This window comes from Oncorhynchus nerka, linkage group LG17, assembly GCF_034236695.1.
Source record: "Oncorhynchus nerka isolate Pitt River linkage group LG17, Oner_Uvic_2.0, whole genome shotgun sequence".
NCBI classification, from domain to species: domain Eukaryota; kingdom Metazoa; phylum Chordata; class Actinopteri; order Salmoniformes; family Salmonidae; genus Oncorhynchus; species Oncorhynchus nerka.
In genome coordinates this window covers 24306902-24429138 of record NC_088412.1, presented here as the reverse complement: position 1 = coordinate 24429138, position 122237 = coordinate 24306902, and the positions used below count along the sequence as shown (strand labels likewise).

Below are 122237 nucleotides of genomic sequence, written 5' to 3'. Positions count from 1 at the left end.
CTATTCAGTACAGTACATCATCCCAGGGTGTGCACCATGCTCTGATTATAGGAACGTATAGGAAATTCCTCTCTGGGTTTTACTGTTCCTGTCTGAAGAGCTATCAGTCAAGAAGGCTCAGGCCTGCAGCGGAAACAGAGCGAGAGAGAGAGAAGACGAGAAACTGTCCAGAACAGAGGATTATACAAGACACATGATTTTCATAAAGAGACAGGCAGGGCGGATGTGGAGATTCGCTTCTGAGCCCTGAAGAACTATGTTGCTGGACGGGAGGAGGAGGAGGACGAGGCCACAGTAGCCTACAGTACAGGACAGCATTACTGCCCAGTCTGACCATTCACAAACAGCAGCTAGCTATTATGAGGGCCCAGTGTGGTGTTTGTTTGCCTTAATGGTCTAACTAACTGCAAAAATACCTGTGAACATGTTGTTATTCTGTCTGTGTTGACAGTGTCTGTCTCATTCAGCAGAAGCAGAAAGAGAGGTCATGCAAAAAGAGAGGCCTTCTAGTCATGAACAGTGGTTGAATTGGGAACTCAGAGGTGGAGGAGCCCTATTGGGGGGAGGGTTAGGATTAGGGTTGAGCCATGCTCACTGTCATCTGCCATGTCTCTCCACACTCATTTCCTATGTCCACACCCTGGCTAAACCCTAGCCATAACTCTAACCCTAGCTTCATGTCCACACCCTGGCTAAACCCTAGCCATAACTCTAACCCTAGCTTCATGTCCACACCCTGGCTAAACCCAACACTGGCCATAACCCGAACACTTAACCTAGCTTCATGTCCACACCCTGGCTCAACCCAACACTGGCCATAACCCAAACACTTAACCTAGCTTCATGTCCACACCCTGGCTCAATCCCAACACTGGCCATAACCCGAACACTTAACCTAGCTTCATGTCCACACCCTGGCTCAACCCAACACTGGCCATAACCCGAACACTTAACCTAGCTTCATGTCCACACCCTGGCTCAACCCCAACACTGGCCATAACCCGAACACTTAACCTAGCTTCATGTCCACACCCTGGCTCAACCTCAACACTGGCCATAACCCAAACACTTAACCTAGCTTCATGTCCACACCCTGGCTCAACCCAACACTGGCCATAACCCGAACACTTAACCTAGCTTCATGTCCACACCCTGGCTCAACCCCAACACTGGCCATAACCCGAACACTTAACCTAGCTTCATGTCCACACCCTGGCTAAACCCTAGCCATAACTCTAACCCTAGCTTCATGTCCAAAACCTGGCTAAACCCTAGCCATAACTCTAACCCTAGCTTCATGTCCAAAACCTGGCTAAACCCTAAACCCTAGCCATAACTCTAACCCTAGCTCCATGTCCACACCCTGGCTAAACCCTAGCCATAACTCTAACCCTAGCTCCATGTCCACACCCTGGCTCAACCCTAACACTGGCCATAACCCGAACACTTAACCTAGCTTCATGTCCACACCCTGGCTCAATCCCAACACTGGCCATAACCCGAACACTTAACCTAGCTTCATGTCCACACCCTGGCTCAATCCCAACACTGGCCATAACCCGAACACTTAACCTAGCTTCATGTCCACACCCTGGCTCAACCCAACACTGGCCATAACCCGAACACTTAACCTAGCTTCATGTCCACACCCTGGCTCAACCCCAACACTGGCCATAACCCGAACACTTAACCTAGCTTCATGTCCACACCCTGGCTCAACCCAACACTGGCCATAACCCGAACACTTAACCTAGCTTCATGTCCACACCCTGGCTCAACCCCAACACTGGCCATAACCCGAACACTTAACCTAGCTTCATGTCCACACCCTGGCTCAACCCCAACACTGGCCATAACCCAAACACTTAACCTAGCTTCATGTCCACACCCTGGCTCAATCCCAACACTGGCCATAACCTGAACACTTAACCTAGCTTCATGTCCACACCCTGGCTCAATCCCAACACTGGCCATAACCCGAACACTTAACCTAGCTTCATGTCCACACCCTGGCTCAACCCCAACACTGGCCATAACCCGAACACTTAACCTAGCTTCATGTCCACACCCTGGCTCAACCCCAACACTGGCCATAACCCAAACACTTAACCTAGCTTCATGTCCACACCCTGGCTCAACCCCAACACTGGCCATAACCCGAACACTTAACCTAGCTTCATGTCCACACCCTGGCTCAACCCCAACACTGGCCATAACCCGAACACTTAACCTAGCTTCATGTCCACACCCTGGCTCAACCCCAACACTGGCCATAACCCGAACACTTAACCTAGCTTCATGTCCACACCCTGGCTCAACCCCAACACTGGCCATAACCCGAACGCTTAACCTAGCTTCATGTCCACACCCTGGCTCAACCCCAACACTGGCCATAACCCGAACACTTAACCTAGCTTCATGTCCACACCCTGGCTCAACCCCAACACTGGCCATAGCGCTGGTTTATTGTACCCTTTTCCTACTTTTCATGCCAAGGTGCAGGGGCCTGGCTCCAGGTAGCTCGTGCTCAATTTAACCACCGGTCATGAGTAATACTGCAAGTTATCATTGATTAGAGGTATTGCCTGAATGAGAAGGACAACCAGCCAGGGGATACTGACGATACTGACTAAGGCCTAAATTCCATCAGATCATGCATTATCCGGCGATAGCCGACACCCACATAGCTGATGTTTTGGCAGTGATGGAGGTGTAATTGCGTTGGAGCTGTCAAATCAGTGTGCAGCTGCTCTTCTGATCATTGTCACGAAGCCACACCTGCCCCTCTCACATTAGAAGTTCAGAACAAGAGAGAGAGTGTTGGCTGTATAGAAATAATGATGCTCAAATAAAAAATCATTCAACTCCATAATGATGATTTCTAAGAGCCTAATCAAGGTATAGATTACATCTCACATTCTCGTGTGAAATTTTGTAAACAAGGCTGCATGGGATTTTTCTCACAGCCATATTCGCTTCAGGTATAGGGGAGAATGGGGTAAATTGAGCCAAAGGGGTAATCTGAGCCCCCCTTGTTTCTAGGAAACCATACACACAATGTATCATTTGACCAAATATTTAGGAAGAGGTCACCATTTCCTGTGAAGTCTGTGAAGTAAGAAACCACATGAATAAAGTCCCAAAAATTGATTTCCACCAAGTCAAATTAATGTATTTTGTTAGAGGTTTTATGATGCTTGTATCTAAACCAAAGTATATTATTTTAAGATTGTTTTATTAATCATTTGGTCTCTATAACCTACAATATGAGGTCCTAAACCTAGCATGAAAGTGCATTATTGTAGCTGTGTGTTCTAACATAGTCAAAATGATTGCCTTGGGGTAAGTTGAGACAATGGCAATGGGTTAAGTTAAGCTAATTGAAGCGCTGGGATATGAGGTAACAACAGGGTCTGGTCTATGTTAAAAGTGTTTTAAAAAACGTAAGCTTGTGCTAAAATATGCTTAAAATGAGTTTTAAAAGCAAGTGGTACAAAATGTGTCAACTTACCTCTCCCCTAATGCTAGGGCCCCTTGTGGATTTGACAGCTCTAATGCAGTTCCACCTATGACAAAACAAAACAACCTTTATGTGGTAGCGGCTAACTCGGATCTGATCAAATCTAGCTCTAAATCAACAACGGCTTGGGTCACTTACCCTGAGTTCTCTGTGCATTCAACCACCATATAGTACAAGGTTGCATTCTGTTTATTAAAATACTTTGGTTCACTCTCAAGCTGTGGTTATAAAGTACTGTCAGGCAAAACACATGAAGATACTCACCCAAATAGGCATTTGCAGGCCTACAGAGCCGTGCACAGAGCTTTGAGGGGATATTTATTTTCTTTAACAACACAATCACTGATCACACATTGTAAGAAAGCTAGTGCCAGTGACTTCTAGGCCTACTAACAAGAGATGATTAAAATCAGGGGAAGTGTGGCTATCAGCTGATCATAGCGAATGATGATGTAAATCTTCTAGCTAGATAGATATCTATGCTATCGAAACAAACTTGTTTTTACTGCTCCTGGTGTCTAGTTTTACAAAGCCACCTGATCCCGCGAGCTTGATCGCGAAGCGTGAATCAGTCTGGTATTTACGTCGCTTTCTAAACTCCACTCCATGGTGAAGGGAGTTTCTGATGAGCAGAGAGATGTGAATATAATGATGCCCTAATAATTAAATTCGTTTTCCACTCCTGCCTTTTCCTCTCTCTTTAGATTGGTGGATACATCTCGTTATTTTTAAACTTTTTTGAATATTCGATGGGCGGTGTTGACATCAACCACCTGTATTCAATGGAGATGTTATGCTACTAGCCTCATGCCATAAATATGCATAGCCATCTTGAGAAAACTTTCTCAAAGTTTGCCGGGATGCCAAGTGTCCTACTTGTATCAGTACACTCTTAACAACCTAAGTAAGTATTACGCAACTTCTATTCAATCAAATAAACCTCATGTAGCAAATAAGCCATAACATTTTTTTGTTGACCAAATTCGACACTCTCTCATTGACCTCTATACAAAAACTCCTCGCTTGGTGAGCTCTCATTGACCTCTATACAAAAACTCCTCGCTTGGTGAGCTCTCATTGACCTCTATACAAAAACTCCTCGCTTGGTGAGCTCTCATTGACCTCCATACAAAAACCCCTCGTTTGGTGAGCTCTCAATGCCACCTGCTGGAGAAGACAGATTTTTGACCGTTATCCCTCCCACTTAGCCTCTTCCTCTCAAGCAGAGACCAGGCTTTGATGAATTCAGCTCAGACATCGATTCGCCCAAGATCAATACAAGAAAATTATAATGATGCAACGCTTACCTTGTACCTACGTTTGTCCTCTAGTTGAGTGCCTTTCTTTGTTTGCTGAAATCCATACTTTTTCCATAAACATGATCAAATACAACCACCTTTCTTGTTGAGATTCAAATGGCACACTCGCATTTGCTCTGAGTTGCCATCTAAGAGCAACAGCAATCAGGGGCGGACTGGGACAAAAAATGTCCTCTGGCATTTTAGTCACACCAGCCCACCTCACCATGCACATGACACATAGCATAGGCAGTACACTGTACCAGTGACCAGTGAAAAACATAGCCCTCCACCTTTTTTAACCAGCTCATGTAAAAACACAGATACAACTCACCACTATAACGGTGCCTCTGTTACCTCCGTGTTGTGCAGTCTGACTCTGTATCTTCTCTGCTGTCACTCAGTCTGTCACTCCTAAGTGTAAATTGCTATTACATATAAAGCCAACATATTAAGGAACTGGCAGTATATCCGCGTCTCTATGTTTTCTTCCTACCTTCACTCACCACTGAGCTGTCTTTGCTAAGGCTAGTATCCTTTCCCACGGCACTGGTACAAGAAGACCATGACACGCCCCCCCCGAAGGGTTAATTACTATTACATATATAGAGCCAAAATATTAAAACTGTCAAATATTAAAACTCTCGCTCTGTTCTCCCGACCTCCACTGCACTTGACTACTGCAGCAGCAGCAGCTGAGCTGTCTGTGGTGCTAAGCCTAGCATCACTGGGACCAGAAGACCAGGGGGCCATACTGTCTGTGGTGCTAAGCCTAGCATCACTGGGACCAGAAGACCAGGGGGCCACACTGTCTGTGGTGCTAAGCCTAGCATCACTGGGACCAGAAGACCAGGGGGCCACACTGTCTGTGGTGCTAAGCCTAGCATCACTGGGACCAGAAGACCAGGGGGCCACACTGTCTGTGGTGCTAAGCCTAGCATCACTGGGACCAGAAGACCAGGGGGCCACACTGTCTGTGGTGCTAAGCCTAGCATCACTGGGACCAGAAGACCAGGGGGCCACACTGTCTGTGGTGCTAAGCCTAGCATCACTGGGACCAGAAGACCAGGGGGCCACACTGTCTGTGGTGCTAAGCCTAGCATCACTGGGACCAGAAGACCACTGTCTGTGGTGCTAAGCCTAGCATCACTGGGACCAGAAGACCAGGGGGCCACACTGTCTGTGGTGCTAAGCCTAGCATCACTGGGACCAGAAGACCAGGGGGCCACACTGTCTGTGCTGGGCCCAGCTATCTCGAAGAGTAACACTTTATTTAAGGATCCGTAATAAACAGGCATTTATAAGGCATTTACAAACTGTTTGCTCATTATTTATTAATCATTACTCCTACATTTGTAAATGTCATTAAGCTGGTTATTCACACATCTATATATATTTCCTTAAGCAACCTGGTTTGTGTGCTTATTCTTTACCAGTTACTGAAGGAATGTCTACCAATGGCATGTCCATCTTTTTGTGCAAAATTTCACTGGTCACTCAAAACATTTATAAACATATTAATAACATGTAAATAGCACTCACTTAAGGAACGCAAAAATAGTTTACTAATGAGTAGTAAATTATTTGTTAATGTGGGGGTAATGATTACTAAATGGTGAACACACAATTTATAAATGCCTTATAAATGGTTTATTATGTCAAATCAAATCCAATCAAATTTTATTTGTCACATACACATGGTTAGCAGATGTTAATGCGAGTGTAGCGAAATGCTTGTGCTTCTAGTTCCGACAATGCAGTGATAACCAACAAGTAATCTAACTAACAATTCCAAAACTACTGTCTTATACACAGTGTAAGGGGATAAGGAATATGTACATAAGGATATATGAATGAGTGATGGTACAGAGCAGCATACAGTAGATGGTATCGAGTACAGTATATACATATGAGATGAGTATGTAGACAAAGTAAACAAAGTGGCATAGTTAAAGTGGCTAGTGACATAAGAATGCAGTCGATGATCTAGAGTACAGTATATACATATGCATATGAGATGAATAATGTAGGGTAAGTAACATTATATAAGGTAGCATTGTTTAAAGTGGCTAGTGATATATTTACATCATTTCCCATCAATTCCCATTATTAAAGTGGCTGGAGTTGGGTCAGTGTCAATGACAGTGTGTTGGCAGCAGCCACTCAATGTTAGTGGTGGCTGTTTAACAGTCTGATGGCCTTGAGATAGAAGCTGTTTTTCAGTCTCTCGGTCCCAGCTTTGATGCACCTGTACTGACCTCGCCTTCTGGATGATAGCGGGGTGAACAGGCAGTGGTTCGGGTGGTTGATGTCCTTGATGATCTTTATGGCCTTCCTGTAACATCGGGTGGTGTAGGTGTCCTGGAGGGCAGGTAGTTTGCCCCCGGTGATGCGTTGTGCAGACCTCACTACCCTCTGGAGAGCCTTACGGTTGAGGGCGGAGCAGTTGCTGTACCAGGCGGTGATACAGCCCGCCAGGATGCTCTCGATTGTGCATCTGTAGAAGTTTGTGAGTGCTTTTGGTGACAAGCCGAATTTCTTCAGCCTCCTGAGGTTGAAGAGGCACTGCTGCGCCTTCTTCACGACGCTGTCAGTGTGAGTGGACCAATTCAGTTTGTCTGTGATGTGTATGCCGAGGAACTTAAAACTTGCTACCCTCTCCACTACTGATCCATCGATGTGGATAGGGGGGTGTTCCCTCTGCTGTTTCCTGAAGTCCACAATCATCTCCTTAGTTTTGTTGACGTTGAGTGTGAGGTTATTTTCCTGACACCACACTCCGAGGGCCCTCACCTCCTCCCTGTAGGCCGTCTCGTCGTTGTTGGTAATCAAGCCTACCACTGTTGTGTCGTCCGCAAACTTGATGATTGAGTTGAAGGCGTGCATGGCCACGCAGTCGTGGGTGAACAGGGAGTACAGGAGAGGGCTCAGAACGCACCCTTGTGGGGCCCCCGTGTTGAGGATCAGCGGGGAGGAGATGTTGTTGCCTACCCTCACCACCTGTGGGCGGCCCGTCAGGAAGTCCAGTACCCAGTTGCACAGGGCGGGGTCGAGACCCAGGGTCTCGAGCTTGATGACGAGCTTGGAGGGTACTATGGTATTGAATGCCGAGCTGTAGTCGATGAACAGCATTCTCACATAGGTATTCCTCTTGTCCAGGTGGGTTAGGGCAGTGTGCAGTGTGGTTGAGATTGCATCGTCTGTGGACCTATTTGGGCGGTAAGCAAATTGGAGTGGGTCTAGGGTGTCAGGTAGGGTGGAGGTGATATGGTCCTTGACTAGTCTCTCAAAGCACTTCATGATGACGGAAGTGAGTGCTACGGGGCGGTAGTCGTTTAGCTCAGTTACCTTAGCTTTCTTGGGAACAGGAACAATGGTGGCCCTCTTGAAGCATGTGGGAACAGCAGACTGGTATAGGGATTGATTGAATATGTCCGTAAACACACCGGCCAGCTGGTCTGCGCATGCTCTGAGGGCGCGGATGGGGATGCCGTCTGGGCCTGCAGCCTTGCGAGGGTTAACACGTTTAAATGTCTTACTCACCTCGGCTGCAGTGAAGGAGAGACCGCATGTTTTCGTTGCAGGCCGTGTCAGTGGCACTGTATTGTCCTCAAAGCGGGCAAAAAAGTTATTTAGTCTGCCTGGGAACAAGACATCCTGGTCCGTGACTGGGCTGGGTTTCTTCTTGTAGTCCGTGATTGACTGTAGACCCTGCCACATGCCTCTTGTGTCTGAGCCATTGAATTGAGATTCCACTTTGTCTCTGTACTGACGCTTAGCTTGTTTAATAGCCTTGCGGAGGGAATAGCTGCATTGTTTATATTCGGACATATTACCAGACACCTTGCCCTGATTAAAAGCAGTGGTTCACGCTTTCAGTTTCACGCGAATGCTGCCATCAATCCACGGTTTCTGGTTTGGGAATGTTTTTATCGTTGCTATGGGAACGACATCTTCGACGCACGTTCTAATGAACTCGCACACCGAATCAGCGTATTCGTCAATATTTCCATCTGACGCAATACGAAACATGTCCCAGTCCACGTGATTGAAGCAGTCTTGGAGTGTGGAGTCAGCTTGGTCTGACCAGCGTTGGACAGACCTCAGCGTGGGAGCCTCTTGTTTTAGTTTCTGCCTGTAGGCAGGGATCAGCAAAATGGATTCGTGGTCAGCTTTTCCGAAAGGGGGGCGGGGCAGGGCCTTATATGCGTCGCGGAAGTTAGAGTAACAATGATCCAAGGTTTTACCACCCCTGGTTGCGCAATCGATATGCTGGTAAAATTTAGGGAGTCTTGTTTTCAGATTAGCTTTGTTAAAATCCCCAGCTACAATGAATGCAGCCTCCGGATAAATGGTTTCCAGTTTGCAAAGAGTTAAATAAAGTTCGTTCAGAGCCATCGATGTGTCTGCTTGGGGGGGATATATACGGCTGTGATTATAATCGAGGAGAATTCTCTTGGAAGATAATGCGGTCTACATTTGATTGTGAGGAATTCTAAATCAGGTGAACAGAAGGATTTGAGTTCCTGCATGTTTCCTTCATCACACCATGTCTCGTTAGTCATGAGGCATACGCCCCCGCCACTCTTCTTACCAGAAAGATGTTTGTTTCTGTCGGCGCGATGCGTGGAGAAACCCGTTGGCTGCACCGCATCGGATAGCGTCTTCCCAGTAAGCCATGTTTCTGTGAAGCAGAGAACGTTGCAGTCTCTGATGTCCCTCTGGAATGCTACCCTTGCTCGGATTTCGTCAACCTTGTTGTCAAGAGACTGGACATTGGCAAGAAGAATGCTGGGGAGTGGTGCGCGATGTGCCCTTTTTCGGAGTCTGACCAGAACACCGCCTCGTTTCCCTCTTTTTCGGAGTCGTTTCCTTGAACACCGGATCCGCGTCGCGGAAAACATATTCTTGGTCGTACTGATGGTGAGTTGGCGCTGATCTTATATTCAGTAGTTCTTCTCGACTGTATGTAATGAAACCTAAGATGACCTGGGGTACTAATGTAAGAAATAACACGTAAAAAAACAAAAAACTGCATAGTTTCCTAGGAACACGAAGCGAGGCGGCCATCTCAGTCGGCGCCGGAAGTATAATATAAGTATATGGACCCTTAAAATAAAGTGTTACACATCCTAGTTGTGAATGAATAAACACATATGTTATACAAAGAAGAAAATCCCTGAATAAATGTTGTATATACACTGAACAAAAATATAAATGCAACATACAACAATGTTAAAGATTTGACTGAGTTACAGTTCATATAAGGAAATCAATCAATTGAAAGAAGCCCTGATCTATGGATTTCACATGACTGGACAGGGGGAGTTTTTCCCCCACAAAAGGGCTTTATTACAGACAGAAATACTCCTCAGCATCCCCCCCAGCCCTCCTCAGACAATCCCGCAGGTGAAGAAGCTGGATGTGGAGGTCCTGGCTGGCGTGGTTACACTTGGTCTGCGGCTGTGAGGCCGGTTGGACGTACCGCCAAATTCTCTAAAACGATATTGGAGGTGGCTTATTGTAGACAAATGAACAGTCAATTCTCTGGTGGACATTCATGCAGTCGGCATTCCAATTGCATGTTCCCGCAAAACTTGAGATATCTGTGGCATTGTGTTGTGTGACAAAACTGCACATTTTAGAATGTCCTTTATTGTCCCCAGCACAAGGTGCTGTGCAATGATCCTGCTGTTTAATCAGTTTCTTGAAATGTGGTAGATGGATTATTTTGGCAAAGGAGAAAATACACATTGATGAATTATTATGCATTAATTCAGTGTTTTGTTGAAAAATATGATGACTTGCATTTAATACAAAGCAGCCCGAAATGCCAGATGGTCTGGTCCATTTGTAGCCCAGCGGGCCGGTCTAACTTGAGTTTTTTGCTCAAACTGATCATTATCTGGCTAATAATGGAGGCCTCAAGGAAAAGAATGGGCTGGTATGTTAGAAATGCCAGGGTCGATTTTTCTTCCCAGTCAGACCCTGCTACACCCACATTTGGTGCAATGTGTGAGACGTTGAGGAAGGTTGACATTGTTGGTTTATTGCACAAGTGATAGATTTTGTATTAGTTTGTCCTGTGCCATTTAAAAAACTAGACATTAATTGTGAAGACAGTGAAATGATTTTTGGATCCCCAGGATTTAAAACATTACAGGAAATATTGCATGATTGTCTCCCTCTTTCATGCTCCTGAGGCTATGTAAAGATCTGAGTATACATTTGAATCCGACTGAAAGAGTACATTTTTTTTTTTTGTGGAAAATTAGGAGTATGCTTTCCCCCTTCCCAGATTATTTCTGATAAAATTGCAGTGTTCACCCCATCCAGTAGGTGCCGGCATGCACATCTAATGTATGTTTCAGGGACCAACATAATCCCATAGAAGAAGAAATAGAAGATTCAACATCATGGCCGTTGCCGGGGTTATTGATGAGCATGGAAGATTTCAGCCTATGTTGGCTTTGCAGGATTATAGTAATTCTTCATTTGGAGGAACTGATACAGACGTCAACATCTCATGCGGGGAAGGCGGCTACAACACGATGTCCGATTCCACCAATCCAACCCCAAATTCAACACCGACGCCTGTATCCATACTCGCGCGCATATCGCTCATACCAGGTGGTGAGCGACACGGATTATCGCACTCTCCAATTGTTAAAAAGAAACGACATGTTTGTACGTTTGAAGGCTGTGTCAGGGCCTATGGAAAATTGTCTCACCTGAAGTCGCATATAAGGACACATACAGGTATGTATGTGCGAAGTTTAGCAGTACGTTTTCATGCTGACCACACCGGCCTGGATGCGTGCGCGAGCTTTGCTAAATAAATGTACACATACATGTTATTCAATCATTTCATCCTAACTGCTCGCACGAGTCAAGGATCGTATGTGTAGCCAAGCGCTAAAGTAGAATTTGGTTCTATTTTAAACGCTTGATGTGCTGCAAGTCCTGTCTCTCCCATCTCATTGTTTTTTTAGAAACATATGCGGGTGATTGGAAGATGAAGGTCCACACTTAGGGTTGCCAACTTTCTCACTACCAAGTAAGGGACAAAAGGTGGCGTGCCAGTGCACGGTGCCACGGCGGTGTGGATATGGTGTCGTGTCAATGAATATACAGTGTATACTCAATTGTAAAGTAAAATCATTTTTATATTCCATTTAGTCTATAACTTTACTCAAACTGTATCATTGTGTAAACGTGTGACTAAAAATGATCAAAGAAATCAAAATTTGGACCTTTTTACAGCAATTTCTTCTTTTTTATTCAAATGCAAAAGAGGGAAAGGAGGGGCATGAGTCACACAGGTATTTCCTTTGATATTTTTTTTGCTGCTCTTGACTGATTCAAGCAGTCCTTTGTCATGTTGTATAGCCAGAGAGAACCCTTACATGACTAGTCACAGTTCACAGATATTTGAAGTTCATTTTTGATCAGCTCTGTGCTGCATCTGTTTCTTGAGTCTGATCATTTAATGGTCATCAGAGAGAAAACACTCTCTACAAAGACATCTGAGCCTGGCACACTGAGGACAAATCAGACAATCCTGAACATGTTGGTTTTTCCTAGGTTTTGGAAACCTGCCACCTACTTCTCACTGGTGTATTTTGTGGTATCCTGTCTGTATTTCCTCCCGGCACAACGCTCTTCATAGAGTTGGTCCATACTGACTGTCTGTCATTTGGAGGGCCACCACCACCTGCTCCAGGTCAGTGAAGGAGAGCTCCTCATAGAGGACAATTGGTTTCAGTTTCACCATGACATTTTCCGGTGAGAAGTCATACCACTCGTCAATGTATGTAATGACGGCGTCATAGAACTTCAAAGTCCTGTTACTGCTTGGACCTTTGTGCTGACAATCGTTTGTTCATCAGCTGCTTGTTCTGGTATCTAAAAAAGCTGTCCTGTTTCCACTGAAGCATCTTCATTTTGGACTTCCTCGTAAACATCTGTGATGCAGAGTGTTGTTTCCTCCAGGTTTTTTACGAGTTGGTCAAAAACACAGATAAATCTCAGCAGCAGTTGTGTAAAAAGCACAGATAAATCTCAGCAGCTTCCGTTTTCTTCTTCGTACTTAAAAGTACTCTTCAGTGCCACAGGACAGGTCTCCCCAAGGGACACGAAGTATGAAGTAAGAGCTGACCAGCTTTGCAGGAGACGATCGACAGCTGGATGAAGAGGGCCGTCGTGTGCAAACATGTCGCAGAATTTCACGCCACTCAATGTCTCAACAAAGACAAAAAATGCACGCAGTTCCTCTCTTCGGGAAGCAGATACTGAGAAGTGGCTGTAGATCTTTAAAACAATTGCCTCAATATCCACTGACAGCTGATCGCCGGCGTGCTTGCAGGAATTATGAGCTATGTGAGTTGGGCAATTAGCTTTCAGAATGCGATTGTTGGCACTGCTCAATAACTGGTAAACGGAGTAGTGTTTTTCAAAGTTGACATTGGCATTATCTGCTGCATAGAATGGGATGTGTAATGTCCAGTTCATGCTTTTCCAGACATGTTTCTATACGCACACTGGAAACATGTTTCTATACTCACACTGGAAACATGTTTCTAAACGCACACTGGAAACATGTTTCTATACGTACACTGGAAACATGTTTCTATACGCACACTGGAAACATGTTTCTATACGCACACTGGAAACACGTTTCTATACGCACACTGGAAACACGTTTCTATACGCACACTGGAAACATGTTTCTATACGCACACTGGAAACATGTTTCTATACGCACACTGGAAACATGTTTCTATACGCACACTGGAAACATGTTTCTATACGCACACTGGAAACATGTTTCTATACGCACACTGGAAACATGTTTCTATACGCACACTGGAAACATGTTTCTATACGCACACTGGAAACATGTTTCTATACGCACACTGGAAACATGTTTCTATACGCACACTGGAAACATGTTTCTATACGCACACTGGAAACATGTTTCTATACGCACACTGGAAACATGTTTCTAAACGCACACTGGAAACATGTTTCTAAACGCACACTGGAAACATGTTTCTATACGCACACTGGAAACATGTTTCTATACGCACACTGGAAACATGTTTCTATACGCACACTGGAAACATGTTTCTATACGCACACTGGAAACATGTTTCTATACGCACACTGGAAACATGTTTCTATTCCCTTGTTTGAGGCATCACTGGCAACTGAGAAATACACGGGCTCACCTTCGGTCGGGGACAGATCTTCCAAAATATCCCGTATATCCCGCATTAATTGGAATCATCTCAGCTTTCGTTCTTCCCAAGTGCATCATCTTCACAACATTTGAGTCGTGAAACAAAGCACCGTTGAGCTTAACAAGACAGTCGGTACTGTTGTAGCTGAGTCCATGTTTAACAGTATGGTACACATACAAGGCTGTGATTTTTGTCATTTTCCGCAGTAAACGTCACAAAGAATGTGCCAATATTGATAGCACGTTTAGCTAGCATGGCCTTGAGCATTTATGTGGGTGCATGCTGAGTTAGGTCATTCCCCTCCATGGCCAATTTGAGAATTCCCGATGGTATAAAGTACAGAAAGCTTTCGTCGAGTCACCACTTAACCCACGTCTTTTTTTGCTTCCCATTGTTTGTTGTAGTAACTCCAGTCTTCTTTTTTTTTATCCATATTTCCTTGATATGCCAAACTGACCGAACAACAAATGACTTTGTAGGAATTGCCGTATTTACACTATACTGTGATTGGATGAATATACAGGACAAGAGCGGTCCTGTATGGGACAAACCAATTTAGCCCAATATAAGGGATTCCCGGCTAATATGGGACCATTGGCAACCTTATCCACACTCCAGTCCAGTTGGTTGCCAATGGCCTTATAAAATCCACAGAAAACCAGAGGAGAGATTACTAAAAACTGACTAGGCTTCCCCTTTTATCTGTTGATTAATTGTCAAAGTAGAGAACACAATTTTGTTTGACTCAAAGTTGGGCAAAATTCTATAAAGATCCAGCAAAAAAGAGAATTGTACAAGCTAGATAAATGTCCATGAATGCTTCATGTATTTTGACCTGTCCCCAAATGAATATAGTTGGTTCAGAGTTAGTTCGCTATTTAAACCTGCGTGTCCTGATCACGTCAGGTGTGGATGGACAGAATCAACATGCGCCCAATGGTGGACACACGCGCCTGGTGTAGTCAGCATGTTGGCCTCCATTCGTCATCTATTAGCCTACAGTCCAATGTAATGGATGACTGAGCAATCAAGGCTATGCTTACCATGTGTGTGCATACAGAGAAGCAAGTATGTTTGTTGTGAATACTAACTTTCTTCATCCCTTCCCAGGTGAGAAGCCCTACAACTGCTCCTGGCCCGACTGTGACAAGAAGTTCTCGCGTTCTGATGAACAAATCCGCCACCTGCGGACTCACACGGGCGAGAAACAGTTCCAGTGCCCACTGTGTGCCATGCGCTTCATGCGAAGCGACCACCTGCTCAAACATGCCCGCCGCCACCCTGGCTTCGAACCGTCCATGATCGGCCACAAGGGTAACCCAATAATGGACTAAAGGAGCCTAACAGTACTCCTTATAGTCCAAGGACATGACATGCTGTTTAAAGGCAAATTGGCTCTGGAAGCCAAAACAGCCAAAATACTCCATCTAAACGTGAATTGATTCTCAATTGCCGTACGGTTCTAGAAACATAAATCCCTTTATTTTCATTTCACATCAAAATAATTTCACAAATACTCACTGTTTTAACTGATTTTAACAGTTGCAGCCGAGAGTGTTTTTCTTCAGTGACAACACGTTTGTGGTGTCCTTCTTCCGTTTACACACAGGTGTTTGGAGACAGATTGCTAATTGGCAAAGGTAGTCCACTCGGTCTTCTGTCTTTTCTGTAAACAAGCACTAACATAAGGCTGTGTGGAACCCTAACCCTATAAAGGTGCGTATCAATTGAACTATTTGTTTTTAGAAAATTATTTATTGTTGATATGAAAAATAGGGTCATTATGCTTCTAAAACTGTACCGCAAGCGATGTGTGTTAATGTTAAGACCAAGCTTCGGCGCTCTTTCCCTCGTACAGAAGACGCCTTTTGTCCAATGACTCTTGTGTAATGTAATTGAACTGTGAGTCATGATCAAGGGCTACCATAAAGGGGGGAGGTAGGGCCTGGGGTGTATTTAATAGAAAAATGTTTGGTATGTTGCAAAACATTTTGCAACAGTTTACTCCAAACAGAATTTAAAAAAAAATTAAAACGAGTTTCTGTTGGACAAATTCAGGGCCTCCCTATTTCGTTCTGTTTGGTTCCTAGAGTAAACAGTAACCGTTGTAAAACATTTTGCAACAGACCAAACGTTTTGCAATTGAATCCGACTAATGGTTGGACCCTAGTCAGACCAATGGATCTCCACTGGAAGCAGAGGAAGAGGTTCTGTACCCATACCCTGGTCCCAGATCTGTCTTAAGACAACTCCTGGGACTATTGTCATGATACCCTACATTCACGTTTGGCTTGACAAGGACCACACGTGGCACAGCAGAGTTGGCTAAATCACACATACAGATGGGATCAGGCTACTGTAGCCTACTTCACTCAGCCTGTCTCAGATAACTCATCTTGCATTATTGATGATCAATACCCACTGGTTAGGTTTCGTTAATGCTAAGATAATAGGTCATGTTTAAGTTTTGTACGTTTTATAGCTTTTGGTATAGTGGATATAATAGTAAGATTACTGTGGATAGCAGTTGTTTATGGAACAGTTCTTATATTTGGTAAACTTACTGCTGGTACTGTACTATAGATATGTTAAACCTTTGTGTTACACTGAGCTCAGATCAATAATGGCACTAAGTGTTTTTATGATTTATTTTATCCCTTTGGTGCAATTTTCACAAGGCTTTGTACCAAACTCAAAACAGATCATCAAAAAGGCCGTTTCACAAGGCTTTGTACCAAACTCAAAACAGATCATCAAAAAGGCCGTTTCACAAGGCTTTGTACCAAACTCAAAACAGATCATCAAAAAGGCCGTTTCACAAGTCTTAGCACATTATTCGATTGACTAAGTACAACGCAATCATACAGTCCGTTTTTCAAACGTAATCAGTGTTTCATCTAGAAATACGTGTTCATATGAAGTAATTGCCTTTCACAATGCAATACTCATTACTTTTGATAGGATTGTCTTCGCATTTGTTTAAATACATTTAATCGACTTAATCAGACTGCTCTTAATTGATAATCACTTAACTATTTGGTAAACCTATATAATGGTTTTGAGAATAATGAATGTATGTTATACTGTAATGTAACATTATGAATGATTTTACTTCAGTAAATTAAAATAAATCTGATATTAAGATCAGATGTATTGTATGTAATGCATCCCCTACACAGTAAACATGTATACAAAATGAAGTTTCTGGGGTCTTTGTGTGGTGTTTCAAACTGCTTTCTAATAGCATGTTACAGAAACGAATGATGTCGATGAGAACCTATGGCCAAATGCTCAAGACAGACTTGATTCAAACTAGTGCTGCTAAATGTCATGTTTCTTTCATTTGATAATTATATCTGAAACATTGATTTCTAAAATAAATGTATTGATCGTGAAAGATGTCTACAATGATCACACATGGGATAGAAAGATTCATTTAACATTGATAGTGTGAGTACTGCCAAATGTGAATTGTAATTTACTGTTCTGTAGAAGATTATCCAGAAGGGCAATTTGTACATTTACAGTGTACAAAACATTAGGAACACCTGCTCTTTTTATGACTGGCTGGCCAAGTGAAAGCTATGAACCCTTATTGACTTGTTAAATCCACTTCAATCTGAATCCGTGTAGGGGAGGAGACATGTTAAAGAAGGGGTTTTAAGCCTTGAGACATGAACAGTGTGTGTGTGCCATTCAGGGGGTGAATGGGTAAGACAAGATTTAAGTGCCTTTGAATGTGGTATGGTATCAGCACCGGTTTGAGTGCATCAAGAACTACAACGCTGCTGGGTTTCACACAACAGTTTCCCGTGTGTATCAAGCAACCCAGTATCAGATTGTGAAACACACAAATTGCTTATTGGAAATGTGGAAAAGTATTTTTGTATACAGTGAATTACAATCATAGAGACAGACAGTCGGTTAATTAAGACAGAAACGATAGCAGGGTGGTTGGTTGGGGAGAATGGGTGGGTGTTCGAATCTCATCATGATGAACTTCACAGGGTAGTGAAAGTGCAAGGTGATGAGCTTGATGTGACTTTCCAATAAATATTGAGGGTCTTATTCTGGTGACATGATGATCAATGCTCGGCTGCCGTTTGACAAATAAAACTACATCACTCTTTTGTCCATAATAATCTCATATAGGCTATACTGCACCCTGTTGGCTATACTGCACCCTGCTGGCTAGAGTGCACCCTGCTGGCTATACTGCACCCTGCTGGCTATACTGCACCCTGCTGGCTAGAGTGCACCCTGCTGGCTATACTGCACCCTGCTGGCTATACTGCACCCTGCTGGCTATACTGCACCCTGCTGGCTATACTGCACCCTGCTGGCTATACTGCACCCTTTTGGTGAGAACCATCAGTGGAGTTGAATGTGATGGAAACCCATTTAACTTGTTTATTTTATTCGGTACATGGGAATTGAACCACAAAAAGGTATTTATGTGCACTACATCACGCACAGCCTTTTATATGAAACAAGTCAATTTGATGGAATCACATCTGGTGGGAAAATGCGCATTTTGTTTTTATGCAGATTTTAGAATATTCACATGAAAATCTGTCATCCATTGGATGGAAACCTAGCTACTGTATCACTAATTTATGGTAAAGAAATGACCAAGTAGATGGTAATAACTCATTTATGATACTTGTTTGTACCAGAATAATAACTGTTCATCTCCGTAAATCTTATATTGTTAAAGGGTCAAACAAATAAACAACATCATAGTAATGATCATTTATTTAGGTAGAGAATTTTGGCAGTGAAGACGCACAGAAACTGAGTTCATTAGAGAAAATTCACAAGTGTTGCATGAGAATCAACACAGGGAGAATCAACGACAGTACATCTTGCCCAGCATTTAGTACTGAATGACCAATAACAGTCCAGTACACTGCTCAGTGAGATGGTCAGAATGTCAGTATTAGAGAATGAGCATTATAGTAATAACCAGTGTGATGGAGAGAATAGATGAAACGTAGGAGTGTATATGGTAGGGACCGGTTTCACTGTGTGGGTTAGACAGGTGGGGTGGAGGTGTTAATGCTGGTTAGGCAGTGTGGGAGAGCCGGTATCTGTGGGATTCCGTTAAAAGGGGGGTGGGTGTCGGTGTGTAGAGGCCTCGGCACAGGAGGAACTGAATCAGTGTCAGTGTGTAGAGGCCTCGGCACAGGAGGAACTGAATTAGTGTCGGTGTGTAGAGGCCTCGGCACAGGAGGAACTGAATTAGTGTCAGTGTGTAGAGGCCTCGGCACAGGAGGAACTGAATTAGTGTCGGTGTGTAGAGGCCTCGGCACAGGAGGAACTGAATTAGTGTCGGTGTGTAGAGGCCTCGGCACAGGAGGAACTGAATTAGTGTCGGTGTGTAGAGGCCTCGGCACAGGAGGAACTGAATTAGTGTCGGTGTGTAGAGGCCTCGGCACAGGAGGAACTGAATTAGTGTCGGTGTGTAGAGGCCTCGGCACAGGAGGAACTGAATTAGTGTCGGTGTGTAGAGGCCTCGGCACAGGAGGAACTGAATTAGTGTCGGTGTGTAGAGGCCTCGGCACAGGAGGAACTGAATTAGTGTCAGTGTGTAGAGGCCTCGGCACAGGAGGAACTGAATTAGTGTCGGTGTGTAGAGGCCTCGGCACAGGAGGAACTGAATTAGTGTCGGTGTGTAGAGGCCTCGGCACAGGAGGAACTGAATTAGTGTCGGTGTGTAGAGGCCTCGGCACAGGAGGAACTGAATTAGTGTCAGTGTGTAGAGGCCTCGGCACAGGAGGAACTGAATTAGTGTCAGTGTGTAGAGGCCTCGGCACAGGAGGAACTGAATTAGTGTCGGTGTGTAGAGGCCTCGGCACAGGAGGAACTGAATTAGTGTCGGTGTGTAGAGGCCTCGGCACAGGAGGAACTGAATTAGTGTCAGTGTGTAGAGGCCTCGGCACAGGAGGAACTGAATTAGTGTCGGTGTGTAGAGGCCTCGGCACAGGAGGAACTGAATTAGTGTCGGTGTGTAGAGGCCTCGGCACAGGAGGAACTGAATTAGTGTCGGTGTGTAGAGGCCTCGGCACAGGAGGAACTGAATTAGTGTCGGTGTGTAGAGGCCTCGGCACAGGAGGAACTGAATTAGTGTCAGTGTGTAGAGGCCTCGGCACAGGAGGAACTGAATTAGTGTCAGTGTGTAGAGGCCTCGGCACAGGAGGAACTGAATTAGTGTCGGTGTGTAGAGGCCTCGGCACAGGAGGAACTGAATTAGTGTCAGTGTGTAGAGGCCTTGGCACAGGAGGAACTGAATTAGTGTCCTTGTGGGCTAGTGTGAAAATATAATTCATATCATCTGTGACAAACTATTGGGGGTGAGTGTTTGTTTGGGTGAGGCTCGGTGCACAGGGAGCTGGCTGTTCAGAATGTTGTAGATAGAAAAGTAATGTAAGAACGGACATGCCTATTCTGAATGACAGTCTGTTCTGCACAGTACATTTCCAACTGAACATCCTGTAAGAGGTTCGGCACACATTACAGTTCCTGCAAATGGAGGACAACGCAATACGTGAATGTCGTATTTTGTCACAAAATGGGTGGCTCTGTGTAGTATGTAGGCCTGTCTACGTTGCTTGCTTACGCAGATGTTCTCCACTCAAAGTTTGAAACGGAACGTATTCTTTCTTGCGCCACACTGGTTGAAATGGAACCAGAAACATAGATTTTGTTCCTCTTTCTCTTTTGGCACTAAGTTCACAAAATAATTAACTTGACATCTATCAATTTAAACTGCTCTAAGACATAAGCACCAGTGCTGCTATAAATCCGTGAAAACAAAAGTTATGAAAGTGGTGAAATGCTGTTTATAAACTGCACATTCTCTAAGCTCTATGGAAGAATTTGTAACTAGAATTGTAAGAAATGTACTTTAAAATAGCAACACTCTCCGCTGCCAAGAAGAAGGCTCTAGAATGTTCTTGCTCAGGGCCCCGACTACATTCAGCCGCGTCGACAGGCCGAAAGCGCCCACGGCCATGTCCACCACCTAATGCCCCCTTTTTTAAATAGATTTAGAAAAAAAGTACTACCCCCTTCTTCGATCTTGTCTCATCGCTGCAACTCCACAACTCCGCTGCTACTCCACTCCTCTTCACAGGCTCGGGAGAGGCGAAGGTAGAGTCATGAGTCCTCTGAAACATGACCCGCCTAACCGCTCTCTTTTACACCAATGTGTTGCATGAAACACGGTTCAAATGGCGACGGGTTCAGCCTGCAGGCACGCCACAAGGAGCCCCTAGGGTGTGATGAGCCATGTAAAGTGTGGGAGAGTCTGTCCCTCTGTCACCATTCCAAATGCATCACAGCAAATCTGACACGGGCTTTTTTCTGACGTCTGAATTCACATATTTAAAAACATTGTCTTGCATTACCCTCTTCAAGTTTTCCCCTTAAAAAAACACAGAGGAGAAACAAAACGAGGAGCAGATGACTGTTCGCCTACTACTCTCACCCCCCGGGCTGATCACTGCTGTTCCTTTTCCGTCTCCTCCAACCCTACCCACTCATCCCCTACCCAGATGCTAATGTGCCGTCTCAAACTTCGCTCTCTCTCCCACTACTTTCTTCTCTTCTATCCTGTCATTTCTCCCTTCTAATCTTCGACCCTATTCTCCTCACTTTTCGCATCCTATGACTTGCGCTGTCCTTTTTTCTCCCGTCCGGCTCGGCCTTCCTCTCCTGCTCTGTGGCTGAGTGACTTATTGCGAGGTTACAGAACAGGGCTACGGGCAGCCGAGCGAAAATGGACCTAACATCCTTTCACTTCCTCCTCTTCCTCTGTATCCGCTGCTAAGGCCACTTTATATCACTCAAAATATAAAGTTTCTGCCTCTAACCCTAGGAAACTCCTTTTCCACCTTCTCCCTCAATACCCCACCCCCTCCCTCCATTTTTGCGGACGACTTTGTCAACCAGTTTGAAAAGAAGATTGACGACATCCGCTCCTCATTCATTCAGCCACCAGTCCCACTCACACAGAACTACCCTACGCCTTGACCTTTTTCTCCCCTCTCTCTCCAGATGAAATCCTGAGACTAGTGAGGTCCGGCAGCCCGACAATCTACCCACTCGTCCCCATCACCACCTCCTTTCTCCAGACAATTTCCATTCCTCACTTCAATCATCAACTCATCCCTGACCACTGGCTGTATTCCCCTCTGACTTCAAAATGGCCAGAGTTGCTACCCTCCTCTAGAAACCAACACTATGTACATTTTTTACAGGTATCCCTTCTTTCTTTTATTTCTAAAACAATTGAGCGTGCCGATCTTATTGAACCAACCAGTCAGGCTTCAAGACTGGTTACGCCACCGAGAATGCTCTCCTCTGTGTCATGGAGGCTCGCTGCACTGCCAACGCTGACTCTCTCAGTTCTCATCTTCCTAGATCAATTCGCTGCCTTAGACACCGTGAACCATCAGATCGTCCTCTCCACCATCTCAAGGCTACGCATCTCAGACTCTGCGCACTCCTGGATTGCATCCTACCTGGCAGGTCGCTCCTACCAGGTGGCATGGAGAGGATCTGTGTCTGCACCACTTGCTCTCACTACTGGTGTCCCCCAGGGCTCGGTTCTAGGCCCTCTCTTTTCTTTTTACACCAAGTCACTCAGCTCTGTCATATCCTCACATGGTCTCTCCTATCATTGCTATGCGGATGACACAACCATTTTTCTACTTCCCCCTTCTGACACTCATGTGGCAACACGCATCTCTGCGTGCCTGGCAGATATCTCAGCATGGATGTCAGACCACCACCTCAAGCTCAACAAGACAGAGCTGCTTCTCCTCCTAGAGAAGGCCTGCCTGCTCCAAGACCTCTCTATAACAGTTGACAACTTCACGGTGTCCCCCTCCCAAAGTGCAAAGAACCTTGGCGTGACCCTGGACAACACTCTGTCGTTCTCTGCAAACATCAAAACAGTGACTTGCTTGTGCAGGTTCAGGCTCTACAACATCCGTAGAGTACGACCCTACCTCAACCAGGAAGTGATGCAGGTCCTAATCCAGGCACTTGTCATGTCCCGTCAGAACTACTGCATCTCGCTGTTAGCTGGAATCCCTGCTTGTGCCATCAAACCCTGCAACTTATCCCGCAGCCTGCCTGGTGTTCCACCTTCCCATGTCTGCACGCTCCACTGGCTGCCAGTCAAAGCTCGCATCCACTACAAGACCATGACACTTGCCCACGGAGCAGCAAAAGGAACTACCCCTTCCTACCTTCAGGCTCTGCTCAAAACCTACACCCCAATCCAAGTACTCTGTTCTGCAATCTCTGGTCTCTTGGCTCTCCCACCCCTACGGGAGGGCAGCTCCTGCTCATTCCAGTCCAAACTCTTCTCTGTCCTGGCACCACAATGTTTGAACCAGCTTCCTCCTGAAGCTAGGACAGCAGAGTCCCTGCCCATCTTCCAAAAACATCTAAAACCCTACCTCTTCAAAGAGTATCTTAAATAATCCCCCTCAATATATTACCTTTCATAAACTAAAATGTACTTACTATGATTGAGATATGTGGTTGTCCCACCTAGCTATCTTAAGATGAATGCACTAACTGTACATTTCTCTGGATAAGAGCGTCTGCTAAATGACTAAAATGTAAATGTCACTCATTCCACCTACTTCCCACCTCCGGACATCACCTAGCCACTAACAAGTGCATCTCTATTAGGACTGCTAATCAATGCGTCTGGCAGCGCAATCCGGGCCTCACATAGAGACCCATCCTATGTGTCACTACACCCTAAAAGGTGAGATAGGACAGCTAAACAATATCAAAAGGACAAAAACTTTGTTAAAACCAAGTAGTAACCTATCAGAATGCCTCTATACTTGCATTCATCACACAGTTAACAATGAGAGGTGCAGTCCCGCGTGGTACAAACAGTGCACACTATGAAATAATGGAAACGAAGAAGACATCACACAGCTCCTGTCAACCAATCACACAGATTAACACTGACACAGGAGCCGATCATTCATCACCGTTAGACAGGACATCTCAGTCTCGCTCTCTGTCCAGGCTCCCATCTCCCTCTAATAGGAAACATACAGGCTCCACAGGAAAGAAAAGAGTTGATAAAAAAGCGGAATACTGATGGGGGCTGGAGTCACTCTTCCTACCTGTGCAAAACCTCTTCATGTGGAGAGGGGGGACGACGGCTGTCTCGCTCTGCCACAGACATCTATATGGCACCACTGTCCCACTACACATCCATAATAGTCCATAGGGGTTTGGGGGAAGTGCCAGAAAGGGAAGGCCACAGGCTGCTACTGGAACGGATGCTGGGAGAGGGAGCACTAAGAGATGGGGGTCTGATTAGGGAAAGGGAATGTGGGAATAGAGAATTCAGAGTCTAAACTCATCGACTTCAATTCGTTCCCCCATGTTTGGTCCTTTTCAGTCTCCCACCACCACTCCCAGCCCATCCAGTTTGGTGTCTGAAAACGTATGCACTCACTACTGTAAGTCACTCTGGATAAGAGTGTCTGCTAAATGACAAAAAAAATCAAATGTGTCCCTCCAGGCATAGTGCCCTTGTCCTGGGGGTCACAGGGTGACCTTGCTGAGGCGCAGCGACAGGCTGGAGCGCTGCTGGGCACGGGGGAATGTGGAGGCGTAGTGACTCCTCAGTTGGACCGACCGCCCCGCCGTGCCTTGCACACGCAGCAGGAAGTCAAAGTTGGCTGAGGTGTTCATGGCGTAAAACACATTGGCGGTGTCTGGAATCACCAGTTCTGGAAAAGGAAGGATTTTTCCCACAATATCACAAGTCAGTAATTACAAATGAGAGTATGAAAGACTGAGTGTGTGATATTTGAGTGACAGGGAGAATATTTGTACCTCTTTCGTCAGAGATGACCTGCACCAGCTCATATCCCTCCCCAGGCTCACTCTCCAGGTTGTGTTTGGCCACGGCTCTAGAGATCACTGCTGGAGTCTTATCCTGACTCGTTAACTGGGGAGGGCACAACACCATGTACCAATCAAAAACCACTAAAAGGGTTCCATACATTTATTCAAAATGTCTTGGCCATCTGAATCAAAGTACTAATCTCCTGCTGAGACGTACCATGATGCTCTTGTAGAGGTTGCCGTTGCCCTGCTGCAGGCTGACTCTGATGATGCAGGCATCCTGAGCCTGGGTGTTGTAGGCAGGGGGCAGGGGAGAGGAGGGGGACATGGGCGTCAGGGAGTCCAAGCGATGGTGCATGCAGGGTGGGCCAGGGAGGAAGGGTGAGGCCGGGGTCACAGGAATACTGGCTGAGGACAAGGTAGTGTCCATGGAGTGGAGAGAAATGCAATAGCAAGACTCGGACACCTGGACACAAACAGATACATTAGTTAGCACACAATGCTGACAGAATTACAACAACTACTTTATACCTAGAATTATTTACACATGATGGGAAAACAAAATGTGACAATACAGAACAAAGTAAATGTAAAACATGGAGTGTGTAAATCCCTCACCAACTTACTTGAAGTAATATAACAATAGGGGAGTGGGTGTTAGTGCTTTACCTTGTTCTGCTGTGCATCTGAAGTGTGTATAGGTGTCATGCCTAGGCCCTCGCTGTCTGAAGGGCTGGAGTCACTGGACGACACACTGACTGAGTCCACGCTCTCGCCTGAGCTGCCAGTAGGGGGCGACCGAGGTGTTTCCCTCACTGGGGAACAGCCTGCTGAGACTGCACCTTGGAACAGTCTGGTGACAGAGGGGAAATGGTCAGGTTAAAAAAAAGAACAAATGGGTCAGATAGATCTAACATCACACTGATATAACTGTTTCCTGTTAAAACATAACAAATATTATGTCAAAGGCGAAGGTTCCAAATCTGATAGTCCTAGGAATTCTACAACAATACCAAGTCTATATTTCAGGGTAGATATCTTGTACATCTAAATGTAAAGTACAGTATCCTTCCTTTTTTAATTCCTCCAGTATGTACTTACAGGCTGAGTCTCTTAACCATGCTCTTGCGAAGTTTGGGTAAGGTTGGACTGCTGTCTCCGACTCCTTCAATGTCACAAGACATAGCATGGCTACAGGAGATGAACAGAGAATCATTATGACATCACTGCTACCAGCCTATTTAGCCTCAGCATACTGAATCAAACAATCAGAATGAAAGAGAGCAAAGCATAGAGAAAGAGCAAAACACCAGTCTCAACGTCAACAGTGAGGAGGCGACTCCGGGATGGTGGCCTTCTAGGCAAAGTTCCTCTGTCCAGTGTCTATGTTCTTTTGCCCATCTTAATCTTTTCTTTTTAGCAGCCAGTCTGAGATATTACTTTTTCTTTGAGACTCTGCCTAGAAGGCCAGCATCTGGGAGTCACCTCTTCACTGTTAACGTTGAGACTGGACTGGTGCACTTCACAAAATAGATTGCATCATGAGGCTGGAAAATGATGTGGATATATTGAAGTAACATCTCAAGACATCAGTCAGGAAGTTAAAGCTTGGTCGCAAATGGGTCTTCCAAACGGACAATGACCCAAGCTTACTTCCAAGGTTGTGGCATAAAGGCTTAAGGACAACTAAGTCAAGGTATTAGAGTGGCCATCACAAAGCCCTGATCGCAATCCCAAAGAAAAATTGTGTGTAGAACTGAAAAAGCGTGTGCGAGCAAGGAGGCCTACAAACCTGACTCAGTTACACCAGCTTTGTCAGGAGGAATGGGCCAAAATTCACCCAACTTATTGTGGGAAGCTTGTGGAAGGCTACCCGAAACGTTTGACCCAAATTAAAAAATGTATAGGCAATGTTACCACATACTAATTGAGTGTATGTAAACTTCTGACCCACTGGGAATGTGATGAAAGAAATAAAAGCAGAAATAAATAATTCTCTACTATTATTCTGACATTTCACATTCTTAAAATAAAGTGGTAATCCTAACTGGCCTAAAACAGGGAATTTTTACTAGGATTAAATGTCAGGAATTGTGAAACACACACACACAGTGCCTTCAGAACATATTCATATCCATTGAGTAATTCCACACTGCTGTGTTGCAGCCTGAATTTTTTAATTTTTTAATTTTTTAAATAATCCAAAACATGTTTTGTTTTATTTTAGCAAATGTATTTAAAATGAAATGCAGAAATATCTAATTCACATAAGTATTCACACCCCTGAGTCAATTATTTGTAGAAGCACCTTTCTGGGTAAGTCTCTAAGAGCTTTCCACACCTGGATTGTGCAATATTAGACTATTATTAGTTTTGAAATTCTTCGAGCTCTGTCAAATTGGTTGTTGAACATTGCTAGACAACCATTGCCAAGGATTTTCAGGTAGATTTTTTTTTTTTTTTTTTTAACTAACTAGGCCACTCAAACATCCAGTGTAGATTTGGCCTTTTGTTTCAGGTTATTGTTACTGGATTTGCCCCAAACATTACTTTTTGTCCTGAAAACAAAGTGTTATTTGCTTCGCCAATTTTTTTTGCAGTATTATTTTAGTGCCTTGTTGGTCTTTGTGGTTGTATCTGTGTTTGACATTCACAGTTTGACTGAGGGACCTTACAGATAATTGTATTTTTGGTGGTACAGAGATGAGGTAGTCATTCAAAAATCATGTTAAACTCTACTATTGAACACAGAGTCCATGCAACTTATTATGTGACTTGTTAAGCAAATCTTTACTGCTGAACTTATTTGGGCTATCCATAACAAAGGGGTTGAATACGTATTGACTCAAGACACTAAAGGTTTTCATTTTTAATTCATTTCTAAAAACATAATTCTACATTGACATTACAGGGTATTGTGTGTAGGCCAGTGACCCCTTTACCCAATTTTTTGCAATTGAATCCATTTTAAATTCAGGCTGTAATAACAAAATGTAGAAAAAGTTGAGGGTTATTAACACTTTCTGAAGGCAACGTGTACATATAGCGTGAATGATTAATGATGTTTTTACCTCTCCTCTTCGCTGTGTTGAGGCTGGTTCTTGAACCAGTGCAGGAAGGCATCATTAGCACTAAGACAGTAGCTGTTACACGCAGACTGCAGCAGCTTGATCTGAGCGATCACCTCAAACTCCTGAATAAGAGAGTCAGAGAGATCAAGGTCAGTCATATCAATAAAGCTGACTACTAACAATGACTTGTCCCCTTTACCTAATTAGTGGTTTAGAACAGGTTAAAGATGACTCACCCTTCGCCTCTTCTCAAAGTTGATTAGCCCCCCCTGCAGACAACACAAACTCGACAGTGTGACAGACTGAACGCAGATACACCACAAAAGTATGTGGACACTCATTCAAATTTGTGGATTCGGCTAGTTCAGCCACACCCGTTGCTGACAGTGTATAAAATCGAGAACACAGCCATGCAATCTCCATAGACAAAAATTGACAAATTGAATGGCCCGTACTGAAGAGCTCAGTGACTTTCAACGGTCATAGGATGCCACCTTAACAACAAGTCAGTTTGTAAAATGTCTGCCCTGCTAGAGCTGCCCTGGTCAACTGTAGGTGCTGTTATTGTGAAGTGGAAACATCTAGGAGAAACAACGTCTCAACCGCAATGTGGTAGGCCACACAAGCTCACAGAACATGACTGCCGAGTGCTGAAGCGCATAGAGTGTAAAAATGGTCTGTTCTCGGTTGCAACACTCAATAACGAGTTACAAACTGCTTCTGGAAGCAACGTCAGCACAAGAACTGTTTGTCGGTTGCTTCATGAAATGGGTTTCCATGGCCAAGCAGCCTCAACATAAGCCGAAGAATACTATGTGCAATGCCAAGCGTCTGCTGGAGTCATGTAAAGCTCGTCGCCATTGGACTCTGGCGGAGCAGAAACACGTTCTCTGGAGTGAGGAATCACACTTCAGCATCTGGCAGTTGACGGACGAATCTGGGTTTGGCCGATGCCAGGAGAACGCTACCTGCCCCAATGCATAGTGCCAACTGTAAACTTTGGTGGAGAAAGAATATTGGTCTGAGGCTGTTTTTCATGGTTCGAGCTAGGCCCTTTAGATCCAGTGAAGGAAATCTTAACGCTACAGCATACAATGACATTCTAGATGATTCTGTGCTTCCAACTTGGTGGCAACAGTTTGGTGAAAGCCCTTTCCTGTTTCAGCATGACACAGCTAAGACAACGCTACTCTTGCGTTGTCTTAGCTGTGCTCTTAGGGTCGCCCCCAGTCGGAGGTCCTCAGCGCTCTGGAGCAGGTTTTCATCAAGGATCTCTGTACATTGCTCCATTAATCTTTCCATCGATCCTGACTAGTCTCCCAGTCCCTGCCACTGAAAAACATCCCCACAGCATGCTTCACCGTAGGGATGGTGTCAGGTTTCCTCCAGACATGGCGCTTGGTATTCAGGCCAAAGAGTTCAATCTTGGTTTCATCAGACCAGAGAATCTTGTTTCTCATGGTCTGAGAGTCCTTTAGGTGCCTTTTGGCAAACTCCAAGCGGGCTGTCATGTGCCTTTTACTGAGGAGTGGCATCCGTCTGGCCACTCTTCCATAAAGGCCTGATTATTGGAGTGCTGCAGAGATGTTTGTCCCTCTGGAAGGTTCTCCCTTCTCCACAGAGTAACTTCGGATCTCTGTCAGAGTGACCATCGGGTTCTCCCTGACCAAGACCCTTCTCCCCCGATTGGTCAGGCTTGCTCTAGGAAGAGTCTTGGTGGTTCCAAACTTCTTCCATTTAAGAATGATGGAGGCTAATGTGTTCTTGGGGACCTTCAATGCTGCAGACATGTTTTGGTACCCTTACCCAGATCTGTGCATCGACACAATCCTGTCTCGGTGCTCTAAAGACAATTATTTCGACCTCATGGCTTAGTTTTTGCTCTGATAACTGTGGGACCTTATATAGACAGATGAGTGCCTTTCCAAATCATGTCCAATCAATTGAATTTACCACAGATGGACTACAATCTCAAGGATGATCAATGGAAATAGGATGCACCGGAGCTCAATGTCAAGTCTCATAGTTCTGAATACGGTATCCGTTTTTTAGTTTTAAGACATTTCTAAAAACCTGTGTGTGTGTAGATTTGGTTTTGTTTTGAATTTGACCCCTTTTTCTCCCCAATTTCGTGGTATCCAATTGTTTTTAATATCTTGTCTCATCGCTACAACTCCCGTACGGGCTCGGGAGAGACGAAGGTTCCGATACACAACCCAACCAAGCCGCACTGCTTCTTAACACAGCGCGCATCCAACCCGGAAGCCAGCCGCACCAATGTGTCGGAGGAAACACTGTGCACCTGGCGACCTTGGTTAGCGCGCACTGCGCCCGGCCCGCCACAGGAGTCGCTAGTGCGCGATGAGACATGGACATCCCTACCGGCCAAGCCCTCCCTAACCCAGACGATGCTAGGCCAATTGTGCGTCGCCCCACGGACCTCCCGGTCGCGCCCGGTTACGACAGAACCTGGGCGCGAACCCAGAGTCTCTGATGGCACAGCTGGCGCTGCAGTACAGCGCCCTTAACCACTGCACCACCCGGGAGGCCCACTGTGGGTAGATTAATGAGGGGAAAAAATGTAATCTATTTTAGAATAAGAAGGCAGTAACAAAATGTGGAAAAAGTCATGGGGCCTGAATACTTTCCGAATGCACTGTATATTTAGAATAAAAAGATATTGCCATTTACGACAAATTTATGTAAAGCCTAATATCAACTGGTTATATTATATTGTGGAACACAGTCTTCAAAAAAGGCACTAACCTCAGCAGTGGTGCTAACTTGAAGAAGCCTATGGCTGTGCAATGACAGACTTGTTTTGTTAATTTAGCAGAGAAGACTCTTATTTCCAAAGCCCTTATCACAGTCAAGACAATAACAGAATAAAATAGAACATAATATTTTTACAAATGAAGTTGAAGTTGCCAGTGCGAAGTGATCTGAAACAGTTCTTCTCAAAGAGGGATCATTTGAAACAGGGCTTAGTTTGGGGCATTGAAAGGAAAACAATGTAAGGGTTACAAACAAAAATCTGTCTAATTGTCTTCTATATAGGGGAAGCAGGTAGCCTAGTGGTTAGAGAGGGGGAAGCAGGTAGCCTAGTGGTTAGAGAGGGGAAGCAGGTAGCCTAGTGGTTAGAGAGGGGAAGCAGGTAGCCTAGTGGTTAGAGAGGGGGAAGCAGGTAGCCTAGTGGTTAGAGAGGGGAAGCAGGTAGCCTAGTGGTTAGAGAGGGGGAAGCAGGTAGCCTAGTGGTTAGAGAGGGGGAAGCAGGTAGCCTAGTGGTTAGAGAGGGGGAAGCAGGTAGCCTAGTGGTTAGAGAGGGGAAGCAGGTAGCCTAGTGGTTAGAGAGGGGGAAGCAGGTAGCCTAGTGGTTAGTGGAGAGGGGGAAGCAGGTAGCCTAGTGGTTAGAGGGGGAAACAGGTAGCCTAGTGGTTAGAGAGGGGGAAGCAGGTAGCCTAGTGGTTAGAGAGGGGGAAGCAGGTAGCCTAGTGGTTAGAGAGGGGGAAGCAGGTAGCCTAGTGGTTAGAGAGGGGAAGTGGTTAGAGAGAGCAGGTAGCCTAGGGTGGCAGGTAGCCTAGTGGTTAGAGAGGGGGTGGCAGGTAGCCTAGTGGTTAGAGAGGGGGTGGCAGGTAGCCTAGTGGTTGGTATTGAGGGGGTGACAGGTAGTCTAGTGGTTAGAGAGGGGGAAGCAGGTAGCCTAGTGTTTAGAGAGGGGGTGGCAGGTAGCCTAGTGGTTAGAGAGGGGCAGGTAGCCTAGTGGTTAGAGAGGGGGAAGCAGGTAGCCTAGTGGTTAGAGAGGGGGAAGCAGGTAGCCTAGTGGTTAGGGGAAGAGGTAGAGTGGTGGCAGGTAGCCTATTGGTTAGGGAGAGGGAGTGGTTGGCAGGTAGCCTATTGGTTAGGGGGAAGAGGGAGTGGTTAGAGAGGGGGAAGCAGGTAGCCTAGTGGTTAGAGAGTGAGTGGCAGGTAGCCTATTGGTTAGAGAGTGAGTGGCAGGTAGCCTATTGGTTAGAGAGGGAGTGGCAGGTAGCCTAGTGGTTAGAGAGGGAGTGGCAGGTAGCCTAGTGGTTAGAGAGGGAGTGGCAGGTAGCCTAGTGGTTAGAGAGGGAGTGGCAGATAGCCTAGTGGTTAGAGAGGGAGTGGCAGGTAGCCTAGTGGTTAGAGAGGGAGTGGCAGGTAGCCTATTGGTTAGAGAGGGAGTGGCAGGTAGCCTATTGGTTAGAGAGGGAGTGGCAGGTAGCCTAGTGGTTAGAGAGGGAGTGGCAGGTAGCCTATTGGTTAGAGAGGGAGTGGCAGGTAGCCTAGTGGTTAGAGAGGGAGTGGCAGGTAGCCTAGTGGTTAGAGCTTTAAGCCAGTAACCGAAATGTTTCTAGATCGAATCCCCGAGCTGACAAGGTATAAAATTGGTCGTTCTGCCCCTGAAAAAGGCAGTATACCCACTGTTACTAGGCCGTCATTGTAAATAAGAATTTGTTCTTAACCGACTTGCCTAGTTAAAAAGGTCAAATAAAAATAGGCCGATAGACATATCATTTAGTTTATTCTGACTGTTCTTTGGAATTTTCTAAACGGATGAACAATTCCAAATTGAACTCTGCATGGTGATGAATTACAGCCACAACATCCACTTCGTGAGTCGGCCTAGTTTTAATGATTCTGATGAAAATACGCTCTGTCTACCCTATCTATGTTTAGGGAGGTTATGGCCTAGGCTAACCAATTCTAAAAGGGCACTAGCAGTTCTCAAAGTAGAGGAAAACAGACGTGACACAATTATTCCAAAACAGCAGCTCATTGTTGTCCATTTTGAATTTGTGATACAACTGTCATCATTTGGCAAGGAATGTAGCTTGTGTATCCCCACCGTCCCACTGTTATTATAGGCATTTATTTCTGTAGGCCTAACAGGAGATTGTGTGGAAACTCAGCATGTGTGTGTATAGGGAGCGGTCTGAATGCAATTGAGGGAGTGAGACACTGAGGGGAATGGGAATTTAGGGAGAAGAACTGTGTGATGCTTGCCTTGGTTTCTTTTTTGTTGTGCCCCACAAATGCACATGTACACATGGACACAAAGCAAATTAAGACAAAATAGCATTTGTTTTTCTGGGACAGGCCAAAGCACATTCCACCAAATAGTTTTACAATATTTGAAAAAAAAATCTCTAGTTAAAGATGTGGTTTTGACATCCATTTGAGTGCCAATCCCTACAACACACAGGAGAATTCTACAACCAAACAGAAGGAGTAGGATGATAGTAAGGCTCACCTCTACTAGGTCTGACAGGGCCGTATCTAACATGGTCAGGTCTGTCAGGAAGGTGCCCAGGTAAGGTATTGTCCCCTGCATGGCACCCTGGGAGGAGAGACAGAGCAATGGTTCAAAATCATACCGATACATCAGCAGGCACATCTCACTTTGACTCCCCTCCTGAAACGGAAACAAACTGGGCCTCAAACTGCCACTGGCGCCATCTCTCACCATTTCCTTCTGTAGCTGGAGTCGTTTGTGAGTGCGTTTCTGGTGCTCCTTAGCACAGCCTTCCAGATTGGCAAATTTAGAGGTGCCCTCCTGTAGGGGAAAAAATAGATTGATTGTAGTAGTGATTCGACATTCACACAATCACTACGCCGAAAACCAAACCCTCTCATATGATGGTATTAACAGAGCAGAGTCTCACCCTCATCAGCAGCTCTCGGCTAGTCAGGTAGTTGTTGTGATCTGAGAAGATGTCTGATAGCTCTTCAAACGTAGACATGCTGTCTCTGGGAGAATTACATAGAGAAAGGTTAGAACTAATTGGGAATGCATAGGAATTCTATCACATGAGGTGTGACTAGGGCTGTGGCATTTTTTATTTTTTTATTTTACCTTTATTTTACTAGGCAAGTCAGTTAAGAACAAATTCTTATTTTCAATGACGGCCTAGGAACAGTGGGTTAACTGCCTGTTCAGGGGCAGAACGACAGATTTGTACCTTGTCAGCTCGGGGATTCGAACTTGCAACCTTTCGGTTACTAGTCCAACGCTCTAACGACTAGGCTACCCTTCCGCCCCCGTTTGGTTATTGTCATGCAAAAGAGCTCCGGTCTCCAGGCCTCCATGCATACAAGCCGATAATGCACACCTTTGAAGCATCTACATTTTAAAAGGTAGAATAAATAAATGTTATATACACCATCACAATAAATCCATTTATTTTACGCAGGTCTAAAGAAACATGATATGAATAGTTTTTTTCAGAGGAACAGAATATGAGTTGACCTACTGTATGTAATCTGGCTATGCACCATGATATAGGCTGTAGGCTTGTTCATTTAGCAGATACGATATGCTTATAAGTCCCGTGACATTATTTCATAGGCTATTATATGATTTTGTAGTAAGAAGAAGATTATTGAACGTAGCTGAATAAGAACAGAAAGGATATTTTTCCCACTCCGGCGTGAGTGCGCGTATGAAGTGACTATGTTGAGCGTAAAAGTGATGATTTGAAACAGGTCGCATATGCTAGATTTAGAGATATTTGGCAACTTTAGTTGTTAATGATACAATCCTCAGAATGTCTTAAACATCTAAACTTACTGGGCTGCATGAGGTGACTATAGGCTATTGATGATTTGAGAAAGAAGCAAAAACAGTTTGCGCTCTGTTTGTCTCAGGCTGGACATGCAGTTTTCAAATCAAATTTTACATTTGTCACATGCGCCAAATACAACAACACCTTACTGTGAAATGTTTACTCACAAGCCCTTAACCAACAATGCAGTTCAAGAAATAGAGTTAAGAAAATATTGATTAAACAAAGTTTACATTTTTTTTTTGAAAAGGAACAAGAAAATGACATAACAAAAACGAGGCTATATACAGGGGGGACCGGTTCAATGTGCGGGGATATAGGTTAGTCAAGGTAATTTATAAAGTGACTATGCATAGATAATAAACAACAATTACTCTTATCAAGTGCTCATATTTTCTCTATTCTAACTTTAATCTTGTCTTTACCGATATGCAAAATTAGTTTTGATTTAGAATGGCCTATTATCAAATGAGCAGGAACAGGGACAGGAACAGGGACAGGAACAGGTTCAGGGACAAAAAGACATGTCATCCATATGCCCTGAAATAATGAATGGAGTCCGTTTTCCGCTGGTTTGTTTTTCAGGCTCCTCAGGTTATTCCACTCCATGCATCAACCACTGTTTGAGGAGCATGCAGCCTCTTGCTGCGCGACAGGTGATAATTCTGCCCAAACTCTCCAACCCTGTTCCTGCATTTACCCAGTGCTTCATTTGGAAAACCTAGTGAAATCTGTTTAGAAACATCAATAGTCAAATGTTTTCACAACAAAACATATTTCATTGAACTGTTGACAGCACCTCTCTTCGCACAGGAGAAAAGAAGGAAGGAGAGGAGATGGAAACTCCCGATGGTGAGATATTCTGTAGCTAAAGGTAATGTCTCAGCCTATTCATTATGAATGTATAAAATATGCCCTATTACTAGGCAATGAATCAACAGCATCACCTATGCCTATATGCCAGCAGCACACCACCCTGAATCACACTGCCTCTGAACCTAAGCAGGGTTGGTTCTGATCAGTCACTTTTTCCTCTGGTCTAAAAAAAATTCTATATAATATCCCAGGGCAGTGAATGGGGACATTACCCCTGTGTAGGGTGTGGGTTTCCAGGTGGGATGTTAAATGGGTGGCCTGACTCGGTGGTCACTAAAGATTCCATGACACTTAAAAGTAGGGGTGTTAACCCCAGTGTCCTGGCTAAATTCCATGGCCACCTAATCATCCCCAGCTTTGAATTGGTTCATTAATCCCCCGTAACAATTATTTGCTGTAAATTAGACTTAACGGTCACATGGAATTTTAATGCGGTCATGACTCATGACTGCCAGTAATAAAGTCACTGCAACATAATGACTAATCATTATGCATCCAGGTTGTGAAAGAAAGACTCACTTGGGCACCCAGGACCAGGTCCTCTTCAGTCTGTAGAGTGGGTTGGACTGCAGTGCAGACACAATGGCACGCAGCGAGGAGAAGTTCTTAAGCACGCGACACTCCTGAGCGATGTCTATCCAGCGCTTGATGACCCGTGCCCTGAGGAGCGGGCGGATCTGTTGTCGGTGCAGTATGGTGCTGACCACACACGCTGCCACAGCGTTGAACTGGGTGATGGTGGCACGGATGGTGGGAGCACTGTGCTTGTTCTGTTTCTTATCCCTCTGGGACCAGATGGAGCCCAGGCAGTGGTGAGGAATCACCTTCTTGAACAACAACTGGAAACAGACAAACAATGAGACGATTAGTATTAAAACACATAACTTTATTTATCCAATCCAACCTGGCAACCCATACTCCCACACAGACTCTCTCCCTCAGCCTTTCTCTTACCGCATCCATATAGGTCAGCTGGTCGGCCACCAAGTCTGCATCAAATGACAGGAAGCCTTCCTGGACCTCAATCTCTACTCCCTCATCCTCAGCCAAGCAGAAGGAGCTGTTGCCGTGGAAACCACCAGAAAAACCTATCAGGAGTAGGAGTAATGATCAGATTAATGATGGAAGGCCAAACAGAGAGAAAGGTATTTAGAGAGAAAGGAAGGAAAGGAAGAGATGCACAAAGATAAAAAGACTAAAGAATTGAGAGAGGATAGCAGAGGTGGGACCAAGTCATTGTTTTACAAGTCACAAGTAAGTCAAGTCTTAGCACTCAAGTCAAGACAGGCAGGTCAAGTCTCAAGTCCTAAACAAGTCATAATGTGCTCTTCACCAAATGTAATACCATTTCATATTTTTAACAATAGTAGTAGTTAGGATATTACATTTATGCCAATTGTGAATGCTTTAAAAAATATATTATTTATTACTTTCCAAATACATTTTATATTTCCATTGAAATACAAGGGTAGCCATAAGAAAGACCCCCCCCAATAGTGATCGACTATCGAGGATCGCTATGGGGCGCATTCGGGCGATGTAGGCTTGTACACAATCGCCCAACCTTAACACACAAACTGTGTGTGGTTACAGTAGGCTAACATATGTCAATGGCTTTCGGAACATCAGTAACCAGTTGTAGCTCAATCTCGGGTGCAATGATCATGTTCCCGCACTGACTGACTGTGTGGAGGCTCATTGATTTAATGTTACGTTAGCCAACATGCAAACACTGGCAAAGTTATGAATGATATAGCTGTCGGCAATATTAGCCACAACGTACCGTTCTTTGTGCAGCTTCAAATTTCGAACAGAGTTGGAAGTTGTTGCGCCTCCGTCTGCCCTTTTCTTCCCACATGTTTTGCAAGTTGCAATCCGTTTTTTTGGTGATACAGCGTAGTCTATATCCAAAAATAATAACTTTGGATATCATCTTTCCAAAGGCTCCGTCTGAATTCACTCGCCAACGTTCCTCTGCACTGCCACATGCAACCTTTTCTCAACTGGCACAATTTGATTGGCTGCTGTCCGATTCAAACTGTAATCCGTTAAATGTAGAGTTGATGTGCTGCACACTTTTTTAATAGCATGATTTTTTATATTTGGGCTTGGGGGGAGGGTATCAAGTCAGATCGAGTCAAAAGGCTCAAGTCCAAGTTAAGTCACGAGTCATTGGTGTTAAAGTCAAAGTCGAGTTGCAAGTCATCATATTTGTGACTCGAGTCTGACTCAAGCCCAAGTCATGTGACTCGAGTCCACACCTCTGGAGGATAGAGTACTAATTAACTAGATATCTTACTGTTCACCCACCCTCTGAGTCTACATCCAGACTGGCCTCAGCCTTCAGCTGCTCCAGTAGACTCTGGGCTTTACGCATGGGCTCCGATCCAGGCAGGGCCCTCTGTAGGTAGGCCATCACCCTGTGGAGGCAGGGGTAGGATGGAGGCTCCTGGAAGTCCTCTGGACACTGGTCCAGCCAGACTCGCAGGATGGAGACCAGGGCACTGAGGGGGATGATGGGGGCAGAGTGTCAGGGAGGGTTGCTGGGAGCAAGCTGCTGCTGCTGCTGACAGAGAGCATGGCAGACTGGGGAGCTACAAAATAACAATAACTGTGCTTGAATTCATATGGAAAGACAGACAAGACTAAGTAAAAAGCAAGCAGGAGACGTTGAGAAATCTTACGTTCGAACGGCTCCTTTGGTTTCAGAGGGTCTACATTGCTCAGTCTGTTCTTCACTATCCTCTGGAATTCCATACCTGAGAGAAAGACAAAACAAAAAAGAATTCAGCACCACTATCTACCATCAGTCTAAAAGCAGTGAGACTAGTAAGTCTCCTCAGCCTCTTCATATAGAGCAGTAGTGTTCTTCAACCTTGGTTCTGGAGAGCCACAGTCTATACACACTTTCTCCCAGCTCAACACTTACACATACGTGACTTCATCAAAATCATGTTGATTATTGATCCAGGTGTTATAGCACTATGACTGGGACAAAAGCCTGCACACACTAGGTCCCACCAGGACCAGCTGTTGTCAGCTCCTGCTATACACTCTAGCCACCATGGGCTAGAACCAGACGTACTTGTCTAGCAGCAACTGCAGCACGGTGTGCGTGCTGGCGAAGGCGCGGTATGTGGACAGGAAGATGTTGGTGTAGGTGAGGTCATTGTCCCCAAATGCAGTCAGCAGGGTCTCCACCAGACGCTCCAGCGTTCCCGCCCGGATACTCCGGATCTTACAGGTTTCCAACTGGCTCACAGTATGGCCGGGAGGCAGCCGGTCCCCCTCCGCCTGCGATGCGACAAGATGGAAAGAACCAGGGATATTAGAACGATGAGAATGGGGGAGAGGGAGATGGAGGGACAGATGGAGAGGCGTTGAGACAAAGGGCACTTTATATTGAATTCCAAGGATGTGTCCGAGTATGGTGTCTGTTGGGAAGAATGAGGGGAGTGAAGAGAGTGAAAGAGAAAAGGAAGGGAGAACTTGGTGCCGCTGCTACAACAGGAAACTCACCAATCTGTGCCCCTCCTCCACCCCATCCACTGGCTCAAAGAGGGAAGCAAAGAGGACAGCATTTAGTCAAACTCACTAGCTCTTTACTCTCAGTCAGCACTGCTCTCTGGCAAACATCTAGCCACTGGAAATGTACTGACTGCCGAGTAGCAAAAATATACATTCACACTATTTGCATTTGTATAACATTTCTTCTGATGGTACCCTATGGGCAATGCCACAACAAACAAAGCACCAGTGTGGCTCACCGTTTATGTTATCTTTCTTTCCCACTAAATAAATGAGGGGATTGCTTACTCATATGACTCATTTCAGAAAACTAGGTGTATGTCTTGTCACTACTTCACAGGAGAGGCATTTGAACGTAAACATTAATATTTTTAATCAAAATTGCTTTTCTGGGAAAAATGCTCTCTGGAACATGTGAGCTTTAATAACACACTTGTATGCCATCTGCAAATACAAATACAATGGTTAAATGATGAGCCTAGTTGGTTTAGCCTTGAAAAAAGACAGGAATCTTCCCACTAGCCACGATTGGCTGAGATAATGGATAGGCTGGACATGCCGAGAGGAGTTCAGATTGGGTCGGTCTTTAACATGACCTGCTCAGTATGTGTAGGTAATCCTTTATTTGTTTCCTCCCCAATTTCGTGGTATCCAATTGGTAGTTATAGTCTTGTCTCATCGCTGCAACTCTCGTACAGACTCGGGAGAGGCGAAGGCCCGAGAGCCGTGCGTCCTCCAAAACACACCCTAACCAAACCGCGCTGCTTCTTGACAATGTCCGCTTAACCCAGAAGCCAGCCACACCAACGTGTCGGAGGAAACACCGTACACCTGGCGACCGTGTCAGCGTAAATGCATCCAGGCCCGCACAGGAGTCGCTAGAGCGCGATGGAACAAGGACATCCCTGCCGGCCAAACCCTCCCCTAACCTGGATGACGCTGGGCAAATTGTGCGCCGCCCCATGGGTCACCCGGACGCGGCCGGCTGCGACAGAGACGGGACTCGAAACAGGATCTCTAGTGGCACAGCTAGCACTGTGATGCAGTGACCACTGCGTCACTCAAGAGACAGGTAATAGTTTCTATTGAGTCTTTTGTGAAAGATATTACAAAGAACTGTAAAAGTGTTGCTTATGCACTCCACTTTCTGGAGGACGATCGTGCCATGCCGACTCTCTTGGACTCTGAAAATGAATCAGACGATGAGGAAATCCAGATTTAGGTAAAAACATTTTCATTGAACCAGACATTGTAGAGTCTTCTGATGACAGTGATGGGGAAGAAACAGTGATCAACAGTGTTGTTGTCCCGGAACAAGATGACCGAGTTTTGAAATCAGTGGAATGCCCGGTGGAAGCAGAGTATAATAGCTAGCTAGCTACAGTGGGGAGAACAAGTATTTGATACACTGCCAAATCGGTTATCATAGGTACACTTCAACTGTGAGAGACGGAATCTAAAACAATCTAAAACAAAATCTAAAACAAAATCCAGAAAATGACGTTGTATGATTTTTAAGTAATTAATTTGCATTTTATTGCATGACATAAGTATTTGATCACCTACCAACCAGTAAGAATTCCAGCTCTCACAGACCTGTTAGTTTTTCTTTAAGAAGCCCTCCTGTTCTCCACTCATTACCTGTATTAACTGCACCTGTTTGAACTCGTTACCTGTATAAAAAGACACCTGTCCACACACTCAAACCTCTCCACAATGGCCAAGACCAGAGGGCTGTGTAAGGACATCAGGGATAAAATTGTAGACCTGCACAAGGCTGAGATGTGCTAACGGACAATAGGCAAGCAGCTTGGTGAGAAGGCAACAACTGTTGGCGCAATTATTAGAAAATGGAAGAAGTTCAAGATGACGGTCAATCACCCTCGGTCTGGGGCTCCATGCAAGATCTCACCTTGTGGAGCATCAATGATCATGAGGAAGGTGAGGGATCAGCCCAGAACTACACGGCAGGACCTGGTCAATGACCTGAAGAGAGCTGGGACCACAGTCTCAAAGACAACCATTAGTAACACACTACGCCGTCATGGATTAAAATCCTGCAGCGCACGCAAGGTCCCCCTGCTCAAGCCAACGCATATCCAGGCCTGTCTGAAGTTTGCCAATGGGAGAAGGTCATGTGGTCTGATGAGACAAAAATAGAGCCTTTTGGTCTAAACTCCACTCGCCGTGTTTGGAGGAAGAAGAAGGATGAGTACAACCCCAAGAACACCATCCCAACCGTGAAGCATGGAGGTGGAAACATCATTCTTTTGGGATGCTTTTCTGCAAAGGCCGACTGCACCGTATTGAGGGGAGGATGGATGGGGCCATGTATCGTGAGATCTTGGCCAACAACCTCCTTCCCTCAGTAAGAGCATTGAAGATGGGTCGTGGCTGGGTCTTCCAGCATGACAACGACCCAAAACACATATCCAGGGCAACTAAGGAGTGGCTCCGTAAGAAGCATCTCAAGGTCCTGGAGTGGCCTAGCCAGTCTCCAGACCTGAACCCAATAGAAAATCTTTGGAGGGAGCTGAAAGTCCGTATTGCCCAGCGACAGCCCCGAAACCTGAAGGATCTGGAGAAGGTCTGTATGGAGGAGTGGGCCAAAATCCCTGCTGCAGTGTGTGCAAACCTGGTCAAGAACTACAGGAAACGTATGATCTCTGTAATTGCAAACAAAGGTTTCTGTATCAAATATTAAGTTCTGCTTTTCTGATGTATCAAATGTTTTAGATTCCGTCTCTCACAGTTGAAGTCTACCTATGATAAAAATTACAATAATTACAGACATGCTTTGTAAAATCGGCAGAGTATCAAATACTTGTTCTCCCCACTGTACATGTCTAAACAAAAGACTCTACTATGCAAGTAACCATTGCACTGTACCATTTACACCTTATGTATCCTGTGCATATGACAAACTTTAATTTTATTTGATATAGTGTGTGTTTACCAGAGACAGTATTGTGAAGAACAACATGACCTGCACTGAAGACAAATTAGGATATAATGTTAGGCCAACGAGACAGTGTTCAAGTTCTAAAATTCTCTGGCAGAATGCCCTGCTTTGAATTTGTCACACTCACAAACGTAAGCTATTTTCTTTAATTAGTTCACCATTAACTTGTAAATAATGATCTTGATGTGAGTTTATATTCCTGTAAAAATTAATAAACATTTGCTAAAGTTAAGTCGTTGTCAGCTATGATATGGTCATTATTGAGCTGGCTAGACAGCTAACTTAACTTTAGCTAGCTAGCTAACAAGCTAGAAACAAACTAAACATTGTTTAGAAAGTTGCTTTTAGTTGCCTGGTTTTCTAGATTGACACACACTAAATTAATTTATAAACAAAATACTCCAGTTATGTTATTTTGGACCCCAGGCTCCAGATGTCATGCAGCCTGTCGTTTTTGTGTTTATAACAAGTTTGATGTTGGACGACAATAGAATGTTCATGATGTCACTGCGACAACTGTCCACAGACATGTGGATAAACGGAGTAGAAACCAGCCTTAATCTTGAAATCTTTTGTTTGTTTAGTACACTACCGTACTGACTTTGTTAAACACATGGCCTCACATGTGAATCCTTAAAGAGATGGGTGGGGCTAAGGCTTAAGAGGGTGTGAACGATGGTGAATGGGTGTAGACAAAAAAGAGCTCTCCAGAAGGTGTACCAAAACATTCAATAGCCATTTTCTCAGAAGTGGGGTTACAAGTTTATCAACTTTCAAAACAGAATTACTTTCCCATTGTTCCTCATCTGTAGTGTATTATATACACTTTTCTAGCTCTGAGTCTATACTTTTATCCAATGTAAAAAATAAAAATAAAATAAAAATGTTGCTACATAAGACTGAATCGAGCTGGTAGGTCACATGTTCCGAACACCCACTTACTCCCTGGATAATGCTCCAGTACTCAGATATGTACTGTCATGTGTTAATGTAGCATAGTTGTACTCCTCTATATGCCATGCTTTTACAGGATGCAACATGTAGGGACAGAAGAATGATGATGGCAGTTGGAACCGGCAAATCAGGAAATCCCATTTAGCTAAACAGTTGAGTAGGCTACTCATGAAACAGTTGTTTTTTGTATGGCCTGCGCAGGATGAGACACCCTGCGATTGCAAATTGGTATTACTGTATATCTTACAATGAAGCTGACAAGCTCTATCCACAAAACTATTGTCATACACTTTGCACAATGAATTAGCCTATAGACTTACAGTTGAAGTCGGAGGTTTACATACACTTAAGTTTTAATGACTTTAATGACCTGTTTTTCAACCACTCCACACATTTCTTGTTAACAAACTATAGTTTTGGCAAGTCGATTAGGACATCTACTTTGTGCATGACACAAGTCATTTTTCCAACAATTGTTTACAGACAGATTATTTCACTGTATCAAAATTCCAGTGGGTCAGAAGTTTACATACACTAAGTTGACTGTGCCTTTAAACAGCTTGGAAAATTGCAGAAAATTATGTCATGGCTTTAGAAGCTTCTGATAGGCTAATTGACATAATTTTAGTCAATTGGAGGTGTACCTGTGGATGTATTTCAAGGCCTACCTTCAAACTCAGGGCCTCTTTGCCTGACATCATGGGAAAATCAAAATAAATCAGCCAAGACCTCAGAAAAACATTGTAGACCTCCACAAGTCTGGTTCATCCTTGGGAGCAATTTCCAAAACACCTGAAGGTACCACGTTAATCTGTACAAACAATAGTACGCAAGTATAAACACCATGTAACCACGCAGCCGTCATACAGCTCAGGAAGGAGACACGTTCTGTCTCCTAGAGATGAACGTACTTTGGTGCGAAAAGTGCAAATCAATCCCAGAACAACAGCAAAGGACCTTGTGAAGATGCTGGAGGAAACAAAAGTATCTATATCCACAGTAAAACGAGTCGATATCAACATAACCTGAAAGGCCGCTCAGCAAGGAAGAAGCCACTGCTCCAAAACCACCATAAAAAAGCCAGACTACAGTTTGCAACTGCAAATTGGGACAAAGATCGTACTTTTTGGAGAAATGTCCTCTGGTCTGATGAAACAAAAATAGAACTGTTTGGCCATAATGACCATCATTATGTTTGGAGGATAAAGGGGGAGGCTTGCAAGCCGAAGAACACCAACCCAACAGTGAAGCACTGGGATGGCAGCATCGTGTTGTGTGGGTGCTTTGCCTCAGGAGGGACTGGTGCACTTCACAAAATACATATCATCATGAGGAAAGAAAATGGATATATTGAAGCAACATCTCAAGACATCAGTCAGGAAGTTAAAGCTTGGTCTAAAATGGGTCTTCCAGATGGACAATGACCCCAAGCATACTTCCAAAGTTGTGGCAAAATGGCTTAAGAACAACAAAGTCAAGGAATTGGAGTGGCCATCACAAAGCCCTGACCTCAATCCTAGAGAACATTTGTGGGCAAAACTGAAAAAGCATGTGCGAGCAAGAGGCCTACAAACCTGACCCAATTACACCAGCTCTGTCAGGAGAAATGGGCCAAAATTCACCCAACATATTGTGGGAAGATGGTGGAAGGCTACCTGAAACATTTGACCCAAGTTAAACAATTTAAAGGCAATGCTACCAAATACTAATTGAGTGTATGTACACTTCTGACCTACTGGGAATGTGATGAAAGAAATAAAAGCTGAAATAAATCTCTTTACTATTATTCTGACATTTCACATTCTTAAAATAAAGTGGTGATCCTAACTGTCAGTAATTGTGAAAAACTGAGTTGAAATGTATTTGGCTAAGGTGTATGTAAACTTCCGACTTCAACTGTATATAACTCTGCAAATTAATACAATCTGTCCATCTATGGACATAATGCATTCAGCAGGGTTATTGTTTGAGCCTGACAAGGTCTCTCACAAGTTTGATTGCTTTCAACCAGTGTGTTGTAGTGAAAGAGCAGAGTGGTCCACTCACCCCCAGCCATCTTGCTCCCTTGTTGGCGGCCTGCTGGATCTGGCACCTCTTCAGTGTCACATTGTATATGGCCCCCTCCTCCACTTCCTCCCCCCGGCCCTGCACCGAGCTCTGTGGGAGAGCCATAATGAGCTGTTAACACAAAGACAAACCATCCTCTAGATTAGAACACATGATCACAAATCAAAGTGTATTGGTCACGTACACAAATGCTATTGCAGGTGCTTCAAAATGCTTGTGTTTATAGCTACAACAGAGCAGTAATACCTAGAAAAACAATACACACATCATCCAAAAAGAAGAAAAATAAATAAAGCTATATAAGTATAAGTACCAGTCAAAAGTTTGGACACACCTACTCATTCAAGGTTTTTAATTTTTTTTTTTTTTTTTACTATTTTCTACATTGTAGAATAATAGTGAAGACAAAAAACGATGAAATAACACATATGGAATTACGTAGTAAGCAAAAAAGTGTTAAACAAATCAAAATATTTTTTATATTTGAGATTCTTCAAAGAAGCCACCCTTTGCCTTGATGACAGCTCTGCACACTCTTGGCATTCTCTCAACCAGCATCATGAGCTAGACACCTGGAATGCATTTCAATTAACAGGTGTGCCTTGTTAAAAGTTAATTTGTGGAATTTCTTTCCTTGTTATTTCGTTTGAGCCAATCAGTTGTGTTGTGACATGGTAGAGTTGGTATACAGAAGATAGGGCTATAAGTCCATATTATGACAAGAACAGCTCAAATAAGCAAAGAGAAACGACAGTCCATCATTACTTTAAGACATACATGAAGGTCAGTCAATCCGGAAAATGTAATGAACTTTGAAAGATCTTGAAGTGCAGTCGCAAAATCCATCAAGCGCTATGAAACTGGCTCTCATGAGGACTGCCACAAGAAAGGAAGACCCAGAGTTAGCGCTGCTGCAGAGGATAAGTTCATTAGCCTTAAATGCACCTCAGATTGCAGCCCAAATAAATGCTTCACAGAGTTCCAGTAACAAACACATGTCAACATCAACTTTTCAGAGGAAACTGTGAAATCAGGCCTTCATGTTCAAATTGCTGTAAAGCAACCACTACTAAAGAACACCAATAATAAGAAGAGACTTGCTTGGTCCAAGAAACTCAAGCAATGGACATTAAATTGGTGGAAATCTGTCCTTTGGTCTGATGAGTCCAAATGTGCGGAGGGAGTTAACCACCTGATTGGTCGAAACTTAAAAATGTGTATTTTTCCATATATAGACATCTTATGTGTTGAAATCAACTATATGCACTTAGCTTGTCTGATGCTTTAAGCGCACTGTTTGATGAAATAATTAGGACACACAAATGACTAGAGGAAATCCAAACGCAATTGATTTGATTGTGCTCAGACTTGCTGCATTGTGTTAAAAAAAATGACAGCAAGTGACTGTGTGACGAGCCCCCGTTGTCTCGCTCCCCTCCATGCTGCAGCAACCACTACAGAACTTCAGTGTTTATCACGATGTCCATGTTGCTGAAGCTGCAACATAATTACAGTCATTTCTGACTGAAAAGTTCTGTTACCAAAATCCCTCATTTGTTTAGGGAAAACATTCCCTTCCCCTTGCTCTCTTTGTGACACATCTATGCATCGCATGCACGTGACCAATAAGGCCTGACCTATAGCTTATCATAATCACAGAAATAAAAATGGTGATAAAGTCCGAACACATGTGACAGCAAAATGGATGCAGAGGACATCACAAATCAACTTGAAACGGGGGAATGTTTACTGGTTGCTCATCAAGTCGGAAAACAAGAAAAATATGGTAAAGAGCAAAATGCTGTGAAACCGGTGCTGTTTGATTACAATATCATTTTTCTGATCGTTTGGAACAATGTAAACACTAAATAAATGAGAAGTGTACCAGAGTCTGTTGTCATTTTTTGTTGTTGTTGTAAAGCCTTCATGACAGCAAACATTAAAAACAGCAGCATTCATTCGTGAATGCAATTTCCCGAAATGGAACGGTTTATTTATTGTTTACGCTAATTATTCAAGGGTCGCTTCATTTTATTTTAAAACAGAAATGCTTGATTGCATTTCAAATCATGAATGACTCAGATGGTATGTGATGACATGAATGAATGATTGATACAGCAGCCTATATAAGTATTGAAATATAGACATAAATGAGTTACTGTACTAAGACTAAACAGGATGCGCTCATTGGCCTACAGCTTGATGGTGGTTATACAAGGCTGCTAGACTAATCCTACTAAATAAGTCATTTCATTATAATATAATAATAATAGAAGAGATCAAGAAAAATTAGAGTTATTATTATAAATATAATTTGACAATTTGGAAGCTGTAAACACGAAATGAATAATAAAATAATACCAGACCGGCTGTTCTAACAACAACAACAAAAGTGTAAAGCCTTTATTACATCAAAGCAAAGATTAATGACAGCCGAATTTGTGAAATTGCTTATCCGACATGTGGTTGTGAGGCTTGGTTCTCACGGAATCAGTAGGTTATTAAACAAACACTCAAACAGGCAGCAGAACAAGATCTGTCTTATTTCTCGAGATATATTGATAGTTTATAAAGCCAGGCACATTTAACAGTTAGGCTATTGATTAAAGACCTAATTAAGTTGGGGTTTCCTCCTCACTTTTCTTAGACAATTAAGACAAGGTCTGTTCCCATCTCCTTATTCTGCTGCTGCCTCCGCGGCATTGTCCTCAACCCCAATATGCTGTTTAACATTGCTATTATGCACATAGCAAAATGGTCTAGGAAAAAGCGCCAATTCAACAGTGCAGTGATGTTTCAGAAACGCAGACAGCGACCGCTATCCGACTCGGGAGAAAGCGCATTTGTTCTAAAAATAAGATCATTTTGATTAGTGTTGCACCATCATTTAAGTAATATAACCATATACAATTTCAGTAGCACCTCTTAGTGGTGATGGACTGTGCCCTGGACACCTGCTAGTCAAACATCTCATTCCAAAATCATGGGCATTAATGTGGAGTTGGTCCCCCTTTGCTGCTACAACAGCCGCCACTCTTCTGGGAAGGCTTTCCACTTGCTTCCATTCAGCCACAAGAGCATTAGTAAGGTCGGGTATTGATGTTGGGTGATCAGGCCTGGGTCGCAGTCGGCGTTCCAATTCATCCCAAAGGTGTTCAATAGGGTGTGTTGATAGTGGAAGGTGACTAGGCATCAAGATATATGATAAACTGAGTAACAGCAATGTAAATGGTGATTGTATGTGAGTGTGTTTGCGTAGTCAGTACAAATGTGTGCATGTTATGTGTGTTGGAGTGTCAGTGTGCGTGTAGAGTCCTGTGAGTGTGCATAGAGACCGTACAAAAATAAAAGGGTCAACTCAGTCTGTGCAGCCATTCCTTAAGCTATTTAGCAGTATTATGGCTTGGGGATAGAAGCTGTTCAGGAGCCTGTTGGTGTCAGACTTGATACACCGGTGGTGCTTGCCGTGCGGAAGCAGAGAGAACAGTCTATGGCTTGGCTGGCTAGAATTTATAATGATTTTCATGGCCTTCCTACCACACTGCCTGATATAGAGGTCCTGGATGACAGGGGGCTCAGCCCCAGTGATGTACTGGGCTGTCCGCACCACCCTCTGTAGCGCCATGCGATCGATGGCGGTGCTGTTGCCATACCAAGCAGTGATGCAGCCAGTCAAGTTGCTCTCAATGGTGCGGCTGTAAAACCTTTAACTTCCTGAGGGAGAAGAGGAGCTGTAGCGTATTTCTCACAACTGTGCACGTGAGTGGACCATTTTAAGTCCTTAGTGATTTGGACAACGAGGAAGTTAAAGCTCTCAACCTGTACTCCTCACTGTGCAGTCTCTACTCTCTGGCTCTGAATCCGTATTGGCGACACATCAGTTATGCAGAGCACACAGGCACAGAACAGCAGTTTACCCTCTCAAATTCAAAAATATGCCCAGTCAGGGACGAAGGCAGGCAACAGAGCCACATCCAGTGTGACGGCAACCAGGGCTCATTTTAAACCCATAAAGAGGAGCTGTTTAGATGACAGCGCACTCCAGCCAAGTCCACACTCTCACTTTCCATCAGCATCACAACAGCAGGACAAAGTCCACTCTCTCCCCAAACAGAGTGTTGGCAGCTAGAGTTAAAGGTCAGGCTCAATGGCCAGCTCTGAAGGCCAATGGCACTTAGCCCAGGGCCGGGGTGGTTGCGGGTGGCTGTTTGGGTTCTATCAAAAACAAAGCACACAGGGCCATGCAGGGAACCCACCCCAAACAATCAGCCAGACACTGATAAACAGTGTGTGATGGCAATGGGCACTGGTGGAAAGATAAAGAGAGAGAGAGAGAGAGCAAGAAGGCCACAGAGGAGTAATTGAGTGCAGGAGATAAAAATGGCCCAGCATGTATGTATTTCCCATTAATTTCCCATACAGTGCTGCCTCTCTGTGAGTTAAATACTTAACTCTGAGGTATGTAGTCTAGTCCACTCCAAAACAATATCAGGAGGTCCTTCTGCTCACTGGCCCAGCCTTCTGAGTCCACAGTATGTGCACAGAGACTGCTTTTTTTGTGCCAGGCAGAAATGTTTTTCAGACAGAGGTTTAAAAGTCTACCTGCTTTGTAGACCAAGTTGGGGCACATGGTGTACCAAAGGCCCTGGGCTGAGTTGGAAAAAAGAGAGATTAAAACAAGTGATGTACAGTTACGTACAGTGTACATTTTAGCCTTTAAAAAGGACCTAAAAGGCCTATAATACAATTGCAAATCTGAGAAAGATACAGTTGTGAATAAGAAGGAGTTTAGATACTACAAGGTATAGTAAATGACCCCAAGATATAAACTCACATTTCAGACTTGCTGGACAGGCTCCAGTTTGGAAGGATGTTGCAATCCAGTGGAGGTGGGATGCAGACTACAGAAGAGACTATTAAACTCTGGCAAATATAGGAGCAGTATGTATTCAACCCCCTACTGACAACATCACATAACACACACTGGTTTAATTAACCAAATGTGAAAAGAATACGCTCAAGGTAACAACAGCGGTGTCAAGTCTTCGTACTTATCTGGTGTTGGCTTTGTGCTCAGATTGTTCCAGACGCAACTAGGACCGGTAAAGAGATCGCCTCAGGGCTCATTTCACTCTCGGCTCAGAGACAAGTGTTTTGTCTTCAGCGAAAAACGAACTGTCATATTAGGCCAGTGTAACATTTCCAGAGCGCGTCTTTACGCAAAACGTTTACGCGCAAGATATTAATGAAGACTATTTAAAGTACACCACGATGGCGTCGAGGGTGAGAAAAAAATTACAACTAAAGGTTCAAATGTATCCCTCTCGCTGTCCCCTCCTCCTTTCCTTTATCCACTACTTTCCTAAGCCTAATACCCTCTCCCTTCCCAGCCTCTCTAAAAGCTGACTCTCAAACCGCAAAATCAACAAAAGTCTGCAGCACGGAAAACGGAGTAACTTTTTACCATTTTATCTTTCCAGGCGAATCTCATTGTCAGCGCTTCTCTCATCAAAAGATGCTAACAGTCCATCCAGGCAAGAAATGTTTCCAGTTCCCAGCAACATACGGCGCGGTTCTGCTCTGTAAAATATGCTCTCCTCCACTACACACAATCAGTCACAGCTCTGTTTGTGTTGCCCCCCGCTTTCGAATCCTCCTCCTCCTGTCTTTCAACACATCCTCTTCCTTCGTCCCGCTGTTGATTAGCTGAGCTCCGCCTACTGCACTCGCGGTCCTCCCCATAACCCCTCCTCATTCCCCTTTTTCCTTCAAATGTTTCATTTTAGATACAATCTGACAAAATACAGAAAAATCATAAAATAATAATTTACCGACTCCTGAGATTTTCATGGAAATTGCGCATAAATGCTTGTGATTAAATGCCCAACGAAGTAAAAAAAAAAATGTGATTGCCTGTGTTTTATATATATTTACACACTGAGTTTGGAATAATACTGTGAAATTGTTAAAATGATGATAATGCCCTTTTAGTGTAATAGCTGTTTGAAACGATCAACCTCAAATTTCAGCCTGTTTTTATGGAATGGAGTTTTGGCCTGCCTGGTGACATCCCCAGGAGGTTCATTAGTTGTTATTTAACCTTTCCTTAACTAGGCAAATAAGAAAGGGAGTTCAAAACCAATAACAGCTAGCTTTCAGTTTTTTCCCTACCCCAGACAGTCCTAGCAAAATTCTTGCTTTAGAAATGTATCTTCGCTAAGAAGCTATTTTTGTTTCTTTGACCATTTTCATTGAAAACAATCACAATAAGGTTATTAATTGTTACCCAGAAATGATTTGATATTGAGATGAAAATGTCTGCATTGGACCTTTAAGCCAGATTGTCCTAGTTTGACGAGAGTGAGAAAATGCAAGGAAGGCTGGCGATGCAGTCACTACTGTGTATTGTTTGTGAATAGTGTATGTGTGGGAGAATAGTGAACAACTGTTACACTGTGTATGTGTTTGCACACGTAGTCAACCACTTGTGTGAGTCAGTGGAGAGATTGAAAGTAGGTGGTCAAATATTTGGATAGTTTTATGACGCTATTAGGATGATCGATAGTAGTATGTCTCTCGTAATAACTTCAGCCACACAATGCACTGAGTGAGCCATGTACTGTACTAATAGGACTAGGCTGCTAGAGGACAATGGGAGCCCTGTGAGGGGTTTCTCTCTGTGGGAGAGTAGGCTGGTCATGCCGTGGCCCATGTCCTCTGACTCTCATACACTGGCCCATGCAACACACGTCACACAGCATCACACACAACGTCACACAGAGTGTCAGTCGGTGTCAGCCATGACGTTACTGGTCCCCAAACAGCCTAGTTCAGGGTGGCTGCAGGTGGGGCCAGGGCCCAAAGGCTGCCTGTCTGGAGGGTCAGGGGTCCATGGAAGCCCTGTGTACCATGTCTGGAGGCCAGTTCCCAGGCTGGCCTGACCCACCATCCTCAGGTCTGGGAAGCATCGACAGGCAGTGGGAAAGGATGTGACCCCTGGCCCTCCCCTGGGGACAGTTGTGACCCCTGGCCCTCCCCTGGGGACAGTTGTGACCCCTGGCTCTCCCCTGGGGACAGTTGTGACCCCTGGCTCTCCCCTGGGGACAGTTGTGACCCCTGGCTCTCCCCTGGGGACAGTTGTGACCCCTGGCTATCCCCTGGGGACAGTTGTGTTGCTCTCAGAGGGGAATGATGTGATCCTTCTGCTCACAACACTCCTTCTGTCAAAGTGACAGACACGGCTCAGATCAACTGGACCAATGAGGACACATCTTCCATTTCACAAGGAGTTCAAATCGAATCAAATCAAATGTTATTTGTCACATACACATGGTTAGCAGATGTTAATGCGAGTGTAGCGAAATGCTTTGTGCTTCTAGTTCCGACAGTGCAGTAATATCTAACAAATAATCCAACAACAACTACCTAATACACACAAATCTAGAGGGATGGAATAAGAATATGTACATATAAATATATGGATGAGCAATGACCGAGCGGCATAGGCAAGATGCAATAGATGGTATAAAATACAGTATGATATGAGTAATGTAAGATATGCAAGCATTATTAAAGTGACTAGTGATCCATTTAGTAAAGTGGCCAATGATTTTAAGCCTGTATGTAGGCAGCAGCCTCTCTGTGTTAGTGATGGCTGTTTAACAGTCTGATGGCCTTGAGGTAGAAGCTGTTTTTCAGTCTCTCTGTCCCAGCTTTGATGCACCTGTACTGACCTCACCTTCTGGATGGTAGCGGGGTGAACAGGCAGTGGCTCGGGTGGTTGTTGTCCTTGATGATCTTTTTGGCCTTCCTGTGACATCGGGTGCTGTAGGTGTCGTGGATGGCAGGTAGTTTGCCCCCGGTGACAGACACGGCTCAGATTAACTGGACCGATGAGGACACATCTTCCATTTCACAAGGAGTTGGTTTGGGATGCAGAGAGAGAGGGCTAAGATCTATGGTGCAATGGACGCAGTTTGCTGCTGGGAATTTCCACGATAACGGAGTGACACTGAGACTAAATTCTTTTCACTTTAAAATGTATGTCAAGAGAATGTTAACAGAAAAACAGCACAAACCGTCATTCTGTTACCGAACTTAACATCTGTACTGTTCTTCAAGTAAATGTGTTTTTGTAAAATTGTCTGTGGAAATTGTTAAAAGTATTCCTTGTGCACAGAGTTTTATGGTTTGTTTAAATTTGAAATCATTGGTTTTAGTTTGACATACATTTTAAAGTGAAAAATCAGTCTCAGTGTCACTCTGTTACAGTGGAATTTCCCAGCTGCACTGTTCAGATTAAATAAGAGACTGTTTGTACTGTGTCAGCTGCATTGGGATGATAAATAATTTTGATTGACAGTACTAAGATCCTACTGCTGCGCCAACAGATATTATAGTCCAGAGCAAGTCTGTGGAAAAGGAAGTTTGTTTATCTGAGGGGCCGGAGGAGGGGTACTGTTCTTCCTGAGATCTGATACGTTAAATACACAGCACAGACTGGGGGACTGGACAGAGGGGTCACCTCTCCCCCTGGCTTGACCCCTGGACACCCGGCCTCCAGCCTTCCCTCTTGGGGAATCACTCTTCCCCATCCTCCCCTCTGTCTCTCTGCCACAGAACCAGGACAGGGATCAGCAGCGTGGAGTGGAGCGGGACAAAAACAGGAGGTGCACAGCACTGCTTTTGCTCCACTGTGGGGAAAAAGGCACATTCCAGGAAATCTCCCACTTCCTGCCTGCAGCCTCCGGACTCCACAGTGCCTGCTGTTCTCGTACCTGACTGGCTGATCTAGCTGGGCTAGAGACATACAACTCAGGGAGGAAAGGACAGGACTGGACAAGAGATGAAAGGAAAGGAACGGACAGGATAGGAAATGAAAGGAGAAGAAAGAAACGGATAGGAAAGGAAATCAGAGGGAGAGGAACCATCAAACTATACATCAAGGGGACAGGACTGCAGCAGCACACTCGCAGAGAAAATAAAACTTACTATCTATAGACATCTCAGAGCAAAGAGGATTTTACAGATCCGACATCCCCAAACTGAAAAAAATACATTTAAAACTGATATTTAAATATTTTTTTTTAGGATATACGTGGAATACTTAAAACTATTCCTTTTTTAATATTTATTTGAAAATAAACATTGAACATCTAATAGTCAAATCATTGTGTAAAAGCAGATGAACTGGTTTTACTCTTTTTGCAATTTTTCTGGTGTTTTGTGGTGAAAAACTGAGCAGGTCGAGCGTAACACGTCACCCTTGTTACACATAGATAGACAGACTAGAAATATTGCACACAACAAGCTTCCATTCCCCCTGTCACAAGGAGATGGATTTCCCAGATGTATATATATATATATCACTGCCAAAGTTTTGGCTTGGTGGCCAAAAAAAGGATCTTCCATTGATCAATATCTAAAGAGTCATTTAAGAAGCTGAATTAGGAACCACTTTGGCCACCCTGTAGACTAGATGTCACAGCCATGCATTTTTGGAATATTGTCAGGCATTACATGCATTTGAGCAAAGATGGAGTTTTATTACCGTATGGTGCCAGACCGTGTGGGATGGTTTGAAGCTGCTCTGCTCAAGTGAAGAGGATCAAGAGGTCACTGTTAGAGAAAGTCTACTGTACTGTTGGAGAATTGGCCGCTTAGTGGGTGTTATCAGAGCTCTCTCGCTCTGTCTCTGTGTGTATGCGTCATAGAGAGTTCACAGCACGGTCAGGAGCTCATAGAGAAGCCCTCTAAGAAGAGAAGAAGCCCAAAACAATGAATCATCAGAAGATTTCTCAGTGCGACTTAGGAAGAATAATTATATTTTGGACTGGATGGAAAGAATAGCACTGAGTGCCTTCCTTAAACTTGACATGAGCAAACAAAGAAGATTCATCCTCACTATTAAAGCATTGGCACCAGTTAGAGCCAGAGAGCCAACGGGCTGGGGTCGCATTGTCTCACAGTAAACCAGTGGCAACTCTGTCATTGCATCATTGCATAGCAAGCAGTACTAGGAAGTACCTCTCAGCATCCAATGTTTGTTTGTTTGTCTCTGTCTGTCTGTCTGTCTGTCTGTCTGTCTGAGAGACACAGGGAGTGATCACTTCCTGATGTCTTTACTCCCACTACTACTGTCATTAATGTGACTACGTTGGGTCCGGAACACTTTGTGCCTGTGTGTAGGTGGGCCGGGTGTCATGCTGTATCTGTCTGTGTGTGAATTATGTTGTCTGCGCATGCAGATTAGTGTGTGTGCATGTTTGTTTGTGTTTTTACCACACTGTCCAGTGTCCAGTAGGGGGCAGTGTGTATGTAAAATGGTGAATTTCTCCAGAGTCAGCACTGGGTTTTCCAATGTAATGTGCAGGTGCAATAATGCCAGAGGAGTTGCTTGTTTGTATGACTTTGGGTTATAATCGGTCATAGCTTCATAAAACCTAAGAGCTAAGAAATCAAAGAGCACAATGTAAATGTCAGTGCCTACTAACAGGCGGAATCTCTGTGACTGTTCAATCATGTAGATTACAGCTTCCCCCCTCTACCTCCATGTTTCTCCCCTGTTCCACCCCTCTCCCCTTTCTTCCTCATGTGTTCCACCCCTCTCCCCTTTCTTCCTCATGTGTTCCACCCCTCTCCCCTTTCTTCCTCATGTGTTCCACCCCTCTCCCCTTTCTTCCTCATGTGTTCCACCCCTCTCCCCTTTCTTCCTCATGTGTTCCACCCCTCTCCCCTTTCTTCCTCATGTGTTCCACCCCTCTCCCCTTTCTTCCTCATGTGTTCCAGCCCTCTACCCTTTCTTCCTCATGTGTTCCACCCCTCTCCCCTTTCTTCCTCATGTGTTCCACCCCTCTCCCCTTTCTTCCTCATGTGTTCCACCCCTCTCCCCTTTCTTCCTCATGTGTTACTCCCCGCTCCACTTTTTTTGCATTCCCCCTTTCTCCCCCACCTGTTCCTTTCCTCGCTCTTCTTCCTGTACTCTACCCTTACTGCTACATGCTCTTTTATCTCTCTTTTCTCCCCTCTATCCCCATGGATTGTGTTTCTCCTCACTCTTATCTTCTCCCCTTCCTCCTGTGTTTCTCTCCTCTCTCTTGCCTTGCCCCTTCTCTCTGCCCCTTCCTCTCCTCTCTCCTGTCTCAACAGCCCGTCTCAGCCTGGTCTCTGATCTACTGTTCCCAGAGCCCTATGTGAGGCTCTACCAGTGGCCTCCTGGCCTCAGCAGCACAGTGATTCATATAGCACAGTGATTCATATAGCCGGCCAGGCTCCAGAGGAATAACATCACCCCTGTCAGTAAACCCCACTAAGACACTCAGAGCTCCTCCCCTCTGGACGACCACCGGGCTGGGGTCGCATTGTCTCACAGTAATCTTGCGGAGCACACAGGCAACGATACACCATGGGTTATACAAACTGATCCTAGAACTGCCTATAAGAGTAGGATGACAAGGCTCTTACATGCGGAGGTCAGTTTTACATTTCCTCTAACATAGCTTCTCCTAGATCTGTGCCTAAAGGGAACTGATATCCAAAGCTTTCAGAGAGGTAATATTAAAGGCTGATCCAGAGTGTTCCACGGTGTTCATCTGGGGGTCAATAGTCTTCAGCTGCCCTCGGCACCAAAACAAGGGAAAAAATCCTCAATTCTGGGCTGTGTTTTAATGATGACTCATACAACTATGTCTAATGTCTTATAGACATTACGGTGATTTGGGGTATCCCCATAGACCTCCATCCTCACCCCTGCCCCCCTGCCTATAAGCCCTAATTAAGATGTGCGGGTCTACCTGTCTGGCCTCCTATTACTCTCACAATTACTGTACCACCCTAATACTGCATAGATACACACGCACAGATCCATATAACCACTGATCGCTCCAAATGTGACTCCAGTCTACATTAAATAGTGCTAGACCGTAATACCTTCAAATAGACACACTAAATATGCAAACACTTTATGGCTGGAGGGTTCTGACTGCAAGTGGGTGAGATGCTGACATGCCAGATTGCACTAGTGCTGACCATGCATATGAATAACTGTCCTGTACACCCCCCTGCACTGCCCACCTGGAATATCAGCCCCGTCACTCCCCTCCCTGTTTGATTTAAAAAAGCTTGGCATAGTAGTCACCATTATTCCGTACTTTTAGGTCAACACAGAAACACATTTCTATGAATGACTATTGAGTGTCAGTTTCCTTCCATGGGTTGTAGCTATGGGAGTTTGTTAAATGACAGTGTTTTGACAGACACACTCAGTTCTCCTTTGTGTCGTAATGACCCACATCCATTGACACAGCGTACTGACACATGACTGCAGTGCCAAGAAATGAAAAGTGAGCTAGAAAGGAAACAGTTTAACCTCACAAGAAATCGCAAGAATATAAGACAAAATGGGAAGGAGGGGTGCTTGGTCAGCTTTTCTGTTTTTCCTTGGAAACCACATCATCGTTGTAGATTTACTCTCTTGATCTGCTATTGCTTCAGATAGTTCAACGACCCACTATCGAAAGGCCCGGTGGGTTTGTTACCAGTCATTGGGCTGTGCTGAACATTGCCTCTATTCTAGGTTATTGACCTATGCGCTTTATAACCAAAGTGCTCTGATATCACAGGCACTAGCGGTGTGTGGGTAAAATCACTATGGAAGCCAAAAAAAAGCCATATAATAACCTAACCTATTGCGTTGTTTGCTCTATGATCTGTCCATATGCCTTGCGATCGTGATATAATGGCCTAAAGGCCAAGAGAATAAGTAGACACAGTGCAGAATAAATTCCACCAGACCTTTGTTTCTTTACAAAACCAGAGAGCAACCTCTGTCAGGTGAGTCCACAAAGCATATTGTATGTAACAGACAGTTACATGACCTACAGCATGGTCAAGCCAGTTAATGATTCCCACATTTAAGACAATTGAACAACTATTGATTTAGAACCACGGAGAGTTACCACAAGTCGCAAAAAAAACAGGAGCTGCCTCCACTATTCCATTTAAAATTGAACATCTTCAAATCATTTCTGCTTAGTCCAATAAAGTGACAACTAAAATATACCAAAAACAATTTAGTCCAATCAACGTAAGCTAAATATGATGTGGCTGTCCATGGTTCTGATTTCTGTGTGCGTGCGTTTGTGCATGACGAAAAAACATGTTGACGCACCCTACTTGTAGAGAAACACCAATGCCGTCCTTCTCTCTTTCATGTTGATGAAACGGTCTATCACTCTGTCATACAGTACACGCTTTTATTTTTTGTTGTCCAAGGCTACCTGGCTAAAATGCTTGCTCGCTAGCCTAACTTCCATTCATGGTTAACGTCAGCTAGTTAAAATTAGCCTTGTACATCTAGCTACATATTGAACTTCAAACCTCTCAGGCCAGGCGCACAAAAATGTATGAATTAATGGTTGGATCAGAATCACCATTATAATCATTGGCCAGTACGGAGAATTAAGTAAAACTACAAGTCCAAATCTCTATCTCCATCCATGGCTCATTTAGGAAAGGGACCATTTTAGCTAGCTAACTAGCCAGCCACCAGAGGACAACACAACAAAGTGCAACAATTCAAGTTTCTTCTGTCAATGATGTACGCTCTCAATGTGATAGGTGTGATGCCAAATCCAAACTGGCTTCCCTTTTTTTGGTGCACCAGCACCATTCACAGTTGAGCTCGCTCAGTTTAGCTCAAGGCTGATTGGCTATTATTTTATACTTTTTTAATCAAGGGATGCTCGCTGGTCATGAATACAAGCCACTGAGAGTGGGAGAACAGAGCACAGTATCATCTTCCAGGTGTCAAGAAGCAGCTCTATCTGTCTTGATGTGATGTGATTGGTCAAAAGACCAAGTAGTGTGAAAAATATCAGAATTGATCTCCCTGTGTAAACGCAGCCTTAGACCCTCATGACATGGAACAGGGACACCTCAGCCTTACAACTCTCTGTCTGACCTGCACGTTGAACCTGTCGCCCATCACCCATAGCCCATAGGGCTACATCACAGGGCCATTCAAACACAGATCCTAAGGGCTTATTGTCACTGAATAGAGTTATCGGGAATACATTTCTATTTACATAATATGTCCATACACTTTTATGTATGATTACCCCGCTAATACGAATATAATATTACAGTAGGTCTACCTTACAACAAACCATGCATCATTTCTTTCAGTATCATGCAAATCATTAGGGTACATGTGGTAAAAGCACATTTCTACTGAAAACGTAGGTATAATGTTAATTCACTGGGGAGTTGAGATGTTGAGCTGTTTTATATGGAACACATTCCCACAACTTAAAAATAAAATACTCATACAGTGCCTTCAAAAACCATTTATACCCCTTGATTTATTCCACATTTTGTTGTGTTACACCCTGATTGAAAATTTGATAAAATATATATTTTTTCACCCCATCTTCGCACAATACTGCATAATGACGAAGTGAAAATGTGTTTAGAAATTTTTGAAAATTTATTGAAAATGAAATACAGAAATATCAAATTTACATAAATAGTCAATACGTGTTAGAATCACCTTTGGCAGAGATTACAGCTCAGTCTTTCTGTGTAAGTCTCGAAGATCTTTTGACACCCGGATTGTAAAACATTTGCACATTATTCTTTAAAGAATTCTTAAAGCTCTGTCAAGTTGGTTGTTGATCATGGCTAGACAGCCATTTTGAAGTCTTACCATAGATTTTTATGCCGATTTAAGTCAGGACTGTAACTAGGTCACTCAGGAACATTCAATGTCTTCTTGGTAAGCAACTCCAGTGTATATTTGGCCTTGTGTTTTAGGTTATTGAATTTGTCTCCCAGTGTCTGTTGGAAAGCAGACTGAACAAGGTTTTCCTCTAGGATTTTGCCTGGGCTTAGCTCTATTCTGTTTCTTTTTATCCTAAAAAAACTTCATACTCCTTGTCGATGACAAGCATACCCATAACATGATGCAGCCACCACCAAGCTTGAAAATTTGAAGAGTGGTATTCAATGATGTGGATTTGTTGGATTTGTCCCAAATGTAACACTTTGTATTCAGGACATAAAGTTAATTTACTTTGGTGGCCTTATTGCAAACAGGATGCATGTTTTGGAATATTCTGTACAAGCTTCTTTCTTTTCATTGTCAAAAGCGTTGAAAAGAGGAACAAAGTAATGTTTTTATCTTCCCTAGGGCCAGTAGTTTTTCCAGGAGTTTGTTTTTAAAGCATCGGACCTGATTTAAAAAAAAAAAAAATTTTACAGCTTATTTGCCTGGTTAGATTAGCCTACCAGAGCAGGAAAAACTCTGGGCCCCAGGAAGACAATTTCCCCCCCATCACTCTGGGGCCTGCCACCTTTGAAAATCACCACACAATGTTACAAATAGGAAAACAAATACATTATATTTGTATGAGCTACCATCTCAAAATGTTGACTTACAAAACACCAGGTGACTCCGGGATGCTGGCCTTCTAGGCAGAGTTCCTCTGTCCAGTTTCTGTGTTCTTTTGCCCATCTTAATCTTTTCTTGTCATTGGCCAGTCTGAGATACGGCTTTTTCTTTGCAACTCTGCCTAGAAGGCCAGCATCCCGGAGTTGCCTCTTCACTGTTAACATTGAGACGGGTGTTTTGCAGGTTAATAACGCTGCCATGTGAAAACTGAGTTCAAACACAGCTTTATTTTATGACTCGCCTAGTTTCATAACTGATCTTTAAGAAGGGGAGAGGAGGGTGGGAGAGAGAGAGATAATAGGGCACATTAAAACAACACTTCACAAGCCAAGGGAGCAGTACTAGTGGACATAAATGCATAACAGGCAGTTATGTAACTGTAGTCTATTAAAATGTTCAACTGGAGCATTTTTTTATCCTGTAACCAATAACAGGATAAAATAAACAAAATAATAAACAAAAATGCAATAATACATGTACCTGTGTAATTCCAATAGAGAATATAGGTTAAGAGAGTGTGCCATCTCTGATAAACAATAACACAAACAGGATTCAGAGTGCCTCTAACACAAACACACTCATTGTTTGGTGTGTCAGTGCCAAAACTAGCTTATAATATGCCACAAAAACACACAGTGCTGATGCAAAGTTTGGTAATAGAATCACGGTTTATGCCGTTTGTGCCGTCATTCTGTGAACAAACTTTGCACTTGCACTGTTCCTCAAGTAAATGTGTTTTTGTAAAAATGTAAGTCATCCTTGTGCATAGAGTTGTATGGTTTGTTTAACTTTGCAATCATTGATTTTTGTTTGACATACATTTTAAAATGAAAAATATGAGTCTCAATATCATTCTGTTATTGTGGAATTGCCCTTTAATACTGAGCCACAGACCTACTAATAGTTGTATTGGTCAAACATACACAGACCTACATTTTCCAACACCATATCAACAATGTTTAGGTAAATTCCACATTAAAAAGATTCAGGGATACAATAGGTATAGACATCCATGCTTGCATCTCTCATGCAAACCTTAAAAGTGACATGGATAATAAACTGTTATTTGTCTACCTCACTGTAATAAGCACACACTAATAGCACATCACATGTACACACAACCATGGGTCCTGTTCCAGCTTCATGGCTGATAAACTGTGAAGCAGTGATGCAGGTTGCCTGAATGCATGAGTGGCCACTCAGCAGGTCAGGGGTGGTCAGAGAAAGCAACAGTGTGTTACCAGCGGTCACTGCTAGCTACATGTGACTGTGCAGCAGAATTGTTGGTGGGAGCAAGAAATGAGGCTTTGATTTCCCGCTCAACAAACCCCTTCCTTATCCTCCCGTTTCCTTAAATCACCACAACCACACAGACTGACATTGGAGGTATAAACAGAGCTCAGCAGAACTACAGGTCACATTTCCCTGTGAAGGTGGATCTCTCTCTCTCTGCTTTCCGTCTCTCCTCGACCATCATTACTGTACACAATCACATTGGACTGTTAATCTTAGTATACTTTGGACATTGAATGGTCTGTCACTGTCTTCTTTTCTGTCAATTTCATGAATCCCTTTGTACTATATCTGTCACTCCCCTTGGTTCTTTCCTCAGGTGTTATTGACTCGGTTTCATGTCTGTATGCTTTTTGTACTATTTATTATTACATTTGCGCTCCCTGTACTTGCTTCCCAGCGTACACGTTATAATACATGTCAGATTCTATCTTTCATTTTCTCCCTGAAAAAAGAAAGTGGAAAGAGGAGGAGTTATGGTGGAGGACCACGACTGCAGTGCACTGGGCAGAGCTCAGCCATTCAACAGCAACACATGAAGAGGCAGAAGGGAGCTAAGAGAAGGGGGAAGATTTGAGACTGAGGATAGGCAATGACAATGCGAGAGAGATGGGGCTGTTTGGGAAGGAGTTCAGCCCCTCTGTGGTTTTTCCTGCTATCCCACATTGGTTCCTCCCTCAGCTAATGACAGACTTAGGGTTGCTTGAGAGGAAGGAGTAGATCAAGTACATTTTGTAAGTGAACAATTAACACAGTACAATGCTTGCTTGAATATATTCACAGATGGCTCTAAGAACCCTAAAACAGGGACGGCAGTTGCAGCTTTTAGTGTTCCTGAGTTTAAGGTGGCAGTGACAAAAAGAGCAATGGAGTTGCTGGCCATACTCTTGACTGTTGAGTGGATGGAGGAGGTGAGGCCAGACATGGTAGTCATCTGCTCTGACTCCTGTGCAGCACTGATGAGCTTAAATTCATTTGTGTCTAAAAGCAGACAAGATGTATTGTATGAGATTGTGCAGGTCTTGTATAGGGTGGGACAGATGGGTACTAGCTCATGTGGGAGTAGAGATGAATAAGGAGGTGGATGTTCTCACCGAGCAGGCTCTCAAACATCCTAATGTTGAAATGGAATTATTAGTCAAGCAGAAGCCAAAGGGTTAATAAACAGTGGTTAAAAACAAATGGCAAGAGGTGTGGAACAGGGTGGGAAAGGGAAGACGCCTGTATAATATCCAGGAAAAGGTGGGGGCGGGGAGGTCCTCGGTTTGAGAGAGGAGGTAGGAAAGTGTAATCACATGGCTGTGACTGGGCCACACAACGCTCAACAGTACATGGAAATTGGTAGGTGGAGACAATGGAACACATTCTATTTCAGTGCCAGCAATATGGGAGGGAAAGGGAGAGATTGTTATTACACTGGAGAAAAAAAACGATAAAACACAACATGTAAAGTGCTGGTCCCGTGTTTCATGAGCTGAAATAAAACCCAGAAATGTTCCATATGCACAAAAAGCTTATTTCTCATTCTGTGCACAATTTTTTTTTACATCCTTGTTAGTGAGCATTTATTCTTACCAAGATAATCCATCCACCTGACAGGTGTGGCATATCAAGAAGCTGATTAAACAACATGATCATTAAACAGGTGCACCTTGTGCTTGGGACAAAAGGCCACTCTAAAAGGTGCAGTTTTATCAGACAACATCCCCACAAATGTCTCAATTTGGGGGAGTGTGTAATGGGCATGCTGACTGCAGGAATGTCCACCAGATCTGTTGCCAGAGAATTGAAAGTTAATTTCTTTACCATAAGCTGCCTCCAAACGTCATTTTAGAGAATTTGCCAGTACGTCAAATCGGCCTCACAACCACAGACCACGTGTAACCACGCCAGGACTTCCACATCTGGCTTCTTCACCTGTGATATCATCGGAGACCAGCCACCTGGACAGTTGATGAAACTGGGTTTGAACAGCCAAAGAATTTGTGCACAAACTGTCAGAAACAGTCTCAGGGAATCTCATCTGCGTAATCTTTGTCCTCACCGAGTCTTGACCTGACTCCAGTTCGGCATCGTAACCGACTTCAGTGGGCAAATGCTCACCTTCGATGGCCACTGACCCATGAAGAACACACTTCTCCAGCATATGAATCCCGGTTTCAACTGTACCGGGCAGATGGCAGACATCATATAAGGTTTGGTTATGTCAACATTGTGAAGAGAGCCCATGGTGGTGGTCAGGTTATGGTATGGGCAGGCATTAGCTACGGACAACGAACACAATTGCATTTTATCAATGGCAATTTAAATGTACAAAGATGCCGTGACGAGATCCTGAGGCCTATTTTCGTGGCATTCATCCACCGCCATTACGTCACGTTTCAGGATGATAAATTCACTTGCTCATGTCGCAAGGATCAGTACACAATTCCTAGAAGTTGAACATTTCCCAGTTCTTCCATGGCCTGCATACTCACCAGACATGTCTCCCATTGAGCACGTTTGGGATGTTCTGGATCGATGTGTACGACAGCGTATTCCCACCAATATCCAGAAACTTCGCACAGCCATTGAAGAGGAATGGACAACATTCCACAGGCCACAATCAACAGCCTGATCAACTTTGCAAAGGAAATGTGTTGCACTGCATGAGATAAATGGTGGTCACACCAGATACGGACTGGTTTCTGATCCATACCTTTTGTTAAGGTATCTGTGACCAACAGATGCATATCTGTATTCACAGTCATGTGAAATCCATAGACTAGGGCCTAATGAATTTATTTCAATCGACTGATTTCCTGACTGTCTCTGTCAAATTTTGGAAATTGTTGCATGTTGTGTTTATTTTTGCTCAGTGTACATTTAAGGAATAATGGTGTTGAAGAGAAAAGCTTAAATGAGATGCTGAATAAATCTTCAGGTGACCCAGTATTTAATTGTGTAGGGTGGATTCGGAAATAGTGGGACACATTTTGCGTTTCTGTCTTCTGTAACCTCTTTCAACATCTTTCCAACATATTAGCCCAACACATGATACATTTCTGAAATCTTCAAGATGTTTCCTAACTGAAAAAAAATCATGCCTCATATTCACAGGAGACATGACACACCCATTTGTGTATATTGAGTCAAAACCATATTGTCAGTTCGCAATTGGTAGACTGGGACACCATTATTATTGTACCCCAATGACAATTACATTTTGTGTGATTATGAAACATCTGAGGATTTCAGAAATGTATTATGTGTTGGGCTAATATGTTGGATAGATGTCTGAAGAGGGTTTACAGAAAACAGAAATGCAAAAAGTGTCCCACTTTTTCTGAATTCACTCAAATTACAGTACTACAGTATCATAAGAACCAGAGCCCTGCCTAACCTAAGTACAGGGGTCCCTAATATAAACTGGATCCCTTTCCTCCATAGGAAAATCCTATAAATAAGAGTGTCCCACTTTAGCTACTCCTGCTGTCCTACTTTAGCTTGCTATGGTTGGTATAGCAGGACAATAACAAAAAATGACTTCATTACAAAACTGAAAAATATTTGGCAACTTTCTGTATTTTAATGCAGTACATACTGTATTGTGCACATTTACGTCACCATTTGTCACAGTGCCTTATTTATGACAGTTCCATAAACTTAACATCAAAACAGAAGCAAAAACAAATGTCACTATTCTTACCGTGTGCTTCAGGAGAGGTTATATGGCCATGCCTGGTGCCCAAATTAATGATGAATGTCACACAGCTGAGAGTCGAGTGGAGACTAATGGATTCAGTTCAGTCAGTCGTCAAAAGCCCTTCCCAGCTAGCTACTAGTTTATGCTGGCTATACAGAAACTTTGGGATGTCCCTAACCTTAACCCCTACCCAAATGGTACCTTAACCATTTTTGTTTCAACTTCTATAGAGCCCCACAGTGGAGGTGTCATAATACCTAGAGGTCAAACAGAAATGGTTCCAATCGTTTTTCCACCAGGGTAAGCCTACATGAAACAGCCCTTATTTTAATTGTTTCTAAAATTCCCTATGGGAAAAAATGAATGGGGGAAAAAAACGACAAACCATTTCCGTTTGACCATTAGGTTTTATGGGTATTATGACACCAGCACTGTGGGGCTCTATAGATGTTGAAATGTAAAATGGTTAAGGTACCTGTAAGGGTTAAGGTTAGGGATGTCCCAAGGATTCCCTATAGAACTAACTGGCACAACTCCGATAAAAAGTGCGTTTTTTTTATCACAGTTGCTGGGACGTCACTTGTCCTACTTATAAATCGGTATACTCATAACAACCTAAGCATTACAAAACGTATATTTGACCAAATAAACTTCGCACAAAAACTTCAAGCTTGGTGAGCGAAAAAAATGCCGCCTGCTGGAGAAGACATTGTTGGCCGAGATATCCCTCCCGCTCCCCTTCCTCTCTGCCTTCCTTGACAATGATCCACACTCCAGTACAGTTGGTGGCAGTAATGCGCCTTAACGTTGGTTGCCAACCGCCATATAAAATCCACAGAAGGAGAACAAGAAGATTTGAAACCAAGTGGGGACAATGCAGACAGATTTGTGACAGATTGTGTGTGTGTGTAGTGGAGGAGAAAATATTTTACAGAGCAGGACCATGTGGCTGGGGACTTGAAATATTTCTGCCCAGGGTAGATTTACCATATTCTGATGCAGTCCTCGGATCATAAAGCGCTGGTCATGAGATTCACCTGAAAAATTAAGATGGTAAAAAAGTTTTTTTTTCTTTTTCTGTGCTGCAGACTATTTTGCGTTTTAAGAGTCATCTTTAGAGGCTGGAGGTTGATGGGCTATTAGGCTTGGGAATGTAACAGATAATGGAATAGAGGGGTACATTATAACATTGAGTTAAAATATTTTATTATATTGACAAGCTAGTCGAGTTACTGTTCTAAAAATTGAAATAAATAAATAATCAAAAGATGGAAGGGAGGCGAGATCAATTGGGGCCATTCTAGCCAATTAGTGACCACATACTCGTGTGAACTGGCACATCTCTGATAGTGTTTTTTTCAAAGTTGCCAAAACGTATCGGTGGATTCGTAAAACCTAACCATTATCAAAATTATTTTCGATTAAATAAGCCTCACGTGGGTAGCAAATTAGTAAAATTGTTGATCAAATTCGACACTCGTTAATACACCCTCTAGACCAGGGAGGGGCAACTTTAGCAGTGGGGACCACAAAAACATCTGAACTCATGAGGGGCCTGCTGTGGTTCGTGGGTCTGTGTACCCAAAATGCGATCAAAACATTTACTCCCCCCCCCCCCCCCCCCTCATGACAGTGAATATAACAAGTGGAAGTTCGTTTTTTTCCTGCAATTCGGCGCGTTTTGCCATGGGGCGGAGAGAAATTAGCAGTTTTACAGTTCATTTTCAACAATTCTAAACATTTTGGCATAGGATAAGAGGAAAATGTTTTCGGTTTTCAATATAACTGATTATCAATGGGGCCCACCCTGGTCGGTTTTTCGACTACACTCACTACAAGTTTAGATAGCTGGCCGCTAGACGAATTTACCAATCTAGAAATGTTTTGCTGACATGGGCTAATTGAGTGACTGCTGTTGCGCAACCAAAATTTGAAAGTACACCTTGTGTATTCTATTCTAATTCTCAACAGTAAATTGAGACCAACTGAGTTCGCCCAAAAAGGTTTTGTTTATTTGACTTGCTGTGTTATTGTCTTGCAGCTAAATAGTCTATGGATGAGAAAATAAACCAGACTTTTTTTTCCCGACATGTAGAGTGTTTGCATAGAACATTGAGGCAACAATTGCCTGCTGCGGTGCATTTCCATTGAACTGTAACTGTATATTAACAGCTGGATGTAATGACGTCACAGCTATAAAAAAAAAAAAAGTGATTTGCAAAGACCTGGAATGTCGAATAAAAATGTAGGTGGTTGAAGTCTTTCCATTACCCATTTAGGCTAATTGTGCATTTAATAAATTGGCAACAGCCATTATCCCCTCCAACCTATTGGTTTCATGTCTCAGGTAGGCTGGCAGGCATGGCTAGAATGCAAGAATTTACTAATATTTGCCATATTCTAATAATTATCGTGCCAATGTATCACCACAATCTGTGCAATGGTGAAACTTGCACTTCTGTAGCTCTGAAATAATTGGATGATGAAACTTTCATCCAGCCTACCACAAGCAAGGCGAAGCAATTTGTGCTCAGAACATTCAAGCATTATCCAGGTCCTGAGTGGGAGTTATGTATATGATTAAGCCAGTGAAAGCAAGACTCTAACCAGGTTTCTGTCCAACCTTTTTTTGTTTGTATGCGAGTAAAGTAAACATTGGTTAAAAAATGTCACGACTGGCCTGATGGAAACAACACATTTGTGAACTTTCCAAGAGTCAAGTGATGACGCTGTGTGTGGTCCTCCCACTACGACTCCAGAAACCATGCAGTTTATTATGCTACAGATGACAAATTACGAACTTCACAGGGTGGTGAAAGTGCAAGGTGATGAGCTTGTTGCTCCTTTACAATAAATATTGAGGGTCTTATTCTGGTGACATGATGATCAATGCTCGGCTGCAGTTTGACAAATAAAAATGTCCATAATAATCACATGTAGGCCATTATCTGCAAGCTGTTGGCTAGCGTGTACCTGCCATGACCCGAGTGAGTACATGACCCAACATTGTTTTTGACTGTAGAGTTGAAAATGTGATTGAAACCCTTTTAGCTGGTTATTTTTATGTGCACTGCGTCATCGTGCACAGCTTTTAATCTGCAACAAGTACATTTGACGGAAACATGTCTGGTGGGAAAATGTATGTGGATTTTAGAATATTTGCATGAAAGTTGGATGGAAACCTAGCTATTGTCTGTGTGGTGGTTTGTTTTCTGTTGACTTGTAATCTTATTTGTTTAGTGGAAAGCAAGATGATGTAAACGGTGAGCCACACTGGTGCTTTTTTTTACTGTTGTGGCACTTCTCAGAGTGCCATCCAACTAGAGATTCTATGCAAATACAGTGTGAATGTATATTTTTGCTACTCGGCAGTCAGTACATTTCCAGTGGCTAGATATTTGCCAGAGAGCAGTGCTGACTGATAGTAAAGAGCTGGTAAGTTGGACAGAGTCTGCTGTCCTCTTTGCCTCCCTCTTTGAGCCAGAGGACAGGCTCAATGAGGGGCGCTCTGTTCCGTGATTACAATCAGATTGGAGTGTTTCTTGTTGTAGCAGCAAGTTCTCTCTCCCAAATCGGCTTAGAATTAAATATAGGGTGTTGTTGTCTCAACACCTATCCCTGGTTTTTTACATTTTGTCCCGTTGCAGGTGGAGGGTTGTGAAAGAAAGGAAACCAGCTGTAAAGATCCGGGAAGGAACATTGGAGCGGCTGGTGCAGACCCAACTGATGGCATTCAGGGACGATAAGCTTGCCTACACCAGCATCTTCCTGTCCACATACCGCACCTCCGCCAGCACGCACACCGTGCTGCAGCTGCTAGACAAGTACGTCTGGTTCTGGGCTGGGGGCCCATGGTGGCTAGAGTGTATAGCAGGAGCTGACAACAGCTGGTCCTGATGGGACCTAGTGAGTGCAGGCTTTTGTCCCAGTCATAGTGCTATAACACCTGGATCAATAATCAACATGATTTTGATGAAGTCACGTATGTGTAAGTGTTGAGCTGGGACAAAGTGTGTATAAACTGTGGCTCTCCAGAACCATGGTTGAAGAACACTACTGCTCTATATTGAGAGGCTGAGGAGACTGTTACTGGTGGGATTGGAACAATGCAGGATAAGTATACATTGTTTTAATACTAATAGTCAAATTGTGTCTGTTTCTAGTTGTTCAAGAAGGTGATTCCTCACCACTGCCTGGGCTCCATCTGGTCCCAGCGGGATAAGAAACAGAACAAGCACAGTGCTCCCACCATCCGTGCCACCATCACCCAGTTCAACGCTGTGGCAGCGTGTGTGGTCAGCACCATACTGCACCGACAACAGATCCGCCCGCTTCTCAGGGCACGGGTCATCAAGCGCTGGATAGACATCGCTCAGGAGTGTCGCGTGCTTAAGAACTTCTCCTCTCTCCGTGCCATTGTGTCTGCACTGCAGTCCAACCCACTCTACAGACTGAAGAGGGCCTGGTCCTGGGTGCCCAAGTGAGTCTTTCTTTCACAACCTGAATGCATATGAACTGATTAGTCACAACTCATGTGGAGGAGTTCCTATGCATTCCCAATTAGTTCTAGTCTTTCTCTATGTAATTCCCCAGAGACAGCATGTCTTCATTTGGGGAGCTATCAGACATCTTACATCACAAACTCTACCTGACCAGCAAAGAGCTGCTGATGAGGGTGAGACTCTGCTCTTTTAATACCATCATATGAGAGGGTTTGGTTTTTGGTGTAGTGATTGAATGTAGTAGTGATTTGATAGTTACACATCTACTTTTTCCCCTACAGGAGGGCACCTCTAAGTTTGACAATCAGGTAGGCTGTGCTAAGGAGCACCAGAAACACACTCACAAACGATTCCAGAGGAAAAATGAAATGGTGAGAGATGAAGCAAGCCACTGGCAGTTTGTGTTCAAGGCCCTGTTTGTTTACATTTTAAGGAGAGGAGTCAAAAGTGAGATAAGCTTGGCTGTGCCTGCTGATGTATCGGTATGATTTTGAACCATTGCTCTGTCTTTCCTCCCAGGGTGCCATGCAGGGGACGATACCTTACCTGGGCACCTTCCTGACAGACCTGACCATGTTAGATACGGCCCGGTCAGACCTAGTAGAGGTGAACCTTACTATCATCCTACTCATTCTGTTTGGTTGCAGAATTCTCCTGTGTGTTGTGGCCGCTGTTTGCATATAGAGCATGAGTATTTGAGGAAAGTGTTTGACAGTTTTTAGTCTACCACCACTGTTTGTCTAGCCAGCACAGTGTGGTATCATTGTTCAGTCTTTCACACTCCTCTTTGTGTTCTCTGCAGGGGGGGCTAATCAACTTTGAGAAGATGCGAAGGGTGAGTGTCATTTTTAACCCGTTCTAACCCACTAATTAGGTAAAGGGTGAAAGGTCATTGTTAGTAGTCAGCTTTTTACATTAAGAATTTGTTCTTAACTGACTTGCCTAGTTAAATAAATTGACTGTGACCTTGATCTCTCTCTGACTCTGCGGGAGTTTGAGGTGATAGCTCGGATCAAGCTGCTGCAGTCTGCGTGTAACAGCTACTGTCTTATTGCTGACGCTGCCTTCCTGCGCTGGTTCAAGTGCCAGCCTCAACACAGAGAGGAGGAGAGGTACAAGCGTCAGTAAACATTCACACTCTCTCTACATCAGCTCTTACTCCCTCTATCCTCTCTGCTCCATCTCTTTCTGATTGTTTGACTCCCACTCGGGATAAGTGGACTGGTAGTAGTGATATCATGATTATTCTCTGTCTTCTGCAGCCATGCCATGTCTTGTGACATTGAAGGAGTGGGAGACAGAAGTAAGACTTTATGCAAACTTTGCAAGGGCATTGTCAAGAGACTTAGCCAGTAAGTACACACTGGAGGACTTAACATGATGTGTACTGTACGTAACATTGGGATTTAAAATAAATCTAACCTGAAATAATAGACATGATCAAATTCTGTTGACTACAATCAGATTTGGAACCGTAGCCTTATTGGTCTCTATTTCCGTCTGATGCTGAGGAGGCTTAAGTGTCAAACTCTTGTTAGTTTGCAATTTTGTAACGTTAACTGGAGCACTGGCATTTTCCAGCTCTAATGGCAGGTTTGTCAATTTATCTGTCTAAAATCAGCTCACTGAGCTGGGAGGGGTGGCAATATTTAAGTTGTGTCCTAAAAACAACCCCAAAGTGACAATTTCATGCAGCGCTAATGGGATGTTTTTAAGACTCAAAAAAAGCAGGTTGTGGTTAACGCAGTTGATAATGGCATTGATTTTGAGAGTGGAAGTGTAGCCTATCCAGCCATGAAGCTGGATCAAAAGTAGCCTATGAATAAATGGGTTTTAAATGGTCTACATAGTGCTTCGAAATATGTTGGAGGTTTTTGCCCTCATGCCTTTTCATTATTCACATACCTGCATTTCGCTTGTTTAAGTAGGCTATCCATCCCTATTTTCAAAGAGCACCAGAGATTTTTTAAAATCTGCTTCGCACATGGGCAATGATACAATTGACAGGAGCCTAGTGTATTGTATAGATAGATGTGTGACTGGTACGCGTAAAGACATTTAGGCCTACAGTACGTGTGCACAGTGCCATGGAATGAGCGAAGGGATTTTATGATATTGTGCTTCTGACCCAATCTTATTTAGAAATATTGTTGTCATGGGTTTATGGCTCGACTGCAATGCAATTTCATCGGCTATTTCTGGAAAAGTGCAAATATGATCTGTAAGATGGTTCCATTATGTTTACAAAACATGACATTTGAAAGCAGTATAATGGTGAGTGGATGTTCACCCTTTGTCTTTATATTGGAGCTTTACCCAGGTAGCACATAATGTCCTGAGAACAGATGTTTCTTAGAGCTTGGTGAGAGTGTGGTTGTCCTAGGATTATTTTGCATACCACCTTCCCACAACCTTCTGGAAATCAAATCAAATGTATTTGTTACATACACATGGTTAGCAGATGTTAATGCAAGTGTAGCGAAATGCTTGTGCTTCTAGTTCTGACAATGCAGTAATAACCAATGAGTAATCTCACCTAACAACCTAATGATGAGACAATTCCAAAACTACTACCTTATACACACAAGTGTAAAGGGATAAAGAATATGTACATAAAGATATATGAATGAGTGATGGTACAGAACGGCATAGGCAAGATGCAGTAGATGGTATCGAGTACAGTATATACATATGAGATGAGTAATATAGGGTATGTAAACAAAGTGGTATAGTTTAAAGTGGCCAGTGATACATGTATTACATAAAGATGCAGTATATGATATAGAGTACAGTATACATTACTCATCTCATATGTATATGTAAACATTATATTAAGTAGCATTGTTTAAAGTGGCTAGTGATATATATTTTACATCCATTTCCATCAATTCCCATTATTAAAGTGGCTGGAGTTGAGTCAGTGTGTTGGCAGTAGCCACTCAATGTTAGTGGTGGCTGTTTAACAGTCTGATGGCCTTGAGATAGAAGCTATTTTTCAGTCTCTTGGTCCCAGCTTTGATGCACCTGTACTGACCTCGCCTTCTGGATGATAGCGGGGTGAACAGGCAGTGGTTCGGGTGGTTGCTGTCCTTGATGATCTTTATGGCCTTCCTGTGACATCGGGTGGTGTAGGTGTCCTGGAGGGCCCCATGATTGTTGCTTGCTTTGGAACGTTCTCAGTATAGGGGAGTTGCAGCGATGAGACAAGATTGCAATTGGATATCACAAATTTGGGGAGAAAAAAAGGAGGTAAAATAAACACGTTCCGTTCTCAGCATCAACAAAACTCTTAAGTGTCTTCAGGCATATTGGCTGCGCCCCCTAATTGGCCACACCTGATCTTACTGAGTGCTTGTTTCCTTTGAAACGGGGTCTGTTTGTATATGGTTGGAACCAAAATTGGAAAACAATATTTTCTTTCTAAACAGAACAATTTTTTAAAAAATGACTAATGTTCTTTTCTGTTCCTTTTTTAACCTCTGAAATGTAAATATTTTTTTAAACATTTAGTTTGACATTAAATTACTTCACCAATCACTGCAGATAGAGTAGCTTGCTATGGCTGATTTTTCTTATCTGTATCGGGAAGTTAAGAGCAAATTGTATTTTGCCGTAACGGCATGGTTTAATCATAGTGCTGCCAGTCACAGTGTAGGGCGTGAGATGCAAGAGCGGATGGAGGAAGCCTGCCGCTGGGCATCTTTTTATGACATGCATTATCTTCGTCCCACAGAATTATAACTTTGAAACGTCTTTGAACTTCAGAATTTGTTTAAAGTTGGACCAGAGCTAGCTAGCTAACAACCTTGTTTGCAGAGCAGCACTAGAATTTAAAAACATCTTCACCTTTTTTGTAGTTAATTCAATGGGAAACTGCATCCTTTAACTATCATTGGAAAAGTTAATCAAATCAAACTGATTTATATAGCCCTTCTTACATCAGCTGATATATCAAAGTGCTGTACAGAAACCAAGCCTAAAACCCCAATGCAGCTGTAGAAGCACGGTGGCTAGGAAAAACTCCCTAGAAAGGCCGAAACCTAGAGAGGAACCAGTCCTCTTCTGGCTCTGCCGGGTGGAGATTATAACAGAACATGGCCAAGATGTTCAAATGTTCATAAATGACCAGCATGGTCAAATAATAATATAATAATATGAGACAGGAGGGGTCAGGAGACACTGTGGCCCCATCCGATGATACCACCGGGCAGGGCAAAACAGGAAGGATATAACCCCACCCATTTTACCAAAGCACAGCCCCCACATCACTAGAGGGATATCTTCAACCCCCAACTTACCATCCTGAGACAAGGCCGAGTATAGCCCACAAAGATCTCCACCACGGCACAACCCAAGGGGGGGCGCCAATCCAGTCAAGAAGATCACGTCAGTGACTCAACCCACTCAAGTGACGCACCCCTCCTAGGGACGGCATGGAAGAGCACCAGTAAGCCAGTGACTCAGCCCCTGTAATATGGTTAGAGGCAGAAAATCCCAGTGGAAAGAGGGGAACCGGACAGGCAGAGACAGCAAGGACGGTTCGTTGCTCCAGAGCCTTTCCGTTCACCTTCACACTCCTGGGCCAGACTACACTCAATCATATGACCCACTGAAGAGATGATTCTTCAGTAAAGACTTAAAGATTGAGAGTCTGCGTCTCTCTTATGGGTAGGCAGACCATTCCATAAAAATGTAGCTCTATAGGAGAAAGCCCTGCCTCCAGCTGTTTGCTTAGAAATTCTAGTGACAATTAGGAGGCCTGCGTCTTGTGACCGTAGCGTACGTGTAGGTATGTACGGCAGGACCAAATCAGAAAGATAGGTAGGAGCAAGCCCATGTAATGCTTTGTAGGTTAGCAGTAAAACCTTGAAATCAGCCATTGCCTTAACAGGAAGCCAGTGTAGGGAGGCTAGCACTGGAGTAATATGAACATATTTTTTGGTTCTAGTCAGGATTCTAGCAGCCGTATTTAGCACTAACTGAAGTTTATTTAGTGCTTTATCCGGGTAGTCGGAAAGTAGAGCATTGCAGTAGTCTAACCTAGAAGTAACAAAAGCAGGGATTAATTTTTATGCATAATTTTTGGACAGAAAGTTTCTGATTTTTGCAATGTTATGGATGGAAAAAAAGCTGTCCTTGAAACAGTCTTGATATGTTCGTCAAAAGAGAGATCAGGGTCCAGAGTAACACCGAGGTCCTTCGGTTTTATTTGAGTCGACTGTACAACCATCAAGATTAATTGTCAGATTCAACAGAAGATCTTTGTTTCTTGGGACCTAGAACAAGCATCTCTGTTTTGTCAGAGTTTAAAAGTAGAAAGTTTGCAGCCATCCACTTCCTTATGTTTGAAACACAGGCTTCTAGCGAGGGAAATTTTGGGGCTTCACCATGTTTCATTGAAATGTACAGTTGTGTGTCATCCGCATAGCAGAGAAAGTTAACATTATGTTTTCGAATGATATCCCCAAAAGGTCAAATATATAGTGAAAATAGTGGTCCTAAAAGGAGGAACACTGAAATGTACAGTTGATTTGTCAGAGGACAAACCATTCACAGAGACAAACTGATATCTTTCCGACAGATAAGATCTAAACCAGGCCAGAACTAGTCCGTATAGACCAATTTGGGTTTCCAATTTCTCCAAAAGAATGTGGTGATCGATGGTATCAAAAGCGGCACTAAGGTCTAGGAGCACGAGGACAGATGCAGAGCCCCGGTCTGATGCCATTAAAATGTCATTTACCACCTTCACAAGTGCCGTGTCAGTGCTGTGATGGGGTCTAAAACCAGACTGAAGCATTTCGTATATATTGTTTGTCTTCAGGAAGGCAGTGAGTTGCTGCGCAACAGCTTTTTCTAAAATTTTTGAGAGGAATGGAAGATTCGATATAGGCCTGTTTTTAGTTTTTTTTTTTTTTTTTCTGGGTCAAGGTTTGGCTTTTTCAAGAGGCTTTATTACTGCCACTTTTAGTGAGTTTGGTAAACATCCGGTGGATAGAGAGCCGTTTATTATGTTCAACATACGAGGGCCAAGCACAGGAAGCAGCTCTTTCAGTAGTTTAGTTGGAATAGGGTCCAGTATGCAGCTTGACAGTTTAGAGGCCTTGATTATTTTCATCATTGTGTCAAGAGATATAGTACTTAAACACTTGAGTGTCTCTCTTGATCCTAGGTCCTAGCAGAGTTGTGCAGACTCAGGAAAACTGAGCTTTGGAGGAATACGCAGATTTAAAGAGGAATCTGTAATTTGCTTTCTAATAATCATGATCTTTTCCTCAAAGAAGTTCATGAATTTATTACTGCTGAAGTGAAAGCCATCCTCACTTGGGGAATGCTGCTTTTTAGTTAGCTTTGTGACAGTATCAAAAATAAATTTAGGATTGTTCTTATTTCCCTCAATTAAATTGGAAGAATAGGATGATCGAGCAGCAGTAAGGGCTCTTCGATACTGCACGGCACTGTCTTTCCAAGCTAGTCGGAAGACTTCCAGTTTGGTGTGGCGCCATTTCCGTTCCAATTTTCTGGAAGCTTGCTTCAGAGCTCGGGTATTTTCTGTATACCAGGGAGCTAGTTTCTTGTTTTTAGGGGTGCAACTGCATCTAGGGTATTGCGCAAGGTTAAATTGAGTTCCTCAGGTGGTTAACTGATTTTTGTCCTCTGACGTTCTTGGGTAGGCAGAGGAGTCTAGAAGGGCATCAAGGAATTTTTGTTGTCTGAGAATTTATAGCATGACATTTGATGCTCCTTGGTTGGGGTCTGAGCAGATTATTTGTTGCGATTGCAAATGTAATAAAATGGTGGTCCGATAGTCTAGGATTATGAGGAAAAACATTAAGATCCACAACATTTATTCCATGGGACAAAACTAGATCCAGAGTATGACTGTGGCAGTGAGAAGGTCCAGAGACATGTTGGACAAAACCCACTGAGTCGATGATGGCGCCGAAAGCCTTTTGGAATCGGTGTGGACTTTTCCATGTGAATATTAAAGTCACCAAAAATGAGAATATCTGCTATGACTACAAGGTCCGATAGGAATTCAGGGAACTCAATGAGGAACGCTGTATATGGCCCAGGAGGCCTGTAAACAGTAGCTATAAAAAGTGATTGGGTAGGCCGCATAGATTTCATGACTTAGAAGCTCAAAAGGCGAAAATGTCTTTTTGTGTGTTTTTTTTGTCAATTGAAATTTGCTATCGTAAATGTTAGCAACACCTCCTCCTTTGCGGGGGATGCACAGGGGATATGGTCACTAGTGTAACCAGGAGGTGAGGCCTCATTTAACACAGGGGATATGGTCACTAGTGTAACCAGGAGGTGAGGCCTCATTTAACACAGGGGATATGGTCACTAGTGTAACCAGGAGGTGAGGCCTCATTTAACACAGGGGATATGGTCACTAGTGTAACCAGGAGGTGAGGCCTCATTTAACACAGGGGATATGGTCACTAGTGTAACCAGGAGGTGAGGCCTCATTTAACACAGGGGATATGGTCACTAGTGTAACCAGGAGGTGAGGCCTCATTTAACACAGGGGATATGGTCACTAGTGTAACCAGGAGGTGAGGCCTCATTTAACACAGGGGATATGGTCACTAGTGTAACCAGGAGGTGAGGCCTCATTTAACACAGGGGATATGGTCACTAGTGTAACCAGGAGGTGAGGTCTCATTTAACACAGGGGATATGGTCACTAGTGTAACCAGGAGGTGAGGCCTCATTTAACACAGGGAATATGGTCACTAGTGTAACCAGGAGGTGAGGCCTCATTTAACACAGGGAATATGGTCACTAGTGTAACCAGGAGGTGAGGCCTCATTTAACACAGTAAATTCATCAGGCTTAAGCCATGTTTCAGTCAGGCCAATCACATCAAGATTATGATCAGTGATTAGTTCATTGACTATAATTGCCTTTGAAGTAAGGGATCTAACATTAAGTAGCCCTATTCTGAGATGTGAGGTATCACGAGCTCTTTCAATAATGGCAGGAATGGAGGAGGTCTTTATCCTAGTGAGATTGCTAAGGCGAACACCGCCATGTTTAGTTTTACCCTACCTAGGTCGAGGCACAGACACGGTCTCAATGGGAATAGCTTAGCTGACTACACTGACTGTGCTAGTGGCAGACTCCACTAAGATGGCAGGCTGACTAACAGCCATGTCCAGACTACAATTTACAGTAGGCCTAGCCCCTATATCAGTGTGAATGCTATAGCCTATGTTTAGCAATGCAATTAGAACAATGTGGACAGCAAAATATTTTCAACATATTTAGCAAATATGGGGTGAACTATTTAATGGACTAACAACTCAATACATAGGAGACTGGAAATACACAACTTGAAGCACATATTTAACCATGGAGCACATTGATAGGCCAGTAAGGGGCCAATCTTTGACACACCCTTAACTTGTTTATTTATCAAAACCCAGTCCTTTTGTGTCATTCAGGTTGTGAAAATAGCAAAAATATTTCGTAGACACCCTGAACCTATAACTCTACCGCCAGCACTAATATTTACCATAGCTTTAGATTAGTTCAAATAGAGCCCAATATGTATTACCATGAATCATTTATATCAGTGTGTTTTATATTAGATTTATCTGACCCATATAGATGGTCCTTTTTTTTAAACCTGAACATTTTCCCTCTGTCACCAGGCAGTCGCACACAAGACGGTTGCTCTCCCTAACGCCCATGTCCCCCTCCTCTCCCCTGCCCCCTGCCTACAACACCCAGGCTCAGGACGCCTGCATCATCAGAGTCAGCCTGGAGCAGGGCAACGGCAACCTCTACAAGAGCATCATGGTACGTCTCAGCAGGTGATTAGTACTTTGATTCAGATGGCCAAGACATTTTGAATAAATGTATGGAACCCTTTTAGTGGTTTTTGATTGGTACATGGTGTTGTTCCCTCCCCAGTTGACGAGTCAGGATAAGACTCCAGCAGTGATCTCTAGAGCCGTGGCCAAACACAACCTGGAGAGTGAGCCTGGGGAGGGATATGAGCTGGTGCAGGTCATCTCTGACGAAAGAGGTACAAATATTCTCCCCGTCACTCAAATATCACACACTCAGTCTTTCATACTCTCATTTGTAATTACCGACTTGTGATAATATTGTCATAAAAAATCTTTCGTTTTCCAGAACTGGTGATTCCTGACACCGCTAATATGTTTTACGCCATGAACACCTCTGCAAACTTTGACTTCCTGCTGCGTGTGCGAGGCACGGCGGGGTGGCCTGTCCAGCTGAGGAGTCGCTATGCCTCCACACTCCCCTGCGCCCAGCAGCGTGCCAGCCTACGCCTCAGCAAGGTCACCTGTTGTAGTTCCCTATTGTAGCGCACTAGCAGCACAAAGGTTTCTCTCCTCTCCCTTTTCTCTCTCGCCCTCTCCCTTTTCTCTCTCGCCCTCTCCCTTTTCTCTCTCGCCCTCTCCCTTTTCTCTCTCTCCCTTTTCTCTCTCTCCCTCTCCCTTTTCTCTCTCGCCCTCTCCCTTTCTCCCAGCAGAGACAATACTCTGACACATCTGCCTAAAAATGTAAATATAGGGTGCCTTTGTCTCAACCTCTTTCACCGTTCTCATCGTTCTAATATCCCTGGTTCTTTCCATCTTGTCTCGTCACAGGCAGCGGGGGACCGGCTGCCACCCGGCCACACGGTGAGTCAAGTAGAAACCTGGAAGATCTGTGCTGGAACTCTGGAGCGGCTGGTAGAGACCCTGCTGACGGGGTTCCAGGGCAATGACCTCACCTACACCAGCATCTTCCTGTCCACATACCGCACCTTCGCCAGCACGCACACCGTGCTGCAGCTACTGCTAGACAAGTACGTCTGGTTCTGGGCTGGGGGCACAGGTTGGCTAGAGTGTATAGCAGGAGCTGACAACAGCTGGTCCTGGTGGGACCTAGTGTGTACAGGCTTTTGTCCCAGTCATAGTGCTATAACACCTGGATCAATAATCAACATGATTTTGATGAAGTCACGTATGTGTAAGTGTTGAGCTGGGAGAAAGTGTGTATAAACTGTGGCTCTCTAGAACCATGGTTGAAGAACACTACTGCTCTATATGAAGAGGCTGAGGAGACTTACTGGTCTCACTGCTTTTAGACTGATGGTAGATAGTGGTGCTGAATTCTTTTTTGTTTTGTCTTCTCTCAGGTATGGAATTCCAGAGGATAGTGAAGAACAGACTGAGCAATGTAGACCCTCTGAAACCAAAGGAGCTGTTCGAATGTACGATTTCTCAGCATCTCCTGCTTTACTTGGTCTGTCTTCGCTTGATTTCCATATTGATTCAAGTGAAGTTGAGTTGTTACTGTGTAGCTTTCAAGTCTGCTTTGCCCTCTGTCAGCAGCAGCTTACTCCCAGCAGCCCTCCCTGACTCTTGCTGCCCCTCATCCCCCTTAGTGCCCTTGCCTCCATCTTGAGAGCCTGGATGGGCCAGTATCGAGAGGACTTCCAGGAGCCTCCATCCTACCCCTGCCTCCACAGGGTGATGGCCTACCTACAGAGGGCCCTGCCTGGATCGGAGCCCATGCGTAAAGCCCAGAGTCTACTGGAGCAGCTGAAGGCTGAGGCCAGTCTGGATGTAGACTCAGAGGGTGGGTGGAACAGTAAGATATCTCGTTAATTAGTACTCTATCCTCTTAATTATTTAGTTTGTATCTCTTTCTCTCTGAAAATACCTTTTATTAGATGGTGCCGGAGGAGATGGCCGCCATTTTATGGTCTCCTAACCAATTGTGCTATTATGTGGGGTTTTTTCGCGATATTTGTAAATTATTTTGTACACAATGTTTCTGCAACCGTATCTTACAGTAGAAAAGAGCTTCTGGATATCAGGACAGCGATCACTCACCTCGGATTAGACTAAGATTTCTTCAACAACAACAACAACCGCAGCAACAGGACTCGCAGGATATTCTCCAAACAACCCACAGGGCAGACATCCCAATTATTCGCAAGAGGAAGCGACGCAGAGGACGAAGAGCCAGATGCCTCGTCCGGACCCGCAGAAGACAACTAGGAAAGCTGCCGTTACCGTCAATATTACTCGCCAACATGCAATCATTGGACAATAAACTGGACGAAGTAAGATCACGAATATCCTACCAACGGGACATAAGAAACTGTAATATCCTATGCTTCACAGAATCGTGGCTGAATGACGACATGGATATTCAGCTAGCGGGATACACACTGCACCGGCAGGATAGAACAGCACACACCCTAAGACGAGGGAGGGGCGGTCTGTGCATATTTGTAAACAGCTGGTGCACGAAATCTAAGGAAGTCAATAGATTTTGCTCACCTGAAGTTGAGTGTATTGTGATAAACTGCAGGCCACACTACTTGCCTAGAGAGTTCTCAGCTATACTTTTCGTGGCTGTTTATTTACCATCACAGACAGATGCTGGCACTAAGACCGCACTCAGTCAGCTGTATAAGGAAATATGCAAACAGGAAACCACTCACCCAGAGGCAGCGCTCCAAGTGGCCAGAGACTTTAATGCAGGGGAACTTAAATCGGTTCTACCAAATCTTTATCATGTTAAATGTGCAACCAGAGGAAAACAATTCTAGATCACCTGTACTCCACACACAGAGACGCCTACAAAGCTCTCCCTCGCCCTCCATTTGGTAAATCCGACCACAACACTATCCTCCTGCTTACAAGCAAAAATTAAAGCAGGAAGCGAAACACAGTGACTCGGTCTTTAAAAAAAGTGGTCAGATGAAGCAGATGCTAAACTACAGGACTGCTTTGCTATCACAGACTGGAACATGTTCCGGGATTCTTCCTATGACATTGAGGAATACCCCACATCAGTCACTGGCTTTATCAATAAGTGCATTGAGGACATCGTCCCCACAGTGACTGTACGTACATACCCCAACCAGAAGCCATGGATTACAGGCAACATTCACACTGCGCTAAAGGGTAGAGCTGCCGCTTTCAAGGTGCGGGACTCTAACCCGGAAGCTTACAAGAAATCCTGCTATGCCCTGCGACGAACCATCAAACAGGCAAATACAGGGCTAAGATTGAATCATGCTACCCCGGCTCCGACGCTCGTCGGATGTAGCAGGGCATGCAAACTATTAAACTACAAAGGGAAGCACAGCCGCGAGCTGCCCAGTGACACGAGCCTACCAGATGAGCTAAACCACTTCTATGCTCGCTTCGAGGCAAGCAACACTGAGGCATGCATGAGAGCATCAGCTGTTCCGGACGACCGTGTGATCACGTTCTCCGTAGCCGACGTGAGTAAGACCTTTTTAAATAGGTCGACATACACAAGGCTGCGGGGCCAGACGGGATTACCAGGACATGTGCTCCGGGCATGTGCTGACCAACTGGTAGGTGTCTTCACTGACATTTTCAACATGTCCCTGATTAAGTCTGTAATACCAACATGCTTCAAGCAGACCACCATAGTCCCTGTGCCCAAGAACACAAAGGCAACCTGTCTAAATTACTACAGACCCGTAGCACTCACGTCCGTAGCCATGAAGTGCTTTGAAATGCTGGTAATGGCTCACATCAACACCATTATCCCAGAAACCCTAGACCCACTCCAATTTGCATACCGCCCAAACAGATCCACAGATGACGCAATCTTTATTGCACTCGACACTGCTCTTTCCCACCTGGACAAAAGGAACACCTATGTGAGAATGCTGTTCATTGACTACAGCTCAGCGTTCAACACCATGGTACCCTCAAAGCTCATCACCAAGCTAAGGATCCTGGGACTAAACGCCTCCCTCTGCAACTGGATCCTGGACTTCCTGACAGGCCGCCCCCAGGTGGTGAGGGTAGGTAGCAACACATCTGCCACGCTGATCCTCAACACTGGAGCTCCCCAGGGATGCATGTCTCAGTCCCCTCCTGTACTCCCTGTTCACCCATGACTGCATGGCCAGGCACGACTCCAACACCATTAAGTTTGCTGGCGACACAACAGTGGCCTGATCACTGACAACGACGAGACAGCCTATAGGGAGGAGGTCAGAGACCTGGCCGGGTTCTGCCAGAATAACAACCTATCCCTCAATGTAACCAAGACTAAGGAGATGATTGAGGACTAGAGGAAAAGGAGCACCGAGCACGTCCCCATTCTCATCGACGGGGCTGTAGTTGAGCAGGTTGAGAGCTTCAAATTTCTTGGTGTCCACATCAACAACAAACTAGTTTGGTCCAAACACACGAAGACAGTCGTGAAGAGGGCACGACAAAGCCTATTCCCCCTCAGGAAACTAAGATTTGGCATGGGTCCTGAGATCCTCAAGGTTCTACAGCTGCAACATCGAGAGCATCCTGACCGGTTGCATCACTCCCAGGTATGGCAACTGCTTGGCCTCCGACTGCAAGGCACTACAGAGGGTAGTGCGTACGGCCCAGTACATCACTGGGGCAAAGCTGCCTGCCATCCAGGACCTCTACACCAGGCGGTGTCAGAGGAAGGCCCTAAAAATTGTCAAAGACCCCAGCCACCCCAGTCATAGACTGTTCTCTCTCTACTACTGCATGGCAAGCAGTACCGGAGTGCCAAGTCTAGGACAAAAAGGCTTCTCAACAGTTTTTACCCCCAAGCCAAAAGACTCCTAACCAAATGGTTACACGGACTATTTGCATTGTGTGCCACCCCCCCAACCCTTCTTTTACGCTGCTGCTACTCTCTGTTTATCTTATGCTTAGTCACTTTAACTATACATTCATGTACATACTACCTAAATTGCCCCGACCAACCAGTGCTCCCACACATTGGCTAACCGGGCTATCTGCATTGTGTCCCACCACCCGCCAACCCCTCTTTTTACGCTTCTGCTACTCTCTGTTCATCAGATATGTACAGTCACTTTAACAATACCTACATGTACATACTACCTCAATAAGCCTGACTAACAGGTGTCTGTATATAGACTTGCTACTGCTTTTTTCAAATGTATTTCTACTGTTGTTTTTATTTCTTTACTTACCTACACACACTCACACCTTTTTCTGGCACCATTGGTTAGAGCCTGTAAGTAAGCATTTCACTGTAAGGTTTACACCTGTTGTATTTGGCGCACGTGACAAATAAACTCTGATTTGATCTCCATGTTTGGCCTTCCATCATTAATCTGATCATTACTCCTGGTAGGTTTCTCCAGCGGTTTTGACAGCATACGCTCCTTCGGCCTATGTGAGGATGAGGAAGTGGAGATTGAGGTCCAGGAAGACTTCATGTCATTTGATACAGATTTGGTGGCAGAGCAACTGACCTATATGGATGTGGTAAGAGAAAGGCTGAGGGAGGGGGTCTGGGTGGGCGTATGGATTCCCAGGTGGGATTTGAACAATGCACGATAAATATACGTTTGTGTTTTAAGACTATGCCTGTGTCTAGACAGGAAGCCCAATTCTCTTATTTTCACTGTTTGGTCTTTTGACCAATCAGATCAGCACTGAAAAGATCTGATGTGAAAATCTAATGTGATTTGTCAAACGACCAATTAGTGGACGAAAGATCAGAGTTGGGCTGCCTGTATGAACGCAACCTAATAGTCTAAAGCCTTATTCACAAATCTGTTTTGGACTACGTACTGTCCAAACAGTAAGTTACAAGTGACCAAATCAGATTTGTTTGTTTTCAGACGGCAGCCATTTCCTGACATGGCTATGCTAGTTGTCATAGTAATGATGGGTGTGCGCAGTGGTGTAGGCTGATTGATGGTGGTGCTCATGCATCCTATTACTCAGAGGTTATGTAGAAAGCTAAGGTGACAACAATGCCTGACATGGAATCTTCCCAGTTGCTTTGAATGTTCAAAATGATAGTGTAAGAACACTTTTAAAAGCTTAGGATAAGTTGATTCAACTTTCAAAGCAAATCATTTTTGGCTAGCCACAGCAATCAACTAGGTAGCTGTTTAGCATTCTAGCACATTCATTTGTTTGTAAACAATTAACAGGCTAGTTAGCTACCACATGTTCTTGTCAAACTGTTAGAGTAGCTAGCAAGCAACAAGATATGCCAAATAAGTCTAAAAACAACATGAGGGCAAATATATAAGATTTGACTGTTCAGACACAAGTCACATGGACAAGGAATCAGATTTCTACCGGACTTCAAACCACCTACGAAATTAAGCCAATGTGAACACGGCTTAATTAGTTTCTGTTTCCAGTTGTTGTTCAATAAGGTGATTCCTCACCACTGCCTGGGCTCCATCTGGTCCCAGAGGGATAAGAAACAGAACAAGCACAGTGCTCCCACCATCCGTGCCACCATCACCCAGTTCAACGCTGTGGCAGCGTGTGTGGTCAGCACCATACTGCACCGACAACAGATCCGCCCGCTTCTCAGGGCACGGGTCATCAAGCGCTGGATAGACATCGCTCAGGAGTGTCGCGTGCTTAAGAACTTCTCCTCTCTCCGTGCCATTGTGTCTGCACTGCAGTCCAACCCACTCTACAGACTGAAGAGGGCCTGGTCCTGGGTGCCCAAGTGAGTCTTTTTCACAACCTGAATGCATATGAACTGATTAGTCACAACTTATGTGGAGGAGTTCCAATGCATTCCCAATTAGTTCTAATCTTTTCTCTATGTAATACTCCCAGAGACAGCATGTCTACGTTTGAGGAGCTATCAGACGTCTTCTCGCATCACAACAACTACCTGACGAGCCGAGAGCTGCTGATGGGGGGTGAGAGACTGCTCTGTTAATTAATACAATTATATGAAAAGGTTTGGCTATTGGTGTAGTGGTTGATTTATGATTTAATTGATTGTGTAAATATCAAATCACTACTGCGATCTACTTTTTCCCCTACAGGAGGGCACCTCTAAGTTTGACAATCAGGTAGGCTGTGCTAAGGAGCACCAGAAACACACTCACAAACGATTCCAGAGGAAAAATGAAATGGTGAGAGATGGAGCAAGCTACAAGCCACTGGCAGTTTGTGTTCAAGGCCCTGCTTGTTTACGTTTTAAGGAGGGGAGTCAAAGTGAGAAGCTTGGCTGTGCCTGCTGATGTATTGGTATGGTTTATCCTAGGCTTTTACTTTTCCCAGGGTGCACTGCAGGGGAAAATACCTTACCTGGGCACCTTCCTGACAGACCTGACCATGCTAGATACAAGGAGTGTGAATTACGGGGGAGCCACAGGAATGATCTATTCCCCTGCATAGGCAAACTGGGAGCGGGGGGTCTCTAAATATTTATAATTAGACCAAGACAAGAGCATAACGCATCAATCTCACTGGAGAAAGCATCCTTGCGAGCGAAATGGCGCCTGTCATAATATTTTGGGCGAGACAGCACTGGATATATGGGCTACACAGACTGATATGCTGGTTTGTGTATTGAAGGAAATTTATGAAACATTTCATGTATTTTAAAAATAAATTCACATTTTTGGGGGAAACTTTGCATCCACTAGTAGTAGGCCTAATAGCAATCGATGAATGTCATTATGGTGTTTGGAACAGATTTCCATTCATCAAATGGAGTAGATGAATGTGCACAGCTGCAGGTAGCTGATTTAAGTGAATTCTTCTTTTTAAATCTTTTTTTTTTTACAATAACCAGGTTTCCATCCAACCTTTTCATGTGAGTAATGTACATGCCAGATAAATGTCACGACAGGCCTGATGGAAACACCTCATTTGTAGGCAAACTTTCCAATTTGACAAAACAAAACAATCTCGACAAGGTGGATCTTGTCGGTAAAATGAATTATGAGAATTTATGATCAAATATTTATATAATAACCATCAAATTGAAGTAAACGTGGAGTTACGCGATGATATGGTGTGGTCTTCCCACTCGGTAAAGCAGTTATAGATAAAATGGCTATAGATTAAATGAGTAATGATGAACTTCACAGTGTGGTGATGCTTTATTGGAAATGTTTTATTCTGGTGACATGATGATTGATGCTAGCTAATCAGATGACCACATCATTACTATTTGTGTTCTTGCCACATTAAAATGTAATACATTTTTACTGTTAAATGACATGTCTTTACAATTAGACCCATAAAAAAAAAATCAAGCGCGTGCACCCAATAGAGGCTCCCCCGACTGACTGTTGTAGAGACTTCTCCTGTATTTGTTGTGACTAACTGCTTTTTGCATCTAGAACATGTGTTTCATTAGTATTTTTGGGCAGTTTTTATAGTCCTTCACCTCTGTTTGTCTCACCAGCACAGCGTGTTATCAGTGTTCAGTCTTTCACACTGTCATTTTTGTTCCCTGCAAGGTGAGCTCTTCAACTTTGAGAATAGGTGACAGGTTAGTCATTTACAACCTGTTCTTAACTTACTAATTAGTTAGTCATTAATGATCTTAGTGTCTGCTCGATTGACCTGACTAACACTGATCTCCCCCTATGAGGTTTACTGTAATTAACATGTATTTAAAACAAATCTACCCTGAAATAGACATTGTGTTGTAGTCAGAGAAATTCAATCAGATTTGTAAACTTGGTCTTTGACAGGTTTTAACAGGAATCAGTTATCAGTGTTTTTAAATGTTTATATTAGATGTATCTGACCCATACAGATGGTCCTTTTTTTTTTTTTTTTACCATTTCCCCTCTGTCACCAGACTGTTCCAGGGAGTTGACTCCTCAGCAGCCAGTTCCCCGTTGAGTGAAACACAGCCTGGCCCGCCCTGCATGTGCTGTCGCTTGGTCTTCCTGTTGGCCATGTCCCTTGCCTAAAACACCCAGGCCTCCTGCATCATCCTAGTAAGCCTGTGTTATGCCATGAACACCTCAGCCAACTTTGACTTCCTGCTGCACTGCTGTACAGTGCTCCAGCCCCTCCCCAGATATGCTGTGAGACTGACAAGGACCAAACATGGGGAATGAGTTCAAGTCAATGAGGTAGACTCTGAATTACCTATTCCCTTGTCCCCAATCGGACCCCCACCGCTGTGCCCCCCTCCCCCACACCAGTAGCAGACAGTGGCCTTCCTGTCCACTGTGTACCACGTGGGGCTGCACCTCATTGTGAGCTGTGTGATAGGTTACTACTTGGTTTTAACAAGTTATTTCCTTTTTAATATTGTTTAGCTGTCCTATCTCACCTCTATGGTGTAGTGACACAAATAGGATGGGTCTCTATGTGAGGCCCGGATTGCGCTGCCTGACGCATTGATTAGCAGTCCTAATAGAAATGCATTTCTTAGTGTTTGGGTGACTTCGGGAGGTGGGAAGTAGATGGAATGAGTGACCTAATCTTAAACTCTTTTCACCTCAGAACAAAATGGAGTATCATTTAGTTTCTCTTTGATTTTTTATTTTTTTTACAGGGCAGAAAACCGTGTCACACACAATGAACAAATCATTAGGAACACCTCTTTCCATGACACTGACCAGGTGAATCCAGGTGACGGCTATGATCCCTTATTGATGTCACCTGTTAAATCCACTTCAATCAGTGTCGATGAAGGGGAGGACACAGGTTAAAGATATTTAAGCCTTGCAATAATTGAGAGATGGATTATGTGTTTGCCACTCCGAGGGTGAATGGGCAAGACACAAAAAGATTTAAGTGCCTTTTGAATGGGCTATGGTAGTAGGTGCCAGGCACACCGGTTTGAGTGTCAAAAACATCCCTGTGGTACACTTTCAACACCTTATAGACTCCATGCCCCAACAAATTGAGGCTGGTCTGAGGGTAAAAAATGGGGTGCAACGCAATATTAGGAAAGTGTTCCTAATGTATTGTACACCAGTGTATGTCAATCAAACTTGTAGAGGGTGACTGAGGACAATGTTTTTAAATTGTATGTTAATTCCGATTCTGTTCAGCCTGTCAACGTGGCTGAATGTGGCCGTGGGTCAGCATTTTAGAGCCCTTTTCTTGGTGTCACTTTTTTTTATTTTAAAGTTAATTTCTTACAATTGTAGCTACACATTTTTCCATGGAGCTTTGAGAAAATGTTGCGGTTTGAAAGTTTATAAACGGCGTTTGTACATTCATCACTTTTGTTTTCAAGGATTTATACCAGAACTGGTGCTTGTTAAAAGAAATTGTTGTTGCAATTTATAAGTTGATGATAACTTTGTGAAGAGAAACAACTTTGTGCCGAAAGAGGAACTATGTTTCTGGTTTCATTTTAACCAAGTGAGTTTGGCGTGATACAGCCTCATTATCTACATGAGTGCCTCCCACCAGAGGGTAAGGAATAGTATGTTTCATTTCAAACTTTGAGCGGTGAAAATCTGCGTAGCAGGCAAAAAAGAAACCGCCCATTTTGACAAATACGACATTCACGTATTGCGTTGTCCTCCATTTGCAGGAACTGTAATGTGTGTCGAACCTCTTACAGGATGTTCAGTTGGAAATGTACTGTGCAGAACAGACTGTCATTCAGAATAGGCATGTCCGTTCTTACATTACTTTTCTATCTACAACATTCTGAACAGCCAGCTCCCTGTGCACCGAGTCTCACCCAAACAAACACTCACCCCCAATAGTTTGTCACAGCTGATATGAATTATATTTTCACACTAGCCCACAAGGACACTAATTCAGTTCCTCCTGTGCCGAGGCCTCTACACACTGACACTAATTCAGTTCCTCCTGTGCCGAGGCCTCTACACACTGACACTAATTCAGTTCCTCCTGTGCCGAGGCCTCTACACACCGACACTAATTCAGTTCCTCCTGTGCCGAGGCCTCTACACACTGACACTGATTCAGTTCCTCCTGTGCCGAGGCCTCTACACACTGACACTGATTCAGTTCCTCCTGTGCCGAGGCCTCTACACACTGACACTGATTCAGTTCCTCCTGTGCCGAGGCCTCTACACACTGACACTGATTCAGGCCTCTACACACTGACACTAATTCAGTTCCTCCTGTGCCGAGGCCTCTACACACTGACACTAATTCAAGGCCTCTACACACTGACACTAATTCAGTTCCTCCTGTCGAGGCCTCTACACACTGACACTAATTCAGTTCCTCCCAGGCCTCTACACACTGACACTAATTCAGTTCCTCCTGTGCCGAGGCCTCTACACACCAACACCCACCCCCCTTTTAACGGAATCCCACAGATACCGGCTCTCCCACACTGCCTAACCAGCATTAACACCTCCACCCCACCTGTCTAACCCACACAGTGAAACCGGTCCCTACCATATACACTCCTACGTTTCATCTATTCTCTCCATCTCACTGGTTATTACCATAACGCTCATTCTCTAATACTGACATTCTCCCTGTGTTGATTCTCATGCAACACTTGTGAATTCTTTCTAATGAACTCAGTTTCTGTGTGTCTTCACTGCCAAAATTCTCTACCTAAATAAATGATCATTACTATGATGTTGTTTATTTGTTCGACCCTTTGATACTTCCAATTATTATTCTGGTACAAACAAGTAGTGTAACAAATGGGTTATTACAGTGTAATTACCATTTAATTATCTACTTGGTCATATCTTTACCATAAAATAAAGTGCTACAATGAGAAGTCCTGTAAAGCACCATAGAATTTGTGGACTTTGAGTTAAAGACATTTCTACTGACTTCAATGCAGTTATGACCTCTCGAACCACTACTTCAAGGTCTCAGAGCAAGTGACGTCACCGATTGAAATGCTAGTAGTGCGCACCACCGCTAACTAGCTAGCCATTTCACATCTGTTACACGTCCAGAGTAGTGATGCTAGTCGGGCAGGCGGGTGCGGGCAGCGATCGGTTGAAGAGCATGCATTTAGTTTTATTTGTGTTTTAAGAGCAGGTGGATGCCACTGAAGGAGTGTTGTATGGCATTGAAGCTCGTCTGAAGGTTCGTTAACAGTGTCCAAAGAAGGGACAGAAGTATACAGAATGGTGTCATCCATGTAGAGGTGGATCAGAGAATCGCCAGCAGCAAGAGCGGCATCATTGATATATACAGAGAAAATAGTTGGCCCGAGAATTGAACCCTGTGACACCCCCATAGAGACTGCCAGAGGTCCAGACAACAGGCCCTCAGAGTTCAGGGCGTCAAATCGATCAGAGAAGTAGTTGGGGAACCAGGCGAGGCAGTCATTTGAGAAACCAAGGCTATTGAGTCTGCAGATAAGAATGTGGTGATTGACAGAGTCGAAAGCCTTGGCCAGGTAAATGAAGACTGCTGCACAGTACTGTCTTTTATCGATGGTGGTTATGACATCGTTTAGGACCTTGAGCGTGGCTGAGGTGCACCCATGACGAACTCTGAAACCAGATTGCATAGTGAAGGTACGGTGGGATTTAAACAAATCACCAACCATTTTAACTTGGCTTTTGCAGATTTTAGAAAGGCAGGGCAGGATGGATATAGTCTAACAGTTTGGGATAGTCTCTCTCCCTTTTGAAGAGGGGGATGACCGTGGCAGCTTTCCAATCTTTGGGGATCTCAGACTATAAGAAAGCGGTTGAACAGGCTAGTAATACGGGTTGCAACAATTTCGGCGGATCATTTTAGAAAGTGAGGGTCCAGATTGTCTAGCCCAGCTGATTTGTAGGGATCCAGATTTTGCAGCTCTTTCAGAACATCAGCTGTTTGGATTTGGGTGAAGGAGAAGTGTGTGGGGGGGGGGGGCATGCAGAGCTGTTAGCCGGGGTAGGGGGCATGCAGAGCTGTTGGCCGGGGTAGGGGTAGCCAAGTAGAGAGCATGGCCATCTGTAGAAAAATGCGTATTGAAATTCTTGATTATCGTATATTTTTCGTGGTGATCGTGTATCCTAGCCTCAGTGCAGTGGGCAGCTGGGAGGAGGTGCTCTTATTCTCCATGGACTTTAGTGTCCCAAAACTTTTTGGAATTAGTGCTACAGGATGCAAATTTATGTTTGAAAAAGCTAGCCTTAGCTTTCCTAACTGACTGTTTTGGTTCCTGACTTCCCTGAAAAGTTGCATATCGCGGGGGCTATTCGTTGCTAAGGCAGAATGCCACAGGATATTTTTGTGCTGGTTAAGGGAAGTCAAGTCTGGGATGAACCAAGTATTATATCTGTTTTTAGTTCTACATTATTTGTATAGGTCATGCTTATTTAAGATTGCGAGGAAAGCACTTTTTAAAGATCAACCAGACATCCTCTACTGATGGAATGAGGTTAATATCCTTCCAGGATACCCGGGCCAGGTCAACTAGAAAAGCCTACTCGCTGAAGTGTTTTAGGGAGCGTTAGACAGTGATGAGGAGCGGTTGTTTGACTGTGGACCCATTATGGATGCAGGCAATGAGGCAGTGATCACTGAGATCCTGGTTGAAGACAGCAGAGGTGTATGGATGAGTTGGTAAATTGGTCAGGATGATATCTAAGGTGCCCATGGTTATGGATTTAGGGTTGTACCTGGTAGGTTCCTTGATCATTTGTGTGCGATTGAGGGCATCTAGCTTAGATTGTAGGACGGCCGGGGTGTTAAGCATATCCCAGTTTGGGTCACCTAACGGTACGAACTCTGAAGATAGATGAGGGGGCCATCAATTCACATATGGTATCCAGAGCACAGATGGGGGCTGAGGGGGGTCTATAACAAGCAGCAACGGTGAGAGACTTGTTTCTTGAAAGGTGGATTTTTAAAAGTAGAAGCTCGAAGTGTTTGGGCACAGACCTGGATAGTATGACAGAACTCTACAGGCGATCTCTGCAGTAGATTGCAACTCCGCCCCCTTTGGCAGTTCTATCTTGTCGGAAAATGTTGTAGTTGGGGATGGACATTTCAGGATTTTTGGTGGCCTTCCTAAGCCAGGATTCAGACACTGCTAGGACATCAGGGTTGGCGGAGTGTGCGAAAGCAGTGAATAAAACAAAGTTAGGGAGGAGGCTCCTGTTAACGTGCATGAAACCAAGGCTTTTCCGGTTACAGAAGTCAACAAATGAGTGCATGGGGAATAGGAGTGGTGCTGCAGGGCCGGGGTTAACCTATATCACCAGAGGAGGAGTAGGGTATGGCTAAAGGCTATAAGAACTGGTCGTTTAGTGCGTTCGGAACAGAGTAAAAGGAGCAGATTTCTTTGGCGTGGTAGAATAGATTCAAGGCATAATGTACAGACAAGGGTATGGTAGGATGTTAGTAAAGTGGAGGTAAACCTAGCCATTGAGTGATGGGAGAGGGAGAGAGAGTCTCTGGAGGCACCAGTTAAGCCAGATGAGGTCACTGCATGTGTGGGGGGTGGGACAAAAGAGCTATCTAAGGCATATTGTGCAGGGCTGGGGACTCTACAGTGAAATAAGACAATAACTAACCAAAACAGCAATAGACAAGGCATATTGACATTAGAGAGAGGTGTGTGTAGCCGAGTGATCATAGGGTCCAATGAGTAGCAATAGGTGAGTCAGGGAGCCATTCAGCAGTCGCTACTACGTTAGGCGAGCTTGAGACACAGCGATTCAGACAGCTAGCGGGCCGGGGATAGCAGATGGGCCTTCGGTGACGTCGCAAATTGAAGAGCCTGTTGAAACCACCTTGGACGATTACGTCAGCAGACCAGTCGTGATGGAAAGGTGGGGCTCTGTCGGCAGTAAAGGGTCCAGGCCAATTGTCAAAGAGGTATTGTAGCCCAAGAATTAGTTGGTGCACCTCATCGGCTAGCCGGGAGATAGGCCTAGCTCGAGGCTAGCTCAAAGCTAACTGATGCTTGCTTTGGGACCAAGCCGTTAGCCAGGAGTAGCCACTTGGATTGCAGATAGCTATCAGCGATGATCCGGTGTAAAGGTTCAGAGCTTGCGGTAGGAATCCGGAGATGTGGTAGAGAAAAAGCAGTTCAATATGCTCTGGGTTGATATCGCGCTGTGCAGACTGGCAGGTATTGACCGAGCTGAGGCTGGCAGGTGTCCGAGTTAACAGTGAAGACCGCTAGCAGTGGCAAACTGACTAGTAGCTAGTTAGCTGGCTAGCTGCTGATGGGGGTTCCGGGTTCTAAAGTATAAAAACAGCAGATCCGTACCACATTGGGTGAGGCGGGTTGCAGGAGAGTATATTCAGTCCGTAGATAGAAAGTGAGATTAAAATGTATACAAAACAAGGAATTATATTTACACGGGACAAGACAAAACACACGTCTGACTACTACGTCAGCTTGGATTTTAACATCCCAGACCCAAGACGATAATGAGTATACATAGAAATCTATATAATATACAGTATTTTTGTTCAAGACAAGCTAATAAGACACCTGAGTGAACATGCATGCCCTGCTAACTTGCTCAATGTCCCGCAGAGAGGAGGGCCAGGCTGCTGGGGGAGCTACTCCTGATGGGGGTCCCCCCTTTTCTCCCTCTCTCCTTCCTTTAACATTTAACAAGTGTCTTAATTTGGTCAAGGGCTCCTTGTTCTCCCATCCCTCCCCTCTCGGTTCCACTCTCATCTGGCCCGGACACTTTTTTTTTTCTCCCCCCAGCACAATGGTTCCGGCAGTCTCCCCCTTATCCTCCCTCCTCTCTGTGGTCACACACACCCCCACCCACGTCTTTCAGCTTCGTCCTTCAGCTCCAGCTCAATCACCATGGCTCTCCAACTCGATCCCACTGTTCCCCATGCATACAATCACGTCTCTCATAGGACCCACACACAGAGATGACTAGTGTTGGGCACACATCTGGAATTATAGTCATATGTGAAGGATGTTAACCTGACTTGGAATGTAAACATGCAGTGATAAAACGTGTATCATGGAGGCCCCAATGTTGAGGATCAGCATGGCAGATGTATAGCACAATTGTTTGAGAGCCCGTAGAACGGCAGCCATCTCCTCCGGCGTCATTCAAAACATTTGATTGTGCATTCATTTTGTTTGGAGACATTTTTTAGCGCACTACCATTGATCCAAAATAGATGTTTACTATGAAATACCATGAGAACATTGATGTAATCGCCAAAACACAACATATCTTCTCACTTTAGGGATCTATTCAATACACATCGCGGAGGTTCAGCTTTACAGCGTGATTGGGGGGGACAAGGACAAGCTACGGCTGGGAAAATACGTTTTGAACTATCATCCAACTTGGAATTGTAAATCGGGATCTCGGGCCTCTTTCTAGTGCTACGACCTGAAAATCACTGATGTCATCATGATTTAACCCACCCGGAGTTCCCAGTTGTCTTGACAGCACCATAAATCCAGAGAATGCCAGACTTTGATGACAAAGTTTGACAAAATTTGCCCACGAAGGACCGCCGCGCCACTTTCCTGTTCAAGTGAGTACAGCACAACGAGCCCAAAACTATCTGCTGAATAAATTATGTAATATGCTAGCGAGATAGTATTACTTTCTTAGCTACAGTATAAATAAGTGTATGTTGTGTAGTAAGCTGTTAGTAGCCCATGTGACTCACCCTAATAATTTGGTATATTTTTTCACCTCTTAATTCCACCTACTGTTCTGACTTGGTGCACATGTAGTCTATAACCTGTTCTTGAGAAATATAATCATTGAATATTGTAAGAGCTTTCATTGTCTGCCCCCTTTTATTTATCCTACGGTTCTGACTTGGTGTACAGGGAGAACACTGTAAGAACGGCCCATGTACTGAATTCTGTCGCTATACATTTCAAAAGTGCTCAACAAATAGTTATATTGACTACGTCCGTCCTAGCTTGCTCATTGTCAATCAAAATGACGGATTGCCTCTTATCCGCTTGTCGTCCCCTTATGCCATAGTTTGTGCATCTCAATTGTCAGTCAAACCACATTTGTTTGCAAGTCAGCCATACAAAAAAACAAATGATATTTACACGAGACAAGCCAGCTATATTTTATTAAGTCAGTAATTGAGGCTGAATTGTTTCACTACCAGAGAAGGCTCCGCTGATAGCCAGGTGTAGCAGTGGTATAGTGCTATTCAGGTATTGTTTTGTGTTGTGCAGTGGCTTTGCTGGCATGCATTCCACCTTTTTTTTTGTTTTGCCCCACCAAGATTTACATGCAAAAATAACCACTGGTAACAATGAACTCATTAGGATTTGGGGCACCACGAGAACGATTGTTTAGAGTTACCATCTCCCGAATTAAACTCTTAAGGTCTTTACCTATCACATCCATCAAACAGTCAACGTATTAATCATAACCTCGTCTCATATCATCATTCTGAATAGTCGTAACCTCCTGCATTTGCAAAAATCCCAGCCTTCTTAAATCTCATCCATATCTTAACAAAAAAATGTTCATATTACATATACAACATTAAGGATGGAGACTTCATGCATGTAGTGTATATACTTTTCAAGTTACAGTATTTCCTTTAACACTTAATGACATTTCGTTTTCTATAGCTCACCACTGACCATTCCCAACATTCTTATGTTAGAAATATTGTTCCAGTATTCACTTGAGTGTGTTTGAGTTTTGGCGGGGAAAGTATGTTAACAAAGTACATTCCTTTGGTTAATACTGGAGGGGGGAGAGAGTCTTCTTCTCTAATTTATAACTGGGTGTGAGCTGTCAACCTGGCAGCAGCTCCCTCCCATCTTCTGTCGGTGAGAGAATGTCTGGTTACTGTCATCCATTGCCAAGCTGATCTGACCCATTTGGCTCCTCACTGGACAGTCATGACAGTAATATTCTACTGTAATTTACATTTGCACTATCAAAATTGATCCATCAAAAATCTTAAATAAAATGTCCATTGTTCCTATCCCATGTGTGATGATTGAAGACCTCTTTCATTGATTTCTAAAATAAATATATTGTTCAGATGTAATTACAACATTTTGTTGCATTACAACCTGTACTTCATTTTTGGGGTGGGGAATTTCATGTATCATACACAAAATAGTTCAAATTGGTGAAATGAAAAAAATTACTTGTTTCAAAAAATAAAAACAGAGAAGCATATGTATTCACCCCCTTTGCTATGAAGCCCCTAAATACGATCTGGTGCAACCAATTACCTTCAGAAGTCACATAATTAGATTGTACACAGGTGGACTTTATTTAAGTGTCACAGGATCTGTGTGTGTGTATAACATCTCTGTTCTGAAAGGCCCCAGAGTCTGCAACACCATTAAGCAAGGGGCACCACCAAGCAAGCGGCACCATGAAGACCAAGGAGCTCGCCAAACAGGTCAGGGAGGAGAAGTACAGATCAGGGTTGGGGTTATTAAATATATCAGAAAATCTGAACATCCCACAGAGCACCATCAAATCCATTATTAATAAATGGAACGAATATGGCACCACAACAAACCTGCCAAGAGCGGGCTGCCCATCAAAACTCACGGACCAGGCAAGGAGGGCATTAATCAAGGAGGCCAAAGATAACCCCGAAGGAGCTACAAAGCTCCACAGCGGTGATTGGAATACCTGTCCATAGGACCACTTTAAGCTGTACACTCCACAGAGTGGCCAGAAAAAAGCTATTGCTTAAAGAAAAAAATGATCAAACATGTTTGGTGTTCGCCAAAAGGCATGTGGTAGCTTTTTGGCCATCAAGGAAAATACTATGTCTGGCGCAAACCCATCACCCCGAGAACACCAACCCCACAGTGAAGCATGGTGGTGACATCATGCTGTGAGGATGTTTTTGATCGGCAGGGACAGGGAAACTGGTCAGAATTGAAGGAATGATGGATGGCGCTAAATACAGGGAAACCTGTTTCAGTCTTCCAGAGATTTGAGACTGGAACGGAGGTTCACCTTCCAGCAGGACAATGACCCTAAGAATACTGCTAAAGCAACACACTAGTGGTTTAAGGGGAAACATGTAAATGTATTGGAATGGCCTACTCAAAGCCCAGACCTCAATCCAATTGAGAATCTGTGGTATGACTTAAAGATTGATGTTCACCAGCGGAACCCATCCAACTTGAAGGAGCTGGAGCAGTTTTGCCTTGAAGAATGGGCAAAAGTCCCAGTGGCTAGATGTGCCAAGCTTAGAGACACCCCAAGAGACTTGCAGCTGAGAAAGGTGGCTCTACAAAATATTGACTTTTGGGGCGGGGGGTGAATAGTTATGCATGCTAGTTTTTATTTTATTTTTTGTATTTCTTGTTTCACAAAAAAATATTTTGCATCAAAGTGGTAGGCATGTTGTGTAAATCAAATTATACAAACCTCCCCAAAAATAAATGTTTTATTGCAGGTTGTAAGGCAACAAAATAGGAAAAATGCCAAGGGGGTGAATACTTTCGCAAGCCACTGTAGGTGTACTGTAATCAAATGAAAGAAACATGACATTTGGCGGCATTAGTTTACATAAAGTCTGTCTTGAGCATTTGGCAATAGGTTCTCATTCACATAATTTCAGAAAATCCCTTTTGGCAAGGCGAATCCTATGTACATGCCATTTTATTAAGGTATTACATTACTGTGTTGGCCAATTCAATTTTAGCAAAGCAGTGTGAAACACCCCACTGAAAGACTTCATTTTGGATACATGTTTACTGTATAGGGGATGCATTACACATCTTGTCTATGTAACTGCGTTCTTCGTTTGTAGAAAGAGAGTCGGACCAAAATGCAGCGTGGTGGTTACTCATGTTACTTTAATGAAAGAAAACGTGGTACATGAAATAACTGATACTAAATACAAAACAACAAACGGAACGTGAAAACTAATTACAGCCTATCTGGTGAACTACACAGAGACAGGAACAATCACCCACGAATACAAAGTGAACTCAGGCTACCTAAATACGGTTCCCAATCCGAGACAACGAGAATCACCTGACTCCAATTGAGAACCGCCTCAGGCAGCCAAGCCTAACTAGACACACCCCTAATCATACACAATCCCAATGCTAAACAAACCCCAATACGAACCCAACACATAAACCCATGTCACACCCTGGCCTGACCAAAATATATAACGAAAACACAAAACATATTGACCAAGGTGTGACAGTCTATCAGATTTTTGTATTTATTTACTGTGGAGTAAAATCATAAGTCATAATAGTACATTACTGTGTGTGTATATATGTATGTGTGTTTATACTTATCAAACATTTTCATTGTGTTCTTAATCTGTTAAAATCTAAATAGGTTTACCAAATAGTTAAATGATTATCAATTAAGAGCAGTTGGATTAAGTCAATTATATGTATTTTAACAAATGAGAAGACAATCATACTAAAAGTAATGAGTATTGCATTGTTAAAAGCTACTACTTAATATGAACATGTATTTCTAGATGAAACACTGTTTAAGTTTGGTGAATAACTGATTGGGTGTTGAACCTAGTCAACAGAAAAACCTGCATAGAGTTTCAAAACAAATGCATTTTTGATGTTCTGTACAAAGCGTGGTAAAAAAAAATATAAAAAAATAAACTGTAATCAGAAAGGGCTTTCTCAATCGTTGGAAAATGGTATGTCTTCGGCCTGACTTTCAGAGCTCAGATTACCAGTCAAATACCATACCAAATCCAAGAGTTGGCTGAGTGAAGTAGGCTACCTGATCCCATCTGTATGTGTGCTTTAGCCAACTCTGCTGTGCCATGTGTGGTCCTTGTCAAGCCAAACATGAATGTATGGCATCATGACAATAATCACAGGAGTTTTCTTAAGACCGATCTGGGACCAGGGCACGGCTACAGAAACTCTTCCTCTCCTATCCTGTACTTCTGCTTCCCCACAGTGGAGATCCAGTTATCCATTGGTCTGACCAGGGGTGTATTCATTAGTCGGATTCCATTGCAAAACGTTTGGTCTTTCGCAAAACATTTTGCTACAGAAACCGTTACTGTTCACTCTAGAAACCAAACGGAAGCAAACAGAACCTACCTGAATTTGTCCAATAGAAACTCTTGTTTTCTTTGCTAAATGTTTTCTGTTTGGAGAAATGTTTTTGAACGGAATCTGACTAATGAATAAACCCCAGGCCTTACTCCCCCTAACGACTGCTCATGGACAGTTCGAAGCCAGGGTGGAGACGGCCATGTTTGAGCAGGTGGTCGTTTTGCATGAAGTGCATGGCACACAGTGGGCACTGGAACTGTTTCCCGCCCGTGTGAGTCCACCGGTGGCGGAATTGTTCATCAGAACGGGAGAACCTCTTGTCACAGTCGGGCCCGGAGCAGTTGTAGGGCTTCTCACCTGGGATGGGATGAAGAAACTGTTATTATTCACAACCAACATACTTGCTACTCTGTATGCAACACACATACCCTCAGTGGTGTAAAGTAATTAAGTAAACATGTATTGAAGAAATTCTTCTGTTTTTTGGGGGGTATCTGTACTTTACTATTTATATTTTTGATAACTTTAACTCCATTAAACTCCTAATGTAATCATGTAATTTTTTACATGTTTCCTGCCACCCAAAAGTATTCATTACATTTCAAATGTTTAGAAGGAAGAAAATGGTCTAATTCATACACTTATCGAGAACATGTGGTCATCCCTACTGCCTCTGATCTGGCAGACTCACTTAAACACAAATGCTTTGTTTGTAAATGATGTCTGAGTGCTGGAGTCTGTCAAATAAAAAAATGGTGCAGTCTGGTTGGCTTATAAGGAATGTGAAATGATTTATAGCATTTAAGTATAGTTTAGCATTTCCTTTTACTTCTGATACTTAAGTATATTTAAAAATATATATACTTTTAGAATTTTACTCAAGTACTATTTTGGGTGACTTTCACTTTTACTTGAATAATTTCCATGCAATCTGCAGTTGAAACAATAAGACATTTCCCGCCCCTGTTTTGGGTAAAAAACTGAGGGATGGAGCTGGAGAAATGTAACCACTCTCAAATTCATAGACCGAGCTATAGATGCAAGTACTGACCATCCATTATATCAAAATTATAGTTTTAACCATGTGAGGCTATGTAGTGTTTGTTTACATTTACTTTGTTTTACTCCAATGTTTGTAAACAATCGTATATTTTAGGTTCTGATGTACAACAGTTTAACTAAGCTCATGAGGCATTAATAATATTATTGAAGAATCAATGGGTACATAGCATTCATTTGTCCCAAAAAATGATGTAGCAACTGCAGATTGCTGCTTTAAGCAGTGGTGTAAATTCCTAAAGAAAATACTTTTTACACCATTTCCCCTGACTACCAAAAGTACTCATTACATTTGAAATGCTTAGCAGCACAGGAAAATAGTCATTCACACACTTATCAAGAGAACACGTGGTCATCCCTACTGCCTCTGGTCTGGTGGACTCACTAAACACACATGCATCTTTTGTAAATAATGTCTGAGTGTTGGAGTGGGACCCTGGCTATCTGAATTTTTTTAATAAACAGCTTTGCTAAATAATAGGAATTTTAAATAATGTATACTTTTACTATTGATTCTTAAGTGTTTTACTCAAGTATTTTACTGGCTGACTTTTACCTTTATTTAACTAGGCAAGTCGGTTAAGAACATATTCTTATTTTCAATGACGGCCTAGAAACGGTGGTTTAACGGCCTTGTTCTGGGGCAGAACGACAGATTTGTACCTTGTCGGCTCGGGATTTGATCTCGCAACCTTTCGGTTACTAGTCCAACGCTCTAACCACTAGGGAATCTTTTGTAAATGGGTAGCCCAGGGTAGCCTATTTGAGTAACTTCCCATTAAGTTATCAATACTTTTACTGAAGTATGACAATTGGATACTTTTTCCACCAATGCATCATTTTAGCGCTCAGATGTCTATTACATTGGACTGTAGGCAATAGTTGACGAAGCATGGAGGCTAACTGCTAAGCTATGCACATAGGCCTACCTGTCTGTCCTTATATACCACTTCTGGTACGACACTTTCCTGCGATCGAACGTAGCCTAAAAACGTGTCGCTTCACATAGCCTCTATTGTTTGGTTGTCCATCACAATGGACCGTAACGTTAGGCTAATAATAGTCAGTGCTATCCGGGATCCTTGACCATCCCTACCCTAACCTTAACCCCTACCCTAACCATAAACCTTACCGTAACCAGTTTAAATTCATCTTCAATGGGGGTAGGGATGTCCCAGGGATACCCATATAGCAAGGACCCAAATAACAGATGACTGAGCATAGAGGAAGAGGCAAAGCAAGAGGTTTTACTCTGCCCAAAAATCTGTCCACTAAAATAAACTCACAAAGTGAGGTATTTGTATATGGTGGTCAATACCTGTTGAATTTGGAAAACAAAAAATGTGCTTGCTAATTTGCCATGTGAGGCTTGTTTGATCGAATAGAAGTTTTGTAACGGTTAGGTTGATGCGACTGCACTGATATAAATTGACGCAAGTGGCATTTTACAAAAAACGACTGTCTGAGTTGGTCATCATGGATATAACCAATTTTAGCATGGACATTGGAAGTGATTTCACCATTAATTTTCTATATTCAGGGTTCACTCAAACATTGTTTTAAGCTTTGTTTTACTATTGACAATTTTATAGCTGATTTTGGAATTGTATATTGTATTCACTCTCCTTAAATATAAGTAATCGGATTTATTTGTTTATCTGAATTGTTTAATCAAACTTTTACGCTGCCAACTGCTGATATCAGGACATAAAAACTACAATCTGTCTCCAATCTTCTAATCCCTGGCTAAACTAGCTGAACTATGCTAGTTTTCGTCCTCATTGCCAAACTTCATAATTACTGCACCTTCAAAATTAAAACTATTTTGCTAGTTATACAATCATGTAACTAAGACATTTGCTGGAAAGAAACTCCAATTATTTATTGAGTTATCATGATATCTGTCGTAAAACGACGGGCGCGAAGGATGATATTGCTGCTAAAAAAAATTTTTACAATTAAATAACAAATCAATACATAAAGCACATGAGGGAACACAAGCATACATAGATTACAAACAATGGACAATCGAGCTAGGGGGTACAATATCACATTACAATTACACAAGGACCTTAAGGGACATGCATATACTTACAATTCTAACAGCTTTTTTGTTAGTAGAGCATTTAACCGTCTTAAAATACAGTTCAATTTATTTTTGTAGGGTACGAAAATGTGGTTTTCTGTTTGTAAATTTACATTTGTGTATATGAAATTTGGCCAAAAGAATAATGAAATTAATTACATAAAAATGATTCTGCTTATTTCTATTGTATGTAAAGAATCCAAACAGTACATCTCTCCACAATAGTGTAAAATCTTCATAAATGTGTTCAATTATAAACCTGCTGATGTCTTGCCACAGTTTTCTTACATGCATACAATGCCAAAAAAAGATGCAACACTGTTTCTGGGTGGTCATTACAAAAGGAGCAATTTGAGTTGATGTTTTCCTTAAACTTCTTCATATAGTGGTTGGCAGGATAATATTTATGAATCAATTTAAAGGAAACTTCCTTAATTTTGTTAACAAGTAGGTATGTGTGTGGCAACATCCAAACTTTTTTCCAACAGATATTATCAATAAATCCATTCCAATATGACATAAGGTATAGATACAACATCCTGCTGAAACAAGGATCGTATCGCTCTGTTGTTGAATGGACCAAAAGAGAAACAAATCTTTCCTACTGATGAGTCAACAGATATTGCTACTTACCGCTGACCCAAGTCAAAATTTTAGATCCACCGGCGTCATTGGTGTAAAGTAAACTGGACGTTTCTGATTGGTTTTGTGACAATGAGCAGCCTCTCCCTGCTTGGCTCGATGGAATATGTACTGACACAGCCAGATACAAATGAAGTCTGAAGTTTACATACACTTTAGCCAAGACTAATCTTTTCATAATTCCTGACATTTAATCCAAGTAAAAGATTCCCTGTTTTAGGTCAGTTAGGATCACCACTTTATTTTAAGAATGTGAAATGTCAGAATAATAGTAGAGAGAATGATTTATTTCAGCTTTTATTTCTTTCACCACATTCCCAGTGGGTCAGAAGTTTACAAACACTCAATTAGTATTTGGTAGCATTGCCTTTAAATTGTTTAACTAGGATCAAACGTTTCGGGTAGCCTTCCACAAGCTTCCCACAATAAGTTGGGTGAATTTTGGCCCTGACAGGGCTGGTGTAACGCGGTTGGGTTTGTAGGCCTCCTTGCTCTCACACGCTTTTTCAGTTCTGCCCACAAATTTTCTATAGGATTGAGGCCAGGGCTTTGTGATGGCCACTTCAATAGCTTGACTTTGTTGTCCTTAAGCCATTTTGCCACAACTTTGGAAGTATGCTTGGGGTCATTGTCCATTTGGAAGACCCATTTGCGACCAAGCTTTAACTTCCTAATTGATGTCTTGAGATGTTGCTTCAATATATCCACATAATTTTCCAAAAATGATGCCATCTATTTTGTGAAGTGCACCAGTCCCTCCTGCAGCAAAGCACCCCCACAACATGACGCTGCCACGCCCGTGCTTCACGGTTGGGATGGTGTTCTTCGACTTGCAAGCCTCCCCTTTTTCCTCCAAACATAACGATGGTTATTATGGCCAAACAGTCCTATTTTTGTTTCATCAGAGCAGAGATTTCTCCAAAAAGTACGATCTTTGTCCCCATGTGCAGTTGCAAACCGTAGTCTGGCTTTTTTATGGCGGTTTTGGAGCAGCGGCTTCTTCCTTGCTGAGCAGCCTTTCAGGTTATGTCAATATAGGACTCGTTTTAATGTGGATATAGATACGTTTGTGCCTATTTCCTCCAGCATCTTCACAAGGTCCTTTGCTGTTGTTCTGGGATCGATTTGCACTTTTCGCACCAAAGTACGTTCATCTCTAGCAGACAGAACGCGTCTCCTTCTTGAGCGGTATGACGTCTGCGTGGTCCCAAGTTGTTTATACTTGCATACTATTGTTTGTACAGATTAATGTGGTACCTTCAGGCATTTGGACATTTCTCCCAAGGATGAACCAGACTTATGGAGGTCTACTTTTTTTCTGAGATCTTGGCTGATTTCTTTTGATTTTCCCATGATGTCAAGCAAAGAGACACTGAGTTTGAAGGTAGGCCTGAAATACATCCACAGGTACACCTCCAATTGACTCAAATGATATCAATTAGCCTATCAGAAGCTTCTAAAGCCATGACATCATTTTCCAAGCTGTTTAAAGGCACAGTCAACTTAGTGTATGTAATCTTCTGACCCACTGGAACAGTGAATTATAAGTTAAATAATCTGTCTGTAAACAATTGTTGGAAAAATTACTTGTGTCATGCACAAAGTATATGTCCTAACCGACTTGCCAAAACTATAGTTTGTTAACAAGAAATTTGTGGAGTGGTTGAAAAACGAGTTTTAATGACTCCAACCTAAGTGTATGTAAACTTCCGACGTCAACTGTATGTACACAGTGTTGTAACAAACTTTTTTTAAACTGACTATTGTATTTGTTGATTTTAAATCAGACTTTATTAATATAATTAGTAAGCACAAGTTAATTGACACAAGAAAACTGGAGAAAATAGCAATTCTACAGAGCACAATGAGTACAATTAATGGCTAAATTACTTCTGGACACAAAGGGTGTGAGGAGCTCCCCCTCACCACTCTATTGAGGGCTTCCACCATTTTAAAGTAGTCAACTGGTTGGGGATTCCTATTGGTTGGGAGCAATTAGCAAATGAAGAAGAAAATGTGCTACTTTAAAATGGAGATAGCTTTGATGGCACTGCCAATGAGGTCACAGACGCTATAATTGCATAGATCCAACGATTAGTCCTCTATCTGCCGTCTTATTGGCAAGAATTGTCATACCTGATCTCTCCTCCCATCTTCGAGGACGTGTATTTCCATTATGAGCACGGTCACTGGAATATCTTGTCAATATAATATACTGTACTTTATTTGGAGGATGGTAAACTAACTGCTAAACTACGCACATACCTGTGCGTGTCCTTATATGCGACTTCAGGTGAGAGAATTTACCTAAGACCTTGACACAGCTATCAAACATGTTGGTTATTTTTAACAACTGGAGAGTGCGATAGTCAGTGTCACTTACCAGCTGGCAAATTCTCAGGTCCACCAACGTACAGTGTGACTCTGGTCGGGTCATTGTGGTATTGGGAGACGGTAAAATGCACGCCCACTAACATAATTACGCATCTGACATGGGTTGCAAGAACAGAGTGGGATGTTTCTCCATTTAAATTTGAACCCTACTAGCTGCGTGTTTAAATTAACATGGATGCATGGGTGACAGTGGATGTGATCGTGCTGCTACAGTGAGTCACTCTGCTCCAATTTCCTATTGTGCTGTACACTGCAGCCTGACAGAAGGGGAGTGTTGTTGCATCTGCCTTAATCCCAGTGCCAATCCATAAGAGCATTTGTGTGAGAGAGACTGTGCTCATTTATGCAGCCCATTGAGGAAGAGTTGGGAGACACTTGTGCGTTTGGGGTGGAGGTGGAGCAGGGCTTACGATCCATCTGACAGTGCTACATCCCCCTACTCATCTTCCTGCTCTATGAAGAGAGCTTGGTGAGACTAACATTTGTATATAGAAAACAGACCAGTCATTTGAATATTTTTGTCATAGATAATAGCTAAGCACATCTGTTGGGCTCCCCAATTACCATTCCCTCTTCTCTGGTCAAATAAAATACAATTTTATTTGTCACATGCGTGGAATACAACAAGTGTAGACATTACTGTGAAATACTTACTTACAAGCCCTTAACCAACAATGCAGTTTTTTTCACCTTTATTTAACCAGGTAGGCTAGTTGAGAACAAGTTCTCATTTGCAACTGCGACCTGGCCAAGATAAAGTGTAGCAATTTGACACATACAACAACACAGAGTTACACATGGAATAAACAAAACATACAGTCAATAATACAGTAGAACAAAATAAAACAAAAAGTGCAAATGAGGTAAGTTAAGGAAATAAATAGGCCATGGTGGCGAAGTAAATTACAATATAGCAATTAAACACTGGAATGGTAGATCGGCAGAGGATGAATGTGCAGGTAGAGATACTGGGGTGCAAAGGAGCAAAATAAATAAATAAATAAATACCAGTATGGGGATGAGGTAGGTAAACAGCCCATCTATGTACAGGTGCAGTGATCTGTAAGCTGCTCTGACAGCTGGTGCTTAAAGCTAGTGAGGGAGATGTGAGTCTCCAGCTTCAGAGATTTTTGCAATTAGTTCCAGTCATGGGCAGCAGAGAACTGTAAGGAAAGACGGCCAAAGGAGGAATTGGCTTTGGGGGTGACCAGTGAAATATACCTACTGGAGCGCATGCTACGAGTGGGTGCTGCTATGGTGACCAATGAGCTGAGATAAGGCGGGGCTTTACCTAGCAGAGACTTGTAGATAACCTGTAGCCAGTGGGTTTGGCGACGAGTATGAAGCGAGGGCCAACCAACGAGAGCGTACAGGTCGCAATGGTGGGTAGTGTATGGGGCTTTGGTGACAAAACGGATGGCACTGTGATAGACTGCATCCAGTTTGTTGAGTAGAGTGTTGGAGGCAATTTTATAGATGACATCACCGAAGTCGAGGATCGGTAGGATGGTCAGTTTTATGAGGGTGTTTGGCAGCATGAGTGAAGGATGCTTTGTTGCGATATAGGAAGCCGATTCTAGATTTAATTTTGGATTGGAGATGCTTAATGTGAGTCTGGAAGGAGAGTTTACAGTCTAACCAGACACCCAGGTATTTATAGTTGTCCACGTATTCTAAGTCAGAGCCGTCCAGAGTAGTGATGCTGGACGGGTGAGCAGGTGCGGGCAGTGATCGGTTGAATAGCATGCATTTAGTTTTACTTAGGTTTAATAGCAGTTGGAGGCCACGGAAGGAGAGTTGTATGGCATTGAAGCTCGTCTGGAGGTTAGTTAACACAGTGTCCAAGGAGGGGCCAGAAGTATACAGAATGGTGTCGTCTGCGTAGAGGTGGATCAGAGAATCACCAGCAGCAAGAGCAACATCATTGATGTATACAGAAAAGAGAGTCGGCCCGAGAATTGAACCCTGTGGCACCCCCATAGAGACTGTCAGAGGTCCGGACAACAGGCCCTCTGATTTGACACACTGAACTCTATCAGAGAAGTAGTTGGTAAACCAGGCGAGGCAATCATTTGAGAAACCAAGGCTGTCAAGTCTGCCAATAAGAATGTTGAAGTTCAAGAAAGAGTTAATAACATATTTACTAAATAAACTAAAGTGGAAAAAAAAGTTACAAGAAAATTACATAACAATAACGAGGCTATATAGAGGTGGGGGTACAGCCAATGTGCGGGGGTACAGGTTCGTCAAAGTCATTTGTAAAGTGACCATGCATAGATAATAAACTGTGAGTAGCAGCGGCGGTGGTGGTGGGGGGGGGGGGTCAGTCAATGTATATAATCCTGCTGACCATTTGATTAATTGTTCGGCAGTCTTATGGCTTGGGGTAGAAGCTGTTAAAGAGCCTTTTGGTCCTGGACTCGGGGCTCCGGTGCCGCTTACCCTGGGGTAGCAAAGAGAACAGTCTATGACTTGGGTGACTTGAGTCTTTGACCATTTTTTGGGCCTTCCTCTGACACCGCCTAGTGATGCAACCGGAGCAGTGGAGCAGTTGTATAACTTTTTGAGGACCCCTGCCAAATATTTTCAGCCTCCTGAGGGGGAAAGGTGTTGTTGTGCCCTCTTCACGACTGTCTTGGTGTGTTTGGACCATAATAGTTCGTTGGTGATGTGGTCACCAAGGAAATTGACACTCGACCCGCTCCACTTCAGCCCCGTCGATATTAATGGGGGCCTGTTCGGCCCTCCTTTTCCTATAGTCCACGATCCGCTCCTTTGTCTTGCTCACATTGAGAGAGAGGTTGTTGTCCTGGCACCACACTGCCAGGTCTCTTACCTTCTCTCTATAGGCTGTCTCATCGTTGTCGGTGATCAAGCCTACCACTGTTATGTTGTCAGCAAACTTAATGATGGTGTTGGAGTTGCTTGGCCACGCAGTCGTAGTTGAACAGGGAGTACAGGAGGGGACAAAGCACGCACCCCTGAGGGGCCCCAGTGTTGAGGATCAGCATGGCAGATGTGTTGTTGCCTACTCTTACTACCTGGGGGTGGCCCGTCAGGAAGTCCAGGATCCAATTGCAGAGGGAGGTGTTTAGTCCCAGGGTCCTTAGCTTAGTGATGAGCTTTGTATTGAGCTATGGTGTTGAATGCTGATCTGTAGTCAATGATCAGCATTCTCACATAGGTGTTCCTTTTGTCCAGGTGGGAAAGTGCAGTGTGGAGTGCGATTGAGATTGCGTCATCTGTGGTTTACGGCATGATGGTGTTGATGTGAGCCATGACCAGCCTTTCAAAGCACTTCATGGGTACCGACGTGAGTGCTACGGGGCGGTAATCATTTAAGCAGGTTACCTTCACTTTCTTGGGCACAGGGACTATGGTCGTCTGTTTGAAACATGTAGGTATTACAGACTCAGGGAGAGGTTGAAAATGTCAGTGAAGACACTTTCCAATTTGTCCGCACATGCTTTGAGTACACGTCCTGGTAATCCGTCTGGCCCAGCGGCTTTGTGAATGTTGACCTGTTTAAAGGCTACGGAGAGCGTGATCGCAGTTGTCTGGAACAGCCGGTGCTGTCATGCTTGCTTCAGTGTTGCTTGCCTCGAAGCGAGCATAACAGGTATTTCGCGACACGGCAGCTCGGCGGCTGGGTTTTACTTTGTAGTCCGTAATATTTTTCATACCCTGCCACATCCGACGAGCGTCAGAGCCGGTGTAGTAGGATTTAATCTTAGTCCTCTATTGAAGCTTTGCGTGTTTGATGGCATAGCGGGATTTCATATAAGTGTCCGGATTAGTGTCCCGTTCTTTGCAGATGTTGCTTGTAATCCATTGCTTCTGTTTGGGAAATACATATGGTCACTGTGGGGACGACGTCGCCAATACACTTGTTGATGAAGCCTGTGACTGAGGTGATATACTCCTCAATGCCATTGGATGAATCCAGGGAACTTATTCCAGTCGTTGCTAGCAAAACAGTCCTGTAGCGTAGCATCCGCATCATCTGACCACTTCCGTATTGAGCGAGTCACTGGTACTTCCTGCTTTAGTTTTTGCTTGTTAGCAGGAATCAGGATGATAGAATTATGGTCAGATTTGCAAAATGGAGGGCGAGGGAGATCTGTGCATGGAGTAAAGGTGGTCTAGATTTTTTTCTTTCGCTGGTTGCACATGTGACATGCTGGTAGAAATTAGGTTAAAACTGATTTAAGTTTGCCTGCATTAAAGTCCCCGGCCACTAGGAGTGCCACTTCTGGATGAGCATTTTCTTGTTCGCTAATTGCCTTATACAGCTCGTTGAGTGCGGTCTTAGTGCCAGCATCGGTTTGTGGTGGTAAATAGACGACTACAAATAATATAGATGAGAACTCTATTGGTAGATAGTGTGGTCTACAGCTTATCGTGAAGTATTCTACCTCAAGCGAAGCAATAACTCGAGTGACAAATAGACACACACCCCCGCCCCTCATCTTACCAGACATAGCTGCTCTGTCCTGCTAATACATCGAGAAGCCAGCCAGCTCTATATTACCTGTGTCGTTCAACCACGTCTCTGTGAAACATTAGATATTACAGTTTAATGTTCCGTTGGTAGGATAGTCTTAATCGTAGATTGTCCAGTTTGTTTTCCAATGATTTTACGTTAGTCAATAATACAGAGGGAAGTGGTGGTTTACCTACTCGTTGGCAAATTCCTACAAGGCACCCCGCCCTCCTACCCCCTTTCCTCAGTCTTTTCTTCATGCTGATGACGGGGATTTGGGCCTCTTCTTGACAAAGCAGTATATCCTTTGAGTCAGAATCATTGAATAAGAAATCTTCGTCCAGTTCAAGGTGAGTAATCGCTGTTCTGATGTCCAGAAGCTCTTTTCGGTCATAAGAGACGGTAGCAGCAACATTAAGTACAAAATAGCACAGTTGGTTAGGAGCCCGTAAAACCCACCAGCCGTATAGCAGCTGGTAGACGAGCCCTCTGAGGCCTTTTCCAACACTTATGCTGCTCGCTCTTTATAGCATTCCGAAGGTGAATCACAAAGATTAATGGGAAAATGGTGAATAGAGTTGACTTAAACATAATTTACAGAGAGCAGTTCTATATCAATGTGAGAAACATAATAGGAATCACAACAGACACAGAAGGTTTATTTTATCAATTCATGATGTTTGTTTTTATTTTTGGAGTAAAGATAAAACATTTCTATAACGTAACATAACAAAGCTGTAAATAATAAACAATGCATAACTGGATAGAATAACACACCAACCCATCATCACCTTGGATCCAAATACTCACCCCAAAAAAATGATCCATAGAGATAGCACATACAGTGCCTTCGGAAAATATTCAGACCCATTGACTTTTTCTACATTTTGTTACGTTACAGCCTTATTCTAAAATTGATTAAATAGATATAAATCCTCAGCAATCTAAACACAATACACCATAATGAGAAAGCGAAAACAGGTTTTTCTAAATGTGTGTAAATGTATTACAAATAAAAACCAGATACCTTATGTAAATAAGTATTCAGACCCTTTGCTATGAGACTCAAAATTGAGCTCCGGTGCATTCTGTTTCTATTGATCATCCTTCAGATGTTTCTACAACTTGATTGGAGTCCACCTGTGGTAAATTCAATTGATTGGACATGATTTGGAAAGGCACACACCTTTCTATATAAAGGTCCCATAGTTGACAGTGCATGTCAGCGCATAAACCAAGCCATGAGGTCGAAGGAATTGTCCGTAGAGCTGCGAGACAGGATTGTGTCGAGGCACAGATATGGAGAAGGGTACCAAAACATTTATGCAGCATTGAAGATCCCCAAGAACACAGTGGCCTCCATCATTCTTACATGGAAGAAATTTGGAACCACCAAGACTCTTCCTAGAGCTGGCCGCCCGGCCAAACTAAGCAATCGGGGGAGAAGGGCCTTGGTCAGGGAGGTGACCAAGAACCCGATGGTCCCACTAACAGAGCTGTAGAGTTCCTCTGTGGAGATGAGAACCTTCCAGAAGGACAACCATCTCTGCAGCACTCTACCAATCAGGCCTTTATGGTTGAGTGGCAAGACGGAAGCCACTCCTCAGTAAAAGGCACATGGCAGCTTTGCCATGAGCTACCTAAAGACTCAGACCATGAGAAACAAGATTCTCTGGTCTGATGAAACCAAGATTGAACATTTTGGCCTGAATGCCAAGTGTCACATCTGGAAGAAACCAGTCACCATCCCTGCAGGGAAGCATGGTGGTGGCAGCATCTTGCTGTGTGGATGTTTTTCAGAGGCAGGGACTGGGAGACTAGTCAAGATCGAGGCAAAGATGAACAGAGCAAAGTACAGAGATCCTTGATGAAAACCTGCTCCAGAACACTCAGGACCTCAGACTGGGGTGAAGGTTCACCTTCCAACAGGACCACGACCCTAAGCACACAGCCAAGACAATGCAGGAGTGGCTTCGGGACAAGTCTCTGAATGTCCTTGAGTGGACCAGCCAGAGCCCGGACTTGAACCCGATCAAACATCTCTGGAGAGACCTGAAAATAGCTGTGCAGCAACGCACCACATCCAACCTGACAGAGCTTGAGAGAACCTGCAGAGAAGAATGGTAGAAACTCCCCAAATATAGATGTGCCGAGCTTGTAGTGTCATAACAAAGACGACTCGAGGTTGTAATCGCTGCCAAAGGTGCTTCAACAAAGTACTGAGTAAATGGTCTGAATACTTTTGTAAATGTTATATTTACATTTAATTTTTTTAAATAAATTAGCAAAAATGTCTAAACCTGTTTTTGCTTTGTCATTATGGGTTATTATGTGTAGCTTGATGAGGAAAAAAATACAATTTAATCAACTTGAGAATAAGGCTGTAACCTAACAAAATGTAGAAAAAGTTAAGGGATCTGAATACTTTTCGAAGGCACATTACGTTTGATTACAAAAATGTATTTCCATAACTTACGTTTCTTCAAACAAAAGCTCTGAATGTGTGTCTGGAACTCGTCTCACACTCGAAGTACAGTCAGTCCGTCACCTCCCACTAGGGTTGCAAAATTCTGTGAACTTTCAATAAATTCCCTTGTTTTCCATGAGTCCTGGTTGGATGACTTGAGTCCTGCTTACTCCCTCCTGCGTCCGGGGAACCCTCCAACTGGGATTTCGGGAAAACAAGTGAATTTCTTCTATGTTCCCAGAATTTTGCAACCCTACCTCCCACAGACACATGCTCCTCTCTCAGACCACCCATACACAGAAATCAGTTGTATTGCTTGTATTCTCGATACAATAGTCCATCATAGGGAGTAAACACTCACTTTTGTTCCCTAACTGTATGCAGTGGCTGATAAGAAACCCATGTACTATGGGTGATGTGATGGACTTTCTCTTTGGTTCTGATGAACATACCATTAGAAAAGCAGGCCCGCTTTGTTCAAGACAGAACATTTCCTGTTAAACTTTGGTTGCTATTAACATGTTATCATGACTCCCCCAAAACCCAACCCAGGGATCTCCACTATCTTGTGGTGGTGGACCCCATATGCCAGAGAAGTTGGGCATTCGTCCAAGTCAACTTTCACACACAGACGGACAGAAATGGTGGAATCCCAAGTCTGTCTGAAATAGTGTGGCAACAGGATGAAGTGAGTGAAAAGGGCTAGCTGGAGCTGAAAAGGGAGCCTGCTCAAAATAAACGTGGTCAATAACAAAATAGAGCAGATCCTATTCCATAGCTCTACTAATGTTATAATGAAGTGTTATTTACCCTAAAATGAAGTAAACAAGAAACTAATCACACATGTAACATGACATGGCTGAATAAGTGTTTTCAGATGTCATATGGGACCAGCAGCGTGTATTGGCTCCACTCTACTGTACAGCGGAAAAAATACTATTGAAACATGTATGACTGTTCAATTCCCCATCAAACTAAGCTGCATTAATGGATGTGGAGACTGTGACCCCTTTCAATCCATTTTATCCTAATCTTTAGCAGCAAGTTCAGTTAATACTCCATCCAGCTTAGTCTCAACTGACCCGACCCAATTTACTATGTGAATGGCCATTACTGGCAAAAGCTTAGTGATTCAAAATGATTTAGTGTTTTTGGAGGTATGAAATAAACTCACTGATTTAGAAATAGCTAAAGTGAAATTGTTTGTACAACTCTGTAAATCACTTACAAAAAAGCCTTTGAAAACATCTGAAGCTGGATATGGAACCACCATTTCAGACAGAAACCCAGTAAGAGGTGAATTTAGTTCAGTGCGTGAAACATAAGAGCGGTTGCCGTGCTAGAAACATAAGAGTGGTTGCTGAGCTAGAAACATAAGAGTGGTTGCCGAGCTAGAAACATAAAAGAGGTTGCCAAGCTAGAAACATAAAAGAGGTTGCCAAGCTAGAAATCAATAGTGCCTTAGAGATATGCAAGAGACTTAAGAATGCTTTTGAAACAATTAATTTGGCTGAAATTTTGAACTTCAGCCAAAGCAAAAATTCAGCAACTTTTTGCTCTAATCACTTTATGGATTCAAATGAATCCATGCTTAATAATGATAAAAATGTCTTATTTATATGTTTATGAAACAAATGATTCATAGACTATTAATCTGACATCTTAATTGTAAACGAGAGAGAGAGAGAGCTAACAAGATTCCACACAAAACATGAGCAACAAACCTGCTTTCAAACAGGACAGTTATACTAATCTGTCAATACCACATGATTTGTAAAGTAGTGGCCCAGTGTCATGTGTTATAAAAGATAAAATGACAAATATTCATCACACAATTATTTGTCCATGTTAGGGTTGTTAGTTAAAGTTGAATCATGTGTAAATGTCTCAGAAGAGGTTAAACAGTACATGTTTGGAACACCTGACCTATCTGAGGTCGTGTTAGGCTGGGGTAAGAGAGAGGGGCTTTAGACAGACCAGTAGAGAGCCCTCCATGTCTCTGGGTTGCATTCTTGCACTGTCCCCGGGGCGGGAGGTGGACTAGAGAATCACTGACCAGTATTAATGACAGAAAAGATGGAAAACAACAAAAAGACAGGGCTGCGAGCATCCAGACAAAGTTGACCAAAAGGTGAAGGATTATTCATTCTGAGAGGCCAGGCTTCACCCCTCTTCCCAGACAGAGCCATCCATTTTCACTGACTCAGGTGGTATCAGGCGTGCGTTGTGGCCAGCTCCTGGCCAATGAAGCGGCGCAGGCGCTCCAGGTACTGGCTGTACAGTTCGATGTCATTGTGTCCCGCCCCCTCCACCCAGAGTGGTTCCACGGCCTTGGGACAGCGCTCGAACAGAGCCAGGCCGTGGGAGAAGTCGATCACCTCGTCCTCCGTCCCGTGGATGATCAGCACCGGCGACGTGATCTTAGACACCTTCTCAATGCTGATAGAGAGAGAGGAAATGGAGTTAGAGTCTGGGGATAAGGGGTAAGGGAAGCAAAGGTAGTCACTAGATTACCATGTGTGTAACAACACTGTTATAACTAAGTATGTTCTTAAAGGATAACCGTGGACAGAAAGTGTTGTACAGACTTCTGTCTGTTCTAGCATGGCCGGTTAGTGCAACCTGCCCTCTGCAACTCTGAGCACTGACCAGCGACTGCTGCCAAACAGGTCGAGGAACAAACAGGACAGACAGTAGATAAATGAGAGCACATTATTGCTGCATGTAAATGCATCTCCCAGCTCAGCTCAATCAACTAGTTCAGAAGGAAGAGAGTACTCATAGTTCTCCCTCTGTCCCACACATAACTGTGGGTTGGCTATAAGCACATACAGATCTGAACCAAGCTAGTATTACATTACTGGGAGTCCACTGACCGGATGGCATATGGCAGGGGTCGGAAACAGGCGGCCTGCGGGCCAAAACCAGCCTGTGAGTCATTTTAGTTTATCAAAAAAGACTCAAATCACAAGGAACTCAGCAAAAACATTGTATTCCTACAAATACTTGCTCAAGTGTACAAATGATCAGAATTTTCTGGCCCCCGACCATCCGCTTGGACATCGGTCCTCGGCTGAATCTAGTTACCTACTCCTGGAGTATGGGAGTCAGTGTGGGCTGAAGAGTGGGGAGAGCCAGCTAGGCAACAGGCACCCAGTGGTGGGAGAACTCAGGGGGGTGGAGGAGAACACTGGAGGCTTTCACCACAGAGCAGAGGCATCCTCGTCACGTACTCTACTCCTACACTGGCACTGCCTGGTACTGTACCGGAATTCTATTCAGTGAACCAACATGTGATTCTAATACCACACCATCACACTTTACATAATAAAGGGTGATGATATGATAAAATGACTGGAGGAGTCAGTGTTTACGACACCTGCTTATGATCTGATGCAGAGTGAGAGATGACTCAGTTGTGACTCAGATGTGATGAGGCTGTTTCCCCATAGAGAGAGAGAGACTGAATAATGTAATACATGAAAGAGATTGCAGTTCTTCTTCTTTTAGTTGGACAAATCTTTTGCCACTTACCTTTCCATTTCTACACTTATATCCTAATCTCATCGTGTGCTATTATGTGAAAATGCCAAAAGGCAGACAGACAAGCAGACAGAGTTTAAGATAAAGAGATAGGGAGGATGGTGTTGTAGGTTACTCACTTGGGGAAAGCATCAAAGCAGTAGGTCTTCTTGGTGTCTGGGAAGGCCACCCGCATGCCAGAGGTGAGGGGGGAGTGGAGCACCACGGCAGCACACTCATACCGAGATGCCAGGTCGACCGTGGGCACAGTGCCAATGCTCTGCCCGTACAGGATTATGTTCTCTGGGCTGATGCCATATCTGATCACAACCAGGAAAAAAGAGGAATTAAACACAATCATGTCAGGGAAAAGCTAGGAGTAGCAAACACTAAAACATTTGAACATAAATCACTCCTATGAAGCCTAAACTATGATAATATATAATGACAACATACTTTTATCATATAGGTCTAGGAGTAAACGGGTAACAAATGTCTGCGAACATGGCACGCCTAACATAAAAACCAGCTGTAGCTCCATAACATCTATCCAAGGACAGCCATTGATAACACAGCATCCCATCAAACTAATGAGACAGTCCATTAGCTGAATGAGCCTGTCATTGTGTGACATTACACCCCCCCCCCTCTCTCTGTAAGGTGACATCTCCCACTGACGACACAGCCGTCCCTCCCTGACATGGTGATGTATAGAGCTCCAGCCTGCCCAGCCCTGTGAGTTGGGTAAGTACCGTGTGCGCAGGGCCTGCCAGGCGGCATCAATGTCAGCGTAGAGGTTCTTCTCTGAAGGCTTGCCCGTGCTGACACCGTAGCCGGAGTAGTCGTAGGAGAAGATATTGCAGTTGATACGCGTTCCCAGGCCGATATAGAAGCTGCTCATCTGGCCAAGGTCCACCGCATTGCCGTGAGAGAACAGCACTGTGAATCTGGTGAGAGAGGCCACAGAGAGACAACTAGGTTACCAAGATAGACCGTACCTGGTCTTTTTACCTATCCTGACCTTTACTGTGTGAACAGCAGATTCCCATTAAAACCTCAGGAATTACTGATTTGAATGGGACTTGAATGTGCTGATTAAGGTAAACCGGTTACGGCCACAGACTGAAGAGAGGACTAGTTCACTAAGTTTAACTCCTGTCTTTTTACTTGTTCTGTATTACATGAATAATAGGGTTGCTATTCCCCAAGCATCAGCCATGTGCTTTCTATTCAGGAATGCAAGCTGTGCTCCCTAAAGCCACTGGATACTCTCTATTCCCTAAAGAGACTTGGCCCCTCCCATACAGTAAGTAATTGCTTTGCTCTTGGGCTTTTTACTCAAAATACCCTGAACAAGGAGTGCCATATTACATTCACGTGTGACACTGGCACTACATCAAGTGTAACGGGACCCAGTCCATGCCTTCACCAATCAATTGAGCTGATTACTGAAATAAATCAACAGGTGCAACAAGTAGGCTACCTGAAGCCATACCATGTGAAAACATAATAATGCATAAACTCTGAAAACCAGACTATCGATCACCAAGACAAATTAGATTATCACAACTCACCAATATCATCTTACAAAACCACAGGCAAAAAATGAGAGCATGAATTGGGGTAAAAACAAGGAGAATGGTATCGGTAGGTCAAAGATGGCATGAACAATGAATGAGGAAAGCAGGAAGAGAACAGGTTTGAGATAGCCTGACACAATGAGGAAGCAAGTACAGGAAGTAAAGAAATAGCACACAAGCAAAATAATGGCATAACAAAAACAACACAAGAGGAACAGGGGGTGAGTTTATCAGAGGATGTGTGACACATGGTGAAACAATAGAGCCTCAATGAGCCAAGGTGTGTACACACACACACACACACACACACACACACACACACACACACGTGTGTGTGACTAACCTGGCAGTGGGGGCACAGCGGATGTACATGCATCCCACTCTGTTTCCACGACTGGAGCGGGTAAGGAACACATCTGTAGCATCCAGTTCTCTCTGGGAATACTGGAACTCGGCTCGCTCTGTAAGGTGGAGCTTCCATTTTCCTTCTGCAGGACCAGTGCTGACTGAGCCCCCTACAGCAGCTCCAGGTACCCCACTAGCTCTGGATCTCAGCCCTGCGGTCCCTGCTGTCCCCGGGGCTACAGACCCCTCTAGGTCTGGGAGGAGGGAATATGTAGGCTCAGGAGGCAGGAAGGCAAGCTTGGCAGCAATACGGCTCGGAAAGGGGGGGCAGCAGAACAGGCAGCATAGCTCACTGACAGATAGGCCATTCATTGTCCACTCTGTGGGGGCAAAGACAGATGAGCACTGTGATTGTATGTCATTCTGTACTACAACGGAATTTGATTCACAAATTCCACTGTAGTTAAAAATGTTCTGAACAAGACTTGACAAATGTATCTGTCATCAATGGTTAATAACAATAACAGAACATCTTATGTTAGAATTCAGGCCTACCTGTTATTGAGAAAGAAACTAACTACCATGCAAAAATCTACCAGAGATCCCAAGTCAAAACAATACTCTCCAAAACAAAACAGGGAAAGTTGTCCTGTCAGCAAAAATCAAAATGTAGCTAAGACAGTAGTTTGAAAATGTAATTTTGAAAGTAGAATCGGAGGATTTTGAAGTATGGCTGAAGTCCACGTGAAATCCATATTTCCAAGTATTGGCTGTTGTTATTGAGGTATTTTCGTGCGCATCAACTTGATCATGGTTGGAGAGAATTGAGTAACTTTAGCCAGCAGGTAATGTTATAGCTACTTTGCCAGTTAGCTAGCTAATGACTAACTAATGAACAACTGTCTGGATCTGGATAGCAGAAAACACCCACTCTGTTTATATCTCATTACACATAACTGCAGCTGACGGTTTGCTGATAAGTGTCTATCCCACCCACTGTAGTCAGCTGTAGCTAGCAGGGTTCAACAATGTTGACCTTCTACTAGCTACCTAGCTAGCCTACAAGCGAAGGAGTCAAAGCGTTAACGTTAAGTCGTGCCTTTAAAACACGTTAAAACTGCAACGAAATAAGTAAACACAGCGGCACTGCTAAAAATGATGAGACACAAATACAAATTTCGGATTAACCACAGATACCAAATCAAGGCTGGCAATCTAATGTTAGTTAGCAGAAATGTATCCGCTAACTAGCTAGCATTGGGTAGCCAGCTAACTAGTTTAGCTATTCAGACCTGGAAACACCGTCTCCTCAGATAGGACCGTCATTTATGGACTGATGCAAATATATAGCGATACTTAAAAAACCAAGCGTCCAGGATACCCGTTTTGATAATCACATATGTTTTGTGGTTGAAATTATTACTTTCGAGTTGCTAGCTAGCTACTGTCATTTATTAATCCATTCCATTGGCTGTGCAATATTTTTTTTCCTTCTGTTTCGCCGCGTCCGGAAATGACAGTGAAGGGGGAAAGCTTCCAATGGAAAAGCGGGGGAACTTTGATCGTCACTAGTTACTACAAACACAACATAAAAAAACAGCCTATTTTTTTACAATTTATCTTCTTAAAATAGGATTTAAAACCTTAATTTATAACTACACTACTAACCTTATGCATAACCATAGCCTTGAATTAAGAATACAAAGCAAATGGTTGTTTTCATGTATTTTTTTACGATATAGACCATTTTGACTTTGTGGCTGTGGTAACTAGTGGAAACCGAGAACTTTATTATCAAACAGATCTATGTTACAGGCAGCGTTCGGGAGCATCAACACCCGTGATGTATCATGGGTAAATTGTGATTTACCAACTGATCAAGAAATAGCATTGATTAATTAAAGCACAGATAGAACAATGACGGAAATAGTAATGGATTATTTTTGTAGGCACTTACTCCACCATGGTTCGTTGGACAGAGCATATGAGGAAAATTAATGGCGTTTTTGTTGTTTTTTTGGATAAACGCAGAAAATAAAGTCTGTGGTAAAAACAGGCTTAGTTTGTATACGTTTTGCTCTATGAGATAATCTTCATCAGCTAACGTATTTTTTTGTGAATTTTGAAGAATGTATGTAATAATAAACAACGTATGTAATAATAAAGGCTTCATAATTCGTAATGTCATGTTAACTAACTGCTATTATCTGATAGAACAAATGATATAAGATATCCTAAATCTGTGTTAACCTCAGACTTTATTTTCGTAGTTTTGAAGGAGTTCCCACATATGCTGAACACGTGTTGGCTGCTTTTCCTTCACTCTGTGGTCTGACTCATCCCAAGCCATCTCAATTTAGTTGAGGTCGGGGGATTGTGGAGGCCAGGTCATCTGATGCAGCACTCCATCACTCTCCTTCTTGGTAAAATAGCCCTTACACATCCTGGAGGTGTGTTGGGTCATTGTCCTGTTGAAAAACAAATGATAGTCCCACTAAGCCCAAACCAGATGGGATGGCGTATTGCTGCAGAATGCTGTGGTAGCCATGCTGGTTAAGTGTGCCTTGAATTCTAAATAAATCACAGTGTTACCAGCAGTGCACCATCACACCTCCTCCTCCATGCTTTACGGTGGGAAATACACATGTGGACATCATCCGTTCACCCACATCTCACAAAGAAATGGAGGTTGGATCCAAATATCTCCCATTTGGACTCAAGACCAAAGGACAAATTTCCACCGGTCTAATGTCCATTGCTCATGTTCCTTGGCCCAAGAAAGTCTCTTCTTCTTATTGGTGTCCTTTAGTAATGGTTTCTTTGCAGCAATTCGACCCTGAAGGCCTGATTCACACAGTCTCCTCTGAACAGTTGATGTTGAAATGTGTCTGTTACTTGAACTCTGTGAAGCATTTATTTGGGCTGCAATTTCTGAGGCTGGTAACTCTAATGAACTTATCCTCTGCAGCAGAGGTAACTCTGCTTCTGTCTTCTATTCCTGTGGCGGTCCTCATGAGAGCCAGTTTCATCATAGCGCTTGATGTTTTTTGCAACTGCACTTGGGGTGGCAGGGTAGCCTAGTGGTTAGAGCGTTGGACTAGTAACCGAAAGGTTGCAAGTTCAAATCCCCGAGCTGACAAGGTAGAAATCTGCTGTCCTGCCCCTGAACAGGCAGTTAACCCACTCGCCTCCTGAATTCTTAGGGGCATTGTATAAAGTGTCGGAAATGTTCCACAGTGATGTTGGTCCATGCTGACGCAATGGCATCACACAGTTGCTGCAGATTGGACGGCAGTACATTCATGCTGCAAACAGCCCGTTCCATCTCATCTCAAAGATGCTGTATTAGGTTGAGGTCTGGGGACTGCGCAGGCCACTCAAATTAACTGAACTCGCTGTCATGTTATTCCACTCTTCAATTGTCCAGTGCTGTTGATCACGTGCCCACTGAAGTTGCTTCTTGTTTTTAGCTGATAGGAGTAGAACCCAGCGTGGTCATCTGCTGCAGTAGCCCATCTGCGACATGGATCAATGAGTTGTGCATTCCGAGATGTCGTTCTGCATACCACTGCACCGTTATTTGTCTGTTGTGGCCTGCCTGTTAGCTTGCACGATTCTTGCTATTCGCCTTTGACCTCATCTGTCCCACACAGGACTGCCACTGACTGGATGTTTTTAGTTTGTCGCACCATCCTCGTAAACCCTAGACACTGTCCTGTGTGAAAAACCCAGGAGGGCAGCCGTTTCTGAGATACTGTATCCGGCACGCCTGGCACCAACGATCATACCACACTCAAAGTTGCTTAGGTTACTCAATTCACCTATTCTAACATTCAACAAACAGTAACTGAATTCCTCAATGCCTGTCTGCTTTATATAACAAGATACGCGACTCACTGTCTGTAGGAGTGATCCATTTTTGTGAACGGGGTGGTGTACCAAATAAACTGACCGGAGAGTGTGTGTAGTAAACAACTTACTCAACACATTTCAAATAGTTGAAAGGTGAGGTATACCATCATTATTAAGTGTGGTGTGTTCCATTTCCAAAACAGAAGTCACATCTGAGGTA

The 122237-nt window shown here is 43.6% G+C and overlaps 4 protein-coding genes across 6 annotated transcripts; 2 read left to right on the top strand and 2 right to left on the bottom strand.

Annotated features, from left to right (window-relative positions):
* Positions 1 to 11201: 11201 nt before the first annotated feature.
* On the top strand, positions 11202 to 17260 carry LOC115144940 (Krueppel-like factor 9). Its single transcript, XM_029686096.2, has 2 exons — positions 11202 to 11577; positions 15171 to 17260. The coding sequence occupies exons 1-2, from the start codon at positions 11235 to 11237 to the stop codon at positions 15392 to 15394; spliced, it is 567 nt and encodes a 188-aa protein (XP_029541956.2). The 5' UTR covers positions 11202 to 11234; the 3' UTR covers positions 15395 to 17260.
* Positions 17261 to 23703: 6443 nt separating this feature from the next.
* Positions 23704 to 50659, bottom strand: LOC115144939 (ral guanine nucleotide dissociation stimulator-like 1). 2 transcript variants are annotated; one of them, XM_065003080.1, is made up of 17 exons: positions 49827 to 50659; positions 44972 to 49642; positions 38567 to 38775; positions 38166 to 38240; positions 37792 to 37985; positions 36436 to 36569; positions 36001 to 36320; positions 33706 to 33790; positions 33507 to 33596; positions 33294 to 33380; positions 28261 to 28293; positions 28025 to 28146; positions 26055 to 26144; positions 25623 to 25806; positions 25171 to 25419; positions 24942 to 25056; positions 23704 to 24835 (listed from the first exon to the last, which is right to left on the bottom strand). In XM_065003080.1, the coding sequence occupies exons 2-17, from the start codon at positions 45095 to 45097 to the stop codon at positions 24648 to 24650; spliced, it is 2301 nt and encodes a 766-aa protein (XP_064859152.1). In that variant the 5' UTR covers positions 45098 to 49642; positions 49827 to 50659; the 3' UTR covers positions 23704 to 24647. The 2 variants fall into 2 exon arrangements, with proteins under 2 accessions (XP_064859152.1, XP_029541955.1); XM_029686095.2 differs by having other exon boundaries at positions 44972 to 45103; positions 50457 to 50659.
* A 1224-nt stretch (positions 50660 to 51883) lies between these two features.
* Positions 51884 to 89749, top strand: LOC115145017 (ral guanine nucleotide dissociation stimulator-like 1). The gene is made up of 22 exons (XM_065002791.1): positions 51884 to 51947; positions 52040 to 52220; positions 69066 to 69246; positions 69582 to 69898; positions 70012 to 70093; positions 70202 to 70291; positions 70440 to 70526; positions 70723 to 70779; positions 70875 to 71032; positions 71183 to 71272; positions 78584 to 78731; positions 78846 to 78960; positions 79071 to 79240; positions 79553 to 79752; positions 80086 to 80160; positions 80335 to 80540; positions 84075 to 84208; positions 85102 to 85421; positions 85535 to 85620; positions 85750 to 85839; positions 87178 to 87209; positions 87525 to 89749. Exons 1-20 carry the CDS (start codon positions 51884 to 51886, stop codon positions 85761 to 85763), a joined length of 2775 nt encoding a protein of 924 aa, XP_064858863.1. The 3' UTR covers positions 85764 to 85839; positions 87178 to 87209; positions 87525 to 89749.
* A 24578-nt stretch (positions 89750 to 114327) lies between these two features.
* Positions 114328 to 119689, bottom strand: LOC115144938 (alpha/beta hydrolase domain-containing protein 17A-like). Of its 2 annotated transcripts, none has more exons than XM_029686093.2 (5): positions 119458 to 119689; positions 118164 to 118545; positions 116993 to 117187; positions 116381 to 116560; positions 114328 to 115157 (listed from the first exon to the last, which is right to left on the bottom strand). In XM_029686093.2, the coding sequence occupies exons 1-5, from the start codon at positions 119489 to 119491 to the stop codon at positions 114932 to 114934; spliced, it is 1017 nt and encodes a 338-aa protein (XP_029541953.1). In that variant the 5' UTR covers positions 119492 to 119689; the 3' UTR covers positions 114328 to 114931. The 2 variants fall into 2 exon arrangements, with proteins under 2 accessions (XP_029541953.1, XP_029541954.1); XM_029686094.2 differs by having other exon boundaries at positions 118721 to 119688.
* Between the last annotated feature and the right edge of the window lie 2548 nt (positions 119690 to 122237).

Bases quoted from the DNA above. Each gene is read 5' to 3' on its own strand.
- LOC115144940 (XM_029686096.2), top strand. From the start codon at position 11,235: ATGGCCGTTGCCGGGGTTATTGATGAGCATGGAAGATTTCAGCCTATG. The intron at 11,578-15,170 runs GTATGTATGTGC...ATCCCTTCCCAG, and splicing joins GCATATAAGGACACATACAG to GTGAGAAGCCCTACAACTGC.
- LOC115144939 (XM_029686095.2), bottom strand. From the start codon at position 50,501: ATGAGAGAAGCGCTGACAATGAGATTCGCCTGGAAAGATAAAATG. The intron at 38,241-38,566 runs GTACGTCTGGTT...TCTTTCTCTCAG, and splicing joins CTGCAGTTGCTGCTAGACAA to GTATGGAATTCCAGAGGATA. The intron at 36,570-37,791 runs GTGGGTGAACAG...TACTCCTGATAG, and splicing joins TCTGGATGTAGACTCAGAGG to GTTTTTCTGGTGGTTTCCAC.
- LOC115145017 (XM_065002791.1), top strand. From the start codon at position 51,884: ATGGAAGCCCTGTGTACCATGTCTGGAGGCCAGTTCCCAGGCTGGCCT. The intron at 69,247-69,581 runs GTCTGGTTCTGG...GTCTGTTTCTAG, and splicing joins TGCAGCTGCTAGACAAGTAC to TTGTTCAAGAAGGTGATTCC. The intron at 78,732-78,845 runs GTACGTCTCAGC...TTCCCTCCCCAG, and splicing joins ACCTCTACAAGAGCATCATG to TTGACGAGTCAGGATAAGAC.
- LOC115144938 (XM_029686093.2), bottom strand. From the start codon at position 119,491: ATGACGGTCCTATCTGAGGAGACGGTGTTTCCAG. The intron at 118,546-119,457 runs GTCTGAATAGCT...TTGCCCCCACAG, and splicing joins TGAGGAGACGGTGTTTCCAG to AGTGGACAATGAATGGCCTA. The intron at 116,561-116,992 runs GTACTTACCCAA...GGTTGTGATCAG, and splicing joins TGGCAGGCCCTGCGCACACG to ATATGGCATCAGCCCAGAGA.